This window comes from Battus philenor, unplaced genomic scaffold (assembly GCF_028537555.1).
Source record: "Battus philenor isolate CCGP_79_NKW_IND1 unplaced genomic scaffold, ilBatPhil1.0.hap1 SCAF_4, whole genome shotgun sequence".
NCBI lineage: Eukaryota > Metazoa > Arthropoda > Insecta > Lepidoptera > Papilionidae > Battus > Battus philenor.
Genome location: NW_027181704.1, coordinates 6,807,278 through 6,951,456, shown reverse-complemented (window position 1 = coordinate 6,951,456; position 144,179 = coordinate 6,807,278). Strand labels below are relative to the sequence as shown.

Genomic DNA, 144,179 nt, shown 5'->3' with positions numbered 1-144,179 from the left:
GTTAGCTACGATACGGATTAATATTTGGAGGGAGTTAATGAAAAACGATTTAAATACATTTTTTTTAAAGTTCATAAAAATGTTAATATTATAATTACAAATAAATTTAATTGCGTCTCAAAAAAAAATCAGAGGTAATTTTGTTTTGCTTATTTTGAATTTATGTTTATTACCTTGAGGTAATACGCGGTAAATACAGTAATTATTGCATCATATTGTTTAAGATCCTAAGATACTGGAGTGAAGACAATGGAGCGGCAGATGCAGCGTAAGACATTCATTAATAAGGTGGACAGACCTAGTTAAAGTCGTGGAAAACGCTGAATGCAGTTTGCTTCTTACGGATCTTATTGGAAATCTATGGGGGATTCCTATGTTCTCTAGTGGACATCGATGGCTGGAATGACGATGATGATGATGAATGCTCTTTAACGGCAAAAATAATGGACTGGTGATTGTTTCTTAAGATAGCGTATAGTTTAAAAGCAAAGACCAACTATATAGATTAAAATTGTGCAATAAATCTAATATATAAAATTCTCGTATCACGGTGTTCGAACTTGAACTCCTCCGAAACGGCTTGACCGATTTTTACCAAATTTCATATGCGTATTCAGTAGGTCTGAGAATCGGCTACTATCTATTTTCCATACCCCTTAGTGATAAGGGTGGGCCACCACTAAATTTTTTTTTTAAATTTTTAGACAACATTTTTTGTTTTTATTTTTTTATGATACAACATACAAAAATACACACAACCTTAAATTTTTACTCCTCTACGATCAACCCTTATTTTTAATGTGTTAATTAAAAACTTTAGTTTTTGTTTGCAAAACATGTTTGCGGGATCAGCTAGTTATTTATAAAAGACATCATTATTTTGAAAAGGTAAATTAAAACATTTATAGAAGAATGTTACGAATTAAAACATTTGGTTACTGAATATTTATCATACATATAAACAAATAAAGGATTTCGCATGTCTACATTTCACTTCAGAATGGCGTATTTCATACTAGCAATTACTATAATTGGGTTGAAAATACGGTATTTGATAAATTCTTAAATTAAGTTGTTCAAATATTATCACTCATTTTGTACGTTTAACATGATGTTAAAAAATAGAAAGGTAGCCTACATACTTAACATTTTTTATTTCCACTATTAAAAACTAACACTGGAAAGTACGGATTGAACAAAAGTTATATTTAAAAATAGATTTGATTTCATTAGTGTCTACTGACTGGAGCAACGAATTGCACTTTATCGCTATTTTCATTCCGGATCGATGTTTGCCAATGTATGCACATTTTATGAATGCAATTCAACATTAATAGCAGCCTGCCTATTTTTTTACAGCCAGATTAACGAAAGTTACGCAATAAAACACAAACTTCTCAGTTGATATTGCTACACCAAGATACCTAATTGATCCTTATTTGGACTCCATTGTTCTTCAATAAAGATGTGTAGGACCAAATTTATTTGTAAACATGAAGTTGCATAGAATCGTACTCGTAATTTTTTTGCATCACAAGTAGTGTCAAAAGGGGAAGGGAATCGGTTTTGCTTGTGTTAGTTCATGTAGCTAGCTCTAGAGATCTTGACCCTTTTTCTTTCACTAGATGTTTTTGGAAGAACTTATAAATATTCAGCAGGTAATATCTTAGGTATTATCTTTATAAACATTTTAGTGTACTGTGTGTTTGTGGTAATGTTTGTATAATTTCTTTCGATATGACATTCTTGTATTTGATTATGGTATTACATAAGAATACTTATTTGAAATTGAATCAGTAATTTCAATAAGAAATCGAACAGTTTCAAGAGTCCGTAAGATTTTTATACTTCAGTGTTATTTCCTGTGCGATCTTCTTCACATCTCCATAAACTGTAGTTGTAAAATGTGTTAGTACCCTGGTTTAAAAATGAATCCTCTAAGTAAACAAACAATAGTGAAACGTGTTAAATATTTGAATCGTTATTTTATGTTGTGTTAGATAGACTATATTTCTTAAAAATTAAGTATTTCTTAAAAATTAAGAAACCTGGGTCAAATTGGCAATTTCACGTCAACCCAATAATTATCGTTATAATAAGAAAATCAACAAGAGAAGCAAAGTATTTTTTTTTTAATTTAAACTAAACTTGACATGGTTCACCAAGAATCTATATGATACAAAACATCCAAATATCATTTGAATGCTCTGACATAACTCATAAAGGTAGAATATTCCTCTAGACCTGTCAACGTCACTGGCCTTTTGTCTTTAGGGCCCTCCACCCCGATACAATAGGCAGCTTGCTAAAGCTTTAACCGGAGCATCTTTATACGATATATATTTAAACGCTTTCGCGCTAGTTTTAATTATAAAAATGGATTTTACTATGAGTGCTTTCATTTAAATTAATGGTTATTATTGTGTTTATTTGTAAAATATTGAAAATCATTACGTGATAATTCAGAAAACTTTTACCACTTTTATAGAAAAGTCAATTATTATACGAATATGTAATGTGGAAAAGTATCCAGTACCTCAACAGAAACAGCTATGATACAACGACAATATACAGTATAGCCTAACATAGTGCACAAGTTATGTCTTTTGAGTACAAACTTACTTACATTTTACAATGTTTTATTTTAATAGTAGTATTGTAAACATTAATATGTTATTGATATTAGAAAAGACTTTACTTAAAAAATAAAACGAACTGTAACATCGGAACTAGACTGAATGTCAACATACGATTTTATCCGCGTATTTAAAACTACTATAGTATTTTGAAAGCTTTGTTCCACGCTGCAGCCGGCTGCACGGGGCGAATTCTCAGACTGAGACTAGATAAATTCATAGGTGCTAGAAGCAACACTCGAAATATCTGGCGTGAAGCGAGGCAAGGCGGGCGTGCTCCAGAATATAATATCAGGCAGTGGAGTGGCCGCCAGAGTCCCGCGGCGCCCTCGTACCTCGGCCGGCCCTCGTAATAAACGATATAGTGCGAAAATAGAACCGGAGTGGATATCGCTGCGCTTTCCGCCTAAATAAAATGCCGACTATCCTCACATTCTTGTGATTTAGCGCGAACGTTTTTGGATACGGTCGTTTTCGTTCTTATAGACAGCAATACTTTTTGTGTCATAGTACGAAACTACACTTTCGGTGAAAATAGAACTCGTGTCATATACATCATAACGTTTAAAATCGAAACACACGCATACAAATGAAAATGTTAATGAAATTAAATAATTTTACTAACCCATATATTCTTTGCACTCCTTATCCGCTACGAAGCTGGAGCACTAATTCAACATAAATTAAATTTTCATTTAATGCAGTCACTCCCGGAACAAGTTTATGAGCGCTGGCAGCAAAGCCATTGTAAGACCTCTCGGCTCGAGCTTCACAACAACACTGGCGGCGTCGTGCGCGAGAGACGCCTATGCCGATTTCATCTCGTTTTGAAGAGCTGCATTTTTAATCAGGCGCCAGTCTCGCGCGGGACATAACTCGGATGTGCTCTGGATACAGCTGCTCCCTCTTTATTATGAATTCTAGTTAACGTTATCATTAACTGGCGGCTTCATATAATATTGTAAATAATTCATCCGGCGGCGACCGTGTCAACACGTGGAGCGTGGACGACGTTAGTTCGCGGTGTGCGTGCAAGCTTTTCATTTTACTGTATTATCTAAGAGTCGGAGTTTTGTTGCAGAGGCTTAAATTGTTTTATAATTGTAAACTTTCTGTTTAATGCACTTTTAATTTCTATAATGAACATTTTTATCAGTTTATATAAAATATTATTTTGTATAAAACAGAGTCTTGCTTCTTTACAGAACATCGTTCAGTACAAAATGAAAATCGAACTCACGGGTAATTTGTAACTTTTATAATTTATTCGAAATTCGTTATTTATATTATTAAAGATAGTCAAATTATAAATCGACATTGCCTATGTACTCGACAATAATTTAGTAATAAAAGTAAATAACAGTTAATCTTGCAGATGTGATGGCTTTCATTTAATAAAATAAACACTTTATTCTTATAGTAAGAATTGGTATTCGCTGGTGACCCAGTTTCAGACACTTTGGATTTCAAGTATATTTTAAACAAAATGTAGTAACGAGGCGAACAAAAGGCTTGCCAGTGTGTCTTTACATTAGTTACAGAAAAAATAGTGATTACGGCTATTCATTGAAGCTGAAACGCTGTAAGTTTGTCCCCTATAATTTGACCTGCCTTGACATTTGAACTGCCCATAACATAGACGCACACTGCTGGTAAGTTCTGTATTGAAGGATCTTCTAGTTTTGTGTCACGTCAGCAGTATAACAGTGGAAAAAATTATTATGTACTGGTTTGAAAGCAGTTTAGTTAATAAATTTATTGGGTCAATGACACGTGCCTTAACCTGGATAAAGGCGTTGAGAGCAGAAGTGTCTCTTCGCAGGATTTTGTATAGTAGACCTTTGTATAGCATATGGAAAAAAAATATCTTTGCTGTTTTACGCATACGTACGAATAATGAATAATTGACATATCTTATGGCATTTTCAGGAGTTAACATAAAGGGTGATTGGTTATTAGTGTAAAAGCTTTGAAAGAGTAAATGTATAGCTTATTTGAGGTAAATTAATGTATGGTATACCATATCCAAAAATAATTGTTATGTAAATAATAAATAACGTAATGATAATACAGTAAGAAAAAGCGTTTCCAAAAATCGGATAACCACATATTAAAATTAATTATTGTTTATTATCTTTCCCTGCAGACTTTGTACTGCCCGAAGTTAATGGTTTGTCGCATTCCAACAGAGTTTCAGAGAGTTCACTTTATACATACACGGTGATTGGAAATAGATGTAAAAGCTGTAAATTTACCTCTTTAAAACTTTTACACTCATAACTAATTACCCTGTATACGATGTTTCTCTTTGTACAGAATGCTTTAGTTCATAATTGAGTAACCAGTGTTTTCATATGAATAAATTGGATAATAGAGTACGCGTGAGAACACTGCAATTATTTCCACGTTGAATGCCACTCGAATCAACGCTGTCAATAAACAATTTCATCGTGTTTGTTACAATAATAGAGGGTACTAATATACTTATATAATTATTTGTTATAAACATAATGAATGAACAGAAAAGGCATTATAATTTTTATTTTATGATTTAAATTTCAAATCAAATTGCTTAGGATACCGGGATGAGTAATTGCTCGCTTTTCTCTTTTTTATAGATTTCTTTTTTTTTAAATCGAATAATAATAATAACCTTGACCATGCTATCCATGTGAGGCGGGTTTTGTCCCTGTTATGGGTATGGTAGAAAGATACTTCGGGTAACGTGAACCATTTGCAGATTTAAGGTAAAAGATTCATTTTTAATGGTGATTATATTGTTGTTAATAGCATTAGTCATTCAATTATAATATGATAAGAATAATAATCATCATATAAGCCGATAAACGTTTACTGTAAGACCAGACTAGCGCTGACAGAGACCATCACTGTGTCCTCGGTACATCTAGTATATGGTGTATCTGTATTATAGTTTATCCCTCCATGAATGATAATAATATCAGCAAATTATTTACCAATAAACTACTGTTTTTTCAAATTTTTTAATAACATTAAGAGTTTTCACCACAAGTAAGTTTTTTTTAAATTTGTTTTTAAAAATACAAAGTGGTATATAGAAACTTTATAATCTTATACTTTTGGCATCTGTGCATAAATGAGTGACAACCGTAATTTGCTCGCGTTGGCCTGGCACAGATGGTGCATGTGAAAAATAATAGCTGCCTTATTTCGTCGATCCATCGACCACCGAAAGTAAATTGATGTTATAGAATATAATAATTACTTTTTGTAAAATAGTGACATTTTAAAAATATACCTTTTAGGATAACTGAGCTGTGGAAGCGGGCGATTGGTTATAGGTGTAACAGCTTTAAAGGGGTAGGTGTATAGCTTTAACTTTAAATTAATGTTTGAACTCCATCCGAAAGTCAATGGTTTCAGAAACAATAAATAACGTAATAATAATATAGAACGAAAAAAAATATTCATAATTAGAATTACTGTCATGCTTTCACCTCTTTAAAGCTTCTACACTAGTAAACAATTACACCGCATTCCTTAAAAACAGTTTTTGTATGTCAAGGAATAAAATCAAAATTGACAAAAAATAGTCACTCGTTTTTGCATCCAAAACTTCATTAAAACTTTCGGATTTTTTTAAATACGTATGTCTATGTATGTTAATTAATAAAATTTATACAAATTACCTGCACATCAGACATTACCTCGAAAGTCACCAATAATCCATAAATTTTCTTCATTTTTGCAGTCATTTGGATAATTTGATATTAATACAGTAATGTGAATTTGTATGAATATTTAATTTATTTATATATTCATGTTATTGTATGTATGTTTATTTTGTTGTAGAGGTCATTAGTTTCATTAACTCATTTTGATACTTGTTTTCTTTGCAAAATTTAAAATGGTGTATAATATAATCTAAATTGATTAAAAATTTTAGCCACTCAATAAATGTTAATTTTGTCTCACAATTACCAAAACATATTATTGCCTTGAGTTTTGGCCTCGATTCTTGTTTACTCAACAACAGTTTTACTTAATATTATTTGTTATTTATGCTTTCTCAAATATATAATATATACACATGAAAAAATGACAATGCAGAATTTCAATCCCATTCATCCCAATCCCATCATAATATGCTGTTTGCACAAATCAGTTGGAAGGACATGCCATGTGGTTAGATCTGAAACAAAGGTTTATACGTTTTTAATAATATCTATTGCAAGAGTATTACACTAATACCGACAAGATTAGGAAAAGCTCTGTGTCTTTTTTGCTGTATAATTCAAAGCTTCTTGTGAATGGAATTAGTAGTGGTGGTAAAATTAGTTGCAGTACTTGAGTCTAAGTGGAATTAACAAGAAGAATTTAAATAATTTAATTCACAAAAGAAAAAAAATATTTCCCTATACAAAAGAGTAAAATGCGGTTAAATAAAGTATAAAAGGAAATTGTTCGTGTCACTTAGCTTCAAAAGATTTCTGGCATAGCTATGACATCATATTAGATGACATCAAATGTTTTCATCGAAGTTATATTGAGTAGATAAATGTCAGCCTTTGGGGACAATACGTCGGTTCTTTTGAGATAGTAAAAAGAAATGCTCACTGTGATTTGGGACAAAAGATAAGTATTTCTTTTATAGCTTTTTTATTGCTTAATTTTTTATTTCGGAGCTCAATCAAATATGCGCCCGATTTTGCAGTGATGTTATGTTTTATTTAAACTTAATTTAAAATAAAAAAAGTGTTCATTATAGATTTTATAGACTTACATAATATTGAATCAATATAAATATAAATTCAACGTGAAACGCAGCGTTTTTGGACGTGTCAATTTTTTGTTATACTACAAAACCTTCGAGCTAGGTCCCAAGTTTAGTCTCCTACGGTACGTCAAAACTCATCGAGCTTTTGGTTAGCTCCGGAGGTAGTCGATGGGCAGCAATTTTAGTTCCGAAGCGCCGACGGATTCGCGGAGCGAAAAGAATTGCGATTGCCAATGCATTGATATTGTAGTGATAACTGCATGTGTTTGATTCTAGTAATAAATCATTATTTATTACTAATTATGGTTGACGGAGAAATAAGGAAATTGATAGTAAACCAAAACCGTGAATTGTAAAGCGATGAAGTAAGAGTATCGAGTGGTTTTTGTTGGTGCAAGTTAGGCTCAGCGTCCTTGTTCGCACAAGAATAAGTATGCGGAGAGAGTAATCACGACCACTAAAATTGAGGTCTTTAATCTAAAAACTCTCTATTTTTGTGTATCACTATATGATAATATAAGCAAAAGGTCATTAGTTTGGTATTCTTTAGTAATATTAGACTTACTTCTCGAAAATGGCTATTGAAAAAAAAAAACGCAAAAATAACTGTGGTTAAATTATTTCGCGGTCAAAATTTTTTATAACTTTATTTATTTCTTCTAGATAATGTAGCAAACCTAATGCAATCTCTATTAGTTAAACGTTTGGGCGGTTCAGAGATAAATTAAAGGAGTCAGGTGAAATAAGTTAATATCATAAAAAAGGCATTAAATATAATTTAAAAAACCTGACATAAATATACTAAAGCTTTGTTCTTACTATACTTGGTCATAATATAAGTAAATACAACATAATACTTATTTTTCCATGTGTTAATGCATATAAACTAAATAGATATTATAAAATAAATTATGTAGAAAAGTAATAAATTTCAAAATATAATAATTGTGAAGATTCCGTCAGCTTGTCAAGCAACTGTATTTTAAACTTAATTTTAAATGCCCAACAATGCGTCACAATCTTTGTCAAAAAACATTTCTTCGTTTAAAAATAAAAGCAAAGAGATTTGGAGTTTGCCAGCCCGTAGATGTTGTGTGCTGAAACTACATAATAAAACGTATACATACTTAAGCTTAAATATGAAATTTACACTTCTACAAAACATTTTTGTTGAATATTCTCTAGATTATGTACGTAAGTACTTAGACGTGATTCTCGTTTAATATAGACGCTGTTGCCTCTTGGTTCTGTTTTAGGAAACAATCCCCGCGATCCCTGCGTGATGCTGCATAATGTTGTCAGCGTCCGCTCTCATCCTGCCATTTAGCCTATCAATTACGAGCAATCTACTATGATGCCAGAAAACTTTTAAAATGTTTGAAATTCTATTTCAAGCACTCTTTTCTAGTTATTATTTCTACTGCCATTTGAAAGAATTTTGGTCGTCGAAATGTTTTTATTATATAATTAGCGACAGCGACTATTGAATGTGTAATAGAGCAATTATTGTCAGATGTTCTTTTTTAGTGAAAAATTTTGATGATTGTCATTATGGTTTATTTACTTCTCTGTGATTACTTTTTATGTCATATATAGCTTTATTGTACAGAATTAGAACTTTGATGAAGGACGCCTTTGTCTAGCAGTGGATTTCCTTCCTACAGTTGTAATGGTGATGATGGTCTTTTTTTTTCTCGTGGGGAAATCCTACCTGAGACACACTTTGGTTACCAGGGCAATAAATGGGTTATGCCGTATTCCTATTGTCTAAAACCTCACGGTCTTCTTTGACATCTTTTGTCAAAACTAGCATTACGCTTTCTCATACTACCGTAGAAATTGAAACTGCGATTGCCTAGTGCCTCAACCTCTTATGGTATAGTTGGAGCTTCCCTCCCGTTTGAAAAAAAACCAGCAGAATTACCTCGCAAAATAGTTTTAACCTATGTTAAGTATTCGCACTGTTTCTAAGTTTATATATTTTTAAATAAAAATAATACTTTGTTGTTATATATTGTCAATATATATTTGAGATAGTTTTGATATTGCAATATAACGCTATGCTTTTTTCAGTTAATTGATGCGTGGATAATATTTATAATTACGTACTATTAAAGAATCTTATATTTGTGTGAGCTTTGGACCTGTTAAACTTTTACAGGTTACATTGAACACGGGACTAAAATTAAGGCAATGAAAAATTTAGCTTTGGGATATTTATGTTTGCAATATTATTATATATAAACGCGAAAGTGAATTATAAGTGAAGGATAAACACGGTTTTCGAGATTCAATGTGATACGATGTTATTATTTGCATGAAAGCGAACAAAACGTCTGCGCTAGTGCGTCCGAAGCCAAAGTTCTCCATCATACCTGCGTCACTTGAAAATTGAAAAACTTTTGCAATGCCTTTCTTATGGAAATAGTTCGCGTTTACGTTTGAGTGAATTGTCATTGTCGGGTTTCAGCACTGCAGTCTCATTGAAATATTAGTTTCAGTGCCTTATACACAGGCGGTCCCAACTTAGTGAAGCGCTTTAAGAACGGCAACCAGAGAAAGCAAGGAACGTTGGGACTTAAAGAATTATCATATCTCTTCCTTCGAAAATAATTTTTACTTTGTTAGTTATATTTAATAGTTTTTTTTATTCATATAAATGTAGTAACATTTATATGAATAACTATGAATAAATACGAAACTGTGATAGATACTTAGAAAATAATTACTTTATTTTATCTCTTATGATTAAATATGTAATTAAGGGGAGGCCGTAATTAAGTTCAATTCTATTTTTGAAATAATTTATTTCAATAAAGGCTTCAAGAGCTCAATGAGTATAACTCTAAGACTTGGTTTCAACAGTTAGGGTCGATAGGGCCATTTGTCAACCATGACCATGACAGCACGGAGGTCTTACGAGAAATGCTACCGAAAACAGTCATATCGAAAAGACATCCACATTAAACAGCCACCATAAAGTTCTGGATTTTTGAAAATTTTTGAGAAAAATGGCGGTTCCGATAGCCCAAAATTAGAGGCGTGTTTTCAAAAACACTTTAGTTTTGAAGAATAAACTGGACCAAGGATGTGTTGACGTTACAGTGTTGAAAAAATAATTAGCATTTCTTTCTTTGTTTAATAAAAATATTCGTCTTTATTTTTTAATACTTTTTATTGTACACCCTAGAAGATGTATATACATTTGTATAATAGTAAAGAAATAAATACAATGGGGGATCGTATCACACGAGGAAATTTCTTTTAGATAACCATAGTATAAAAACAGTAGAGGGATAAATGAAAGGTAGTTAACGTGCACATATAGACAAACATACGTACATATACAACCATATGCATATCGCATATTTACTTATAATAAAAAGAGTGTAATGCAAATATTTTAAAGCTTTTTAAACCGAACCCGTGAACTTCACGAAAACTGTTTGTCGAAATGTTTATCCAGGTTTTTAATTGTATCACTGAACGGAATGACCCTTTATTAAAAAGTAAAATATGTATATTAGATAGAAAGCTCCATTTTTTAAATTTACAGCATAAAATGTATAGATACTAAAAATATTTATTCTAAAATGACAATAGGTAAATAAATAGAAGATTGCTAATAAATATTGCTTAATATCGAGTTTTGTATACATGCTCATTTATTTTATGAATAAAATCACTAAATAATAAATATTTCAAATGCCATCGAGAATAGGATCTGAAAAACGTAGGTAATTCATGTGAAGTTATAGTTTAAAGTAAATGTTTGCTTAATTGTATCGTGAGCGGCAATTTTTTTGGACAGTAAAACACAAAGGCCGCGATAGCTCGTGTAAATCCGCATGAAATATTGATACAGTTTCGTGTAAACGCGTAACAAATGCGGTAATTTGAGCCACCTGCCGGCGGCCGCGACTCGCGTACCGCGCTCTCTGCTATGCACGCTTTTGAATTGCTCACCTCATGTTTGTATTTTGATACCTCTTCGATGCCCTGAGGTATTAATGGTAACTGCGTTTATTCAAACACGGTATTAAACGGTAGGTGTTAAGGTTATTATTAAAAATGGGCTAGATTATTTTAAGCATTTCTTTATTTAAAGCTTTACATCAAGAGCATACGCTATGAGCATATAAACATTGTAAAATTGCAAATGTTGGTGCAACGCAAAGTTTAAATTAGTTTAGCAGTTTCAACGCTACGGTAAATGAAGCTATCTATATTATTTGTAAAGATACTCATTTGAAACACGCTTGATTTCGTTTTTAATAAAAAAATTGTGTGCATAAATATTAAAAAAAAACTATATTTTGTCTGTATATACAATAATAAGGTTATGCAATCATTGTAAATGTAAAGAAGTGACGTAAATACAAAAATTATTTTATCTAAACGTGTTAAAGTCTCCCAATTAAATGCTAAACTTGAAGCAATTAATTTATTGAAATTAATCATTGCAGTAATATTCCCATAGGTTTTAAAAACCATCCTATTAACATTGTTGTTATCTCTATTATGAAAGGAAAATATATGTATATGTAACCCACCCGTTTGCGATGATCAATACTTAAAAACAGTTTAAAAAAAAGCAACTGTCAAAGCGAATATTATACTTTTCTTGTATTCAGCCGATAGACGCCCATTGCTAGGCATAGATAGACCTCTCCCACAAATCGCGACGATGACCGGTCTTACGCTGCCTCCATCCAGCGACTTCACGCGACTTTAACTATGTCGTCGGTCCACTTAATCACTTATAACATAATATTAATATCTAATATTTAATAAAGTAAAGCCTTTATTTTCACTTTGGCTTTCAGTCTATTCTCGTTGTGTTTATAAAGGATCGTATTTTGGAAGGTGTTCTGAAAAATAATTATTGGCACTTTATTCCCCTCGCCCAGTTGCCATTATATTTATCGAGTGCGGTAAAATGTTATTATCACCCTCAGTTCAATATCTATTTTATCAAAACAAATCCAAGACGAAGACTCCAGAAATGGTACATTGCAATACAAATAAGAAGATATGTTTACATGGAGCTCATCGACCTATCTAAACAATGAAAATGATAAGAACGTACAATATGTTTAAACGGAAAGAATAACCTATTAATGCATTGTATTGGTGGGCGGAGTACTAACAAAGTCCGCTAGTAATGGCGCAATCATCTAATGAATGCTTCCGGCCAGATAAGCTCCGATTAAATGGTCTCTTTATTACTGAAGGAAAGGCGCGTCCCCTTTATGTGTACTTTAAGATATCTTTCGCCCGGCTCCGTTTATCTGCAATGATACTAATAACGCTAAAAGGATTAGTACCAAAACCCCAAAATACACGAAATTTATAAAGAAGAGGTACGATTTATACCGCCAGATCAATTACACTTTAATAAATTACTTCCGCTATAAAGACGCCCGCCGCGGTTAGATTTCGAGATAAGTATTATACGTACGTGTAGGTAACGCTGTGCAATTTATCGCTTGCATATCCTTTCAGCGGGTAGATAATGACCGCAGTAAAACGTTTAAGCACGGAATAACTGCTGCTGGAAGCCGTTATTACAATATTATGAATGGCTCGCCCCGCGGCTTTGTAGCTCATTCAGCGATGTGTTGCTCACCGAACTTACAAATTACTGAACCCTTGTACTTTTCTTTTGCTGCTTGCTTATGAATCCATTGCGAAGATTTTTCATTAAACCATTCCACTGCGTTGCCTTTTGCGCTTTTACTAAACAAAGATTGTTTAAATTCTCATCTTGGCGTCCTAGATGTATTCCGCTATCGATTTTTAATAATGAAACATTACTGTCCCACATTCTTCTATTGTTTATTTCAATTAATTCAGAAAACAAAATATTTTCTAGTGCGATGCTTTCTTTTTCCCTTGTGGAAATTAAATGAATTACAACCCTGTTCCAATCATCATCATCTTATCGGCTGTTAGATGCCCACAGCAAGGCATAATGATCTTGGTTCTTTCTGGTTCACCTTATTTTTGATTCGATCTTGCAGCGAAACTTTGAGCATTCTTTAAAGGCTCAACGTAAGCTACAACATCTCTGATCCTAAGGTGATCCGCAATAAACTGGCCAAAGTCCTTCGCCTTCAGGTACTACGGTTTTTTGATCAGAAGATATTTGGAAGCTTCCCAGTTTTAATGTATTTTCATAATATGTAACCGTCGTGTCAGCCTTGGGGCTTCCTTTACCGGTCATAGGCCTCCTTCATAGCTCCAATAAGACCAGTTGGACGTAGTCAGAATCCTGTATCTTCCTTACCATTTTAACTAGGCCGTCCTCTAATAATAACCCTTACGGTTTCGGAGAGTCGAGGCTTGGCCACGCCTCAAACGCAGAAATGTACGCCTGATAAAAACCTTGTAGGTGGACGTTCTACGCTCTGCTTTCCGGTCTTTGGTCTACACTCCCTAAGGCCCCAGCGGCCATCTTTTCTACGTGCTATGTGGCCTGCCCACTCTGCCACTTCAACTTGCCAATACGCTGGGCGTTACTTTCCTTCGTATACGGATCTTCTTGTTCCTGATTCGAATTTGTATTGAAATCCCGTGCTAAGCCCTCTTCATGGTTCGTTGAGCGACTGAAAGCTTCCCTATGAGGCCTAAAGTGAGACACCACGTTTCAGAGCCGTAAGTGGTCAGTTGTAACACTTAATATTGAATTTGAAATTAAGTTATTTTTCTATTGCCATATATAATTAAAAAAAAAACAATATGTATTACAAATTAATTTGAATAATATATCAAATGTTATAATTACGGCGGGATTTTACGCTGTTAAATATTTAATTATGATCGGAAAATAAGTAATTAGGATCTTTCTGAAATAATTAACAATGGCTATATATTATTCAGTCTCTGTTCAAAAATTTAATGTGACGTTAATATACAATCAGTGTTAATTGCATCGCAACCGCTGTTAACAAATTACTCAAATTTACCTTTTGGATTGTTATTATTAACTTTCATTTACTAAGGCAAAGAGAAAGCGCGCGGTTAGATTAAAACCGATATTATGTTAGTAGTTAGTAGTTCTAACCTTCAAATATATTATTCTTAGATCTAAAATTATAAGGATAAGTCGATTTTTAAATTAGGTACCAAGTTGTTAATATTTCTATTATTTTTCTCTTTACCAATGTAATGCTGTATGAAGTTGACACAATAAATGTACGATTAAAAGAAGGTGCAACGTTTACACAGAACGAGAAACAAAATGCTCTCAGTGTTCGTTATTGGAGATTGCCAAAGGCTCTGACACCAATTTTAGACTATGGTACAAAGTGGTTTTAAAAAATAAAGGAGATAAATAAATAACTTATCAATAGAAAAGATAAAAGTTTTATATAAACGATGCATCTGCTGATCCCAAAAGGAATGTTAGGAAATATTTTGTTATGTGCCTCTTTTGTTTAAAGACTTAAAAGGATTGTATGTTTCATTTTTCATTTTTCGCTTATTTACAAAGGGTGTTAAAAATAATGTTATTTAGATAAAGTATTAAGAGTGTAGTTGTTATAAAAAACTGTAAAGGCTATCAACCTTACGTAACGCTGTGTTTTGAGCTCTAGTAAATGTATGTAATGAACATATTATGAAATTGTTTCCAAATGGAATATGCCGCCTTTCCTCATAATTATCATTTCAGCCGGAAGTCGTCCAATGCTGCATAAAGCACCGTGTGGTCCACCTACAATCCAATCCAATCAAATGCAATGCTACGCTTATGCCCTGCTTGTATGCTTTTAATCATAAATGCTATTAAAACTGTCAATTTTTTTTGATATTTTAGTGGCAAAAAGTACTTTCTAATGTCCTTCAATAACTGGTTATAAACTCCAATAGATTATATACATACATATACATATATATATATATATACACAGGTGTATAAATATGTACATACAGACATATATACATATTTATATATATTAATTGACATCGTATTGCATTATTCAGTTCAAATGTCATTTGTGCGTAAAAATTCCACCTAATAAAACGATGAATACTTTCATACGTAATAAATATATGCGTTTCCCTCGGAGCACGGTCTCCCTGCCTCCCTTCTCAGCAGGATGCGCGCTAGCTGTGCTTGGGGCGGCGCGAGTAATTAGCAGCGCTTTCCTTCCGTTCGTAGTTCAACGACGTGCCTCATGCGTCGTGGCGTCTTACTACATTTTGCGCGTATTCAAAAATATTTTTTTTTACTATCTTTGTATTTGAATTAAAAATATTAATGGAATTAGGTTACTTTAATCTAATATATAACGATAAAAGTTTGTATAATTTTTACACATTTTAATGTAAAAAGTCTTCTAAACAAGTTTTAGTTTTTATAAATTTTAATCCAGATTCATAAAATGTTCATATATAATTTGAACATGGTTACTATTTCACAAAGAAAAAGAAATAATTCAACAGCACACGGCAGAAGAAAGCAATTTCTTCGGCGTCCATTATCTAAATAAACACGACAAAGAAATCGTAATCAACCTTTTTTGTCCATTGATGAAAGAGATTTTCGAGAGAAAAGTGTACATTTAATTCGAGAATACTCTGGTGTTCATATTCAAATCGTCATCGTCCTTAAAGTCCTCATAATCCGTCCAATTCTGGATCGTGGAATGGCGCACGGGTCGCTGTAATCAAGACGGCTTCAGTTGGATTTCATTCCCTACACTAGCTGGGAGTGCGCGTGTATTTGTCGAAGATAAAAGGGAATTACGGTTAAACTTTTATTATTCCCATTGAGAACTTCTACAAAACAAGCATTGAACGCAAAAAGACATTTTTATGAATGGAACTAGTATTTGAATAGCACTTACACTGCGTTAAATCCAGTGGAAATCGTCGCGGTGTGTGAATGTGTAGCGCATTTATAAAAAACTCATTACAGGCGGCAACTGCGGCAACTGCGGCGCGGACGAGTGGCGTCTTTGAAGGCCTGCGCCGCTACTGCGGTATTATTCCAGATTATACCGGCTTCCATACAAATGAAATCTCGCTTAAACCACTGCAATTTCGGAACGGGAAAATAAGGCTCAAAAGTTGTTTTACTGCACTCGCACTTCCAGGAAATTCTTTTGATAAAGAGTCGTTGGGCGATTTAGGTTCGCTGCTTCCGGAACGCTGCTTAAGTTCGCCGAGATCCAATTCAAGGAAATTTTAATCGGTTTTCAATATCTTTTGTAATATTGTTCTTATATTATACGGTTTTTACTCACTTTCATACTATCCCCTTTGTATATGTTTACATGTATGTTACTTAGGTTAAATGGTAGAAAATGCCTATGAGGTATTAAGTCCGCTATTTCACAAATAGTAAAAATGGTAAAAATATTTATTTATTTAATAAGTATGTAGCAATAATCGAAAAGGGTAATTTCCTGTTTTTACAATCAGATATAGCTATTTTACCTGCCAACGCGTGTAGTGAATAATCAAAAAGGATTTTTATAATAATTGAGTGTTAAAAATAGTTCAAATGAGAAATGAGAAGATCCGTAGATATGTGAAAGTAACTAGGCATAGCCGAAAAGCTACATAGCGTGCAGACAGCATTGCCGCTGGGGCTTTAAGGTTCTGGAGTGAACACCCCGGATCGGCAAGCTAGCGTAAGACATTCATCAACAACATGGATAGACGACATTTTTAAGGTCATTTGAAGACGCTGGCTGTAGGCAGTTTTCAACCGGTCTTATTTGAATTCTTCTTTGAGACCTATGTCGACTATAGCAAATCCTTCGGCTTAAATGATGATGATATTAAAATATTAAAAGTCTTTCTCTTGCCTCTACTTTAATTTCAAGACGGTGTTAATATATCACTAGTTAGTTTTTGTTTCGGTATAACTTATTATAAATAAAAATGTCCTTAACTACTACTCTGAATATGCGATTTGATTTACCGCGATTTTAAGTAAAATAATTAATTATAATACTTTGGGAATTGATTTTTGCTTATTCAATACAAAGAATTTAGAATTTCCTTTGGACATTGCTATAATTGTCATAATAGTTCTAGACACACAGAAACAAAAACTTTTGTCTATCTTTTATTATTTAATAGTTTCAAATCACAGATGTCGTAATATGTAAATAAACAGTATTGTCCGGGTACGTAATTCAACGTGGTCTATGTGAATCGGTCTCTAAGTGTATCGAGGCCGATCCGTATAAGCATTACATATTTAGTCAGTGTTTCCCAAGAGACTGCGCTTGCGGTTCCTCCCATTAGTACGATTGAGCACTCGGCTACCGACGGTCTTTCATAAACCATTTGATTCTAGAACAGGATTTGCCATATGTACCAATTTAACAAATTTGCCCAGCAAGTCTATATATTTCAATTCTAAATTCAAAGATCGATGTTAAGAGTAAAAGGAAAGGCACTATTTATTTTATACAACTCCGAGAAAGGGATGGGGGTAAAATATCGATGCGTTTGTCGGCTGCGGTGGCTCCGACTCGTATAGATGCAGATGAGCTAACTATTTGTATTGCCTGATCGCTGGAGCTTGATTAAACCGTGAAACAGTTAGCGATGTTCACCTGCTAGTCTTATAATGGAAATATATACGAACATAGATGAACTGAACCTTTGTTTATAAAGAGAACTATGTTTTGAATTAGTTTAATTTGACTAGTTGCTCGATGTATATTTTTAAGCAAAGAAGGGCAAATGCTCGCAGTGATTAGGACAGATAAATGACGGACATTACTTGTAATGAATGTTTAGGTGGTCGTAATCGCATCGCGTAAAGTGTCGGCGCCATTACTTCACAGCTGCTGTTACCGAGATATTGCCCCGGCACCATTTACCGTTTTGGCGTGGATTTATCCGTTCACGGGACAATTTTACACGTGCTTTAAAAATGGACAATAAATTTTGATTTTAACAACGCCGTAACTGCCGCTGCTAACAAATGTTGTTAAAAAATGATTCAACCGCTTATGTGTTTATTTCTTCCGACAAAATCCTTTTATAAAACTGTTGTTATGCTTCGTTGAAATACTTTCAAGTTTTAGAGTATAATTCCGGTTTTGCGTCTTTCCAATATATGTGAGACGATTAATATGAATTTTTCGGAAACCAAAAAGTAGCGGATCAAAAAAAAAGAATCGGTAAAAACATTATTATCTATATTATCATTTTTGACAAACCGATAGCTATCATTTTTCATTATCATTTCAGCCGTAGGATGTCCACTTGTAGATAAAAACATCCCATTGGCAACTAGTAGAATCTTATCGGAAATTGTTAGTGACAACAAAAATATAAAATTGCTACAATGCATGTTTTACTGCGAAATTAATGAAACACCGCGCCTTAAAACGTGAAAGACTAAAAAGCATTGAGGAAGCTCGAAATTAAAGTGCCCGTTAGATTGAAATTTAGTCCGAAATATGAGGGTAGTTATATTGAGAGGTGAAAGCATTTAGCGTTTGAGAGGTGTGTCGATGGAGAAGTCACAATTTCCTGCACTTAACAACGTAGGAAGTAATTTTGACGACTCATCAAACGACGGACACCGATTGACGTCTACGGTCGTTAGACGTGTGCCTATCATTACTCGCCCATTGAAATAAAAGTTTAATGATTGACGCAGCATGAACCCCTTGTAAAAATGTTAAAGTAGTTACTGGTTGTTCTTTGTTACCGGTTTAGTATTGCTCACTTCGTAATAAGTAACAGAAAAAGAATTCATCAGATTTAAATATAAGTAGGCAGCAGAAGTATAAATCTTTAGTTGATACTCGTCAGTGAGATAGAGGCGTTCGTCACCGAAGTTTCGGAATTGTGACCATCTGTCGCGCGCCGCGAAGCTCTCAGATTACCATGAATAGCTTTGTTTAATCGTTTTATTAATACGCCACAAATCGCTACCGCTAGTCTTTATACTCCGTTAACGCGGATAACTTAAAACATTATAATTTTTTTCAATATTTAGATTCACACGTATAAAATTTCTACAAATATAAAGGTAAATTTTTAAACTTTTAAAAGAATTAATACATAAAATACTATAGCATATTTGCCAGGTATTATATTTCTTCATAGATTTATGAGGCCAAAGTAATACGCGGCGCTGTTGAATAAAATAAGGCAAGAAGCTTTCTACTTTCTATTATTTACGGTCCTTAATAACTGGCCGTTGAGGAGTACAGGTCGAGAGGTACACGAAGGAACTCCGCCCTCGCCGTCGACGCGTAGCCGCCTGCTATGGACTCGTCTGGAATATTTAAAGCTTGTTTGCCAATACCTTTGCTTAAGCTGTGCATATAACATACAAAATAAAAAAGTTTTTGCAAACTTGTTTTAGGTATAGAATATACATGAGACTTTTACATATATTTACAAACATTCTGTATATAAAAAAACCACACTGAAATGTGTTACATTCATTTATTTTTTCTATTGGAATCTAATAATCTAAGGTATAGGCCAATCACTTTTGGCAGTATAAAGTCTGCAGGAAATGATAGTAAACAATAATTAATTTTATTATGTAGTAATTTAGATTTTGAAAGCGCTCTTTACGCATTACGTTATTAATTATTTCTAAATACATTATTTTTCGGATTGTTGTACGATACATTAGTTAGCAAATGAGCTATATTATCACCTCTTTGAAACTTTTACACCTATATTCAATAATTTTCAATAATAAGCTAGTCTTAACGATTTCTTTTTTGTAGTCTTGAAAATTATGTTTATCTTTTAATCGTGCAATATTTACATTTATAACAAATTAAATGGGAACAATTACCTGCTATGTAAATAAGGATAGCAAGAAAATTAAAGACAAGTTGTTTTTGCGTGTTAAAATTTAAGATTAACTGTAAAATAATTATCATTTAGACGATATTTACAACAAATTATTGTCATCAACCCTCAACTAAATAGTTACAAATATTTCGTAGTGATCAAAAATTTTGTAATGTACCTCTCACCATATATGTATTAGTATTTAGAAGAATAAAGTTTAAAACAGAAGTAAAAATATAAAAAGGTAAAAATCTTCGCACAGAATATAAATTGTGACAAAGCTGGAGAGATATTTGAATACCTCAAAAATATTTAATGGTAGTATGGTGCGGTCGCCGGCACGATGTGCGGAATTGTCACTCGTGTCCAGCGCCATTGCCTCTGATTGGATTAGGTTGGTAGAGCTGTCGGTGCAATGATGCCGAGCTCAAACGTAAAATTTTACGTGACCACTTTCGAAAAGTCGACTCCCTCGAGGCGATAGCGTACTTGAGTACCACTTGAGAGCGTTGATCGTTCTACACGCGCAACCCTATTATGTAAATTATGTTACTGCATTTGAAATTATTTTCACGTTATTATAGATCATTACAGATATCAACGAGAAATATCTTTCTAAATAAGATTTATAGTCTTAAATTCAGTGCCTTTACATTATGTCACAAATAAAGCGAAATACCACATCATTGTTTTTAACTACACACATTAATTCCTTTAATATGGACAAATATTTTATGAGATCCAAATATTGCAGTGTCTATTAACAGTGATGATGATTACAGTACAATTTATTAATATTTGTTAAGAAAAATAATATAACAGCTTATTAATTAAAAGGCTATAATGTGGACATTGACCAAATAAATTAATGAAAGCTTTATACCACAAAGTGAGTCATAATTATAAGAGAAACGAATCATTATTGAGCACTCACAACGTAAGTGGTACAATATGTTCGAGCACGATAGCCTGAAAGTAGCGAACTATTAGGACCATTTTGATCCTCTTATCCAGATCGCCTTACTCAATAGTTTTGTTGGAACTAAATGGCAAATTACAGCTTCTGTAACGAGTATTGCAATAACATATTTGCCTTAATTTTGTACGATATAAATTCATAATAAATATACAAAATGAGAGATCGGGAGATCAGTCTAATGAAATAGTGAACACTAGAGGATTCACAGGATATTAATTTTTGATGAAGGCTTTTTATACCACGTAATAAATACAAAGAATTATTCTTTAAAATTCGACCTTAAAGAGTTATAAACAAAACAGATATTACTTAAATGGTAGATGCAATATTTGTTAATTAATTTCAATATCGTTATGGTATTTGAGTAGCATACCATGATGAGTCATTGAAATAGAAAATATTACGAGGACAATTATTATTTTTTATAACAATTATCAAATAGCTGTGGAACCATATATCGTAAAAGATCCATCACCTATTTATTGGTTAGTGCGTGTTATCCTTTGGGGCTTCAAAACGAAGGTTACGACTAATGCCTATTACCAGTGATGACTCACGGAAGTCGTTGGTAAGTTCACAGTCCGTTAACGAGTCATCGAGATGACTTGGAATTTCAGGAATGAACAGATCCATATACAAACGCATACACAACGCGTGGTGGTGGTAATATAGCGCGCAGAACAGATAGCAGCTGGGACCTTAATGTCATGCAGAGACCACGTACCGGCAAGCACAGGGTAGGACGTAAAGCTACAACTTATATAGGCGACTTTCCTGAGGTCGTCGGAAACGAAGAATATAGGCCGCTTCCAACCGGTCTTTTTGGAAGTTCAAGGAGAAAACTAGATACAGCAGTTTAATGAGTAATAAAGATATGTTAATCTTTAAAAGTCACTTTAAATTCTATGAAATAATAAAACCGGACAACATCTTTTAAATATTATTTTATTACCCTGAAAATAATAGAAGAGTTGTTTATCCCTTGTAAATTATTCTATCTATTTATATGATCTGTGAAAGTAACTATTTGCAATTTATGAATCTTTAATACACAGAAGAATACACACATAAAATTAAAACTCTTGATGTTTTACGTTCGTAATTTAAGAGCATTATTTTGATAAGTTGAGGTTTTTAAGAGATTCAAATATAAGTTCTAAATCTTTTAATCTAGTTAATTACTGCTAATAAAACAACTTAAGTTTAAGAACGTCTACTTCATTAAGCGTTTTGTAGAAGCTAGCAGACATCTTAGCATTATTTTGTGATATTAATGTTTGTCTGATTTATTTCTAAAGTACGAATCGTTTTCATTTCGTTAGAATAATGCATAACATTTGGAGTTACATGGTCACATTTCATCATACCAAAAATCTTAAACTTAATATCAACATGTAACTTAAACCAGTGTCTATATTTTATTTTAATAAGTTTTGTAATATTTCGTAGTTATGTAGACTTTTTGTATCCATAGACTTCAGTGATACATACTTTACAAGCATTTTTAACTCTTGTTCCTAAATCATGATTGAAATTCTTTCAAAAGTTCACGAAACTCTTTCGTAGTTACAATTAGTTGTGTCAGTATTAACATGAATTCATCTCCTGCAATCTTACAAGAATCTCGTAATATCCACATCTCATTACACGTAACTTTGAAGAATTATGACTTGGCAAAGTCCTTTATTGGAAATACCTTCACGGGCCTGAAATATTGCTATGTCGTGAAGAGCTACATTTTCTAATTAAAAATTCTTTAGTAGAAGTTTATTAAGTTTTTACTACAGTACTGAATCTAATGAAAATACCTTGTCAGTCGGTGCCTTTGCTCGGTGTTCAGGTTTTGACAAGCTCAATTTCGCGCACGAGTATAATAAACAATACAGATGAACAAAAAAAGGCAAATTTCTCGCGATATGTTCATGCACATTTGTTCGCCTTCAATCAAATTTCAAAGGACTGGCTGTGTATAAAGCATTACTAGAGCACACAAAAGGGGACCAGCTAAATTCAATATGACGTCGAAGTACTATTTATTTGTATGTAGGTACTAGACTTGTTTGTCGCCGCGTGTTTGTTCTAGTAGTCGCTGTTTGGATCGCTCGTTCATTTTTATGAGTTATGGATTAGGCGAGCCCCCTCTCGTATTTAATGTTTGTATTCTATTTATTATTATGTTCATTTTTGTAGAAGCGTTTCACTGTCTCTGTACATAGAAATAATTGTCTCTACAATACATGTGTTTGTTAAAAAAATGCAGATTTCTTCTACCTAGACTTTTAAATAACATTAACTAATTGAGACTTTTAAAACTCTATTTTAAGCATTTATTTACAAAAATATAAAAGCCAAGTTAAGTAATAACGTTATAGTCACACAATGGAAATTTTAACTTCAATAGGATACAGATCGATGAATTCTTGTCAATGGATCTGATATTATTGTATATTACTATAAATTAATATTGCATGGAAGTTTCCAAAGCGATAGCTCTGTCGTTACAAGTGCATTAGACGTAACAGCAAACAATTACATTACCCCTGCATGCATAGTTTGGCACAAGACCAACGTTGAATACCACTCGTTGAACACGCCCGACTATTTTCAACTGTTATTCCCATGGTAAATTTAAGTTTATGGTATGCCTTAGACAGTATATTATCGATGTTATACTTATGCTACAGTCTGTGAACTTTAAGTTTACGGTTTAGTTTACCGCTATATGACTAGTGTTCGGCAACGCATAATGTCCTGGGATAATTCTCCATTAAATATATTCTAATAATCACAATCCTCCCTAACAATTTCTATGCAAGAATCTAATAATTTTGATTTTAATATTTGAAAGCAAATTACTAGCAAAGGAGGTTATAATAGTTTTTTTTTAACATAGGTTGAAATAAACATAAAGAGGGGACATTAAAATTATTTCTATATTGTGAACCATGCGACTATCCATCACGCAAAATGTCAATAAAATAGGTCCTGACTATCGGAAAAAAAAGTTAAAAATAATCAATCATCTATAATTTAATATTTTAACCAGAAAATTCGATGTTTTAGTAAAGAAAACATTATTGATATTAAATACATAATATTTATTCAGGTATTATTCTAAAAAATAGTTTTTACTTTATTTGAAGGGTGCTACAAAATTCAAAACAAAAGAGGCCTTGAAGAAATGACTGAAACAATTTAGTTCTTTGTCTTCGCAATATCGAAAAGGTAGACTGGAAGCTACGCCCGTCGGGTACGATGATATTAATCGAGGCAAAGCTGATTATACAGTTGTTTCTAAGACTCTCTTATAAGAGTTTCAATTTCAGTTCTTAGTTCTTATTTCAATTTAATGCCATTCACTGTAATAAGATTTCGTCGTCTGATTGTGCTTAGTTTGCGCAGACAAAATATTATTACCAACATTGGTTGTTTGCATTTTCTTTATTAATTTGTTTTTTTTTGTAATGTATTAACGTCGCAGTCAAATATTTTTATATGAGTTTTTGGTTTCGTTTATATTGCAAATAATAATCTTTGGACTGATCATTTTTGCGCCGATTCTTGATACTCAAATTGTAATTATTGTTTGACGCATTAAATAAGATTTTAAGACAATAAAAATTAAAATATTCAAAACAGTTTACGATACGGTTTTTGAACCTTATATGAGAAATCCAAGAAAAAATCGAAAATGTTCATAGAGTAATCGTACTATCGGAAAATAGTATATCAAAAATTAAAAGAAAACTGTGTAAATAAAGTGGACACTTTTTTTTTACACGTTCCCTTCCCTCGTCCGATTCCAATTCTAAGCAAATATGGGACTCACAGATCCACAAGCATACATGGAATGCATATTTGTGTATAGTGCTCTCTAAAACAAGAAAAAAGAGCAGAAAAAGGAGCTTAACAAATTTGAAAGCGCGTTACAGACTGCTTAAAGATCACTTATAATGTGATTTTATTTTTATCGTGATGTTTTACGGTGCACGATAGTTTTAGGTAAAGCAATTTAAGTTTATTGTTTTATATACAGCATGGTGAAAAAGATTTAAATGACTTAAGATAAAGCTTTTATTAGCTTTTTAAGCTATTACGCTATTTGCGTGGGTACAACATATTCTAAATCAATGGTTTTAGAAATAATAAATAACTTAATGATAACATAGTAAGAATTTTTTTTCAGAATTCAGGTTACCACATGTTAAAATTATTTATTGTTAACCATTGGTCCCCTCAGACTCTACTGGAAAGAAGTTATTGACCTGTGGCATTCCTATAGAGTTTCATAGCGATCACTTTAACACCCTGTCGGGTAATTAGAAATAGGTGTCAAAACTTTAAAGCCTTTTGTTAACAAATGCGCTATAAATTTAACCTTTGAAGCTTTTAAACCTATAATTAATAACCCAGTGTATATCTCTGCGGTACTTATTTCTGTTACCAAACAGCATAACGCAAGCAAGTCTATGATCTGATTTGGCGGCCGCTATGAGTAACTACTGATCCAATAAAGGCTTCTTTACATATCTCCAGATGGTGATCCAGTGAAATTTTGGCGAACGTAAAGGAATTTTACAAGCCGATACGACCTATTACAAGGCTAGAGCGTGTCGCTTACTGCGATGACTCCTGAAGATAATCCAATAAGTCTTATTACTATTTAAAATAAAAAAGACTGCTTTTTGTTTAATCAAATGAGACCCCTATCGAAAACGAACATATTTTATAGCTTATTGTAACAACTTCATCAACATAATGAAAAGGTATGTATGTCATTAGATGTTTGGAAATTAATTGTTATTATTTTAGAGACCATATTTTTTGTTAACACAATAATCAAAAAACAATTACAAACCACACCGTGTTTTTTATTAGTTCTTCTAAGTAGACTGCGCGTTATAAACTTAAATTTAAACTGTCGATTAAAGATTGTAATGATGTAATAAAGCTATTTTGATTTTGACTTTGTTATAAGAAAGTCTATATTTGTTCAAGGAGAAAATTTGTATGTTCTTCTATGTATTCACGTCCGAGCTGAATTTATTTCTAGCGATGAACCAAATTCATGGTTCCAGTTGGATGGTGCGTGGTCACACTTACGCCCAATAACTTTTTGCCATCGGTTCATAATTTTTTTCCTGGCAAACCGAAATCTAAACAATGACTTAAAAAGCAATTATCACAGTCATGATAAAACCCCTTTAAACCTACTTCTTTTTAAAGTTTGTAATTCAAACTTGTTATGCTAATGATGCAACATTTATATGGTATTACATTAAAAATAGATTTAGTGGGTTGATTTCTTTAAGCAATTCTTTGAATATAAACATGTTTCTTAACCTAAATATTTCATATCCTCAAAAGCAGCTTGAATAGAATAATTAATTTGCTAATATCTAATGTATTTAACACAAAACCACGTCGTTTATGTGACATGTGCGGTGCAGGGGTGCAGCGAGCCCCGGTCCACATAACAGGCGGCTTAAGAATCGTCAGAGCGTGTGGAGGGTCTTCGAAGCCGATTTGCAAGATCCTCTCTATCGCAACCGAACACGCTCAGACAATTTCCACTGTTTTACTCATATATGCTGTCACCTAACATTCTCCTATTGAAAATACTTGATATGTTCTAACCAATTTTCAATTTATTATTCAAATAGGATTATATAACATTTGATTCTCAAAGCAACTATCGTATTATTTTTAAATGTTACTTCTTCGGACACAAAGTTTGTGCACTGTTAGGTATACAAGTGTATTAAAAATTTATAAATTTATTTAAAAAAAAAACAACGATCGATCTGTAAGAGTACATCTATAGATAATACGATTGCGATGGAAATGCCAATTGTCGAATTGTGATCCGTGTATCGCCATTTATTGCATAGCACGTCTGTAATTTGCATACGTTTGAATACTAAGTATCGGCAACGTCACGGTTTGAAGTCACTTTAATTGAATAGTTCACTTTAAGCTTATTACTTCAACTTTATATTACGTTGTTCGGTGAAACGACAAATTGAATTCCGTTGTTCGGCAAGGACAGAAATGCAATTAAAAACATTTTATGCTTTTTAAAATTTTAACGTGAAATATTAAGAAGTTTTTGCTTACGTTTACATTTGCGTTTCAAGTAGTCCAACGAGACGGTTTAACAGGCACGACGTGAAACCAGGCACAGGTAATATGTTATTTATATGGAATTACTTTCAAAGGGGCAGTGCGCACTAAACGCATTGCAGTCGCATTTTTTATTAATTTTATGTTCACTATAATTGCACACATCTTCGTTCTTTATATATTGGGAACTATATTAAGAATCAATCTTAAGTCAATTCTTTTTTTATAACAATAATTTTGAGATTGAAATACATGGATTATTTACAGATTTTTCTGTACGTATATGTAGATAAGTCGTTACAAAGCCAGTTAAAAATTATTATATAATTTAAAAGGAGGGCTAACTAAGCAATCAATGATTTTAATTTATTCATATTAATATCCATAGTAAAAGTCGCGGGTAATCGTAGCGTAAGATTGGTTATAGTTGCGATTTTTGAGGTAGGCCTATGCCTTGCAAAGGGTTTCTATCGGCGGACATGATAATGATGATGATTATCCACATAAGACTATTTACACGAAACAATTACGTCTAATTTAGGAAAAACTAGAATCAGATTTACATCCCCTGTAATAGCATCTTTCAACTTAAAGCTTTGAGGGTATCAAAAGAGATTTGAAAAGAGCTTACAACAAACTCAGATGGGGTTTTCTTTGTGGCCATTTTTTACAATATTCTTAATTAAGTAGTAAAGAAATATTATTTAACACTAAAACAATCTTTCACACTATAACAGTTATTTTTAAAATTTTTGTTATAATAAAATAGTTAATCGATAAGTTCTTATATTTATTAGGTGATAATTTAGAAAATTAAATGAGAGTGAGGCGTTTTCCTGTACGCAATTACTATATTTTACAGGCAGTCCTGACTATGTCAGATTTTTAATTCCTGTTTTGGTTATACCGGGATCGGCCAGTTTTTTTTGCAGAAACGCTCTGTATTAAAAACCGTGTACTAATTAATGTAATAATTTAAGAAACTGTATTAATTGAACGAAGTGCTTCTTTCACTCCCACACCAATTCTTTAAGGTTAGTTAGGACACATAGGAATTCTCAAAGGAATGTATAAACAAAATATTTTTTTCATTACCATATTATTAAATAAAAATTATCTTTATCTTTAAGTTAACACTAACAAAAATCGAGGCGTATAGTATTTTCCATAAAATAAGTTGTATGTATCACGGGATGAAGCAGAGCAAAATTGAAACTGGTGTTATTACTTAGTATGCATTGGGCGGCTTGCGACGTAGCGGTCGCCTCACCGCGTATCAGGGCTCCAGTCACGTTTCTTCAATTGTTTTCTGACGACACGTATCATTCTTTTAAATCAGCCCTTATGATTTATTGGCGTCGTATAGACTAAATCGCGTATGCGGTAATGAGTTCTTTTAGTCGCGTGACATATCAGAGTCGTGAGCGTTACGGATGCGAGATACGACTTGATCTCGCAACGGCACGATCCACAAATAGCGTCTTTAGTATTCATGAGAACGGTTGAGAGACCGTATGACATTTGCAATTTTTGTTTCATTAAGAATTCAGATATAAAGGATCGTGCGAAATGAATCCCTCTTGTACTGTTGGGAAGCTTTGGTAGTAAAATGCTGCATTATAACGCCCATCAATCACACACCGACGTTGGACGAACGCGAGCCGAAAACACGTATTTATCCAATTTGTCTGAATACGCTTTTGACTTTTACTAGATATGTACGCTTCGGCTTTTGTACCGACAAAATATGTACAGTATATTTTTACACACTTCAGCAGATGTGAAGTATTTTTGGAATAATATATCTTACTTTTATTATAATTAAACTTCGAAGATTCAGCGCTTAATGATTTTATAAACGATTTAAAACTGTGGAAGTTTTGGACAATAGATAGAAGGGGAAAAAAGTAAAAGAAATATATGACTCATAATATTGTAATAATATGTATCACTTCTAAGAATTTTATAAGGGTTTATTATTGTGCAAAGATATCTCTAAAGTTAACAATTTTCTAATTACAATTTTTTGGCCTTAACTAAAAAAATCCCGCTTCTAATTAAATATAAGAGTTGTCAGAAGGTTGAAGCAATCAATACATATTTAAATTTCTTCTGGGAAACTCACCTTCTAGAAATGTATTACTAATTGACCTCCACGCAGTCTTCTTTTATCTCTTTACATTTAAAGTTATGACATTATTGATTGGTTTAATTTACGAAAGCATTTATAGAATTTTCTTTATAAATATTTATCACAAAAAAGTGGCCAGTAAGTACTTGCTAATAAATGTGTTTTTCCAACGAGCTTATTATTTTAGATGACATTATTTTTTTTAAATAATTTCATATCTAAAGCCGAAGTGTGAATAATATAAAATTGTTTTCCGGAAATACAATATTATGTTATCCACGCTTTGTGCATTAATTATATAGGGTTGTCACTGGTCACTAACAACTTTTCAGAAGATGGGCAGCAGTGTCCTGTACGTACAGTAATACCATACTGCGATCGTCAAGCGAAGTGTTTATGGTATACCTACCCGTAGATAACTTTGCGAGGCCGATGTCTTGCAGTGGGAGTTTATTGGCTATCATTGCTAAGTATTAACCATTTCAAAAATACTTTAACTAGGTATAAATTAATATATATTATAAAAGTCAACAAATGTTTCGTTTGCAATATTTACTTTTATTCTTTGTAATTTGACATCGCATCGGAAAAACATTGAATTTCCTGACCTGCGTAGTTAAAATCATGAAATATTTATTTGTTATTTGTCACCACGACACATGTAGCTTCATGTAGAGACAGAGGCAGTGCACAGAGGGTATGGAGCCTACACGTCTACAGCCCTTCTAGTTATACTATTATTTTGCCGGAATGGATGGTCGCTGAGTCTTTAGATACTTAAATCCTTCATCGGTGGACGCTTGGGCAGTCACTCGTTGATTATACCAGTCTAACATTCCGACACAAGGGAGTCCGAGAGGGCGGAACCACGGTATGGTTGCTATCGCCTGCCTAATACCACTACTAACATTTCGGAAAGCGTTAGCGCTAGAAGTGGCGGAAGAAACTCTAGCAACGCTTTTATCTAGTACGATCGGGGGTTGGTGTCACCTGTGATTTACGATTCGACCCCGTATTGTACTAGACTGGTTAGTTAAAGAATATTCTTAGAAAGAAAAAGAAAGATTGCGTGAAAATCAATGAGCACCTTTGCCCATGTACACCGAGTTATATAAAATATCTGACAAATAGCTAACACACTTTTGACGTCATATAAATCCAAAAAAAAAAGGTGTTTGAACCTTTTTGATTGATCATATCAGAACTATGTTTTATTTTTGTAAAAATTAGTTGCTTATTATGAAGACATTAAACCAAAAAATGATACTATCAATGGAATAAAATTTATTTATTTATTTCTCTATTGGACTACGGCAGGTCTTATTGGCTTATTGATAGAATTAAGTTTTAGGGAACACCTGTAATACTCATTCCATAATATAATTATAATACTCATTTTGTCAATATTTATTACTAATCATAATATTGAAGTAAAAGATGTTTAAAAAGTTTCTTGGAGAGAGAAAATATCCGTCTTGCCATAAATAACTGATTTAATTTTAAGTAAAAACGAAAAAGAGACGTTATTGTCGATGAAGACGATGCACAAGGACGTTGCGTTGATGGATTTTATGCAATTTTCAGTATCTATCACATCCAGCGTTGCGCTGTTCGAACCCGTAGGGATTACCTTCGATCTTTTCCCAATACTTACAGGGTAAACAGCTTGCGCGCCGCGCCCGAGAAATAACTACTGACGGAGATAACAAGCCGTCACAAACATACACATAGTTAAAGGAATGTTTTGTGTAGCATCTCGCTAGCTTTTTAATATACAGTTCAAAACACTTTCTAAATATTGTAAAGGAAATTCAAAATCTCAATGGAATTAAATTGAAATTGGACAATTATCTCGAATCTCTATAAAACAATCTCCACGATTGTATTGTTAATATTTATTATTTCATGTATCTTTATAGAAAGTGGCGAATATAGGTATAAAAGTTCTAAACGATTTTAAGAACGTAATTTTCATACAGCTGAATTTTTGTTGAGGTTGAATAATAGAAATATAAAAAAATAAAGAAAATCTGTTTCTTGCATTTTAAGTGATAGTTGAGACGTTTGTGATTAGTTATATGCGTGAAAGCTTTAACGTGAACGTGTAGCAAAAGCCTTTAATGCTTTTACATCTATTTCCAATTACTTCGTATAAAGTGATCAATTTCTAAACTCTTTTTGAATTGGATTGAATAATAACTTTTAGCGTTACAATGTTTGCAGGGATAGATAGTAAATAGGAATTAATTTTTATATGGAGTAATCTGAATTTCGGAAATGCTTATTCTTACTATACCATCTTTTTATTGGCTTTTAGATAGAGAATACTAAACAATAATTGATACAAAAATACCTATATGTTTAAAGTTCCTATAATTATCCTATCCTATAATTATCCTATAATCATCCAGCCTTTATATAGAAATGAACTTGTATGAAATTAACTAATGAATAGTAAAGCTGATCCATAACAGTGTTGAGCAATATAGAGTTTTTAACGTGCAGTATTTAGTACATTAACCAGGGATATTTGATTATAAGTTTCATTAGTTCAATATTTTACTACTTGTGGCGTCCTCGAACTGAAACACAATAATCATATATATGCAGATATTATATTTTTCCATTTATATATCATGATTAAAAAAAGTCTTACAATTTTAGATAGTAAATAACATGAGAAAAAAACATAAGTTTTTATTAGGGAGACCGGAGAGTAATGTCGTTTCTGTCGACATATTTTACAGAAATGCCGTTTGATTTTGACCGCTCTGACATTGAAAATTTGTATACTAGGTGGCAAAACGTTGTGGATATCGAAGGTAAATATATTGTTGATTAGAAATAAAAACTTGTTAAAAATGTAGTCGTGTGAATTTAACTTAAAAAAACTATCAGAATTGTTACTTTGAATAAAAAACAATACATTACTATAAAATGTAGTTAAACAGTATATTGCAAAGAACGATTGTAATAATAACGAGAGTGAACTAGGTCAAGCTTTTGTTTGAAAATTAATCTGTGACGTAATCATTGCTCATAAATTTCAATAAAAATACTAAATATCTGGTTTACATAAAATGATGGATAAAAATGGTTATAATAGTAGAAAAGTCAAAACATAAAAAGAAGGAAAAACTGTACTTCAATTTGTCTAAATTAATCAAGGGAAGCCGGTAAGTAAAAAAGGGGAGCATCGTGTCTATTACGCCTGGAGGGATATTGTTGAGCAGGGCATGAAGGAATTTGATGCATGATCCTCATACGGTATCTGTGATTCCCTGTATCAATTCCCTTGGATGTAATTTTTGTCGAAGCTGTGGAATAATATAATAAAAATTTTTAGATGGCATACGAAACAAGAATAGCTTCATGTAGTGACGATATACCTAAAACGTGGACGGAATAAATTTTTGGTCATAGAAACCATTTTCAATTTCACGGCTCAATCTTTGTGTGCTCGGGGTGAATATATAAAAGGACATTCGTTGGTGTCAACAAAGTGTAATGGTTTCGTGCTAGTTCGCGTTTGATTTATGCGTTCGTATCGAGAACGATTTTAAAATAAAAAAAAAACTGTTTGTAAAATGGAATAATTGTATTTTTTGTAGTACTTAAAGATTTTACTATATATTTTTTAATACATCGTTCGAATTTTAGTATTGGATTTGCGGGGAAGCGATGTTTTTGTTCATGAAAAAAATGACGGTGTGAACGATAAAGTTTTTTTTTTTTTTCAATATAGCTGTAACGGATAAAAATTGGTCATGGCGATTAATACTAAATCGAAACGAAATAAATATATTAAGTAATATGTGAATTAAATAATTGTTTTCTTCAATTGACATTCAATAATAAATTGTGTGTTACTTGAGAAATAGCCGTTAACTGTCGAGAAGAAAAATTGGATAAGTACAAGTTACTGGTAAAAGGTTGTTTGGACGACTTTTGACAAATTATTTAAGAACGTGTATTAGGGGACCCGGCTATTATATGCATGATTGATTGTGTTGATAGCGCTTTGACATACGTTCCTTTTTACTTTTTCCTGTAAAATTAAAAAAAGTTACAAAATAGACAACTTTTTTTTGAATGTAAAATGCGATGACCACTTTAATCTTGTCAATAAAAAATTTAAACAAATATAATAATACTTATTTGAATGGCAGCAATGACGTCATAAGAAAATGAAACGAATAACAAACTTCTTAACAAAATTGTGTTAAACTTTATTTGAAATTATATTAATATTGGAATTCTGAAAAAAATGCCAAAGATTTAAGATTAGAATTAAATATTTTCTAAACTTAATTTTATTTATTTTTATTAAGTAGTCATAGATAGTTTAGATTTAATTAAAGGAATCTTCAGAGCGATATTCGTACAGTATAATGTGGTCTATATATTTGTATATATTTTATTCTATAATATCTGTGATGAGTTTATGAGAGTAAATATTGTTAGTCATAAAATACTATAAAAATATTTAAATACATCAAATATTTGACAATAGATATAAACAAAAAATATTTCGTGGTCTAAAAGGGCCTCAGATATTAATACATGTATGCGAACTGTTTATGTTATTTTGTATGAGGATATCCATCATCTTTTTATCGTGGCCAGTTTTGACATGCTCGTAAACGTTGTTTGGATATTAGGTAAAATTAACAGCACTTTGTAATTTGTGACATGAAAAATTCGAATGTTTATAATATTTGTCAATTAGAATAATGTACTTTTAATAATTAAAAAAAGAACCCGAAATATTTAGAAAAACACACTTTAATAAGTAAAAGCATAAAATAAAAGAACTAAGGGAAAGATCAATAACTTTTAGATACGTTTCAGACAAATTTCCGTGGTATGTAGGTATATGAATATGTAAATGAAAACTCTTTGTTTCCCGGGCAAGAGGAGCGACTGCATAGTGAGTAATTAGCAAAGCAAGTGCATAAGAGCAGCTGACGACATTTGCATCCCCTTCTCTCTACAACTGTACATCCTGTGTAGAACAATCATTTTCGAACTGTTCTATTACTATTATATGAACCTTTAAATATAAATAAAAGGATTACTCGTATTAATGTTTGTACTTTTAAAACACAGGTTGATTGGTTTAAAGAGGAGAATGTATAGATCATTTGCTGTCAGTTAAAGTATATAATTGAGCAGTGGCAGCCCAGCGATAGAGGACCGAGACTTGCGATCGTAGAGCGCGGATTTGATTCTTGGGATACAATTATATATTATAATATTATATACTTCAAACTTGCATTATTTGTATAGGATTGCCACTGCTCACAAACTAGTTTCCAGAGGATGGGAAGCAGCATTCTCTGTGCACCATAATAATACACTGTGATCACAAACTCGCCTGCTGATATCGTAGGGGAGGCCTATGCCTTGCAGTGGGCGCTTATGGTCTGAAGTGACGGCACCCTGTCCGACAACCAAAGGTTTCAGAAATAATAAATAAGGTAAATAAATAATAATACAGCACAAGAAAGCGTTTTCTAAAGATCAGAATGATGAGAGGGATCAGAGTGTAAAGATACAGGTGATTGGAAACTGGCAGCAAAAGTTTGAAAGGAACATATAGTTAGTTTAATCTCAAATAATGATAGTGAAGAGGTGAGCGAATTGTTAGTACAGTTGTTTATTAAATTAGATCACGAGCATTATCATCATAAATAGTTTATAAATTATTTTAAAAAATTATAAAACATTTATATTAAATAAACTGGTAACGAACGGCGTTAAGTTTCATGATATTGTTTTATGAAGGTATTATTAACTAATAAAAACGGCGAACTATGTCATGCTGTAACAATTTATATTCAGAAAAAAAGTTCTGATAAATAATCTATTTGTTTTTCATCATAAGTAATTCAATAAATATCACGAGACTAATGAAAACATGCTACATTTCACTAAATCATATCATTATTGTTGAATGAATTATTGTTTACTCGCTATCCATTCGGTATTATATGTTAGCCCCTTTTGATCGAGAAAACTTGCTATCCCCGGGGGAAATCAACACCACAATTACATCGCAAATACTACAACGAATAACTCTGACGGACTTTTAAGATCATGAATAAGAATATTTTCAATGGAGCTGGCAGGGTGGAACCATTGTGAGTACATATTTATTAGAGATGGTATTCAAAAAGAAAATATTTTTTCTAAAATATTTAATGCCTCATTCATCATGATCAAAATTTTAGCTCTACTGTTGGATATAGATGTGTCCCAAAGAGTTTTAGTCGGCACCATGAGCAAGCTGGAATTCTCCTAATGATCAGTGATATTTGACTCCTGTAGCTTTATAACTAATGGTATAAGTGGTTTTATTGCTGTTTTACTTTACGTAAGTTGATATGTACTTTGACGATTTTTAAAAAGAGACAAAAAAAAATTTCTTTAATTTTAGATTTTCAAATGTAATTTTATAGTAGATCACAGGTTGTTTAAGAGACTCATGTATACTATTTAGAATGTTCATTACGTTTTACAATTAAAATACGTCTGTCTCTTTTTTACAAAACGGAATAGGTTTAATTCTTTGTTCTGTTTATACTTTTTTATGTTTTAGTGGTATACAAGGTGATTGATTATAAGTATAAAAGCTTTAAAGGGGTGAAGTTATAGCTTATTTACGGTCAATTAATTTACGGCATATCCTATTCTTAAATCAGTGGTTTCAGAAATTATCGATAATGATTACTTAGTAAATAATGTTATCAAAATTTGGATTACTGTGTAAACAATCATTCATTGTTATTTTTTATTATTTACTATTTCCAAGAAATGTCTCTTTGTACTGCCAGACGTTATTGGCTCGTCGCATTCTAATAGAATTTTAGAGTGAGCACTTTATAAATGGTAATTGAAAATAAGTTTAAAAGCTCTCAAGCTTTTCGGGCACAAGTGAGCTATACATTCATCATAATTAACACTGAAGAGTATTTGAAGAAACTAAAGAAAAAAATGATTTATGAATTTGCTACACAAATTCATGTTTAAAATTAATTTCCATTTAACATCAAAATTATTATAAATTAATGTAGACAGTCAATCCTAAAAGTCGGGTTGTGATAACACTATGAATATTCACAGACCTCGGTCGTCCCAGAGGATGGAGCCCTTCCGAGCATAAGAGATGAATCGCGGATGGTGAGTTTCAAAACAATATGATATTATCGCGGCATTTAGACGTTCCTAATAAGATTTACTTCAATATAATTGCGCATCACGGCGTCTATTATTTAGCGGCATTATCTTAAGTAAGACTGTAGCTATTAATACTAAGCATTCAAAATCATTTGAGTATAGCTGCTAGCAAAGAAATTTTTGGTTTAGATTCCAAAAAGTTAACATAGAATTAAATCAAGTTTCTTAATGATGAAATAAATTGCTTGAACAATATTAATGGCAAATATGTAGTTATAAGTTTTATAAGAACACCTAACTATACGTTTTGTTTAACGTGCGTGTCAGTATAAAGATAAAATTTTCGGAAGAAACTAATTCGCAAAATTACAAAAATTCAATAGAAAATTTTAATTTAGATAAAAGTTTATCAAATTACCACTCACCGGTCTACTGGGAAATTGGTTACTGGTATCAAAGTTTTAAAGGGGCGAAAGTACATATCATTTTGGCAAACGCTTTAAATCTTGACAACTTTTCCCAATCACCCTGTATAAAGTGATCACTCTGTAATTATTTTGGAATGCGACTTCTTCATTTAATACTATTTAGACCATTGTTTTCGGATAGGGTGTACTAGGGTATAACCTATTATTTATAAATGTATCAAGATTAATCATACGTTTAACGATTAAAAACTATTATTACACAAGCACTAACAACGTATACTAGATGCAATTTATACGATTTTTTAAAACCAGTACTTCAGTTTACTAAACCATAATAACAAAATAACCCCTCTAGCGCTGAACAATTGCGTCCGTTAACCTTTAGATCTATAAAAACAATGATTAATTATTTTTCAACCCTCTTCAAAACACCGACTTATTCTTCTAAGCACATCCGTTATTTTCCAGCTCGATGGCCGCAAAAGAATATCTTCAAGTTAAAATGAATACTATACAAGGGTTTGAAACAACGTAATTTTCACACTGCTGAGTTTTTGTTGATGTTATGTAACAGAGCAGTTTGTTGCACGCCGAGTGATGATTGAGGCATACATATATGTGAAAAATATTTACGAGATGTTTCTGAAGCTAAGTGAATCTACTGAATACCAATTCTAAGCAAAGGCTGTATGTTGTATAGACTAGAAGTGGCCTAACTTTCAGATAGTCAGAGATATTTCTTAAAGTTTTAAATATCTCATTAGTCGTAATTGAATACGTATTTGAAAGGTATACAAAATAATAATATTTTTTTACTGACCTTTAATTTATTAAAGAAATTCTAATAAAGGAACAAAATAGGTGTACTGAAATTAAATTCTTGATAATTTTTGAAGATAAGTGAATCATCGGTGACGGCATTTCTCAGTCCTTCTTTTAGATACTGATTCCTTAATACTGACTGGTTTTTACATTTTACATATTGAGGAATATAATGAGTCATATAATTACGATGTTCCGAATATTGAAATTATTCTGTAAATATTTGGAGGTTGTTCATGTTAAAGGGTCAATAACGAAATAAAATTGTTTTATCTAACTATCTAAGATAAGGAATAAGAGATCAAATTATACAGTAAAGATTAATTTGTTTTTCAGAATGTTGCATTTATTACTATCAAATTGATAACATGTGTTGTCACTAAGGAACACATACGGTGATGCGAGAATTGAATCAGCTCAGGCTCACGTGCATTGAACGTTTTGACCCAGGCCACTAAAAGCGGACCGCCGTAAACAAGAATTAACGCTGGACCTGCATCGACCACAGCACTCTCCTTTATAGTGACATGATAAAAGCTCCTTGTTTTAAGAGTCGGATGCATAGTACATTCGAACAAGTACTAACCTCTTAAGTTTGTATAGGACATGAACATGAATATTAGTATTAATTTCACCTGATATGTTTAAAATATGTTTTTGTGTGGAGACTTAGATTTTGTAGGTTAAATTCATCACTGCATAAATTTAAAATATATCGCTTATGTTAGATGCGGTATCTACAGGATCCCTTCTCTTATGCATTCCCTATCATATAAAAATATAGAGTGTATTGATATAACTAGTGTAATAGGTACTAACTGTATACCAAGGTATATAATAATTTCATTTATTTTATTACACTGTTAATAAATATAAATAAATGCTTTTAAGAATATAATTACAGCAAATAATTATACGAAAAAGTTAATAAGAATTTGAGCAATCATGTTAGGTTATTTAAAAAAAGAACCAATCATGGAAAAAGTATTTATTTAAAATATGCATTTCGCGGCTGTGATTGCGTGTAAACTAAAATTGAAGTGTCTGGCTTGAAATGCAAGCGGCAAAAGGCGTCAAAGGCTTTATTCACATTCATCGACACGTAACGCCATCACCAACGGTGGTCGTTGCAGTAAAATTTAAAAAGACTGCCAACACATGGCGTGGCGTAAATAAATTTCGAGCATACGCTTTCTATTTGTGCATCGACGTAAAAGGTGATTTTTTTTTAGTTCAAATCAAAGTGTTTGACGTTTCTCAACGGCAACCAATTAAGCAGTAGTAAGCTAAGTTTGATAATTAAGATCGAGATTTTCTCGATGTTTTATTGAAATTTATTGCTACAAGTTGAGACACCGCGAATCGCAACTGGTCTGAGTGAAAGCTTAAAGTTTCAGTCAGGCAGTTACGCTCCCCTTCTGGACGATCGACGTAAATTATTCCCCTTAGAAGAAATCTCTTAGGGCTGAATGACGGATAAAGGACGACCGGTTTTATTGCTTACACCAGGTCCGACGCGACCGCTTTAAAAAGCGACCTCGAATGCTAATTGAGGGATAATGTATTCAATATGAAGTTGGATTTGATCTAATTATTGTGATAAAGAAAGCGTAACTTTATTGGCGCTTTTTAAAGAAATTAAACACAGAATAAAGGAACTTATTTTTATATATTTCATATTTTAATATACATTAAACATTTTAAATAAAACTATTTCTTTCCATGTGTTTATAAAGGAAAAATTCCTTTATTATATTTTTGTCGAGAAACTAAATGCAGCGCAATTTTAATTGCAATGGCTCCCGGAACGTCTGCAAGAAAATCGAGAGTAATATTCTAATAAAACGGTATTCTTAAATCGTTTCAACTTGGTTTTAAATGTTTTAGGGTAATTTTCTTCGTCTGTAATGGCACTGTAAGTGATAATCAAAACCCCGTTTGCACAGATGTTACCAGGGGAATTTCGAAATTTAATACCTTTCTACGATAATAACAACATAAAATAGCCGTAAAATGTTAAGATTGTAAGATAACGGCCTTCGTTACGATAAGTAATTGTATGCTAACGTATATTTCACGTAGACAACTTTGTTTGTAGATTTCGTAGCGGAGTTCGTAGCCCTGTTACTTTTTGTAGCACGCGTACCAGCAGCTGTCGTTTCCTGTCGCAAGCTTTTCCTTTTAACGCGACGTTGGTTTGCAAAAATGCCTACCATACAATAATAATTTGAAAATATAAATTTAATCCGCTTAGCGAGACGATTTCAAAAACTCGTTCCCCTAACATAATCGACACGAATTTTTCACGTATATTTCTTTCACTCACAAATCCAATTTAATTAAGGCGAGGAACTCGCGGTTAAAATCCTATTTAAGCCGTTTTTATTACCACCCGCCGGGCAAAGACGGTTCGCCGCCGAGCTCGAAGAATTTGAGCGCTCGCGAGGATTTCTTTGGCTTTTATCTTAGTAGTCTGGGGTATGATGGCATGCTTGATCTCGATGCAAATTTGGAAGTTTATTCAAGTAATCGCCCTTGCATTGTAATACACAATTTTGATTTCCGACTAAAGTAAATCCATTTCTATATTTAAAACAGTAAAATTTTAGATTACATAGCAAAAAAAGGAATCAAAAAGTTTAATGTTTATGAGTTAATTAAAGTATTAAATATAATCGATATTAATTGATAGAGTAATAGTTATTAATTTTTATGTTTAACAAATGAAGAAATTTTTAATTTTTTAATTCGATTTGCATTTCGTATCACTTTTGACTTATTTACTCTGGAGATATTGTCTCGAGTGTTGTCCCAAAATTCTGAAAAGATCTAGTGAGTCCGAGTATTCCCGATGGGACAATTTAAACGGTTGTTTTGTTTGTCTGTTTTTTGTTTATGTTAATCACCTTAAATTTGTTTGTTCTATAGAAATGTTAATATTCTTATATATGTGTTTTCGTTTTATATAAAACGTAAATCTATGGTACAAGTGTATTACAGTTTAGTATGAAAAACAATTAATGAAATTTAACAATAACCAACTTCCTTACTTGCATTTATAGATTTATTTGGTAATTAGTATTGTATACTGCGAATGTTGGTCGCCGATTTAATTTACAACGAACACGTACCTTGGATTAAATATAACATTATTTTACCAAAACTCAGGATAAATATTTACAAAATCAAAGAAACCGTAATTTGGTTTACACACTTTTCCAGATAGAAGGTTTATTTATAAGGCTTATATATATTCCAAATAGACAGAGTGTTGATGGCCATTTAATAAATTAATTCAAATGTTTCAATAATCCTTAATTAAACTGATTCCTAATTACGTTCGAGACACTAGTGAAGAAGTTTATTTCGCACATTGGATAAAACTTCTAGATAAAACGTGAAAATTATTTTCTGTTTATAGATCTATGAAAAAATTACTGATATGGATACCAAATGCTTTGTACAACGTCAATGCAGAATCAACTACAAAAATTTTCAGAGAATAGTAATTAAGCCAGCATTTATTTCGCACTTCACAGGGCACCCATAAGATTTTGAACGAGGGCCAAACAGCCAAAGGAGCTGCGGTAATGGTCCGAGAAAGCATGCATAATTTACCCGCAAAGAGCTTGTTTTGTAATGTTATTAGTACGTAATCTCGTCGGAAACAGCAAACATCATTTGCTCGACCTAAAATATTAAAATAATTTATTTTCAACTCCGGCGTTTTCATGCCGGTGCAAGCTCCGTATTTAATATTCGGACTTTAATACGGGCTTCTATTTTTTACTCGAATTGGAATTTAAGATATTGAATTAAATAAAAAAAAATTAATTTCTTTGCTCAAGTTTTGCATATATAAATGAACTGATTTTTGCGATCCTTAACGGTTTTATAAATTTATTCAGTTTATAGAATAGAATTCGAGACATTTGTTACTTGAAAGTTACGCGTACATTTCATGTAAAATGTAAGTCATTGTATATATTTTTTTAATTATAATCATTTTATGTATAGACCGGTTGAAAGCAGCTTGTATTGAGTGTATTCCGATAACCTAAACATGGTGTCATGTCAAACTGGGTGGACATCTTACGCTGCGTTTGACGGTCCGTGGTCTCTACTACAGTAATTTAAGGCAACAGCGTTCGTTAATTCTGCGTGCTTTGTGGCCCCACGTACATGTTGCCTATCCGTGTTGTTGCCTATCATTTGAACTTACCAATTCACTGAGTTACGGTTACTTTTGTTCGTCTGTGGATCTCCTAATTTCAGAATCGATATCAAAAGAAATTTTCAGCTTAGCCCTCTCTATAGCTCGTTGACTGATTGTAGTTCGTTAATCAAACCCAGGAAATATAATAATAAATAACAATATAGTAATTATACATGATTTTTATTTATGATAAAATTATCTTTGATAATGGTAAGATGTTATGTGTGCATAGTTTTCTGTAATCAGTAGTGATAGTCGTGTGTGATATATATACAAAGCTAAATTAAAATGAAAATGGTTATACATACTAGAAAAAAATTGTTAAAGTATTATATTGTTTACTTAACGGTCGATATTTCAGCTAAATTATTCTTTTAATAAACCGTTCTGATCGAAAACACGTTTAAATAAAATTTCGTATTTTAAAATACATATTCGCTAGATACAAACATGTCCAGTATGTATGTTTTTCTTTTTTTTAACAGACGCAAGCACATAGCTCAATATAAATTATAGATTAAATGGCTTTATAACGACTATATGCTAATGGTATAAATTTACATTTACAGGGCATTGAGTTTGGGCTGTATATAACTATCCATGCATAGTAAAACAAGTACATATACTACTATATATTCAGGTTTACAGAGTTTTCGGTTGGTTAGTGTAACTTGTAAAGTTACAATCTAAGTATTCGTACATTCCTTTTTTTCAAAATGACAATGCTGTTTAGGTTGTACGATATTGTGTATTGAAAATTGAAATAAATTACATTTTCATATTAAAATATATTTTATATTCCCCGAACATTGAAAACTGTCCGATATCTTTTCACAATTAGAGAGGTAAAGGTAAATTTGATATAAATACGTAAATAACATGAAGTGTGATCATGTTAAAGTTATTTGAGGAATAACCGAGTTTAATATTGCTTTTGTTAATAGCTTATTTATTGTACAAACCATGCGAAATGCAAATCATAGATGATATACTCGTATAAAGCGTTAACGAGTCAGTAAACATGCCAATAATTAGTGTCACCTTATTTTAATCTGAAAACAATTCTATTGACAGCTCACAGCTTAGTTTGTAACCTCTACCTGCATGCGGTGTTTTTCCGCATTTTTACGTCCGCATACGTACATAACTATACAATAATTCTTGGTAGAAATGTTAAATAATGATAATGTTATTGCTATCAATACATTTTTTTATTGTCTGCTGAAGCTCAATAAATCAAAAATAGAGCTAGCAGCAACGAAGAGTTATAGCAATAAATAATATAATATCTATAATAATAAATTAATAAGAAAGCTTTTATGCTACAGTAGCAGTTTTTCCATGTTATTTACTAAATAATTTACTGATATCTGTTTAAAAATTTCTTAACTCATATCAAATAATGTACAATAATATATGTAATGAGGTACAAGAATATAAATATTATAATAAAATACAATAAAACTTTCCGGTACCTTAAATACAATAGAAAATTGTAACCAGTAACCGTTGTATCTAAAATAATTCCTAAGCTATAGAAACTTAATCAAAGGTAGCAAGCAATAGGAAGCATTCAATATCTAATTAACATTTTAGTGGTAATAGAAGGAATGCTTAATCCAAGTAAACCCGTAGGATAATGACGTAAACAATTCCTCTAAGTTGTATCAACAAGCACAGATGCTAGTGTTGTATTCAGAGCCACGCATCGCAACTGCCGGACGTTTGTATGGTCTAAACATACAGGCTCTCCCTACCCACTCATTAGCGGGTTTTACTAAAACGAATTTTACAGTGCCTTTTCATGCAGCTCCGTTAAACAGTCCTCATTTTAAATAGCTTAATTCATTTAAAAATGGGTTTTCTGCCTTTTTATGTTTATAGCTCGCAATTAGTGTAGATTATTAAAGGAAGCAAGCGACCCAAAAATTTAATTAGATTTATACAATATCGTCGTAGATTAGAGAAGTAATAAACCTTAGCTATAGTCTAATATAAAAAATGCATAATAATGTATAGATAAAATAATTAAGTTTTATTATTTTTTTTAAAGCCATCATCTGATGTTAGTTATTCGTACGAATTTACTTTTTATATATATAAATTCCATTCTTTTATAATTCTTGCAGAAAAGCAAATTGCGTTTGGCTCAGTATCAATAGCCCACCCTGACTACGAAACGATATTTAATAGACGACTTTATCTGAAATTGACATAATTCGATTCATTCATTTTGACCTTCCACTTTATATGAGTTCATAATTGAACTTTTCATGATGAAGTTAATTAATTAAATTTGATTCTTGTAGATTAAAACTAACTGTCGTAATTGCCTTCTAACATTATTGCTAGTAAGATTTAGAAAGGAAGTTTGAGTCCGCCGGGCCGTTCGTGTCGCGTGCAGGTGATAAATCGTACACGCCATCACTTTTTACTAACGAGACAAGATGTCTGTCGGTAAATATATTCATGAAACGATTGTTAGCGCGGTGTTGACGTCGCCTTTCCCCGGTTGTATAGCGGGCCTTTTTTTTGTCAAAACAACGGTTTGGTTGAAGGGGCAGCGGAATGTTTTCGTCCGATTTACGGAATGGAGATTTTTCAGCGCGGTTCAGTAGGCGCCGTGTCGTACAACTGCACCGATGACAATAAATATCGGACGCGGCGAGCCGTGAAATCGAATAGGCTCCGTCTGTGAGCGCTTTACAATCAGCAGCCGCCTGTCGCACGCCTGTATCCGCCCCCCTTATAACTTACTGACTTTTCCATGCATAAAAACTTATAGAGCGTCTATTACCACTCTCAAGATACATGCAAACAAGACTTTTATTGTATAGTTTAGGTAAAAAATCAATTAATAATTGATGTAAATTTCCGCCAATAGAGACGCCTTCAAAAGCAGAAGTCTTATTTCAGAAGTATAAGAAATGCCTTAAAGAGATTATTTATAGATATTAATAACACCGCAAAGACACTTTTAATAGTTTTAAATAATATAATTTTGAAATGTGTTGTTAAAAATTGGTTTTATCCCGTTAGCGTACAATTTCAAAAGAAACTTTCAAAGAAGTCATAATTTTTGTTCCATCAATTATATGTACGGAATCGTAAAGATATATCTAATTACTCCGCAACGTTAAAATAAATTATTAAGTAGCATTAAATATTCGCTTAATGTGCAGTTACGTATCTCAATAATACATTTTAAACATTCGCACGCAGAGTGCCGGAGTAATTTGCGGTTGTGACGCTCCCCTCCGCCCCCGTGTCCCCTGACGCGTGTTCGATTAGAGCACAAGTAATTCCGGAAAGGAAATTGAAATCTTAGCAATGCCCTACGGACTTTAAATTTCTACCATCAGTTTTCAAGATGAAAAACAAACAAGCTACTTTCAATTTGCAGCTGCCGAGATTCTCGAATGAGTATTGTTTCCCTGTATACAATAGGCATAAATAATATTTGAAAAGTAATTCTTTCAAATGGTGAACATATATTTAATTCGATTTCTGACGATATCTTTGACCAGAAAAGATGTAATATAGTTAATAAGGATAGAGAGAAAGTATTGTTTTCCAACGATATCACTAAGGATAATTAAGTTTTTAAATGATAAGTTTAGTTAGGAACAAACTTTAGATTCATATGTGCACATACTTGACGCGTATTTTACTATAAATTTTGATAAAACATTTTTGTCAAAACTATTGGACTTAAGACAATGCGAGACATAAATTAGTCTAATACATATTAAAGCAATATGGAATTAGAAATCATTATAATGTTTCTTAAAGATGTTAGCAATGTTATAGTCTTTTATTTATTATAAAAGACAAAGACCAAATTAAATTAAAGTTTCTATTTTAATATGCAACATACTCCGGTTTCTAATTCAAGCGACAACGCCCGGAGAGGAACTCAATGGTAATATTTTAGCGTTGCATTCGCAAATAGCAGTGGAATAATCGGGTGTGGAGTAATGAACACAAGCCCGGGGCCCAGGAGTTTAATTTTCCTTTTCCGCGCGGCTGTCCCGCTAGCCCCAGCTCATTAATGAAGCGACAATACCTCGCGCCTCATCATTTGCACTGCACTGCACTAGCTCTACGACTGCATCGAACACGGAACAATAGTTGCTCAGTTTGCGCTTAGTTACGAATAGCGAAAATAAATGCTATAAGCAAAATGTGCATTGTTGAATTTTGAATTTACTCTTTTCTTTCATTAGTTCTATGATCTCAAATAAAAGTAATAAGTAACGGAATTTTACACACGTCTATGCGATAGAGCATCGATTTATTATTTTATTCTAAAAATAAGTCAGGAGGTACATCGGAATGACTATGACATGTGAACGTCTTACACTTCAACGGGCCGTCTTATCTAAAAACTTTGACACAAATAAAACACTGTAATAAATAATTGAAATTATTACGTGAAAGTTAGTTTCATTTTATAAATGGAATAATGTAATAAATATTCTTACTACAAATTTTAAATGATGAATTTTAGATGAGAAATAGTTCTGAAAGAAAGAATACGTAAAAAATATTTATACAGTTTGTGCACATTATGACACTATAGATGATAAACCTTAAATATAATATAAAAAACCAGTTGGCTGTAATAATGAATTTGATAAGTGTTGATAAGTGAATTTGTAAAGAAATGTTTTCTTGAAATTAAAAATGTGTACGTAAACAACGTAGTTATAAATAAAGTTTTGTTTTATATCTGTTCTGTGAAAGTTACAATCAGTCCTGTGTAGCCCAGCAATAGAGAAGTGAGACTTGCGATCGTAGGCCGCGAGTTTGATTCTCGGGATATAAACTTATATAGTGCACTATTTGTGCATTAATTACATAGGATTGCCACAGCTCATAAACAAGTTTCTAGAGGATGGTCCTCTGCGTACCATAATTCCAATGCTGCGATCGAGCCTGTCTGCTAAGCGGGGCGATTATGGTATGTCCTCTTGCCTTGCAGTGGTTGTCTATGGGCTGAAATGATAAAATAAAATATACAATGTATCGCTTAGTTGAACTTGCATTTGTTATTATTAAAGTACTTTTCAGAAAAAAATAGGATTTTTACGCTATTCTATATTAAAAGCAATGAAAACAATTGTTTTATGATTGTTCAACTTTGAACCGATGTTGCAACCATTTGAGTGTTGAAATAACAATGTATGTTTTCATTTATAAACAAACTATTTAACCCGGAAACTTTCCCACTTGAACTGCAACATTAGTCTCATGAATGAATCATCGCGATCGTGTCCCTAGACCTCGGCGGTCGTATTCGATTAGCACGAATAATTCCGAAAGGGAAATTGAAAAGCTAAAGCGATGCCCTGAGGACTTGCTCTTTCTGTTATTTGCGGCCGGCCGACGGTGTTCCCTGAATACTCAAACAGAATCACTGTGTCTACATAGCATTAACACACGATATTCATTCGAAATTATTGTTGAAAATATATATGTTTCATAATGGCACCAAAACACACAAAAATGGTTCAACGATGAATGACTTGTCAGTCGTACTATAGGATTATTTAATTTTCTTCCTTTCATCCATTTAGTGTTAAAGTGTTTAAATTAGAAAAAGCTAGCTGTGTACTTGCTTACGTCACGTTTGAAACATTCTTTCAGCGTTTTCGGAGTTAGTGCTGCGGATTAAAAAAAAGTTTGTATTAAAATAAAAATATACAGATTGTGGCACAGTTGCGAGCTACAAAGTTCATGTCTGAATACGTATTCAATGTATTTCAATGTATTCTTGTATAAGTTTTCAATTGTAGTTGCATGAACATATTCAAAACGTGAAAGATTCAAATGAGATTTTAAAGTTACAGCCATAACATCGATAAATAATAAAGATATTTAAAATTATGAAAAAATTACCTGAGTACTTTTTACAGATTTCCATTTAAAGGATAAGTATAATTGTTTCTATTACATTGTTTTTCGTAACCTTTTTGTTTGGATATCAATTTCAGTTCAAGGTGAATTTAAATATATATTTTAAAGCGATGGGTATATATAGATGTTCGTTATTACTTTAAAATAGGACAGCAGTACGGACATCTAAGAATTTTTTTTAAAATTAAAAAGAAGAAGATTTTGTTAATGCTCTATTTAAAGAAAAGCATTGGTTTGTATAGCACATTATTTGCTTTGTCTTCGAATCCAGTTGTAAACTGTAAATAGCTTTGGATGGTTCTGTTCGGTAATCCTGTGTTAATTAGCAGTTGGTTTAGCGCGCAGCTATGGGACATACAGACGCCGCCACTAAAACGATGTCTAACTATTTATAGTTTTTATCAAAACTTTTATCAAGTTTTTTTTAAATATTTGAAGCGGTGCAAAGTAATTTTATTAATGGAAGTTTTCACAAAATATTCAGTTGCAAAAAATATCCCAAAATAATATTGATTCTTATTGTTACTAACAAATAAGTTAGTTATGATTATACTACATATATTGCAATGTCATTTAATTTATGCAGATAATAATCACAGTCTGTAGAAATACCATCTTTAAATGTTCAAGCTTGAATAAAGCAAACATAAATATATTTAATTTAGATTTTTTGTTATTGGGAAATAGTTATGTATGTAAAAAGGGTATGTTGTATAATTTTTAGTAAGTTTTAGAATGCTCTATGTAAGTTTGTTCTAACATCTTCACCATTTCAGCCGTAGGATGTCCAGTGTTGGACAAAGCATTTCAGTTTGTCATAGAATTTCAATGGGACCTATTAGAAACCTGCATCCATATCTGTTAGTCAAGTTTGTTCTGTGGTAAATAAATTACAGACACTTTTCTTATAACAGTAAACTAAAGGAAATTCTTTATAGCTACTGTCGTATTTTTTGTAATATATCTTTCTTCAGGTTTAGTATTGTCATTGAATTCATAAGGCTTATATGTTCGCCATCGTATTAGTTGTGTGTCCGAATGCAGGTGCCGTACCCATTGTAATGTAAAGAAGTATCGTGTGCCGCATACGACCAGCTTTAATAAAATTGTTCCCGAGTAACTATGTTACGGGAATTCATAATTATTTGTCTAAATATTTTACTAAAAACTATATATATAATAATTATTATAATAAATCTTACTTTTTAATTTATATTAAGTTTTTGTTTTTATTAAAGAAATCAACAATTAAGTTTTAGTGTTTAGCATTAAAAGCCGAGTTTATACTGAATGTGTTGGTGAAAGTGTTAATTTTTTTACACGTTTTTTAAATGTTGAATTAATAATAACTTCTAACGTTATTAGTTCTATAACTCCTATACCGATTTAAAATATTTTAAATACAAGTTAATTAAGAAAAAAAGTCATTGTAGATGAACGAGCTAATTTAAAATTAACGAGCAATCTCAAGAGTGCATGTTACATAAAACCGTCCAGCCGTACTGCCGTTAATCCGAACCTAATTGGTGGTCAGAAGACTATTGGACTTGAAATGACAAATCCAATGTGAATACTAGCGCAGAGGATTTCCCATAAGATTAATTAAAACTTTCGCGTTTGATACATAAAACTAAGTGCAAAATAAATATTTACAATGCTGTCACATCAAAAATCAAAGTTCAATACCATTTCCCGCTACAATATAATCCAAAGTAAAGTCATCTCCAACATGAAAGAAACACATCGAAATTCTTAAGGGAAAATATTACTTTGCAATCGGGAAATTCTTCGCTGAAACAACTCGCGGGAAGGTAACGTTCATTTCGACAAAAGACGAGCAATATTCCGGGCACAAAGGAAAGCACCCGATATATTCAATGCAGTGACACAAGAAATGGCGGCACAAAGCGGTAACAAAGCTCATATTGGAAGTTACATCGTGGCGGAACGCCCGCCGCGGTTGGGTTGCTCGATGTTCGTACAAATACAAATTTCACCACTTCATCTCATTTGTTTACGAATTATACGGTGAGACATTGAAATATAAGTGAACCAACCAACATCAATCTTACTTAATTTGTAATAGTGATGTGTGCACCGAAATGTCGCGAAATGCAATTAGTTTTTCGATACCTAACTTGCTAAACTTTATCGGCGCAATTCAATAAATACAATACGCAATACAACAATACAATTAAAACATTTAACATGAATGAAGTAATAGTAGAAGTATCCAATATTGTATATGCTTTGGGTATGTGTTGGTTAAATTGGATATACATTATTAAATAGCTCAATCTAACGACAAATAATTGCAGTAATTTATTCAGGTAGTTTTTAACGGTTTATATGTATACTGTAAATCGTTCTTAAACAGAATGAAATTTTATATTATGCACATTTAATTAAAATAAGTAAAACACTTGAATAGCATTATTTAAATGACATAAATATAATAAAAAATATGGCGAGAGAAAGCTATGGTCTTGTTGTTCATGTGTATTCGTGTAAGCTTCGTGCGATCGCCAAATTTCGGCGCCAATGAAACTGCTAAGCAATTTAAATTTAAAGTTGAATTACTGGAAGTTCGTTGTTATAGAAAAATTATGAAAGAGACCACATGTCATTGCCTATTGATAATTTTGGTATGTTATAATTTCTTGGAAAAAGTTGTTGAATTAACAATATATTAAGTTTATGTAACGTAATAAAATAGTCGTTCTCGCAATAAAGCATAATAATAAAATAAAAAGTTTAAATATCTTAAACAGTTTTCATAGCCTGCTTGAACAAGGATTGAAGTCCCGCAAAAAAATCTGAAGATTAATTCAGCTTCGTAGAAATTAAGAGTTTGAAGAATTATTCAAGAGGCAGACGCATGCGCGTGTTTTACGCGCCACCCCTTAAGCATTACGACCGCCTCCCTGCGGAAAACATACCTGAAAATTGAACCTTCTGTTCTGTAACACAAAGTTTTTCAGACGACAGTTTTAACATCCTAGAAAGCTTTCGAATTCAACATCATCTTTAGTTCTAAAGCCGTCATTATGTTCGTGTAGGAAGAATTAGATTTTCGTAACGTGCTCTGCGCGTTCGCGATCTGAGTCCGTGGTGGATTTTCTTGTGGCGTGTTTAAGCTAATTTGTACCTTATTAACCTAACAGTTGGAGTACACGTTCCATCAGAAATGTTCGACAGTGCAGGATAATTGTAGAGCAAAGGGTAGAGAGCTCAGTCGGGTGCGAGCCTCGGTGGCGAGCGAGCTTCTCTTTGCGTCCGCGTTCGGGTGCCCTCTGTAACTTATTACGTGTCTATTGCAGATTACTCACATATTTCCGCAGTGATAAATTAATAAAATAACTGTCTTTCAACTACTTCCTGCAAAGTTATATACATTTTTAGTAATTTTAATATTTTCCCTAACTTTTATATTTTTCTCTGATCTCAGGAATTTTTATATTGTAAGTATTTAAAAGTGAATTGAACTATTATTTGTTTCTTCATTGTTTGATCACTAGTGATAAAAAGCAATTATTTTCCTCTGCAACGTTTTATGATAAATATAGCTTACAAAAGATATGTTTATAATGGCATTGTAAATCAAATAAATGAAAGAGAATGTAAATCGAAACTAGCGCGTCCGGAGGGAGACGTTGAAACCCGAGCAGTCCTGGAATATTTGCCGTTTCTCCGAAATTCCACAGTTAATTAAAGCCTGTGTATTCGGATTATGTAATTTACTAAATAAGAAAACATTTTAATGCTCTAAAATATTAATAAAATTTACAGATACAATATTACTTATTATAGTCACGACATTTTTTTAATAACAACTTCAGTCATTTTCAATTTATCGACATGATAGATGATTCCTTCATGAGTCAGCTAATCTCGTAGACTCGTATTTACTTACTTAAGGTAGAGCGGCTGATAAATAACGGCCTACTCTCCACCTCCTTGTAGATTTCAATAAGCCCGCCTTATCCATAGCTCCGCCTACTTGTAGATAGTAAATAATGTACTTCACATATATACTTTACATAATAGAGTTTAAGACTACCACTCCTCAATAAATAATTATCTTCGTTTGGCATGAGCAAACCTTTTTCTCCGTTCCTTTGGTAAGATCCTTCGTAATGTAAAATCCTTTAGACGAAACGAAAAAAAAAACGGTATAGAATATTGTAATACAGTTAATTCAAGTGAATTATAATTCATAACATGTAACTCTAAAACACGTCCTCAACTCGGTTATTTTAATTAACCGTATACTTTATTTTCGTTTACCCAGGAGCACTTTGTTTAATTAGTTTCACGTGTTTTTTAATGTAAGTAAAACTCATGCCTAAAACAATTAACAGAGTCGATGAAATTCCACAGCTTTAACTCGAAACTTTGTTTACAATGTGCGAAGAATACCGACATCTAACAAGCCGGTCATTTAAAATTGTTGAACTTAACGAGACAGCGAACTGTTAGAAAATAATTTGACCGCGACGTCCAGTCCAGTAACTAAATTAAAAGTTCCAAAGTGTTACCGACAGCCGACAGCTCTACAGTACCAAATGTGGACAGAAAAGTGACTGCTGTGAAAAGCTATCATTACTTAAAGGCTGGCATGTCCTGAACGACTAGTGCAATGGACTCGCATTCTTTGAACCGTTCGCGCCAAACTCCTGCGGCCAGGAACCACATCGTCTACACAGACCACAAGGGCAGGAAGTAAGTATTATAAGTTGCAAATTTAATAGAGTGCATCAATTAATTCCTATCGTTTTGATTGTTACATTCCGAGAGGAAAATTTAAACGTTTAAACCTAACAAATGAGTGCTATTATTTCTCTCAATTTAGTCTAACAAGCAACTTGGAAAGGTTCGCCGAAACGCGGGACTCAATGGCCGTGAATTTTGTAATCTTCATTAATTTTGGCCGAGGTTCATTTGTTTCCTTCTAATATTGTTTGTCTCTTGTTTAATATCGGTGTTATATGAGTAAATATAAATATATGGGAACGTTGAATAGACATTATAAAACACCACAACAAATATTTTATTAACATATTTTATTTGGTCAAAAAATAAAACAGTAAAGGAGAAATTCGATTTAATTTAGGATATTCTTAATAAGTAATTCTTTTTTTAAAATTTGTAACTACAAGTAAATGAAGATTAAGTTTTAATATGACTATAACATATTAATTGTAAAACGTAGTATATTCATAGAAACTTTTATTTTAATACTCATTTTAACAAAAAGACAGAATTTACATTCTTATAAAAACAATTTTAATGTAAATTAACTTATGTATTCAGTTTTTTTTATCGACGGCCACAGAATATACCTTATCCATATTGTTATTGCTATACCAAAATTATAACATGTTTCCTATGAGTTATACACGACTAAATATAAGATTAAATATCGATTTACAAATAAGTATTCCTTTAATTATAATACGAGCAGATACTGGCATCATTAGCCAGTCCACAGTCGCTCAACGAGCTATAGAGACAGCTTTGCTTGAAATTTTCTTCGAGATCGAATCAGGAATACGGAGTTTCGCATGCAAAAAATGTAACCGACACATCCCAGCGGATTGCCAAGTTAAAATGGTGGTGCACAGGCCATATAGCTTGCAAAACAAATGGTTTTTAGCGCTATAAGGTTCTGAAGTGGACACCGTGGATCGACAAGCGCAGCGTACGACGTCACAAAGTGACCTTGTTAAGTTCGTCAAAAAACGTTGAATTCAAGCGGCTTCCATCCGGTCTTATCGGGAATGTATCATACTTTATGCCACAAATTCTTCATAATTTTCATATATTTAACTTAGAGCGTACCAATTTCTTGAGAGGTACGAACGCTCCTATAGCTCAAGCGACAACACTCTGTTTGTATCGCTGGTGAATCTTTATTTATACCAACCAACGAGACAAATTTTCGTCTACCATAGCAATAAATTTTTAGAAACCTGGCGATTTTACAGCGTTTTCAATCAGATTTACTTTTTTTAACAAAAAGTGATAAGACTTGCGGTACAATTTCGTTAATGTACGCACCAGATGAAATATAGTACTTCACGTTACGTATGATTTATTATTTGACAAATTTCATCATTCATATAATTAAGTAGAAAAACAAGCAAATTACTTATCAAATATTAAAAGCCACAGTCATCCCGTTTTGTGTCCTTGTCACCTCGAGATTGTAAATCGTATGTCTTATTAGTCCTGCAATTTTATTGTTAACGGTGACGAGCTGAAATACAGTCATGTTTGCGCATTACTGCTCAGCGGTAGAAATAGTTACCGCGGTACTGGTATATATCTGGGCAGCTACTAGTATAAGTGGCATAAGAAATTTAACCAACTCAAATTTAACGTTTCACATAAATTTGTTATAATACAAATACGTTTATAAGACGTTTCAATTCTGATGGCCACTGCAAGGTTTAGGCCTCCCCCAAGTATACCTATGAGGCATATATCAACATAATCGTTATGCTTTGAGGCACGTCCAGCTGAGGACGTCCCACGGCTGAAGTGATATTGCTATAAAATTTGAAAGTAAAAGTGTTGACTTAAACCGACATTGACGTCGGCATTGACGAGGCTGTGAGTTGTATGCATGGCTAATTTTTCGAAAGTACTTCGTTTATTCACGAGTTGTACTAGACAGAGTCTAGCTATTACTTAGTAAGAAAGAAGACGATAAAGATTTACAATACAAGAATTTGAATAGAAACCGTTCAGCGGTCCACTTGTAGGGGGTGCAAGTGGGCCGCGGGGCGCGGAGAGACGTGAGCGAGTAGCGAATGTGTGCCGCGAAAGGACAGGATAGTTACTTGTGCAGTTTCCGTTAGTCACATTTTCGCTACAAGGTATTCACATTTCGAGGACCGGGAAGTTGGCGTTATCGTGTTTAAAATAGGACGACGGCCACCTCTAACTTTGTGATGCAAAATGAAAGTGTACGAACGGCTTCCATGTTCTAACTTTTTAATTTTGTTTCTTCAAATATTTATGAAATAGTTGTACACATATGATTTAGATACATATAAAACTTCTAGTTGTTCTCTAAGTTTTAAAACAATATGTTTTTAAAAATAACGTTACAATATATTTTTTACTGCAATTATAATGTTGTAATAATTATAAATAAACGCTATGTGAATTATTTTTCCCAGATGTCTATTTATTAATTTAATAATAATTAAATGATAAACGTTAATATCCAATTCATTATCATTTATCATCGTAAATATTAAAATGTGAACTGAAAATATCATAGTTTTATATTTAAATTAATTATAATAAGTCCAATTAATGGAAACTAGAAGTATAAACAAACTAACAAAATTGTACTTTAACGGAACACTCCAACACTCGCAAATGGATTAAGACTTTTAGACAGGGAGTGTGACGGTGATTTTTTTTTACATTTTCATTCAAAGTCGGTCTCACGTCCCGAAGTCTGCTCGCTGCGAGTGTGTATAAGTAAGCGTAAGTGAACAAATTGATTTATTGAAGTTAAGCGGGTTTCAGAGTTGCGCCTGAGTTTCGCAGGCTTTTGCATTACACAGATAAAGAGAAAATAAAAAGGAAACTTCGCAAACAAAAGTCCCCTTGTCGCGAGATTTACGAGGCGCAGCACGTACGGAGCACAAGTATTTAAATTATATGTTGTTTCGGCTTATGTTCACAAGTACTTACACAAAACTGGTATCTAACGGCAATGGCGGCCACGGCCTTCTGTTGCTCCTTATATGCGGCTTCAGAGCCAGATATTCTATGTAACTATGTATTACTTTTCAATCGTACCATTTTTGTTGCATTGTGTTATGTAATTGTTACTGTTAGATCAGTAAATTGTCATCTGGAGTCATCTGGAGTACGGTGTTCATATATGAAAATTTAATTCTCAACAAACTGTTGTCTGTCTGTTAAGACTAAAAAACAGTCAATGGAATCCTTTCTAAGCAGAGAGATAGTGATGCTGCCCGCTTGAATGATGCATCTAGATAACAACACTAAAAAATAATGGTATAGTTAAAAAAATAATTTTATTTAATATTCTTTTTTGTGCACGTTAGAAAATATATACGTAGTTGCGTAAATGTAAAGGAAATTAATTGGCGGTGTTACATTATATAATTGGACAATAACGAGAGAGTCTAATTCTTAATAAAATCAACGATTAGATTGAGCTCTTCTATAATGGCAACCCTAAACTCAAAGCAACAAGAGTTCCAAACGCGCTCTGATCTGAGGAGAGCCCTCATCACACAAGAGTTTTTTTTGTTTGCTTACACGATATCTATAATGTATTATAGCAAATCATATTCAATTTTAGTTTTTAGTTACTACCTAAAAGTTACTTATGATATATTAGGACTTTTAATAAGTTTTTGTTTAATAAACGTCTTAACTTTTTTAGTTTATTATTCAGAGATATTTTATCAAAAATTTGCCCAACAATAGCAACCTGGTCAATCCGAGATTTGATTCTCTCGGGCACCCCTGGATCGGAATGTTAAACACGTATTCAGTGACAGGCCAAGCCTAGCACAGACTTTTAACGTCTCGTCACTTTATGGAGCGTTTGCTCGAACGACAAAGATTGGGGTGGCTGTCCTATCCAGTTACATGAGTATGTAATGGTCTAAGTGGTAGGTTTTAAGAAGGATCTCAAGTTTAGTTGTTACATAAGAGGTTAAGACTAGCGCGCACTGGGCGTTCAGCCATTTCCAATTCGCAGAATGCGACTAGAGAAAACAGTGGCCTTCTATTATAAAAGATTGGTAATGGGAATGTAATAACATAAATTTGTTGTATTTATAATAATTACTACATGAGCAAAGTAAGGATAACTTTTCATTATTGTTTTTTTTTTACAAATAAATGAAATAAAAAACTTTTCAATTAAAAGTAATAAACTCCATTAGCAATAAAATCGATATGAAATATATTTGTAATAAAAAATTAGGTTAACGATCGAGAAGTCGATCCAACTACATTAGCCATCAATTTCCGACTGATACAATTGAAGAAAAGTTTTAACTGAAACTGACAATTTGCTTCATAAAGCCCGTTTTACTAATATCCCGACGTAGACTTTCCGTAATAATTATGAACAGTCACGCAAATATTGGTTCAGGTGTCTTGAGCTTGCCAGCGGTGTAATGATTAATTAAAATTATCGATTACATAATTGAAAAAATATTGTACCTGCTAACGAAAGATTTTAGATTTCTTATTTCACTGAAAAGAGTAATTCGAATTCTTAGCTAATTAGTTGTATTTCGTGTCTCTTAATGGGGGTGATCAACGCAAATGAAGTACTATGAGGATTTAATAACATGAAACGAGCTTTTCCATTTCCAAATAGGTGTTTTTGGTAGTCTCCTAATTTTTATATGTATATGTAAAAAAAAAATCATTTAAAATAGTCGTTTTGGAATGAGAAGGTCCGTAGACACACACACAGGAAGCAATCGACATTGCCCTGCAGATTGACAAAAATGTAGGAAGTCCAGACCTAGAAGGTGGACAGACGACCTTATTAAGGTCACCGTAAGATTTTTTGAAAGCAGACAACTTACAACTGGTTTTGTTGGAAGTCTTTGCGGGAGGCCTTTGATCTGTAGTTAACGTCCTAAGGCTGAAAATATAATGAAATTGGCACACAGGAAAGCGGTACCCAGATAATATACCGTTGACCATTTAACCGACTTATCACCGAAATGATATTTGGCTAACAGATGCAACACTGAACTGACAATTTGATAATTGTGCTAATTTGTGCGAAGATGTATCTCTACTATACATTCAATACAAAAGTATACGAGTATATAGAGTACTTTTTTTGAAATTGAAAATAAATCTTAATTTTTTTTATCATTACACTGTACAAAATACTAACCCATTACTAACAAAGCCTTTAAGTAAAAATGATTATTAATATTCTATAGATTCACTAGAGTCTGAAATAAAATTTATTATTATTATGAAAATATTTCGGTAATTTATCTGCTATCTTAAAGTCTTTTGGCAAAATGTATCATATTCAGTCATCATAAATATCATAGATATCTCCGGATATCTTAGATAACATTGTATTTCGTAGTTTTATTTATAAAACCAATAATAATGATCATATGAAAACGCTTAAAAAATATGTTTGTTAAGAATGAGTATAATAACTCAGTACGTAAACCTGGAAATAAACCTTCTATGTCGCCAAGAAAAATCTTTAATATTATGTTTGACGAAAAGACAAATTAAGATTTTTTTTTCTTTTGAACGTAATGACTAATTTGGATAGGCTATTATTTTTCAATAGTGTATTCTAACGATGGTAGTCAGAAAACTAAAAATAATGTTCGATACTTCTGTGATATGATATTTATACATAAAATTAACATCCAGCAAATGTAAGCACAATTTGAACGCCATTTCCCAGTCAAAATTTCTGTTTGTCAATTAAAATATTTGGAATCACTGAAATGATTTCAGTAGCAGTTAATTCGATTATCCGGAAAACTCCACAGGAAATAGCGAATTACGGTTATATGAGGTGTTAACTGTGTCTAGGTAGTATTAATTATTCAAGATTTAATCCAAAGTAAACATGCTGTGTTTATTAAGGGCGTTGAATATAATATTACTAGGAATACTTACGCACAAAAAACATATTTACGTTTAGTTTTTTATTTCGTACAATCCGACCAGAAACGTAGTATCGCATGTTAGAAAACCCTGCATACCTTAAGCGCGGCACAGCGATTCCGGTCGGACATATTTACATACAATTTCGTCGGATAATAACATGATGATAATTGATTACTTGTGTACAAAAATCAGTATTTACACATACTTGCAAATATAAAAGTCTATTGAAAATCGATGACAGGGGACAGGTCACATTGTTCGCCGAACAGATGGCCGCAGAGGCCTATTGGTTCTGAAATGAAGAACACGGTCCGACAAGAGCAGCGAAGGATACACAAAAGATTGACAAACTTAAGTTAAGGCCACTTACAAACGGTTCTGTACGAATTTTATCTAGGATGGCTTATGTCCAATCGTGGACATACTTCGGTTGAAATAATGATGATAAAGGATTCATTTACAAGAAGGCAACATGATGGTATAAATCTGTGGTTTGGACCGTTTCGATGTGTTCTCTTAGTCTCTTGTTATATTGTTTGTGCCAGTTAATTGTACAATTTAGCATGTTTTGGTATAATTTCTGCTTAACTTGTCATAGAAACATGTTGCGAATGTTCTAGAAACGAAAAGATTTAATTATTAATATGGAAAACCCAGTAACCGACTAAAAATCTGAGAGAAAAATTGTTTGAGTTATTATAAGTAATAAATATTAAACAGTAAGTAACTTTTCAAAACGTAGCCATGTGCAAACGCATCTTTAAATTCGTTTACAATTATAATCGCCTACTAGCATCATCTATTCCAATCACTTGCTTTTAAAAGTGCGGTTTAAAGAGCGCTGTATTCGCTCAGTCCACGGAATATGGTATTATCATTACATGTCCGCCAATAGACCCAAAGATAGCCGTTATGACCAGTCTTGCGCTGCCCGTATCCAGTGACCACGCGACAATGACTTAGTCATCGGTCAAACTAGCAGGGTGATACAGTACAGCAAACTTAATTTTTATATGTTTCATTATGTTATTAATATTATAATATTAATTTTCAAGCAATTATAAATTATAAAAATTACTAAAACAAACATAAAACCCTTCATTGTAATTACTCAGTTCGCAGAATTTTAATTATTTACTGGAATTAATTTATGTGTATATTATGCCGACTTTCGCTGGTCTGTTACAAAATATTTCTTTTGTTTTGAGGCATATTTTAAACATTTCACTAAAAGAAAATAGATTTGTGAATAATACTTGGTAGCTTTTTATCTTCAACAGAATATTTGACAATAATTGGCCATTTCATTGGCACGGTTAGTTGATTCAACTCGTACGGCCATCGGCGGGGTTCACAACCTCTATTGGTATTGCGTGTCACGTACTGCTTGCTTCGCCTTGTTTGAAGAGCCACAATACCAATGTACTGCTTAAGTTATTGTCACTCTTTAAGTTCTTCAATTTACCGAAACAATACTTATAAGCTAATGTTTTTATAAGCATTACACTTATTTTTTTAATTATTCACAGTAGCCAAAAATACTACACTAAGAATAAACAGGCATACTATTTTTTAAAAAAGTCGAAATAAAAAACCTTTTTTATTTTTCGTCCTGACGGAATTTAAAACTTAAAAAATCCGTTTTTATGAATTAGGTGTAAAACAGATGACTTTAAATATTGTTTATTTATTACTTTCACAAGAATTTACATCACCATTACTACAATCCTGATTACATTAATTAAAACAATATTTTATAATATATAAATATAATAAGATATACGTTTAATTTCAAGTTTTATTAATTTGTTTATTAAATGTCTGTTTTAAGAGCCATTGCGAGCAAGTAAGCGATAGCCTAATGGCATAGGATTCGGACTTTAAGACCATAAGTTGGAGGTTCGATGTCTGGCTAGCGCAATATCCTCGAACGAAAATTTCATATGTAGGAATTCACACTGTACTAGATTATAGCTTCGTATAACTTTTCTTTTTCTTGTGTCCCAATAGTAAAAACATATCAGTTTGATAACAATAAATAGTTTGGTGCTTTTCATTTTGATCAATCTTTGTTATGGACTACATCGGTGATGGATGTGTTCTATAAGATATTCACAAAAAATGTATATTAAATCATAATAACGCAAATTTGTCGTTAATGTTAGTTAAAAAAATTCATTCCACGTATTCATACAAACGGTTGGACATTCACTACATTGAAACAAGATCCGTTTACGCTACTGGGTATAACTTTTTCCGAAATTAATCTAATATTTTTACTCGTGAAAGATTTAAGTTAAGTTTGTGTGAACATTGGAGTTCCAACGACTTCCTCGTCTAAACAAGTCTGATACTAAATTACTTCTTAAGCTTTAGTAGAGAGACGTTTAAGATTTTCTAAAAGAATGAAGACGAAAGGTAGAAAGAAGAATATCTGTCTTCGTTAATCTATTGTTAAGAATAAATTCTTGAGTTAATACAAACGCAGATACTTAAATAAATAGATGGATTTTATCACTATAATATTTTCAGATAGAAATCTATATGCTGTAGAATAAGTACTATAAACGTGTAGTACGGATTTATGGTAAAAATCACAGATAACGCGTTAATAATCTATCCAAAGCCCTTGAGAGGAAACTTGTCACGAACTGAATAATTTACTTGAAGCCCTTTTTATACCTACGGAAAAAGCTTTTGTATTCGTTTTTACTAAAATACAGAATCTTTGAAGATTTCTTTAAATAATCTCTTTGAGAATACCACTAGAAAGTGAAACAATCTAAAAAAAATAATATGCCTTAGTGTTGAATGAAAGGACTGGTGACTGACCTCGGAAAATTAAAAAAATATGTCATGTATTTTTTTAAATTATTATATGTGGATGTTATTTTAGTACACAGTTTGTCGAAAAGTGCTTTATTCTTTTAAAGATAGTCCTTTGATTATGATTTTTTGGGTCCTTACTGAAGCGCCACATACAGTAGATATTTGAATGACATACTGCTTATATATCATTCAAAGCTTTTATTAAAAGTATGTGTTAAATATTACATTTTAATATAAGTTTGATTGTCATCAGACAAATCTGTCATCAGACATCAGTAGCATTATACGTCATTCTTGTATAACATTTTTTTATATTAATCAATTTTGAAAGTAATTAGATTATAATTTTATCTTGTTAAAACTTGTAATTGAATAACCCTCATTTAAACAATCGCAGACTTGAATCACACTTGATGGAAGCTTGCAAAAGTGCCTAAGTTCTCGTTCTTGACTTTATGAGTGGGACAAGCTAGAAACAACTTTAGATTCAACTAACTTCGAGTGCCGTAAGCACAGCGCCTGTAGCAAACTCTCCTTCGCGAATTACTTTCAAACGATTTCACAATCTCACAACGATCAGTTTAACATGCACATCAAGGTTTCGTGAAGATGTTATGTAGGTCTGTTATAGTAACGACGCATAATAAGGTCCAAGGTAAAATAAACAAAGTAAAAACTTTCTTTAAATTCTTAGTATCCAAGGTAACACTTTTTTATTACTGTAATGGCTTATGTAAATGTGACACTTTCCTTTATGTTTATACTATCAGAATTTTTAACTCGTAACTGCGTAGCACTGCAAATTTTCACTACTACAAAATCAACGGTGGTACGTTTTATTATTCCTGTATATGAGCTATGACGTTGTTCAATCCAGAACACTAGTACTAATGTCATGTATTTTGACAACTTCTTCAGAAAGAAACTCAGTAGCCGTGATAATTTTATTGAAAAAGGCTTTTTAAAGCCCTAGATTTTTTCATAGAGTGTTTAATAATTATTTCGTAATTGATCATCTAAAAATGAGAAGTAAAGAAAAATCATATAATCAGAAAGTAAATAAAAGAGATACCATAGTTAAAGCTTCTTTATAAATTCTAAAATTGTGTCAGTGTTCAAAAATATTGAGTATATTTCCATGTGTACATGTCATCTTCTCAATTTATTATTTTCTTAATATGAATTGAAATGGATATTACAAATAAAATACAAACAATTTTTAACCGACCCAAAGACACATATACTTTTGTTTTCCAATTCCAACTTACACTTCTCGAAGTTGTGCGATATAATTGTCTTGAGGAGGTTTCGTCGAGAAAAGTACGTGAGAAGACTGAAGATTCTGGTCGAATTATCTAGTTAAATCACCTATATATATACACGTTCATTGCATTATAAACTTTCTCTTTAATCCGCCTACTTCAAATAAATCATAAAACTAATAATATTTATTTCGTTACGGGAAATTTATAGAAATATTTGAGAATTATTGACGTTTGTTTAGGCATTTGTTCTTGTCTGATCTGCTAACTCACCGATCCTATTCATCACACACGTGGTTGCAACAGGATGATGTGATTGCACATGCAACCATTCGATAAATTTACTTTAGAATTTAGCTTTCCTCTAAAAACAAATCGGTTCCTATGGGGATGTCCCCTGGTCACCGAGATCTCTCGACTTAATTCCAATGGATTTTTTGAGCTACATCAAAGAAAGGGTTTACAATTCCAGAACTCTTGTGAATTTAAAATAAAATATTCGCTGAGGAAAAGGTAAAGGCGATTAATAATAAATAAACACGTGCTATGACGTCTTTCATGATATCGCCAAATAACGGTTTATTGCGGATCACTACAGTCAAACTTGAAATTTCATTCTTGGAAAGAATTTAAGCTATTTTAAATCGAAATTTAGCCCTCAAAGTACATTCATGATTTTCTTAAATCAGGTTTTTTTCAATCGGTTGTATACTTTCTCGGTCATTATGTTTTCCCTACGTGAAATAACTTAATTGGTCAAAAATACTAAATAGTATTGGAGTTCTATATGTCTATAATATTTTATGAAGGAATAAATAAATCAACTTGGCTGATATGACGGTCAAGTTGACTTGTTATTATTTATTTCTTCATCTAGTTTTACAATTGGCTGAGTTTAACCTTAATAATTAGTACTTGCGAGGATTTAGTAAGTGAAGCGACACGAAAGAGCAAATATAAAGAAAGTCTTCACTTGTTCTTTGTAAATTCAACTTCGAATAAACGATTTTTTGATCACGCTATTCGGCGTGATACGGACAATAGATTTAGAAAGTTGACACTGTATGGGCAGGTTTATAGAATTTTTATAGATGTCAATTAGTGCCTGATAAAACATGAAATGGAAATATTGTTATGTAAAATCAAAGTATTGTTCTGATTAACTATTTACAATGCTTATAACTCCAAACTAAAATTTATAATAACGTTAATTTTTTATCACTGTACACATAACAATGCCTATATAAACTAGTCACTGCATCTACAATTAATAAAGAATTTTAACATTTTCCTTAGTTTACATCAACGATGAAGAATCAATAATTCAGCTAATAAATATATTATTCCGTTGCTTTAATTCAAACCGAAATCTAAGATCAATACGGATTGATTCATGTTTACTGCAGCGGATGTAAAAGACGGACTGCAGCGACAAGCCCGAGGACATGACGTTTGCGATCTAAGACTAAGTGGATAAATGGCGAACGATTTATGTAGGGTAGAGATCGATCGCCACTTCGTATTACAATATGTTCCCACAAGCGAAAAATGTCTTTTTCTTGTTAAGGTTTAAGAAAAAATAATACCAGCAAATGACACGTCCTTTTTAACATGTAAAAACTTTAAAATGTTAAGTATAATTTGTGTTTAGCTCATTACTGTTTCAAGAACAATAAAAAATGTAATGATAATATACCAAAAAAAGCGTTTTCAAAATCTTTGATAAATGCATATTAAAGTTGACCATTGTTTACTATCTGTACCTGCAGACTTTCTACTACTATAAGTTATTGTCTTGTCAGATTCCAATAGAAAACATAAAGAAAAAATATATTTCTGAGTGATTACTTTATACAAAGTGATTGAAAATAAGTGTAAAAGATTTAAAACTATTTGCTGGCTATAGAGCTATACATTCATAAATTTAAGTCTTATAACTACTCACCGTGTGTATTAGTATCAGTTGGACAATCTATAGAGTAAATATTTATTTTGTTTGTATTGAAAAAAATTCGATTACTAATTTTTAACGAAAATGTGAAATAAAGTTGTTTTGTAATTTTTGCAGCTGTGACATAAATTCAATCGTCACACTAGAACTGTGGAGAATTTCGAAAAACGTACACAAGTGAAATTGCTCACAGTAACGCTACTTTAAACAATTCGCAGTTAAAATTTATCAGGCGCTAATTAATGGAATGCCGAGAGAAGTTTAAAACACGTCTCATTAATTCGTAACGCTATTACGTATTGGCCTTTTACAAATTTCAGTGGGCGTTTAATGAAATTCGCATTTCATTATCTCTCCCTTTATTTTTTGACATTCTACAAAGTGAATTTGTCTGGATTTGCTATGTTTTAATATTTAAGCATAAAATGTTAATATAATTAACAAATAATTAGAGTAAATTATAAAAAAAATTATTACTTATTCAAGAAAATATCACAATTTATTTTGGGATAAATCGTCAATTAATATTAATCAAAAAAGATTGAATTATGTTTGTGATCCTATTTTAGTTTTGATAACAAAGATTATTACCAATATCCCATGTCCATTGTCAAAATCACGTATACTTATCATTTGTTTACGGTTAACTGTGTAAGAAATTTAGCTTACAAACAATGACTTTTGCTATTTGTTTATACAGAGTACAGAAACAGTTTAAATTCAGTAATCACTTGCTAGTTTAATATGTTTACAGTGTTCTATATTCAAGCCAAATTTTCCATACATCTACTGTGCCTACCTGTCTATATTTTATGACGTAAATCCTCTATTTATCCAACGTGTTGTACAGGTTTAATGAGAATATTTCGGGAAGTAATAAAACGCAATTAACATGAAAATTGGCAGGGACTGGTGAAATTTTGATTCATATTCACACGCTTTTACGAACAGCAACCGGTGCAAGCATTGCGCTGAGCCATAAATATTAAAATAGCCATTTATTTTGAAAGAAATGTTGTTACACTCTTTTCCTATTTTTAAAGCGGTGTCATATTTTATTTTATCTGTAAATTTAAAGAACAGCAAGACGTGGGGTAACTCGAACACAAATTATACTTTCTCATTATCTATTTTTTATTTTTAAATTGTATAACTTAAAGTCTATTGATAACTTTAGACCAAATACAATATAACATCTTCTGTAGTACAGTAGTAACTATTGGTTCATCATTTCATTATTTCAGCCATAGGATATCCCCTGCTGGACATAGGCGTTTCTCATGGATTTTCAATAGGACCGGTAGGAAGCGGTACGCTTCAAAGTTCGATCCGATCAGAAGTCACCGGCGTTGAAGGTGCACGTCCTGCGCTGTGTTTGCCGGCCTATGGCCTTTGCTCTAAAACTTAAACCTAAACAAGCCCAAACGGCTATGCGTTATGTGTCCTGCTCACTGCCACTTCAACTTATCAACCTGCTGGGTTACTTTTATGTAGGTTGCTTTTCCTCGTCTGCGTCTGCTAGAGAAATCTCGAATACCTCCCTCTACATGGCTGGTCAATGGAACGTGACCTTGTCAATGAGGCCTAAAATGAGTGCCATGTATTGCCATAAGTCATTACACAAATATTACTGACTATTTTGTAATTATAACACAGCATTGATTATTTTTCAATTATTAGCGCGAATTGAAAAGTACCGAGCACGGAAGCGTCGCCATATCCCCTAAGAGGCGTAAGCGTTGTTTTATGGTCGTAGCGCCGCTAGCAAACTTCGGCAACTGCTTTATGATCCTAATTTATAAGTGAGAGGCGCCGAGAGTATTTACGACTCTTTCTGAGAACTCCGGGTTCCCGCGAGTGCGTTCAGGTTTGTTACGTTACAAGCACTTGTAATGATAGCATCAAATGTTCGAACGGGGGTAACGACGAGGTGCTTTATTCATTGAAATTGTTCAATTCACTCAATTCTGTTAGAATAATCAGAACAAGCCAAGCCACATTCGTTTAAAAATAGTACATTACTTTTTTATTCTATTTTAAATAATATTAATATTTATTCATTGATTTATTCTTACTATTGTCCACGAAGGTTCATTTACAGATATCAATTGTGAACGTCATGAAAAGAATGCCGGAATAGCCCAATTTGAATAAGTTCCCCTACAGTGGCATTCTTTATTTTCTCGCTATGAGGGCTGCTAACGTGCCGTCATCTCAGAATGGCCACAGCAAACTCAAAAAGAGTTTTATATTTTTTATAAACATATATAAATTTTTTTCGTGATTGGTGTGATAGAGTTAGAAGTTTGTTACGTAATAAACTTATTAATAAAAACGCATTTAGTAAAGTAGTCCTTACATATAATCATAAAAATGTAATTGTCAATATTTTTTAACATTTTTATCAATAGAGGAAAATTGCAATGAATTTTTGTATAAAATGAAATACCATTTTTATATAAATAAAAGTCCGTAGGTACACTAAATTAGGTAATAAAAAGCTTATTGGGTTCCCCTCTAACGCAAAGTTTTGTGTGACTGATTTACAATCTCAGAGAGCTTTATATGAAATTTTGCAAGCATAAATTAATTTTCAATTTGCCTTTGACGTTATGCTGAGCCGGCCTGACATGTCTCTCAGGCAAGGTATTAACCCGTACATGACACCCTGTGCCTATTCGTAGCACTCATATCTCCATACACAAGTGTTATATCAGTAGAGGATGAAAACATAAACGCAAAGTTGTGTAGATTTCTCTGTTTTGATGAGATTTGTGTAATAGGTGAAATTCTAAGCCCGTTTTTTTAATGTTTTGTTTATTTTAAAGTAATTATCAAATTTAGATTAAAATAGTGTGTAAACTAAAAACATCGGCAGCGAACTTTGTGTGTTGCAAACAATTTATGATGTTGTTGTATGTGCTTTTACTTAATCATAACAAAACGAAGCTTAAAAGCTAAGCTATGTTATTGTTTGTAGAACGCTTGGTAACTGGTTAAAACAAGCTATCTTGTTCTACTCGCAGCTAACTATTTCTAGATAAAACAAAAGGTTGTTAAATACTAATAAAATCCAAAGGAAATGAACTCTTAAAAAAAGATTAGTACATATACATGGTGATTGGTTATATGTGTTAAAGCTTTAAAGGGGTAAGTATATCTAATTTTCTGTCAATTAATGTATGGTACATTCTATACAAAATCCTTGGAGACGTACCATGCGTTTCCATTTAATGTTTCTGACCCGCAAAGCCCGAGCATGGGACAATCTGCCGGCTTCCTTATTTCGATCTTTTTAGGGTCATAGAGAATAGGTACCTACTAAGTCTTCATCTTCGTCCATATCGCCGAATCTCACCAGGCGAGCTGGTGCTACTAGTAAACGATAAAAAGAAGTAACACAAAAACTGTACCCTTTATTGTTTTTCTTATAATGTATTATCTACATTCATAACCTTTTTTTGGAATAAATACCGTTATTATAGATTATTATATTTTAATAGTCATATAAAGTATTAATAAGTTGTACGTATGAGAAAAAAAATTCATATTCAAAGAAATAGTTTCCCAACTTTGTTTTTGGTAGACCAGAGTGACAATTATAACATATTCAGCTCGATGGAAATTTTGTGTCGGGTGAGGTCGACTGTGGCGGCAGTGTAAACCGAATGCAACATGCAAAAGCTGCCGGGGTCTTTCCCTGACTGCTTGTTTCAAACGGCAAAAGACGATTCAAACCTTTTATGATTTACATATGAACGTGATTATCATCTTCACAGATAAAATCTTAGAATAATTTGACGAATGTTAAATTATTATTCAGTAGTAATAATAAAACAACTGTGTTCAGTAACGATAAAGAATAAACTAACGAAAATAAATAAAGTAGCCCATCGAAATGGTAGGTGGCGAGCAGGCCACATAGCGCGTAAAACACGGTAAGCGTGGGACGTCCACCCACAAGTTGGACAAATGACCTTGTCAAAGTCGTTGAAAAATACTAAATGCAAGCCGCTTCGAAAGAGTTTAATGGAAATCTATAGGGGAAGCCTACGTCCAGCAGTGAACTTTCTGTGGCTGAAATGATGAGGACCAAAAATATACTTGTTCTAGATAAATTTCGAACTTTGATTGGTGGTCTAAGATTCACTAGATAGAGAGATCTGTAAAAAGAAAAGGAAAGCATTTATTAATCAACGAGGCACAATTTGTGTACTATGTTTATATTTATAGTAATAATTATTGATAATTACAAAGTTGATCTATCTATATTGCATAATCGATAGAAATGATATTAAATTTATAACATTAACTGACAGTTACTGAATTTATTGTATATTGGTTTTTACAAAAAGATCTATGTTACAATCAGAGTTATTTCCAAAGAACGTGATTTGAGGTTTAAATATTATTTAAATATCTGTCGTTTGGCAATGGCTCTCTGACACGAAAGAGGAAGTAGATTTCAATGCACACTTGATTTATGGGCCACGTAATGGAGCGCTGCGTTGCATTTACTTCATGCAATCACAGCATTGGCACTGCCGTAGGCGATTTGATATTTACCTGTTCTACTACGAAATTTCAAAGAAAATTGATTTTACGTTGGTAATACCACAAGATTTTAATACTGGCTGATTAAAAATTAACTTATCAATTTTTTAATTTTGGTAATAACCTCTTCACTAATGTTGTAATTTTTGCACGTACATTTTATCGTATCATTTATTTTCACAAACCAGCGGCTATTTGTAATTGCATTTCAGGGCTATTATAGATTTACTACGTGAATATTTGTATTTTATGATTTATTGTGTCTTTGTTGCGGTCAATAATATAGTATCAGCAGAGTTGTGCACTAGCATTTGTCTGCGTGTTGATTTATAATAGAAAAAAAATTGAGAACAACGTTCACGCAACACAGGCCTTTGAGAATACTGAGTATTTGACTACGATAGGTGTATATATCATAGTCCATTCACACATACTTTTATAGTCCCGAACTTGCATCGTACGATTTTCATTTTGAAATAAATGATTATAATACTTTTTGGAATATGGTTCCAAAATGATAAAGAAACAGTTGTGTTCTAAAACGCTCGGAAAGATGTGTAGACCCACTGCTTCTCGTACTAGTTTTACAAAATATAATAATGTTTAGATTGTGAAGGGTATTTATATATATTGATACTTAATTTATTTTTTAGTATTCCAAAAACTTTCAGTGTCACCTATTATAGATTATATTTTAATAATAGTAAAGAAAAGTAGATTTCAATATATATTGAGTTAAGACGATAGTTAAATAAAAAGAAAAAAATTCAAATGTAACTCCGTAGAAGAATAAGTTTTTATAGGCGCATTACAGAATTTCCATAAAATAACCTCAAATGAATATTTTTAAAATTAATATTATTTATTACAGCAGTGTCTATCTTCATTAGTTCAGTAACCGTAATGGAGTTTAAATTGAAAATATACAGACACTTATAAGTTAAGTAAATACCCAGGAGCAATAAAATATTAAGGTTTGGTGGCACAGTGTTTAAATTTTGGATTTACATATCGATAAGCTGGGTTTGAATCATGTGTCACTACAGGGTATGGCATTCGAAGCGTACAGTGCTACGTTATTCAACTTAATGGCTATTAGTTAGGTTCGTTAGTGGAATATTGCTAACGAATGTGCAACGGCCGCGCATTCCAGCGGCGGGAGGGCGGTGAAACGCTCAATTAGCACACACACACTGCTCAACTGTTCTACCTCGGTTTTTAAATAAAATGCCTCTGAATTTACGCAATGCAACTAATAAAAGAACTGGAACGAATTTAAAAACCAATCAATTTATTAGCCAAGAACTTAAACTCAGAGATAATATTACGTTCCTCGCACAGTTTACCAATTATTATTATTTCCTACTTGCAATCGTGAGATTCTAGCGCTATACTCAATTTATTTCATATATGATGTACACAAAGATATTAGTTTTGTGAATTATAATTGAAAGAATAAATAATATTTAAACATAACGAAAATATTTTAAAATATTCTAATTTAATATTAATAGAATCACGCACAATAGCACTGAAAAACGTGCTGGTTTAATAGTCAGTTGCCTCTTTAACGCATATCTTCGAAAAAAGGAAGCTCTGAAGTCGTGCTGTCGTGATGAAGATGATTAATATGGCTCATTTGCGGCACGCGTTGCCCTCAGGGTGGCGTAGTCTACGGAGCTGCGAGACTACGACAAATACGTTGTGAAGTTACGTGCTCGACATTACGTTTCCGTATCTAGAATTTATTTTGTTCCATTTGTGATCCAATTTATTTCAATAACCTCTATTAAATTATCTCCTTACGTATCAATGTATAATTAATTTACAGCATATATAAATGTCATAAATTTTACCATATTAACTATTAGGAAACTAAAAGACTATTACAAAAGAACTGAAAAATTGACCCCGTTTATGTCATCGAAAGTTTTATAAAAAGCATAAAGTAACTATAGTATATAAACCGTTTAACTATCTTTCTTTTTTAATTTTCTTTCAGTACTATCTAACGCTGCAGATAAGTCCAAAATGTTATATCAACCTAATTCACTTCTAAAGACAACAGGACAATGCCTAATGTAGTGTTTTGTAAAGCAGTAAGTTTTTATTTTAATTCTGACACTACGGAAATGAAAAATATTATTATTACTATTTTAAACCACTTAAAAAAGGAAGAAATCTGAGTAAAATATAAATTATTTTAAAATAAGTTATTGTGTTCAACAATATAATCAAAAAGGTTTTATTAGGTCAAATCTCTGTTTTTAATATGTTTTTTCGCAAAAAATTCGACCACGGGAGAGTCATGAGAGCCCAATATTATTGTTGTAATTGGTTTCTAATGCCACGTAAACCCCCCAAACGTGTTGGAAGACTGGACGGGGAGATAAAGTACACGACTGCTTTCACACGGGCTCGATCTAAATGTTTTCTTTTAATAAAAGTGAAATGTTTTTCGATATAAATCGTTATAAAACATAAAATGATTTTAAAGTCTAATATTGTTTATTATTAATTTTAGCAATAGTTTAATTAAACAGTGGGCTGAAGAAGCACTTAGGAATTATCTTATTGAAAAATTAACTATAATTTTTAGATTATATTATCTGAATATATAGGATAAATAACAGTTTAATACATTATGATGTTCAGTGCTGTTAGCTGTGATCCAATATAACAATAAAACCCAACCTTAAATCACATCTACAGCTATAATTATTTACTTAAATATTTGTAGCCCCCGAAGACGATTACAGTGATTGCCTAAGTTTTAATAGATATCATTTTCTATGTCACATAAGATTTTTTCTGTTTTGATTGGATAAAACGTCGCATAAAATTTTGTCATAAATAAAGCTTAAACTTAGTATTAAAATAAAGTAAACTTGTAAAATAAGTATTTGATCTTAATTATAAAATAAATTATAAGAATAAAGTCTTGTTAATTAATTTATACAACATTCTTCGCCTCCTAATATATTTTCAACTGTATATAACAATTAGATGCCGTGGTTCTGAATTCAGAAACCTAAAACCGCATTTCTGCCAGTCATTTTAGAACTAGCTGCTTCATTTTGTTAGCAAAAGAGCCCTGTCACCACTACTTTTTATTAATTTTTTCCGTAATTTGTTTAATATCAGAATCATTTATTACTCATTTCTATTTTATTTTAGTCGTTACAACTACTGCGCTACATATATATACTAAGACGTATCATCTTGCATTACAGATCAGTACAATATTTCCATACATAATGTTGCTGTCCGTCCCAATCCTTCTAAATTTATGACCCCTACCCGCTGACGGTAGCCAGTTCCACATATTCCGATTTGAATTCTTTTGTACACGCGTCGTATCGAATTTCGTATATTATACGTATTGATATAACATGTGATACCATTTGAATACAATCCGCTAACAATAGTGTCGTTTCTCTTATTTTTCTCTTTTTTATGAAACAACAGCTATCAGATTTAAATAAAAAAAACATATACGCATGGAGTATTTTTATGTGATAGAGATAGAACGAAACTTTTACGGTTATCGAAGTTGTTAAATCCGTATTTACTAAAACAATAAACTCGTTCAGTGCACATAAATGCGCGTTTTACTCGTTTCCAAATAAAATCCAGCTGTTTAAAAGCCAGTAATGCACACGGGAAGCCGCACCGTACCAACGCCTACCTGATGGTCGCTGCTCTATTCATAGGAATAATTGCAATAGTCAAACAAAACAAGCCACCCATTGTTTTAACTGCTAATGAGAGTCTAACTAAATTTTAAATAGAGGGCTGCAACGGGCTTTTTTTTCTAATTGGTCAGAAAATTTTGTAAAATAGTTTATTGAATTCTCTTATCATTATAAAATTTATTACGGACGTTTTATTTGTCAAGTTTTCGAATTAATTTTTTTTTAAATTTCGTCTATACCTATCACAAAAGCTGGTATTCTGAAATAGAGTTTAAAATTTCAGTAGCTTTAATAGTAATGTACTTCGCGTGACTGCAAGAAATTAACCGCGTTGTTGCTCATTAGATGCAGCGAGGTATAGAACGAAACTTCAATTTTTACACAAAAAAAAACTGTATCTCCGTCGACAATGGGTCTAATAAAAATTACTTTATGAACGACAACAATACTGTATTCTTGGAAAGGTTATGTTTTATTTAAAAGGTTTTAAGCAAAATAATAATAATGTGAATGATCGTTATCATTTTAGCTGATAGATGTCTGTTGCTGAACCTAGACTTCCCTCAGGGATTTCCGGTAGGACTGGAGGCGGCTCGCGTTGAGCATTTTCCGGCGGTCTTTTGATTGTGGATGGATGTCCTACGCTGCATTCGACGGTCTATAGTCTCCACTCCAGAACCTTAAGGCTGGGGCCTTCCATCCATCTGTTCTGCACGCTACGTAGCCTACCCACTACCACTTCTAACTACTCTCTCCCACTACACTCTTCACAATCGATTCTATATTTTAATTTAGTACTACGATTTTCCACATTACTGATTTGCGTGAATATTAATTAAAACGAATTTCATGAAAATAAAATTTTATTATTAATTTATTGTTGTATACCAACAACTCGGCAATGGATGGTTGTAAATAATACATTGTATTTTTATACAGATTTTTTAAAAATATTTCATGTTATTCCAAATTGAAAATGTCATTATATCAAAAAGTGTTTACGGATAAATAATGTCTCAGGGAGATAAGACACTTGTACGCGACATAAAACCAGATTTGCTGCGATCCGGTGGAACTAGAGGAAATAAAGCTATGATTTATGCAAGTAGAATGTGTTTCGAACAACTGTTTCTCCGGCACAGCCGTATCATTTTAGGAAAAGAGATCGATTTTTAAAATCCATTTATATTCTGTGCTGAGTGAACTATCGGATTTATTAATGTTGTTCTTTGTAATTTCCAATTCATTTGTTTAAAATTTCTACATTTTATTCCTTTAAAACACAAAGCTTTAGTAGATTTCTTATTTTATTACCAGTTTATATACCGTAATATTTAAATGAGAGTTTATTATCACATTAAAGACAATACAAATTCATTATGCGGGGTAAATTATTTAGTATGAAATCGATAAATTACCATTTTCCGTAAAATTAATTGTTTTCATTTTGTTGGTTGTTCATTTCATTTGTTTAAAAATTAACAACTTATACTTCTTTTTCTTCCAGAATACCATATGCTGACAAGATCACTCCGGAGCCAATCCTAAATAACAATGAAGGCAGAGACACGAAAGCAGATTCTATCAGGAACAGTTACAACAGTCAGTTCAAAGTCGGAATATATGGTTGGAGAAAAAAATGCCTTTACATTCTGGTCATGGCTCTTATGTTTATGATGATTATTAACCTTGCATTGACGCTTTGGGTTTTAAAAGTATTGGATTTTAATTCGGTAAGAGTTTATTTTTTTACCGCTGTAATATTTTCTTTCTACAATTTATAAAACCTGGTTGGTTATTACTCATAATGTCTTTATTAATGCCTATTTATATATAGTAAAATAAAACTGTATTCATATATGAATATGTATGTATATGTATATATATATGTATATATATATATATATGTATATATATATATATATGTATATGTATATATATATGTATATAAATATATATATCTGATTTATTTTACATTTGTTGAAAAGATTAAAAATTGAACCAATTTATTTAGGAGGGCATGGGTCAGTTACGTATGGTTCCCGGCGGTTTGCAGTTATTAGGACAAGCTCTTGTCCTAGATTCTCTCTTTGCGTCCAGCATTAAGTCTCGTCGAGGTCAGCCCATCTCAATTGAGTCTTCAAGAAACTTCACAGTTTGTACACGAGATTCTCAAGGATATTTGCAGAGCAGGTTATATTTGGGTAAGAAACATTGATTGCTTGTTTGAAAATGAATATTAACTCTATCAATATTCAATTTTTTGTCTATATTTTATATATTAATTTTACATAACTTATATCTAGAATGAAAACGTGTTATCAATTTCTTATAAGAAAAGGTTATTGTTATTATAATAATTAAATTCAAAGAGTTAAAAAGAGCAGTGTTTTCTCTTAGTTATTGAGATTTGCGGTTCGATTTTCAACAGACACAATGTGCTATTTAATGATAAATAATCGATCATAGATACCGTTTAAAACCCGAGAAGTAAAACAAAACAAAATATTAGAAAAATATGACTTCAACTAATTGGCCTTTATGATTAATTATGGTTTTTATGCTCTTTTTTAAAAAGGATTGTGTCCCAAAAGTGTAAAATAAAGTGTAAATTATGTAATTTTTATATCCATTTTATAAAATATTTCAAATCACTTACTGTTACTAATAATAATACTAAATAATTTCCACTCAGACGATGTTTTACCTAAATTGTTAAGGTATTCAGGAATTATTTTACATCCAAATATTATATAATGAATTATAAGTCTGTGTAAACAATTATAAACAAACTGCAGCAAATTAAAAATATCATTGTTTTTAATTTTAATATTAACTCAAGTTTCTCCTAAGGAGCAATATTGGCATATTTTTAAGGTTTCATTATGTTTTTATCATGAAACGCAAATAATCGGTCTTTTAATCATCATATACTGCGTAAATACGACAGTTATGTAAAATAGTTTATAAATAATAAATGAATAATATAAAAAAATCTCATAACTATTACATATCTCGTTGCTTGACAATTGGAAAATAATTGCCTGACATATGTCAATAGCTTATAAATATTCTTAATTGAATTCAGATGTCAAAGTAATTCTCCGCTATATTATTAACACAGTCGCAGTACTCGTACCGCAATTAACGAGGCTGCGACAATGTACTCAGTGTTCATTGTACATATTTTTTTTAACAACACCAATTAAAAATTTACAACATTCTTTTTTAAAATAAAGAAACATTAAAAAATCTTTCATGAACTTTAGAACAATTTAATTATATTATGCTTTACGCGTTTATTGAGATTGGTAATTTATTCGTATACAATGTTGATTAAAAGCTGAATAATGTATTTGAATTAATAGATATTTAATAAAAAGTTTAAGTTACGCTATCCAGGCGTTTATCAGTACAATTCGCTTTACAATGAATAAGCAAAGTTTCCAACAGGGGATTTGTGAGCGAAGTAAATGAGACCCTGAATATTTTATATTATCTCTCGTTAGGTCAAGACCGCTTGGAAGTAAATGTAGGGAGACTCGAGGTGCGGGATGCGCGTGGTGGTTTGTTACTGGGTGCGAGTCAGGAGACGGTGACGGTGGGCGCCGATAATTTAGTAGTGGCCAGTCCAGCCGGTGCGACGTTCAACACTGCCGTACAAACACCGCTTGTACGAGCACCACCTTCCAAGCAATTAGTGTAAGCTTAATTAATATTATTAATAATAGCAAATAATTTAAAAATATTTTACAACAACGGTCTTACTTGGTTTTTAAGTTAATGTTACGACAGTTTTTTTAATTACTTTACATTGATTATAAATTATACATACAAATCCTTTAAAACTAATAGAAAAGAAAGTGTACACAATATCATGTGTAAAAATTGACACGAAAATTTCTTTCTATTTCATAGACAATGTTATTCTTATAATTTCATACTAATTGCAATCAGATGACGTCACAAGAGATTAGAACATTTTCTTCATGAAGGTTGCAATGTATTTATTTTTTAACGAGATAAGCGTTATTATTTAGAATCTAAATTGACTGTGAACAATTAGATCTTAAACTCCCATGTAAACGTTGTTTCATCAAAGGTTAACCTAAGTTTCTTTAAATTTTCCGGACTTAAAATGTCGAACCATAGGAGTTCGGAATTTTCAGTGCGGAAAAAATTGCACACCAAAAATGTTTTTAAGTGTTTTCAAATTTTTTTCTTGTTATAATTGCTGAGATCTTGTTTGTAACACTTACGATATTATGTAGTACCTTTTTTCATTAAGTCATGCTTACTTTATATCAAGTTGCATGATTATTTTTAGAGAGCTTTACGCTGATTTTTCTTAACGATCTGTTGTTGTCCGAATTCCTAAACTTTTTTTTTTTCGCTCAGTACTTAGTACTTTTTAAATATTTTCAGCCATTGAACTCGGTTCTGGAATCTCTATTGTGCACATGTATCTCATTGATGTCAAGTATACATGTATATCATTGTAGCAAGTATACATGTATCTCATTGATGTCAAGTATTTTGTTCTTTATTGCACACAAAAGAACTGCACTGCTATGTACGGGTCGTCTGCCAATATCTCCTGAGAACTTACATTACATCTCTTTGAGGAAATTCCTTTTACCTGATTAAATGTTTATGCTCTCTACATTTCCTTATTATAGGCTGGAATCGCCGACGAGATCACTAGAAATGCATGCGGCGCAGAGTATAGCGATGGAGTCCAGAGCAGGCGACATAAGTGCCAGTTGCCTCACAACGTTTCGACTAAAATCAATCGCAGGCTCGGTAAATAGATATACCTAATGTATTACATAATACTTTTTAATGTTCACACCCATTTCTTTCAATTTAGTTGTTCTTATATTGATTTTAATGACATAATTTTAATAATTACAAATTAATTGATTACTAATAATTACATGATGAAATTTTTAGTTAAAACTTTAACCAAAGTTCAATTCTCCTATTGAGATAAAACCTGCCACCAGTTACCAATTTCTTTGACTAAAGTCAGTGACAAATGAAAATGTTAATAATTATATATAATTCTCGTTTGCATTTATTCTTTAACGTACTCTTTCTGATAATAAAGTAAATAACCATCAGTTTTTTTTTCTATTTTAAATAAATGCATATTTTACTTACATGGGTTTGTAAAAATTAGCGACGCCACTACTGAAACAAGTGAAAATTAATTTTATCTTTATAATTACAGATTCGACTGGATGCCCCAAGTATATATATGCCAAAACTAAAGTCAGCACTCCCACTATCTTCGTCGACACCTCATTCACACGATCCACATCACCAAAACATTTATCAGCTATGTGCTTGTGCTAATGGGAAATTATTTCTCGCTCCGCCACACGGCGCTTGTGCTGCAAGAGAAGAAAGCCTCATTTGCCGATGATGTAATAAATTCATATATGTAGTCTGTAGAATGTATGTGTTATTTAATTTTAATAAACTATCTTAGTTATTTTCATATAATCTCAAAGAGGCTTTAATGTGAATTATATTCATAGCTCCTAAGAAAAAAATGTTCCGTTTTGAACCTCACTGTTTACCACTGTTCATACAACAGTGTTTTTTATAGCTAAATATATTAAATTCATAAATAAAGTGACGAATTCAATGAACGTTTCATTCTGTAGTTGTTAAAAGGCCTTCATAAATTTGTCGAATTTTCGAAAGTCAAGTTGTAGCATCGAAATATCTTGTCTTCAAAAAGTCAGATTTAATGAAGTATTTATTGGGAATTTATGAATTACGTAGTCTAAAAAGCAACGATTATTAAAAAATATTTACATAAAAATTAATTAACTAGTGCCTTTTGGGATTGCATTGAGGTGAAATGTCTGAAAAATCTTATACTATTATGTATGTATACATATTGTTCAAAGACGTTCGAAGAATTGAGTTATCTATGCTTAAGTCCGCGATGTTGTGATAGATGATAGATTTAATGTTTGTCTGTAATTGTTAAAACTTCGTCTATTAATTGTCCTGTTTCATTTATTCATATTTTACTAGATGTTTTATTTAAATCCCATTTAGTCCCAAAACCCTAAGTTTTGGCAAATAAATATCTATTGGAATATCTATCTTTAACTTTTGCGCATTTATGTTAGACGTAGTGCACGGATGTATATTAGCGGTGTCAAATGATCGTAGTAAATTAATAATCTATGGTTCAAAAAAGTATTTAAAGTGTTTACAGCGTTGATACATAAAAAGACTAAAAAATAAACTTTCGATTATTATGAACATAATTTTCTGCATATTGTTTCTTTTTATTTTGTAATTTAATCTTTATTTAATTTATTACGGGAAACGTTACCATGTGTTTGCGAAAATATTGTTAAAAATGTTTTTTTAGTGTGCGAATGTATATGGTAGTAAATAGTTTAGCGGTACGGTTATAAATAATGATCTTGTTACATGTAAATTTATACCAATTATTATCAAAAACTGTTAATATTGTTGTAAATATATGATAGCTATGTAAACACAAATAAACTACATACATGAAAAGTTTTGTTTTTTTTTCTCGATTTACACTTAATTAGCTATCCGCACTGTAAGACAATTTTAAGCACTTAAAACTTTTTTTTAATTAGGATTATTGGTTCGTTTTGATTTTTTTAGCTAATTTATGCTATTTTTGGTTTAAATTCTTTTTAGACAGTTACAAAATTTAAGAGCCCTTAAACAACTAACACCGTCGTTTTTAAGAACAATCCAACAAATAAATATTAATGATTATTATTGTTTACTTTTCTAATAACATGTTTAAAAACAATATATCATTAGAATACCCCAAGCTACTTCTCTGACAGCTACACTACCTTTCGGTAATGTTTTCTAACCGATAGCCATTTGTCTTCCTGATATAAAATATTCACGAAGTTGGTAATTGAATCCAACCGGCAAACCGGCGCAAGTACTTAATTGCATTATAAACGAACTCAGAATAACTTTGAAACTTTATCATTTAATTGGGCCTTAACGGATGTTACCACGTTTTGAACACCAGATAGACCTTTGTCATAATATAGCGCTTTGTAATAAGCTTACACCATTAGTCTAGTACGTCAAGTATGCTGTATATATATAGGTACACATATATCTTTCTTTCATTAATCTAAGAAGTTCTACGACAAACTTTGTTTCTGCAAGTGTTGGCACAGTTACTTAGCGGCGGCTTTGTAGAACCAAAACGCCGAGATTTGGTTATTGTACTGATTTCGGGTAACAACATATTTTGCTTATTTTAGATTTAGTACATAAATTATAAAAATATCATCAAGACAAATTAACAGATTTATTTTTATGTAATAAAAAATAAATAACGCATGTCAACCTTTTCTTTCAATATTTTTATTAATAAAAAGTAATCTAAGCAGTAAGTTGTCTATTAATAAAAGTAAATTCCTACTCGATGTAATTGAAAAAAATATAACTTTAAATAATACTATCTAAATACTTTCCGTATACGGATGCAAAAATCGTAGATTTGTTTAGTGATGTTTTGTTTTACTAATTAGTAGCGTTGTTTCTCTCTACGAGCGTTGACATGCTCACAGCCGCTCATCGGAGGTTACGCTCGGGATTTCTTTGTCGAGTCAAAGTGACACTGGGTAGGCCACATAGGAGGCAGAGCAGATGGCCGCCGGGTTCTTAAGGTTTCTTTAGACCGTGGACCGGCGTAGTGTAGTTTAGAACATCGTTCTCGTTCATCTCTCGAACATCAAGACGTTGGATGCAGAGCCCTCCCAGCTTCCCAACTTCCTCTTGGAAATCTATAAGTGAGGCCTATCTCCATTTGTGGACATCCTACGGCTGGTATGATGATAATGATTAATAAAAATGTTTTGAGCCGTAACCTAATCAATAACATTCATCCTCCAGAATGTAATTACAGAAAAAAAAGGTTCTCAAAAATAAATATGTTGTATGGTAGCTCGCACGAATTAATTAAATGTTTAGGAACGTCAAAGCGCTAGTTATAATAATTACTGTGAGCAACAAACAATCAATGGAGCGGGCGTATCGCGGGGCACAATGAGCGCTGCGAACAGTCACTGCTAAAGTTTAATTAAAGATTCATGATAAATTGTCGTAGGAAGCTGCATTCTGCGCGGCGTCTCGCACGTGAATAACGTCCGTTCCGCTGGCACTTAAATAACTTAAGCCAGTAACCTTACAATAAATTCATGAGCCTCCCACTCCTTTTGTTTCGCGCGCGCTGTTTTCACAGCACTAATTGGCAGGAAGAACCGCTAAAACCTTATCAGACATTTAGCTCGTCATAATCATTGCGCGTATTCATAGTCAATGTTTTGTTTCTTATTATATTGTAGGCAGGTTGACTGTTGTTTTAATATTGGTCTTCGACACCGTCGTAAAAATCCAAGTAAAAATATTAAAAGGGGCGAACGTATAGCATATTTACAGTCAATTAGTGCGCGGTACATATCCAAAAATCAACAGTTACGGAAATAATATATTATCTAATGAAAGTATAGTAAGAAAAAACGTTACTGAAATTTGAATCATTACATATTAAAAATTATTGTTGTTCACTATCTCTTCCAGTAGATTTTCCACTGCCCGAAGTTATTGGCATTTCGCTATCCGATATAAAAAATGTATTAATATTATATATTTCAGAGGTACACTATATACAGGATGATTGGAAATGAATGGATTTTTGACAAATAAGCTATGTATTCACTTTTTTAATATCTATTTCCAATTGTTCTGTTGACACAATATTGACACAAAAGCCTTAAAATCATAATATACATTTTTAATTTCTTAAATTTAATTATTACTATTTAAATTTAATTTAATTTCTTGCTATTTTATTTTGTTATGGCATAGCGAGGAATTCTTAAAGCCGCTAAAAGACACCTCTCTCCTACCCCGCTTCTAGTGAGCGAAAGGAAATAAAGTTATGATTTATGTAGTGAAATATGTAACAGGAGGAAAGCTCTAAGCGGCCCCGACTCGCCCTGTCGTTGCCAGCATAAATTCGTAACAAACAATTGCTTACAAATAAATAACGTAGGAACTGACACCTTATTTAAAAATGATGATTGAATTTTCTGTACAAGTTTAAACAGTTTAATTCTTCTATATTTCATATATTGAATTCTCTCGTGAGTTTTAGAAATATTCATGTTTCCCAATAAAAAATAACTAAAAATAAACCCCAATTACTTAGTCGCTAAGCTTTAAATTGTTGTTATTTAAAATATGTAATCTAAACTATAATTAATCGACACAAATATAAATAATTTATTAACCTATAGATAGAATATTTAAAATAATTATCACTATACTACAATATCTAATAAAATTATTAAATATTGTACAATGCAATGCATGAAATGTAAAACGTATGATTCCGATAAAAGATGATGATAAGGAATCTATTTCATACCGGATTGATTGGGACAGTAATATCTGTTGAACCTGCATTGAACTTTTATAGTAAATTGGAGTACATATTATATTACTGCTTACTTTTGTAATGGCAAATTTTAAGTTTACGTATCCAGGGTGTCCCGTAATGAATAGGTAATCATGCAATGCATAAAAGTAGAAATCACCGCGGTAGAATATTAATAATTTAATGGAATCAGGCGTTACCTCGCGGAAGGCCATCCTAAGCAAGAAAAGGACCAATATTTAGCCACTTCCGCACATGCAGTGGTAGTCGTGCAACGAAATGCACCGCCCGCCAGCCCGCTGATAAATGCGCATGCGGCAAATAATGCGAATCACACAACCGCCACCACCAAATTACTCAACACGTGTTTCACCCCTCTACGGGGCATCTTCAGGAGTTATGTTACACCGATTAGTGCCAAACACAGAGTCTCTGTGCATCCACTGCATGTGCGGAAGTGGCTAAATATTGGTCCTTTTCTTATTTAGAATATTAATAAAGCTGCGTTTTTGGTGTTATCATATTCTTTATAGACTTTCTTAACAGAAATGTAGTAAATGGTATTGGCTATTGTAGTTTGTTGTGAAAGAAAATGTAAACTTTGAATATTAAGAACAATGAAAAAAAAATTCTTATTCAAATATACGGAGGACTTTTGGTTAAATAAATGTATGAAAACCTGTGTGGTGTTGTACAAAATGGTATAATACATAATTATATGTACTGCAAATAAATAGTGATTGCTATTAAGATTCAAAAAGAGTTAATTCAGCCGAAGAAATTAAGTCTTAAAAGATTTTGAATTTAATCACAAAATATTTATAACTTAGATAAATATTGTAGGTTTTTATTCAGTATTTAACTCATTATTAAGTACAGTCTTTGTAAGAATTTCTTTTGATAGTACCTAGTTTTTAACAAAATAAAAAAAGAATTCAAATTTTACTAAATTTGTTTAATATTGATAGAGAACCAAAGTGACTATGCATAAATAAATACTTACATCAAAATTTATGCTCAAGTAAATTGGTTTATTTCCTGCACGAGAGAATTTAACTCACAATTTTGTCACAAATTGTTGGAAATGGTAAATGTAGTCTATTAAGGAAATACAGTAATACACGCAGTCCCTTACCCGGAATTACGTAGCAATCTTCCACCGGAAAAATTATAAGCAATACTGTCGTGTCCATAGGCAGTAACACGGACAAATTGCATTTGCGTTTTAAGTGAATGCCGTCGATTATGCAATTTATATTACGAAATGTGAACTCTAAATATTTCGGGCAGTCATAAAATCCTACATCTGCATTATATTTTTCTTATTTTATTTTCGGCGGAGAGACTATGTTTTACACAAGATAGCCTTCTTTTTGGGCAGAAAAGAATTTATAAGATTGAGTAACCCAATAAACAGCTTCGGGGATCATCCTCTATGGTGATGGGTGTTCTGGGAACCCCGTTCGGAATAAATCAAGGCCGTTTCAGCGCTGTGCCATGTATATGTTATTTACACTACTTACCCTCGAATCGTATAAGAGTTATTATCTAAATTAACTTGTAACTAACCTTATCAATCACTATTTTACAAAGCGTTACGGTAAAATTAATCCTATTTTATTTCTATTAGGTATCCATATGGGCGGTGCAGAGATGAATCAATGAAGGGAGTGAAATAAGTAAATACCATAAAAGAAAAAAATATTAATAAATCTGATGTAAATACACCAAAAGGCTTCTACTAACTATAATAATAAATAAATATCGGCCAGCTTACAAGCACTCGATTTTTAATTTGTATGTACTGTACCCGACCGGAATGTCAATCAAAACAAATCTATGCTATTTAACATTCATGTCAATTTAAACGAAATAGGATATAACAGAATTAAGAATATAAACTTAAAATTATAAATTAGGACTTGTTATCTTTTTTTTCTTAATGTTACGTTTTGTTCATTATATTACGGTTCTGACGAGAGTTATGTAAAACCAACTTTTTCGTTTTAAGTTGCAAAAGAGGTTGTCCTTCAAATCATAACAACAATACTTACACTCTTTTATTTTGCGAAAGAGATAAATATGCCGATGAGTGCTTTCCTTCAAATAGTTATCATTGTCCTAAGTTACTGAGAATTATTCATTACTGCTTATATTAAAATTGCGTTTGGCTTAGCTAGCTACCTGTATAGTAGAGGTATATGATCACTCTTAAAAAAAAGGCTATTAAATACGTCCACATATATGCTGTTAGTGTTGTAACAAAATCTGAAACCTTGTTTCTTCATTGTTTGGCCAGGAAAGTGCTAAATACGTAATATTTTAGGCAATAAAATACTTAAACGTGCTTAAGCGTTCACTAATTTATACAGGCGCATATATCTTATAAAATACAGCCGTTAAGTAGAAATTAAAACAATATTTCACTTCCCTCTACGCGCACGTACTGCGTCTTAAATCTTCCCCAATATGAACTGTAAGGTGTGAAAAAATCTAGGTATTTTCTTAATGAATTTCTTTTGTAGAGTCACGTAATCCTGCCAATATACAATAAGGAATGAAGAATTTTTTTCTACTAATACTAACCACGGTAACGGGTAAATACTGTATGTTGAATTAAATTTTATTATTTTAAAATTTTGTATACATTTTTGTACGAAAATATTTAGTCCAAAACAAATTAAAATAATATTAAACTTTTACTTAAAAATACAAATGAAACGTGGCTACATATAAACTTTTACTGCTCAATTGCTGTTTAGTTTACTGTTATGAATACTTTATTGTTTTAACGAAGACTGAATGATGAAATGAAAACTTCTTCAAGTCTGAAAAGTTTGCTTTATGAACCTGTTGTAAACATTAATTTGTTATGAATCGCAGTCTATTCAAATATTTATTGATTATATTTTGTCTGCCGATTTTTCAAGCTATTTTGGGATTAGTATTTAGTACTGTAAATCCGTTAGTTCAAAAGTAATATCTGTACTGAAATTATTTACTACAAAATAGTATGTAAGCATCTGTATGCTTACATACTATTTTGTATTGGTGATTGGTTATTGATGTAAAGCTTTAAAATGTGTGTATAGCTCATTTGCCAGCAAAAAGCTTTAAGGATTTTATACCTATTTCCTCCTCATCATTCTGTGTAAAGTGATCACTCTGAAACTCAGTAGGAATGCAACAAGGCAATAACTTCTGACAGTAATAAAATCTGCATTGACGGATAGTAAGCAAAAATAAATTTTATTAACTAGTAATCCGCATTTCGAAAAATTGGTTGCTTTACGATGTTACCATTACGTTATTTATTATTTTTGAAACCATTGAGATTTGATTATGATGTACCATATATTAACTAAAGGCAAATTAATTCTATAGTTATCCTTTTAAATATTTTATATTCATAACCAATCACCTTGTATGTAGCGTGAGTTTAAAGTTGTTACACGCATCCAAACCGAACTTTCTTGTTTTAAGATAAATATTAATTGTTATATAGATTATAAAATCGCTCTATTTCATTATATTGTTATTATCTTAATTTCTGTAGAAGCAGCAGTGTTGTTATTAAACAATAACTAGCAGATTTCTGAACAGGAAAAAGATAAAAACATATTGTTCCGTTATCATATTAAACCTCAACTGCTAAATATTTTTTACCTATCTTGTGCAATTATATACAAACATTTTAAACCATTTTTAAATTATATCAAATAAACTCCAATGACCTTGTTTTGGAAAAAACTTCTGTAATACACAAACATTTAAAAATTTCTATAATAAGATTAAAGACAGTAAAAGTCAAATAATTCCTTAGATAAGTTGAATAAGACATCACGACATCGTGTGGTGTTTTACTCTCGTAAGCGGAGTATCTGCTAGAGTACAGCATTGTTGGGTAAATAACTACGAGGACATGTCCTGTAAATAACTATATATATAAATTGCCAATTGTAGCCAACCCATAAAAATGGCTTACATATAAAACAGGTGTATTGTATGTAATGTACAAAATATAATTAATGTATGTACCTATGCAACAGATAATATAAATAGTAACCATGTCCATGATTAAAATTAACTTGTTTTATGGCCACTAGAGGTACTCCAATCAATACTATCAGCAAACAAAACAGTTCATAATATGTAAGAAAAATAAAGATTGAAAGTGCACTCTACTAAAGTTTATGCGTGTATTTAGTGTATTTTTTGTATTAAAGAATGTAAACATATATGAGAGGTGTGAGAGAATTCTAGGAGATCGTTCTTAGGGCTTAAGATAAAAATTTTGAAACATTAAAGTATTTTAATAAGCGGTACCTCTGCAATGAAACGTAAACTTTAAAATTAATTTACCCATTCAAATCATCGATAGAATAACAATCAGTTTAAATCTAATTTGGCAGGTAATGTCTCATTAAAATTTTGCCCTTGTAGATCGTCTTTGTGGGGATTCAAATCATTCAAATTAAATTGGGTCAAAGCCGTGACTTGAACGAATGAACATATATATTAATATTGCTCACAGTTTATTGGCGTTATAGATTTTGATGCACAATTTCATATATTTGTTAGCCATGGGCTATATCCGTCATGTCAGTATCATCTAGTGTCGTGTTGAGCGCGAAGGCGAAACTGAAGTAGATTACGTTTAAAAACATGCTTTATAAAAACTCTTTTTTATATGTTTATGCTCAGTACTAGCTTTTAATATACAAGATGGCAGGAAGTCTTCACTTGCAATTATTTACTTGTAAAAACTAAATGAGCTATATTCTGTGAAATCATAAGCCAATCAAGGATGTTTCTTTGAATTCTCAGAAACAAGTACAAAGAAAAATATTATAGCACAATTAATTACAGACAAGGAAAAAAAATTGATACCAGCAGATAACGTTAATAAAACAAACAGTATAATACAAAAATAAGTATTTATAACCAAATAATTACTACATCGCCCCGAACGTGTGTAAATGTGAAATAAGAGCAGTCTTCCATTGATTCAAAAGATAAATTAAAAAAAAAAAAAAACATTTATTATTCTTAATAACAGTGTACCCTTGTGAGATGAGGCGTGATAAAGCGAGCCGTTCCCCGTTTATTTTTACCGTCACACGATCAAATTTAATGGGCACATAAACAAAAATATAGGTACAAAAATAAATAATTTACAAAACAATTTTAAAGTTGTATTTTGCTAATGTCTATATTTATTAATATTAATAAATTATAGTCATAGTTGTTGGCAATGACCTTTGCACTAAGCTAGTAGAAGAATTAACAATTCAGCGGGGGAGTTTAGCGTACTAAGTAACTGCTGAAACCGCTAACTTACTGCGACGCATATAAATTTAATCAGTAGCCACAAAACACAGTTTTAACTGCTAGCATTTGATATTCAATTGAATTTAGGTCTGTATTACTTAGGCTGTTCTATTTATTTTTGTATGGCTTTAAGTACAATAATTAATTGATTTTAATAGGTATAAGGGGTTAAGTAAAGTTTCATTTGATTTAATATTGAAAAATATGTTTTTAAATTGAAATATGATACATTGACTACAAAAGTTGTCAAAGTTTAAATATATCCTCTTTAGTATCATCGGGAGACGCTGCAGGCAGACCGCTTCCAACCGGTTCTTTTGAAAATATATGGGGAAAATGTGAAATGATGATGATGATAGATTGTTTCAATTTAGTTAGTAGTTATTTTCTACATGTACCTATAAATTGAAAGTACTCTCCTTATTAAAAGAGGTTGTCTAAGTGGATAACAATTTAACCTCTATTCCAGCCTCCAAACATGTAAGCCTTTAAAATAAAGTGAAAACACTTTAAAGGAAACAATTCTGCGTTATATAATCATGTCCAGCATCATTTTGAAATGGTCAGAGTATCGGCTCATTTCTTGACACCGAATGAGAGGAAAAATGATCTCGTTACATAAGAATTTGTGATTGCTGTCGCTTAAATAATCACATCTTTAATTAATGTTCATTTTCCTTCTCCTTGCGTGGTTTCCGCAATACTGGGACTCGTGCCATAACTCATGAAGTGATCTTACTTCTTAGGGTACTTCTTCATCAGTTCCGGTTCTTGGACGTGTGCGGCTGATGCGGATTTGGTCATACCACCGCATAGGTGAAACCGTACAAAGTAGCCATGGTATAAATCGAGGTTCTCCAGTCAGCCCTCCGGTTTCGCTACTTAAAAGAGATTTTTGGCTGGGCACACTCCGCGATCCGCCATCTCAAACCCGTGGGCACTGCAAAAGCATTTGGGCAGCATTTACAGTCCGGTCTAAAAAATTACATATGACTAAGAACCCTGAGTTTCTTATCAACCACGGTAGCGGTGATAATGAGATTTTGTAGGTCGTCACGAGGTAGTCTGGGAAGATTCTCCGTAAAGAAATGAGAATAGACATTGATTTCTTATTCATCTTCTGCTTTCTGAGTATGAATTTGATAGTTACAAATGCATCGATGCGTTAATTATATTAATTGCGTGATGTTAAGTATATTTTATGTAAATGTACTATAACTAATGTCGATGATATAAAATCAGAATATAAAAATTATCTGATTTATAGCAAAGAACATCCCATTGCGAAACAGAGAATGAACTGAAAAAGTTAAAAGCTTAATCTAAAATTAACAATCAGGATCCGTGTAAAAACCAGCGTAGCGCGCCAGTATTGTGTCAGGTAATATATCACAGACGTACATATCTCTAACTCAATTACCTAAGGGATGCGGTAAAGACTACTAGAACGTTGTCATAATCCTGTCTGAACGTACACGTAAATTATTACTATGGGTTCTGGTATAATAACGGTAAAAATTTCAATAAAAACTTTCTAAGTGCAGTACAATAAATTGTTTACAAATAACATTTACACAGGTTATTTTATTGTAAAAGAAATACAAATGGTAGTTTGAACTGTTTAAAAATAACTATTAAGTTAATGAAAACTGTAGATAAAGTGACAACAATAAAAAAATAACGTCCTGTTCACACTTTTATTCTTATTCTTAATTTGAGAATAACATTCAAATTATGCAAAGTTATTTAAATTTAAAATAATTTGTTTTTATAAGTGTAATAACAAATGTTAATAATGCCTTAATCGAAGGAACACAGCCTCGACCTTTGTCATGTCAAGATAAACTTCACACTCTCGCACGCATGTCTATCATCAGGTTTAGATAGATACTTTGTATTAATAATGTGCATTTAAGAAGTTTAGTAATTTATTACAACAATATTTGTAAACATTGAAAAAGTTTTTATTTATATTTATTACTTGTGTTAACAATTTTCAACAACACTAAATAAAAATCAAATATATTTAAATTTGCAATGTTTATAGGAGAATAAAAGTAATAAAAAAAAGATATTTTTCCACAAAAGCTAGAAAAAATCTGATGATCTGAAAAAATCGGTAAAACATTCAATAATCGGTAAGTTTCCCTTCTGAAAGTTTTCGTTTCGATTATACATCACTTGAGTTCTGATAGGCGGTTTGAAGATTTACAAGTTAGCGGCGTTTACGATTCACGTTGTGTTAGCAAAGCTGTCTTACTCGAATTCTTTCTTTCTTAACTTTGAATTATGACTATACTTTAACAGCGTTTTTGTTTATATCCCTTACACACGTTAAAAATAACACATCAAACGTATATTTACCAATTACACAATATAATTCAGCCGTACACAGCTGAACAAAGGTGTCTTCTATAGATTTACAACTGGACACATTGACCTGACAACCAGCCTCTTCCGACCGTAAAACCCCGTGGTCTTCTCTCTAGAACGTTAAAGCCACAGCATCTGTTCTCCGCAACATAAAGCCTGTCCATAACCAACCTCAACTTACCAATCCGCTGGCCTATTCCGGTTCCTTTTGTTCATCTACGGATCTTCTCATTCGTGATTAGAACTTGTAGAGTAATTCCGAGCAAAGCCTTCTCCGTGGCTCGTTAAGCAACTGCAATTAAACTATATTGTAACTAAAGGTAATAGTTATAAAAACCCTAAAAAGTAAAAAAAATATATTTTATTTCTCCATTCCTTAAACTAATTTATTATAGATAGATAGTTACGGGTTTCATTATAAAAAATAACAATTATAAATCAAAAGAAAACTGTATATGTCGTCATCGTCGTTTCAACCCATAGACGCCCACTGCAAGGCTTAGGCCTCCCCCATAGATGTCAATTGTGGCAGGCGGGTTGACGATCGCATTGTTGTATCATGGTACGCACAGAATGCTGCTGCCCATCTTCCCTCCCACATTATTAATATAAAAAGCGTGAATTGTATTATATATACCACGGGAATCTAATCCGCGACCTATAATCGCAAAAATCAGTTTTCTACAGCTAGGCTGCCACAGCTCAAAAATATGTTTACGTATTACTATATAGTGCTATTTAAAACGACAGCTATTATACAGCAACGGAACAACGTATACAGCTATTGTGTTAGTTATTCTGTTTTATATTTTACTTTTCTACTTGCTATAATTATTATGTAAAAATAAATGAATTATAATACCGCTTTGAAAACGATTTATAAGAGATAATAAAACATTGAATCACTTGCTAGGTTAATATCATGCTTAAAATTAATCTAGGTTTAAAACAAAAATGGCAGGTCACGTTTTGAACTATGATTCAATTGGCCGCGGTGTGGCATGAGGGTAAGCTACATCCAGACCTGCGTCAATCTGACAGCTCCATGGCAAGTGAAATATAAAAGAAAATTTATATCAGTCTACTATGATGTAACTTAATACATATTCATAAAAGTCAATTTTAGTTGTCTGTAAAATTTTAACCAACATAGAAATTTGTTTTATGTAAACGAGTTTCTTCTATCACTTTTGCTGCTACAGAATTATTGTTTTGTGTTACAATGTTAATTGCCATTAGTATGACGCAACCAATGCATGTAATTTGATACTAACATGAGAAGAAAATCATGTTTTTCGGTGACAATCTTTTATCGTAATGACTAATTCTTTATTTGTCCGCATGTAAATATTTTCAAACATTTTTACTATATATGGTGTAGGAAAAATAAATTATTCGTGGGAATTAAGTTTGGCGTTAGATACGCAGCCGAAAGATTTATTTCTTGACGTGTAGAAAACAGTCAAACTTTTTGAGCGTTTCTGAATTATTGCTGTTATTTTATTAAAGAGATAAAAGAATTTACAGAGAGTTTTTGTTAGGAGAGATAATACAGATAGCGTAAACAATATAATACTTTTAGTACAAAAGTGAAGCTATTTAAAACCTATAAAAATTAGTGACAATTTTTATAGGTTTTAAATAGCTGCTAATATTTTTAATTAACTGCTATCAGAAAAACTCAATTCACAGCACAGTAAATACTTATATTCCACTTTTAATACTCTTATAGGCCAACTAGCATAGTTTCCACTAGACAACTTATCACTTCGATGGTTATCGAACGAGTGACCGAGCTCCCGACTCAATATTTAAAACGCTGTTTCAACCCCATCACTCTCAATCCTTTTACCGGAAGTTGTCACAAAGGAGTGACGGGGTCGAGTAGTGTTGTCATTTAAGAAAAATAAAACTACCTTTTATAAAATTATTACACTGCTGTCTTTATTTTTCTGCGCTTATTTGTGTAATGTATATATAATGTATAAAAAATAAAAAGTTAAGTAAATGAGAACAAAATCAATTAACAAACGCACAAAGAAAACTTTATAGGATTACCTGAAGTGTTTGAAGACGTGTAAACTTAGTGTTTACATGGGAACGATATCAACTCATTAATGAGTTTCTCTTGTTAAGTCTTCTTTAAAAGTTTTCTTATTGTTTTTTCTTTTTTGGTAGGTAACTTATTAATTACGCTTGATAGCAAACCCTCTTACCATAATTATTAGTTTATTTATTTCATTATATCATCATCATATCAGCTGATAAACGTCCGCTGTATAGGGTTCCCCAAGGTCGTCACAATGAGCGGTCTTGCGCTGCCCGCATTCAGTGATTTCCCGCGACGGTGGTCGATGGTCCACCAAGTGATTACCAGGCTAACGAGAAGTGAAACAATAATACATTTTGCGAGTGTCAACAAATAAATAAATCTTTCAGCGTATTTTTTAAAATAAATTATGTATACATAAGTATAATTAAACTGGTTTTATACAGTTTTTTTCCTTGATTGCCCCTTCCTATAATTAATAAATGTCAATATTTTTTAAGAGTAGTGGTAGCCTTGTAGTTAAAGACCGTAATTTATAATCCTAGTTCACTGAGATAATCATGTCGGTGTGACCACGATATATCTGTAAAAGATAAATAGAGTATATAAAAAGAGTTTAAAATAATATTTAAAAAATATCAACTTTAATTATAAGTGCTAGTTCTTTGATTTTTTTAAAACATATTGTCATACATTATCTAGAGGTATGAAATTTAAAATTGTGACGAACGGAGCTTTTGTACTATGACGCTGTTCAAATCGGAATGCATTAAAACGTTCGTCCGTTTGCCAACAGAAATAAACGCTGGTATGATACATAATTACACAGACGTCATGTTATAGGATAGATTTAGCGCTGCTACTCTGAAAATAATTTAAAAAAAAGTATTGCCATTCGTCAAAAGATTATGATAAAAAGCCCTTATATATTACACTGATCATTTATTCCGACATTTTTTTATATAAACATATTTTCATATAAACATTAACCTAAATTTTAGCGATTTTAAATTGATGCCTGAACAAATCTATCAAAACTTAATCTTCATTACATATTTACTCAAAGTGTTACTAATTAAAATATTTTATGCAAATGACATTTTAGTAACCGTGTAAATACGAACTACACGACTACTTAGGTTAGTTGCAATTACCGCGTGAAATTATAGCTTCATTAAACTGAATAACCTATTAAGTTTACGTTGACCGTACAAGATATGTATACATATATAATTCGAAGCGATAATGAGACATTGTTATTTGTCACCTGCTTATTAAATTGGATAAGTAGTTAACCTATGTATTAATTATTTGGTAATTACGAAAATTTATAAAATTTACCATTTACAATGCGTGCACGTAATGACTAAATGCCTATAACTAACGTATTTATATACATTTATATATAAATATGTATATACGTCTTGACTTTGTCGAATCTTTTTTTTAAATATACTTTTCAAATTTATTGCAAAATAATGCAAGGCAATAAAAGGGAGTCTATTATGAAACCGTACGCAGCTTCCTACAATAATAAGTTTATAAAATAATAAGCCGTAAGCACTTGGTTACATAAATTTATTGGATCATATCTTATAATAAATGAAATAAAACTGATGTCATGTGGATATTATATTAAATTTAAATTTGTGCTCAGATAATAAAGTTCCAATACTATTTTAATGGAAAATATGTTATTGAACTTCCTTAAAAACTACAGATAATAAATCGATGTTCTCTTCAAATAAAATAATGATTATGCTACAAATAAAGGTATCAACGCTATGTTTGTTTCAGTAAAAAAAAAAATTTTAGCACAAAAAATAAAGAAATATTTTAAATATTGTACATTATGCTAAAAACTCTTTAATAACTATTAATAAACGTAGAATGAATAGCCGCAGTGTTAATAGATATTTTTTTTTAAATCAAGCCTCTTTTCAAAAGACTTTTGTACGTTTAGACTGTTTCATTGTTGAGATAAGTTTCTAAATATTTTTATCGACTACTCTACTTGATTTGAATTAGATTCATTTGAGACGTTGTCTCAAAAATTTGTCACAGAACGAGGTTCGTATGCCTGCTTTTGCCTCTAGAGTATTACATAGAAAACACGGCGTAGCAATGCGCTTTCTCCTGTCATGTCAATCATAATTAAACAATGTACGTTTTACTCAGCTCGTCGATTGACATATAAAAAAATTGTGATTAACTGTTTAAATGTTAAAAAACAAACGAAAAGAAGGTATATGTGCTTAAACCGAAAATACAATTTTTTAAAAAGTAGATCGTAATTAAGAAATGTCTCTTAAAAAAATGCAGGTGTTTGACTTTATTTACATTAGCAGTCAGTCCGAGCTAAGGGTTCGAAATATTTATTATTTGTACGTGCTCATGAAACGTAACCGTTAAGTTGATTTAAACGGGAATGTTAAGTCGAAAATTGCATACCAAATCCTTTCTTAATTTTATTTAAACTCGACAAACATTTTATTGACGTGTAATGTGTTTTTTTTTTTTGGTTTCGGGGAGGAAATCTTCCAGACGATCAAGTTGCCCTGACTCTGGGGGGTGGACAGGGATATGTGGGATTCCTACCCACTAAAATTCCCCCGGTGATCGCCTTCTGCGCTATACGGGGGACCGCGGTATCTCCCGGTCAGGGATCGCCGCGCGGTCTTTCCTTGCGCCGTCCTATTTTCGATAGCCCGTCCCGGGGTATGCGTGTATGGTTCACGCTTCCCCCGAAACCCTCGTGGTGCTATCACGATGGTTCGAGACTACGTCGAACCATCATCCGCCTCAGAGTCGCCGAAGCTAGTGGGTTTGAGAGAGTAGGGTGGGGGCCCTAAACTCCCGCAACTCCGAAGAACCGGTTTATGGTAGGGGAACACCATTCACCGAAGGGGCCGTCGCGAGGCACATCCCTGCGCTGACGGCGTCGTCTCCGTGCGGGATCTGTCCTCTGCCGATCCCGTTCGGCCGCCTCCTTCTGGACCATGACGGTCTCATAGAAAGAGGCCACGGCCCTCCACGCCGATGACCTGCTCAGCATCGCCGACACAACTTCTGGCAAGGAAAAGTCCTGTTCGATATCGTCCGCAAGGACCCGCTGCTCCGACTGCCACGCCGAGCAGTCCGCGAGCTCTGCGAGGCGGAATCCTGGGTGGCCCCACCGCAGTGGAAGCAGTTCGCCGTCGCTTCGCGTCCAATCCTACACAGGTAATCACCGAAGCAACCGTGCTCCGGATCACCTGCCTCCTGATCGTAATCCTGTAAGTGAGCCTTCCATCTCGACATGTAATATGTCCATTAGCCCGATAATGTTTCCTCAGTAAGCATACAAACCTCAGCCCACTACAGCGGTGGTTAATTGTCACTAATACTACACAGTATTTATTGGTGACAATTAACCGCCAGATTAATCGAAGGCGCAGATTTTTCAGATAGTATACTTTTCTCCAAAAATATTTTTTTTCGCCGATATACCGTAGTCACACCGACATAATTGTTTCGGTGAACTACGATTATAAATTACGGTCTTTAACTACAAGGCTACCACTACTCTTAAATAATATTGACATCTATTAGTTATAGGAAGGGGCAATCAAGGAAAAAAATTGTATCAAACCAGTTTATTTATACTTATGTATATACAATTTATTAAAAAAAAAATATGCTGAAAGATTTATTTATTTGTTGACACTCGCAAAATGTATTATTGTTTCACTTCTCGTTAGCCTGGTAATCACTTGGTGGACCACTGACCACCGTCGCGGGAAATCACTGAATGCGGGCAGCGCAAGACTGGTCATTGTGTCGATCTTTGGGAGAGCCCTATACAGCGGACATTTATCAGCTGATATGATGACGATGATGATATATTATTGAAATAAATAAACTAATAATTATGGTAAGAAGGTTTGCTATCAAGCGTAATTAATAAGTTTCCTATCAATGAAGATAAAGATAAATATAAAAATTCTTTTATTTACTCTTTTTTTATATACACTATTTTATATAAATCTCACAAATAGCCATTCTCTTTTTCCTAATTATAATAATGTTATGAAAACTGTACAGAGAACAGTTAAAATAAGCAGTTAAATTGAACTGCTTCAAGGTGAACAACATAAATATTTTGAGCTTGTACTACTGTCTTCAAACGCGAGAGAGAATAATATTCAAAGGCACGTCAAGTCCACTAAGTGTAGAGCGGCAAATCGTGTTTCACGTCTCATAACATGAAGAGACCTTAACTGTCCAGTGTGTTGTATAAAGTTGTCAAAATACCCGACCTACTTATAAAGCTCGCAAGTATATTATGCATCAGCCAACGTGAAAATTTAACTTGCAATTGTTAGTCCTAAATGTACAAGTGTTATATAATTTAACAATCACTTTATAATAATAAAGTATTACCTTTCATCATGAAAACCTGTAATTTGAATATTTAAGTTCAAAAATTGTTACAAAGTAATTCGAATGAAGAATTTGAATATCATCAATTTCAATTTTGGAATAGACATGTTTTCAAATAGACACTAAGACCGTAATAAAATGATACCACCGTGTTGAAATAGCACATGAATATACTTAGAGAAGTTTAAAACGAATGGTCAGCTTGGTACAGAGAAAGTGCAAATAAATTTACAATTCAGCATGTAAACTCAGCTGCGCCGGACAGATGCTAAAACTTCTAATGTTATCTCCTACTACGAGTCCAGACGCAGTAGCGACGAGAATAACGAATGTAACATTCATAAGATTTTGTATCAACATTAAATTTGTGACTGTGTTCACAATTTCGTATAATTTTTTTTACAAAAAAGCGAGGATCATTTTGTTATTAACTGCGGAATTAATTATTCGTCGTTTCAGCCGACTACAAGGTGTAGGCTTCCCTAAAGATAGCTTTGGTGGATACACCATAATCGCCACGCTTTGCAGGTGGGTTGACGTCGCAACGAGGTAATAGTATACAGAGGACGCTGCTTGCTCATCCTCTGAAAAATTGTTTATTGAGCAGTGGCAATCTTCTAAAATTAAATCACGAAGTGTCAATTTTATATATAAGACTGAATCGAACCTGCGATCTACGATGACAGCTCTAACGATGACACTCATAATTTGAGCATACTTCGTGTCACCGAGAGTAAAATATCAAAAATTAGCGTACATGAACTGAAATATTAAGTTCTATTAAAATTAACTCAATTTATTAAATTAACAAAAATTGAAGGGTAAAAGAAATCGTCTACAAACAATTTTTACAAACATTGCAATAGTTTTATTTTAAATTTGACCGTCTTTACTCCAGGAAAACAATATTAATACGCATCTTTGTCTAGAAACGTTATAAGTACTTAACAAACTAAATAAAACATATATAAAGTATTAATAGATAAGAGTGGACGGAATTGTTATAGTAAGTTATTTTTTTAATGTCCTTTATAATATAACGTAATGTTAATTATACGAAAATCTTTATATTTTTTGAGGAATAAGTATTTTACATTTTAAACGAACGTTTTGGATTTTTATGTTAGACTTATGTCTTCTAGCGCGTCAAAATCTTTTTAAAATAAAAATTTTCATTACTCAAATTAATATTTAATAACGGTAGAACTTACCATACGATCTAAATAGAAGGCTTTTATATTAATTATACAAATGAATTTTCATTATCGTCGAACTAGAACTCAAAATGGCCATTGTTTACTAAACGTGCTATAATTTTCTTTATTTTGTCTTGATTTCTAATATTGGTGTGAGAAATTATTAATTTCATTTCTCAAACACAATACCTACGCGTAACCTTCAGTCATTAACAACTTTCTTTTTATGCGGAATTGATAAAAGGAGGATTAAAAGTTTTGTAATAACACATTCTTTGTACTCGGCGTTCAGTTTAAAATGTCGTCTTCCTTTTAATTAACGGTGTCGTAAAACATGTCGCAGTTAAACGCGTTGTACCCGTAAACTCGCTGTGGCATCTAAATGTTCATTAACATCCTTTTTCATCGTGTTAGTAATTGTTTGCTATTATATGTATGTTGCAATAATTACTCTAAGCAAATACTTATATTTCTATAAGTTTTAATGTATCGTTAAAATAAATTTATTAAAAATGAATAATTGATAGCAAAAATTCATTGCTGTATTAATCTTATTATGCCCTACATTATATTCCCTTTATTATTTCCACAGCTTGAATGAAATGTTCAAGGAAAAAATTCTATGCAGCTCATTCATCTTTCTACGCCATATTGTCTCAGGTCTAATGAGGTCATTACAGCTCTACGCATTCCTCTGATGATATTATTTCTTAATCCAAATAGTGCGCAACACAAACCAAATGAGATCACGTGCATTTAGTGTAAAAAACAAAATGCCATTTAAATTAAATACATTGTTTTCACGCTATATAATTTATTTTATTCTATACCTTATCTTATAATGTGTCACTAGTACAAGAATTTATCAAAACAAGACGATTACATGAGTGTAAGTAAAATAAGTAGCGAAGATAAAAAGTTTGTGAAATACAGGTTGATTACTTATACGTGTAAAAGCTTCAAATGGGTGAATGTATAAGTATAAAATGTAGGTAAATAATAAATGTAATGTATAGCTCTTTTGCCATCAATTAATAAATATTATCAATTATGTACACTCTCAAAGGTTTCAGAAATAATCAATGATATTACGATATTATTGTAAAAAAAAATCGTTTCATAAATCAGATTATTACATATCAAAATTAATTGCTGTTTACTATCGGTTCCTCTAGACTGTCTGGCCAGAAGTTATGGGCCAGTGATATTCCAAAAGATGATTGGAAATCGGTGTAAAAGTTTTACAGCTTTTCGCTGGCAAGTAATGATATTTACGCCTTTAAAACGTTTGCCTATAACCGTGTTTAACAACATATGTCTTTTAAACATGTAGAACATTGACGGTAATTATAATAATCAAATAAGATGCAAGAAGCGTTCGAAAATGTGCATAGAAGTTTTCTACTAAGGACTATATAAATGTTTAATTAAACGTTATTAGTGAAAGAAAAACATGTGTCTAGTGCGGACGGCGACCTCGGTGCGGAAGTACAGACGGCAGAATTAACAATTCAGCGTGCGAGTTGTGCCGCATCGCGCCGCCAACACAACTTCCACAGCAACGATATGCTTATTTAATTTGCTGGTAACACAATTTTGAATTTTCAATGTTAAATAATTGTTTACGGCGAATTAAAAAAAAAGATTTATGCGATATATCATTATTCTCGAAAACTTAACAATTTTTCCTGACAAAAATAATGATAATCTTCTTCTTTTCAGCTGTTGGACGCCCACTGGAAGGCATAGGCCTTCCTCAAAGATCGTCACGATTTATAAACACTATATCGTAAAAGTGAAATGACAAGAACAATCGAGGTGTTGCTGACGAATACATGTATTAAAAAATACATGTTGTAGATTGAATGTCCCGTAACTTTATTGAAATACTCTGTACATTACAAACCATTATAAATTATATTACCACTATGTATCGGAAATCTGGCCACTTATAGTATTTTATCAAAACTTCAAACCTTTGTTCCTTGAATCATTACTCTTTAAAAATGCCTCGACGACAAACGCGCGATGCTAACTCGATCACTATAACATCAGAACTGAGATATCCACACGATCAGTATTTCCAACGATACAACTATTTTTCCGCACTGTTTATTACTTTTTGAAATAATAGTATTTAAGTATATGACCCATATAAGAGAATAAACTTAATTAGAGAACCAAATAAAAGAAAAATATGTTTCATTATTATTTTATTATTAATTATACTTTCATAACATACTGATTTTTTCTAACTCGCCAGTTGTAGTGATATTGTCAAGATAAATAATGAGTTCTAATCATCGTTAAATTGAGTTTCTGAAATGTTTTCTAAGAAATTTTAAAACAATCGTCTTTCAAAAAATATTTTAATTTCTATAATACTTTTTTACAGAGTTACAACACGCAAATTATTATTCTTCTATGCGAATACTTGCAACTGAAAGTTACAGTCTTCGCATAAGGTACGATGTAACTACTTTTAAGGAAGCCTGAATTATTACAAAACTTGCGCGCACAGCAGTACCGTAGTTTGGTAGTTCATTATCATAAGCTATCGTCCACGTTCAAAATACATATTTTAAAAGTAATGTAACTGAATCGTGCCTATAGCGAGACTTTAATTATTCCACAGGTATTTGTTACATTTTTAAAACGAACAGTTTAAAAAAACTGAGGAGAGTAGTTATACATGCCAGATGGAATTAACGGGGCGATAAAATATAGAAATTCAGTAGACAACTTGTATTCTATTCCCTAATCTAACATAAATATACGACGTTCTTTTTTGTAATACTAATATATGGTTAAACTCATCTAACCAAGAATATGTCGAAGATTCTATATATTATATGGTGGTTCAGCTCTATTACATGAATTTTTGTAATGTTATCTCTAAGATGCTTACAAACATCTACAGTACCCGGCGGTACATCGGCTAATTTAGGCTTCGGCATTTATATTATAAAAGTAAGCATTTGTAATTTTTAATTCTCACAGACAAAGAATTTAAATTTTATTCTTCGTTTAATTAACGTTCTCGTACGGCATGTCATTGTTAGAAGTAATAAAACGTGCTGTTTTAAATATGTAGGCGTCTTGTTATAAATTTAGGTGAACCTTCTTTGAGAAAATATTTTGGACAGGGTTTTAAAGCTTTGTTAAATTGTTTTAAAACGAATTTATTTTAATGCACTTATTGATTAGAAAGTCAGACGAATTTTTAATTTTATTTACCATAAAGAAATTAATATTTTTACTAGATGCAAAGGACAATAAAGTATGTAAGAACAGGGCTTCCATCACAATAATGTGCTAGCTACGTATTTAACCAACGCAACCCTGCTCATCAGACTCATATTCCAGTGACCTAGGACGCTAAATTCCATTCCACGGTAATTCTCTAGCTATGATGCCTTTCAAGATGAAACACTGTAATATTAAAGCTGTATTAGGATTCTGGTCTCAATTTATTAAGAAGGTTTATTACTTAACTCTCGCTAGCTGTGAACTTATGTCTCGATATTCAATTAACAAATGTGTTTGTCTTGAAGTATACACTATTTACAACTAACAACAGTAAATCATGTAGTTAGAAATTTGTATAAGACCAAAGAATTTTCAAACAGGTGTACCGAAACTAAATCGTTAATTACTGATCAAATCAAATTACAAACGTAACGTTTATGAAAGATTGTATATACTTTTCGAATATCTACTTGTCTATTAAGTTGCGGGTTTTTAAAGAAAATGTGTTTAATTATAATGACTGCTTGGATGATTGCAATATTAGTTATTGTACTTAAATATATGTCACTAACAACTAGATTATTTATGAGATAATATTGAATATAAGCCAGAAATCAGTACAAGGATTATTTAGAAATAAAATAAAATGAAATATTAATATAATAAAAAAACTATTAGTTTTTGGCAAAAATTTTAACTATCGCAATGAAATTTAATTTTATATAAATCTATTTCTTTAGTTATTTTATATTAAATTACTTTGTGGTTTGAAAATAGACAGAGAAAGAAAAGGTTACGGGAAGAAGGAACGAATGACTGTAATTTAGTATTTCAAGTAGGAATTTAATTAAAGTCTACCGAATATAAGGTTACATTAAAATTAATTTTCTAACGGGTTGAACATTGATACGTATTAAATAATTTTCTTGTGCATAGATCGGATCACAGGAGTGAAACAAATTCTAAGAAAATTCAATTCGGACGTATAACTTGTTTTTGAATATAGTGTTTGTTCTTGAACGTAGCTACATAAATGCTAATACAGCTTCACTAGGATCGATGTGGTAGAACACTAAAATTGCTTAGAGTATATTTCTTTGTAGTAATAAAGCACGAGCGCTTAAAGTATTTGCGTTAAACAGTTTTCGAGGCCATTAAATTCTTAGGCCGCTGCAGTGGACGGTCTTCGGAGACTGGGCCCAAACGGCTTGTGGATTCAGCTGTTCACTTGTGGACTTCAGCTTTAGCTGTTACTAGAAACGCCCTTGATACGCTAACGCCTGCCGAGCAAAACTTTGGCTCGTTCGGTTGTTATTATGATTAATTAATTCATATCCACATAAAAAATCGTTTAAACTTGTGTAAATTATGACAACAACGCTAAAAGAGCCTAATTTAATAGAAATTAGAATCAGACTGAGATTCCACATCATTCAACTTAACTCTACGAAGGTTCCAAACGCCGCATTTTGTAGTCTTCAACAATTTCAGACGGTTTTTTGTGTGACACTTTTTCAGTTCTTAAAGCAATTCGTTCCCAAACTCAGTCATCACTTATAAAACCTTTACACTATATTTCAATTTTTTAACAATGTTTTGCTTAATTACCCTCTTTAATTTTATTACATGATAATTAAGAGATATACCATTAGTGTATTGAAAAACCTTAAAATTAGATTAGCAGTAGAATTCAATAGTAAACATTGCTACAACTTCAGAAAGCTGTGGGAGAAATAGATGAAGATGCTATAACAACACTTCTTCGTTATTAAAAGAGGTACCTACCCGGTACGGTGTGGCATTGCGAGGATGATCGTTATCGCCAGCGCCAGGTAAAAATAACAAATCCTCATTATAAACCAAAATACAAACAGCTAGTATTTTTATTATAACGATAGCTTAACTACAGATATTGTATTGAAGTTTGTTATTATTGAGTTTTCTTACATCTAGAAAACTTTTATTTTATTACTGACTCGAATTTTAATCAGTGTGTATTCGATAACATTTAAACAGTGCCTTTATAGAACTCTTACTCTTTTTATTTAAATTAATAAGTCAAAGTTGAAAAATAAATATAACGCTGAAAGAATTAAATTTATGTATAGTATACAGACAATTAATATAAGTAAATCTTTTGTAGGCAACTGTGGAAGGTTGTACTCCCGCAAAACTCCCGCATACTGTCTTTGAATTATCATGTAATCAATTTGAAATAATTACTAAACAAAGATCTGTAATCAAATTTTATTACAGTGTAATAGAATAAAAAAATAATAAAGCTTGGAAATTAATTGCTCTAACTACTGTATTAAATATATTCGTGAAAGTGATCACAAAAAATCTCAAAAGAGTAGGTTTTTACAGATAACAGTGCATTTGAAACCGTTGCAGCTTCAATTAAAAAGCTCTAGATCTTTTGACATTCTTCTCATGACGTACATAAGTGATTACTATAAATGATCATCTAGTCTATTCACCCACCAGACTTCTGTTGAACATTGACCCTTCTAATAGATTTCAAATCCTTCATGGATAATATGAAAAATGCCATAAATGCTATTAATTAAAACATTTATTTAATGTCCACTATATGCACAGGTTTAGCTATTTTACTTAAATATTAGTCGATAACAGATTTTATAAACATTATTACAAATTCATGAACATTACTAGGTGTTGAAGTAAATACAAATTACATTAAACGGTAAGCGAAGCTTGGCACAACAATCTACGACGGGCACATCATGTATAGTCAACCAATGCAACACTGAAATGTTGCAGCTTGAATGCTTGCTCGGAATCTCATTCTGTCTCGCTGCCCAACGTTTGTGGAACTTGAGACATTGTTTGCATTGCCTTGTTAAGTACATATATCGGTGCTAAGATATTGTACACTGATTATATTCATTTTTTATTTTTTTTAGCTGTAGAAATCATATTAAAAATTAAAAAAAATTAAGCTCATTCATAAAATCCGTAAAACTTTTTAAGTACGTTATCGCCGTCATGATTGTTTCAGCTATATGGCTCTACTTTAATTATAATATAAATAATAGTAATTACAATACTTTATAGGTGTTTTAATTAAATTAGGAAGTGTGTTCTTAATTACATTACAGATTTTTTAATTAGTTATTAATGTAATAAACCCTTTTTTATTTTTGATAAGGTACGAGTAAAATTCTTATGAAGAGAATAAATGGGAAAATAGTTAAAATAACAAACGGATAGTGATCATTATGAAATATATTTCATTATTTTTACGGTTTGACTGTGACATGCCAATAACTTCGGCAATGCGTATGTCAGAGCATCTAGGATTTAATAAAAATTAAAGTAATTTATTTCAAACATTTATTTCAATATTAAACGGACCGAGGATGACTTAAAATGCCAATAAGAAAAATGGAACTCTATAATTGATTCTACAAGCTATTCATTCAATTGTAAAAAGCACCTCGTGCCGCTTGGGTAACGATAGCTTTACTTAGTATTCGAGACAGCACGACGGTTTACGTGGTCTTAAAAATACTATGAGAAATGGTACAAATGGTTGTAATCAAACAAACTGAAATTTAATTAATTTCAACTCTTTACCCATTACCTTTAATTGTTAGTATTAATTACAACATTAATAGATCCAGACTCGTGGTTTTTTAAATTAAAAACGTAAATATAAATAAAATTAATTCTGTACTCGAGATATAAAAACGAATCAATTCTTTCTTACATTTTTGTTTTCTTTACATCACACTTGTGTGCATAAAACTGAATTGTAATTATAATTTGATACTAAAACGTTATCTCTCATTTTTGGCCTCATTGACAAGGGTTAAGCTCGGGTTTTCTCTTCAAGATCGAATTAGGCACGTGGAGAATCGCACACGAACGAAAGTAACCAACAAAGCCCAGTAAATTGGCAAGTTGGAGTGGCAATAGGCAGTCCACATATCGCACTAAACACATGGACGCTCAAGCCAAAAGAATTGACAAGCTTAGCGTACGATGTCCACCCTTAAGGTGTACACGCATTGGACTTCGTACGGCAAAAAAGAAATATTCACTTTATATGGTACTATTTTTTTTTGAATGAACCTCATAAATTTATAACATAATGATTCTAAAACATTGCAATGGAGATCATTGTAGAACACATACAGTTATTTACAAAGTTGTACCTGGTTTTGTAGAGAGATAATTATAACATGATAGACTTTATTTCTAGTAATAACCTTGTGTGTGCTGAATACTAAAATTCAAAGACACTACCCGGTAATAAGTTGTAAGAACAACACGCAACATTTGTTGGCATGTCTTTCGTTAAACAGTAGCGTGTGAGAATGACATGGGTCTATAAATAGTTTTCTTCGCGGCGGAACAAAGACATTGAACATGACGGATATACGTGACCACTGTTGGTATACATCGTGGAGTAATTTTAAAATAAAAACTTAAAAGCTATGCTAAAATATTCATACACGTGAAAATAAATAAGAAAGCTCATATTTATTGTTAAAAGTTCTCGTAATGGATTCCATTCTATTCTATAGACAAAACGGGCCCATAGTGCTAGTAGAGCCGCTGTACTGCGCCTTAGAGTGAGAAAGAGTGACGAGGTCGGGGCCGAGGAAATGAGCTTGGGCGCCACCGTCGTAACGTCGACATAATTTTTCGAAGATGTACTTTACAATAATAGACTCATGTTCAAGTTGTGCGCATCCCAAGTGTTGTGCCATAATATAATTGTTTATTGGTTAAAAAAGCTATGTTAAATTTTAGGGTCAAGACAAGCTCAAAAATATTTATTGCGTCAGTTAACGCAACTGGATATTAATATTGTGCGACTTAAAGTTAAACGATATACGCAAGAAGTCCGACAAGTCACGTGTCTTTTAACAATTTAATTCGTATCTTACGGAACCCTCTTCAAATTGACCTTTATCAGTGCGACAGCTTGTCATCAACTAAAATATGTTACTGAATTAGGGCAGTTCGTTTACTGTAACAAATTATTGTTTCACTCTGCTCCCAAACCGTCAACAGTCACGTAAGTATTTATTACCTAACCCAAAATAACTATTAATAACAATTTTAAAACGCAGTTCGATATTTTATTCATTTTTTCCCAATATATAATATAAAACATGCTTTAAAATATGTTTCATGTGCGTTATCTTTAATAACGTGCATAAGTTTTAATATTTCTTAAAAAGAAAATAAAATGATAATTCTCAGATATACATATATAAAACATTTTTAATTAATACTTGTTCAATAAGACGATCAATGTTAAAACTATAAGTATGTTAGTATGTAAACCGTTTGTTTGAAATAAAAGTGTAAAACGTATGTTATTAAAATATTAATGCATTTATCTACCTTAATTATAAAAAGTTTACCTACTGTATGTATTCTTCGAACTAACTGATTTTATTTTTTATAAAAATAACTTAAAAAGTAAAACAAAAATAAAAAAAATATTTATAAAAAGCTGTATATTTACCATTAATTGAGTAATTTTTATTGACAGTTTAGAGTAAAATACTATCAAAATTTAATTTTTCAACAGAATTATAGAAAAAAAATATATTTAGAACTTATAAAGAATTAGTTTTTGAATGTAGTTTCGCTTTATTTTGGATAAAGTTTAAACTAATTTATAATTTTTTATTATTATTGTTTTCACTAAAATAAATTTAATACTGAAGTAAATTTAATTTGTGAAAGTAAAAACTCGAAAAAGTGTTAAATGACTGGAAAAAGAACATAGTACTTAAAAAAATATTTTCAAATCAATTTTCTAACCGTTTTAATTTGAAAATTTTGTAATTTATCAGTGTGTTCATATGAAACTTAAGAATGTCACGTGTAAGTCACGTCCACACATTTCCTTACTTGCGAGGAGATATATGATGAGATAAAACATTGTTACGGGACTTGTAAATTTACTTAAGCACCGGGATATATTGGTTCCTTAATAACCCACGATATTGTTTCATAAAAAAACACGTCATGTATAAATTTCTTATAGAGATTGATGGTTTTAAATAGAGATCATGTTAATTTAAATATGACATAAAATAACTTGATTTTAAATGTTTTTACAACATGGTGTCAAGCTTAAAACACTTTATTGATTTCCACAGAATTATGTCCTAATGCTTTGGGGTAATGATGTGAAGCTGCTCCTTGAGTAAACGGTTCAAAAAAAATTGATTTTCTTACTGTGCTCTCACGCTGCGGTTCAAAAAAGTGTTGGACCTCCATATTATATTTACAAGGCACCCTGAAAAACTGACTATACCAAAATTTCGCTGGAATCTGATTTTTTAATAAAATTCCGCAAAACATTATTAAAATACAATTAATTAAATACAAAACACATATTAACTTAACAAAAAGGCGTGTTATTCAATAAATGGTATCGCTTGATTACTTTGTTTTCATTTTAGCTATATCTAACAAAAAATAAACATGAGTCGATATTGTTAAACTGTAATTTAAAACAATCGTTGTTGTAGAGTTTCTTTCTGTTTCTTCTCCACAAATATAACAACTTGTGAAGCAGAGTAGAGTCCAAAATGAAATAGAAGTAAAAAAAAGTCGACGATCAATATGAGTCCTGTTAAGAGTTCCAATATTGAATAAATATTTTTTTATAAAGTTATAAATGTTTGGTAATAGTCGAAAGTCGTACACAACAAAAATAAAACCAAGCAATATAACTCAAGCGTTTTAAAAATTGCAATCAATTAAAATTTCCAGTAATTTTGATTTTTGTAAACCAGTAAAATGATTCGTGAAATACGTTTGGAAGCACTTGGAAAATTGAATAGTGTGAATCCGCTATCAATCTCACAGCGAATGATTGACGCTACGTGAACCAATTTTCTGTAGCACCTGGCAAAGCCTGACACATTGTAATTCCCCTGTTGTCATCCCACCGTGTGAACAATTTATTGCTTTTAGTTTCAGCTAATTGTCGATGGTTCTTTTAGTAAACAAATTGACCATCGACAACAAACGGTGTTTTTAAACATAAAAATACAATGAAGAACGATATTTAATAATTGTTAATTTCAAATGATTCTTACTCTCTTATTCATAGTATACGTGAAGTGTATAAGTCCATCAGTCCATCTGTTATGAATGGTTAATCACATTTTTTTTCTAAGACTAACTTAAAACGACATAATCTGTGGAAACTTATTATTATACATATTCTAACATTTATTTTCATTGATTACTAATTCATTTACATTATTATTATCCAGCTGAGGTTGATATTCAAATATCAGAGTAAACTATACATCATATTTACGCAGGACAAAGATTATAAATTTTTGGTTTAAAAAAAATCTAGAAGAATTTTTCTTTAACCTTAAATGAAACCTCTCACAAACTTCAGTCTTAATTATAATATTCACCTAAAATGTTACTTAAATAACATGCGATAGAACTTTTCTATTTTTAAAATTCACTCACAATTTAATCAACACGTACAAGGAATTCATTACATTATTTACCATCTCATGAAGTCTCATGGTCTTCTAGTATTCTTGAATTTATTATTCTGAATGTTATATTTTGACATTAAGACACGAGATGTGTGACGCTGACGACTTAGGCTGTTACGAGACTTGTGTAAATTTACCTTACCGCCCAATATACCCGTCCATAATTCTTAGGTAACGGTGTATTTCGTATAAACGTGTAGTATAAACACAAATTTAAGAGTAACTTTCAAAGATTAAAATGTGTAACAGAAATTAAAATGTAGTAATTTAATGTTAGCAAAACTGCTGTATTAGGCCTTGGGAAAGTAAGGCGAGGTAAGAACTCTGGTAAAAAAAAGCAAAAGTGTCGCCGTGTTGAGCGTTGACGAAATACTGACGAAAGGAGCGGCCGATACTCTTCCTGTCACGCCGCTCACATATCTAAGGCGCGGTCTAGCAGTTGCGGTAGCGCTATATATTTATCCATAAATGTCGTTCTGTAATAAACATTCCTGGAGATTTCTATTAATTAACAAAAATCATAGAAAAACTAAATATTTATTAGTACAAAAACAAGGATTTATTTCCTGACTAAAGTAATTTAATATGTTATTTTATTTTAAATTAAACGAGTAAACCAGTTTCCCTCTTAAGCGTAAGCTTAGACGTTCGCATTGTTCTCGGAAGCGTTCGCAGAGTAATCAAATTTCTATAAGTATAGCCATGTATTTTCCGCAATTTCCTACATATCTCATTATTTGTAATTATGCAATTTATAAATACATTAATTGCCAAGTTCGATTTATTTTTAAAATTCTACTTATGTGAATTTTCTGTTTCCTTCGCTAATACTGTGTAAAACTTATATAAACAAATACTGGAGGGCAAACGAGAACAAATGAGTATAGTTTAGTGAGAAACCGCGGAGGTACGGTGAGCAATTTGTGATCTTCGGTAACCACTTGCGTTCGTTCAATTTAAACAGACATTAGTGCTCTAATTACTGGAGCTATATTATGCAATCAGTTTTACCAAAATTAATATTTCCAAAGGTGCCATATAAACAGACACAACAAAAATTCACTTATACAAAAAGAAACAAATTCATTATTATAAATTTTTAACTAATAATTTGTTGTTAAAAAGGTCATTTTTTAAAATATCGCATAAAAATAAAAATTATAAAAACATTTGTTCTGTAAGCATGTCCAAAGCTGCTCAATGAATTTGTGAAGCAAGAAGTACATGAGATCAAACAATTATGAATTTCTTACTTCTCAATGGCTGCAAGAACTCATCAGAAATTTCATTAAGTAAACAATGAAACAATATTCCACTGAATTTAATTTGGAACGGTATTTAAAATAATTATTTTACAAATTTATTCTCTCTAAGCCTTTTTCATTTTAGATTTAATTTTGACAATTCTTTTACATATTATAGATATTGTTTCTTTCATAAAAAATATGTTATTTAGCTGTTATCTTCTAAGATAAAGGTGTGGGCAAGGGTAACTATAAATGTAAAAGTAAGTAATCCGGGTCGGTTTTGAGGAATCATTTTCTTTTATCGCACTACCGCAGCCTTCCCGCTTTGCGGATATCTCCAGTTGTCCGCAACGAACTGTATTGCAATATAGAACTGCTGGTTTATAAAATGGACAATAATCAATGTGAAGATGCAATTTGCTATAAAAATACACTGCATTGTTTCTGTAAATATTTTTAAAATATTCCCGTTATTTTTAATTAGACTATACTTGTTGATTGGTTATAGGTGAAAAAGCTTTAAAGGAATAAAAATATGTTACGTTAATTTATTTTTTCTATAAAAATGTCAGATGGGTCAATAAGTTCTAACAGTAAAAATTCTGCAGGGACAGATATTAACAATAATTAATTTTAATATATAGTAACCCGAATTTGCAATCGCTTCTTCTTACATAAATATTTTTATTGTGTTATATTATTGCGTTATTTAATATTTCTGTAACCATTGATTTTAAAAAGGATATACCATTCAATTTGGTCACAGTGAAGCAGCCATATATTTATCTCTTTAAAGTTTTTTTATATATCTATAACCTAACATGGTATGTATACATGAAATGTGATTCTTATCCTCTAAATATGTATAATTCGCCAACACTATGATGATGCATTATGAATTTAAAAAACAAATCATACCAAAACGGTAAAGAAAGATCAAAGCAAACTTTCTGCATTAAAATATAAGATTACGTTGTCACTTGATATAATATTTCACGCTTACAGGGGACAAGTTGCCACTAAACGAAGCCGGGAATGCAAATGTGTGATAAAAAGTCTATGCAAAAGATATGTACATGCCGTTTTTTTGCAACATAAATCCAAAAGGACTTTAAGGAGCCGAATTACGTTTTAATTTAATATAAATATAGTTTAAAATGTGCCCACTGTTGCCACAAAAGCAATTTTTATAAGAGAGGTTAGGCACTAAACCTTAATGTGGGCTCAATATGGATTTGTATATGACACATATTATTCGATCAATGATATTACCGATATTTATATTTTGTGAACAGCGATGATGCTATGTAATTTAAACATAGTAGCGCCTAATTAAACAACTAATAAATCCTGCTATTTTTAATCGTAAGTCATTGTACAAAGTCTTAGTGACTTGCTAATATGCTTGCTATGCTGTAATGCACAAAATTTATTTTCTTGTGTCAAAAAAGAGTAATACTTAATTTTAAAGAATTAATCCAAATATCAATTTATATTATAATTAAAGACATAACATACATTCAAGAAAAAGATCTAGTCATTTTGGTATAATCAATCTATACATTTATATTAATAGTTCACCTTTTAGTTCTAGTACTTTAAAATTAAATAAGTCAGGAATATCTCTCCTTTGTACATTTATTTTAATAGCAAGGCAAAGTTTGTCTACAAAACAAATAAGCTTATTAGGACATCGCCGAGCTGCCACGGTCGAAGGTTTAAATAAATTTTAAATTCCGTGTGTAAGTCGGACTTGCACCGGACAAATGTTAAATTCCTTCTCCGTAGTTGCTGCATTGAATTCTAACTTTGAACAAGTAAGCTACAAAAGTGATTTATTGGCTACAATTTATTATAACAATCTTACTAATTTAATGACATTTGACAACTATACCGGCTCTTTGTCCATTTTTAAGAAAGAAAAACTTTTTATAATTAATAAAAGTATCAATACAAAATCAAACTATATTTGCTTATTAAGATCGTCAAATAATGTTAATTATATGATAGTTAATTAAACGTTTGAAAACTCATGGTGATATTTTAACTGTAGTAAATTTCGAATGCAAAATAATTTTATGTTAAAATTAAAAAAGACCGAATACAACCTAAAATATGAATAATATTTGTTAATGCATACCATTGCATACAGTTTACATAAACTGCACTAGTGACAAACTTCAAAAACAACGCTTGACTTAATATTATGCATCTACGAAGAACGTCATAATATTTATAAAACGTCAACTCCTGTCGCCGTTGGGGTTTACCCCTTCCTTAGGTATTATAAGTTCTCTGTTAATTTTGAATGAACGTATAAAAACAAATTTGAATTTTGAAAATGAAGTCTGCGAAAAAAAATGTGTTACATATCTTGTATTCTTTTAAATAATGAATAATATTGTTAAAACTAGCTAGATTTGGTTAAGTTTTAGGTCTAGTACTTATGACTACCGAATGATAAATAGAGAAAAGACGTCTCATCAAACTAATCGCGAAAGCAAGCAGCTACTGCTTGAATTAATTTGTGTTCTGCCAACAAAAATCACCGATGTTTCTCAAAGATTTGCTCGTGAAGCGGCAGTAGGCGCATAGCTTATGCAACCGATGGCCTTTGGACCGAAAGTTTCTGGACTGACGACCACGAGCCAGAGACGAGACTTATTTTAAAGTTGTAATTAAATAACCATTTTGACAGATTTAACAAAACAAATGCGAGAATTTAATTCGACTTCATTTTGAATTACATTGTATTTCACATTACTACATTTTGAATGATTCAAACATTTATTTCTGTTAGACTCGATAAGATAAAAATATCATGCGATGATAAAAATTTAATTCATCTAATCTATAAACGCACTTTGGACTTGCTGTAAATTTGAGAAAAAATATAGTAAGATATTTCGAACAATCAAACATTTCGTGACCAAGTCAATATATCGTTCTACTTTACATTATTTAAATAATGTTACTAAAAATATAAAACATTTAAACATTCACTTCGCAATTGTGTACAAAATCAAATTAGATCTTATCAGTTATTTATTCTAGCGTTAGACATGTCTCAGTTCGAGATTATTGTGATAAGCCAAATACTTATAAAGACTAGACCTTCTTAAACATAAAGCAAACATCAGATACGACAGTGCAGACAAAGTTTAAACACAATGCATTCTGTAGACATATTTTATATTTTTTTGCTACTTTGAAGACATTATAGGATAGCTTTGTTTTGAAAAATTATGTGCCATCTAAATTAGTAAAAGAGTATTGTGATTGTGATGGACATAAAAATAAAAAGTAATGGTAAAGAACTAATTGTGCTTAGTGGTTAATGGTACCAGAGATTCGATGTAATTACTTTGAATTTTAATTGTCTAACATTGTGTGTTTACTGTTTATTGCATATGCTCGGAAATGTATGAGTAAAGTGACTTTTTTATTATTATTTGCAGTTCTCCGTCCAGCCTATCACGGATCATTTGATGTTCGTATAATACACAGGTATATATATCGCTAAGGTACTTGTGTGTAAATAAAGAATTTATGTAACTATTCATAGTTGACAATCTAGTAAAATGGAGATGTCTGCTAATGAAAAGGACCTACAAATAAAATTTGAAAACGTTTTAAACCGTGAGCTGGGAGAATTCGGAAAATATCATTTAAGAAATATACTACTTGCACTATTGCCTGGTATATTTTCTGGTTTCCTAGCAGGTGATTACATATTTACTGCCGGCAAGCTACCTCATCGATGTGCGGTACCCATATGTGACGGATTAAACCAAGAATATGCACCGGATTGGATTTTAAACGCAATACCGAAAAGTACAACTGGATTCGATGATTGTTTCCGATATGAAAACGTGACACTCGCTCCAGATTTGTCTTTGAATGGCAGTTGTCCTTCTTTTCTTTTTAATAAAAGTAATATTGTGAGTTGCGAAAATTACATTTACGAAAGGACTAACACAGTTGTGTTTGATTTTGGGCTAGAATGTCAAGAATGGTTACGTGCTCTCGCTGGGACATTAAATAGCCTTGGTGGGATGTTTGTACTACCTTTAGCGGGTTTCATGTCTGACTATTTCGGAAGAAGGATTTCAATTGTCTTTTTCGGATTGAATGTAGCACTTATTGGCTGTTTACGAGCTTTTTCTGTTAATTATACAATGTATATAACTTTACAATTTATGCACACTGCAATCGGAGGAGGTCTTTATAGCGCTGCCTACATATTAGTTACAGAAATTGTAGGCTCAAAATATCGTATCTATGCTAGTGCAACAATGTCCTCGACATTTGCTCTTGGACAGGCATTGTTAGGATTAATTGCATCGTCAGTTTTAGAATGGCGAAAATTGACTTTAACCTTATTTTCACCAGTGTTTATAATAATTTCCTACTACTGGTTACTTATAGAAAGCCATCGATGGTCACTCACTAAAGACAAAACGGAAAATGCTAAAAAAATTTTACGGCGCGCAGCTAAATTGAACGGAAAAGTTATTTCAGAAACATCTATGGATTTTCTTTTGACCGCTATACCTAAACAAACTGACAAGAAGGTGAACGATATAAATATTTTGAAGAGAGTTCTGAAGTCTCGGGTAATGTTACAACGCTGCTGCACAACGCCTGTATATTGGATCACAACAACCTTCGTTTATTATGGCCTCTCTATAAACGCTGTTAATTTGTCGGGAAATATGTACCTCAATTACATTTTATCAAGCTTAATAGAGATTCCGGGTTACTGGACAGCAGTTCTTATTTTGGATAGAGTGGGCAGAAAGGTTACCTTATTTTGTGGCTTTTTATTATGTGCAATTTGCTGCTTCAGTTTCGCTTTCACCCCAAAAACATTGTATGGTTTATCATTATTTTTATATCTAATGGGTAAATATTGTATAGGTGTGGTTTTCACGTCTTTATATTTATTTACGTCAGAATTATATCCAACAAGATATCGCCACTCATTTCTGGGTTTCTCATCAATGATCGGCAGAATAGGATCTATTGTCGCTCCACTTACGCCTCCTCTTGCCCTGTATTGGTCAGGTATACCGTCAAGTTTATTTGGCGGTATGTCATTAATAACAGCTTTCCTGATTCTTACACAACCAGAGACTAAAGGCCGAAAAATACCAGATACTTTTGAAGAAGCTGAAAATATAAAGTAAATAAGCTATTTTACATTAAAATTGCAACCAGATAAGCACAATCTATCAATATTATTAGAATAAAAAGATGCCTTGTGATTTTTTTATTTTTTAATTATGCTATAATTTAATACATTTCAATAACAAATCACCAGAAAGTTAGAAGGTGTTGGCAATAAGGATAATAAAACAAAGAAAAATAACAACAAATTAATAAAAATATATTTATTACATATTTTTTGTTTTGAAGAATATAATATAAAGGAGGCTCTCCTTTAATCAATTTATTTATCCTCATGATCATTCCTTTTATTAGATAATTGACACTTAATATACTTGTTTCACGCAATAAAACAAAGCGACAATAAATTAAAATAACCAAAAAAATTATTTTTTCTAAAAATTGCTGAATTTCTCATCCATAAATCCTTCTTTCCTCAAATCATTGGGAAATAATTTAAAAAATTTTTAAAAGGGTAATGGTTTTATTAGCGTTTCACAATTTAAAAAACATACACCTATACTTAGTATTTCGACGTCTAATAGGAAAATTACAAATAAGCCAACAAAATGAATTCATAATATATAACAAAAAGAAAAGGTTAGCTACAGAAATGCTTAACGCCATTAGGGTGGATATTAACTGTTTTCGCTTAATTAATTAGTTTAAAACATTAAACAATGCATAAAAATGTTAGTGTACTTTTTAATAATGTAATTTAGTTCTTAGAAATTTGACCAAATTTAATTTTTTAAGATTTTGATGAATATAATCTATGAAAACTCTTTGCTTATTACCTTTTATAATTTAAACTGTCAAAAAAGAAAGATTTGTAACACGAAATTTATTTTTTTGATTTTTGTCTTACTTTTGACTTTTGTGTACTATGGAATACGATGTTATTAACACTACCAATAATGATCTTGAAATAATTGGCAGTACATATGCAGATATATATTTGAAATATGATTACAATAAGTTACAATCAACTGTTTTTAATAAAATATCAGAAACAAAAACAGTACAGAATGATCGAGTAAATCTACAGAAAAATGAAGATGAGGATGTTTGGCAGTCACCTAGTGACTTGCTTATTGGAATAATACAACTAAAAGCACCCTTTACGTCAAAAATCATAAAAAGTAAGACACACAAAGGTATACTTGGAATTGGAGACGATGTGCTACAAAAAGAACATCAAGAATTTCTGGATTCTTTGAAAAACTTATTGAGCGATAATGATGAATGTTGGAAGTTCCTGTTAATGAACGAAAAAGAAGAAATTCAAAAAAAATTAAAATTAAAATATGAAAATATTTTTAAAGCAAAGAGTACTTTAATGTCCAAGGAAATAGAAAACTTTTATGAAACTACTCTTCGCGAATTAGAAAAGCACATTAAAGATGAAGTTGAAACTGTATTGAAGAGCGTACATGCGAATATTGTCAGTTATTTAAATGTTGAAATACGTTCCAAATTGCATAAAGAAAGAAAAAAGCTCGAAGAAATCTTGAACAAAAAATATGTAAGCGAAGTTAAAAAAATTAACAGATACTATACTTTGCTTTTGAGAAATGAACACGAGAGGGCAAATGAACTTATCAATACCGCAATCAATCAAAGAAACCATGCCGTTAACATGTTTTATAAACAAATTCTGTCCGAAAGATTAACAAGCACTATATACGTTATGTGTACAGAACGGAAAAAGTGTAAAATAAAAAAGATACTGTTAGAGAAGTACCACAATAAAGAATTAAATAACATAATAGAAAAAATCAAAGAAAGAAGAGAAGTATTACAAATTTTTAAAGAAAAAGAAGTGAGTGTAACAGATCTTAATAAAGATTGGGAAGACAAAATTAAAAAGGTCTTGCAGTTATTCTTGAAATTTATCAGTTTTTCTTTGAAACTTTTACCGGAACAAACGACATTTTTACTACAGTTAGAAAAAATGGTACATTTACAGCTAGATGACATAAAAACGAGTGAGCGATTAACATCATCGGTTTTATTGGAAGAAGAAAATGTTTTTCATTTTGATAAACTTGACTCATACGACGTCATATGTAACAAAGAACCAATTACCATTGAAGGGGACTTTTCTCCTACACCGCCAAAAATTTATGGAAGCAGAGAAACATTACCTTCAGATGTTGACTTACCAGTTGTTAGGTTACAAAGACAGTTCATTTATGCAAAGTGCCATGACTTTGAAGAGATTAAAAAGTTTTTAGAATCACAACGCTGTAAGTGTCGTATACCAATTGAGACAGAAACGAAAATGCCTACACCTACCGCTGAAATAGAATCTTTACCATCAAGTACAACAAATATAAGTTCGAATGAACCACTTTTATTTGATAATATCCAAAGACTTTTAGATTGTCCCGAACGCTGTTGTAAAGAGATATCAATAGCTAATTCCTTTCCTTATCTAAATGATTACCTAGATTTCACTGAAGAAAAATTTAAAAGAGTTGAAGCAATCTTAGGTGGTCCATTACGAAAGCAAACAAAACCTAACATTATAAGTGCTAAAGATATAGCTTATAGCGACCTGCCTTTTGCGGAAACCAAGAACAAATTTTTAACTGTTGGTACTCAATACTCTAGTGAAGAAGATATTACTTCAGAACGATGTCCTTGCGTACATAATATTTTAGGGAAGACCGATAATGAGGCAATCGCTCAGTTTTTTTCTGAACCTATAAGTACGTCTTGCATAAAACGTAACAAAATGTTAAAGGAAATCACAAAAAAATTTCCCAATATTTTAAAATTATTTGCCGAACATGGCATTGACTATGAAATTAATTTATAATTATGTCATCATTATCTATTAATAAACTTTGGTTATTAAAAAAAATTGCGGGTTATTTTTAAAAATATTTGTCTGTTAAAGTAATTTATTCGTTTTAATCACCCGTTATAGCTAAGACTACGAATTAAAATAAATGAGAATGATAATCACCCTTCTTAATTACCTAGAAAACGCTTATTTTGGCAGTTAAAAATATACAATCGCAACCATCGAGAAATTTGTTTCTCAACACCTATATCAGTTGTGTTACAAATAATGGTTTCCCATGGCAACAACTAACCAAAAAAGTCGATAGAAAATAGACTTCGATACCAAACTAAATCATAAGTAATAGTTACAGTGGAAAATCGGCTTCTCAAATCTTGATCAAACATTGTTGTTACATTCTGTAGCTAATATGTGGTCTTAATTGTAACTTTAATTCAAAATTATAATAAAATTGTTACTTTAAAACATGCGAACGAGCTTCGATGTTATATTTCAATATTAAATCGTGTAGGCGTGGTACTATAAAAGTTAATAAAAGAACAGTTTAATCAATAGTTTTTAATTCCTTTTCTTACAGTTGAGCGTTCTTATTAAAAGAATATATTTCCTAGTAGTTTTATAGCATTGTGGTATTATTGAAAGAAATGAATGTTAAACCTTCTAAATATGAGAGATCGTTCACGATGCGACGTGATAGAAATTATTGGAAAAATGCTCTTAAGCAATTGGATAAAGATAATTATAACGTAAGTACTATTATAATAATACCAGCACCGATACGTTTAAACTAAATAATTAAAAATATATACTATTCAAGTTAGACGGGTCTCAAATTGAACCTTTCCCGGAAGAATTGCCAAAAGATCTGTGTGAAAGAGTTTGTAAAATAATGAATTATGATGTCACATCTGAATCTAGCGAAACAATTTCACGCAATCCCAGTAAGTCGAAGTGTTATATTACTTACATTTGTTTTTAAATCACTTTTAAAGTTTCTTAAATAAAGAAATATTAATTTAAGAACAATACGTACGACGGATGAAAAAAGAGCCATCGTTATCAAAAAGAAAATCAATTTATATTGACCGTGAACTGGAATCCGACACGGACGTAGAACTTTCTAACAGGTAAGAATACACAAATTTTTATCATTCATAATTTCTTTGTATTTATTTTGCAATTATTTGACATATGCTCGATATTTTAAAATAGGAACGTTATGCATTTACAGTGACGATGATAAAGATGCATCCAATATACATCTAAAATTTTTAAATGAACCTAAACGTGATCAAATAACATGGAAAACCAAGTACCTACAACCGGAGAAAGAAGATGAGAAAAGTCTTATCAAAAGAGCCGAAGATCTTACAAACAGGGTATCTATCTATAATATAATTTTTTTATGATTTAAATGTGATGCGAATGTTTTCACGTGATCAGATTAGCTTTCAGGTTCTAGATTTTTATTAAATCTTGTTGAAATCTATCGACCTGTATAAATTTAGGTATATAACGTAAAGAAATAAGCACTAACAAGCAATTTAAATAAAACTATGCCATCATTATTCAATGATTACTACACAGCATTGAAGACTGCCAAAATAATAAATAGATAAAGGAAAAAAGATTTGACAACTATCCAAAGTTAAATAATAGATGAAATTGATCATAATGCTACAATAACTTTCTCTTAAGTAGCTCCACCTCTCGGAAATTTTCTGCTCTACCATGTCTTAAATGCTGTTTTCTTTCGAAGGAATGTTTTGAATAACATGAATTTCGCTATAGCTTCATTTTAAGTGTAGCTTCATCATGCTGTAATTTTAATGTTAAATATCGGTACATATAGTCCCTAGTCAATCTTTTTACAATCTTTTCGTGTTTGAAGTTAGCAAGGATCCTGTGACCCTTTGGCGATGATAATAGCAAGCTTAAAATATTAGAGTAAAGAACCTAAGGACAGTCAGTTTAAATCGCATCTCACATTATCAATAGCCTCACCAAAACATTACACCATAATGCTTTTAGCATTGAGTAATTATTATTTTAAAAAAAATCTTCAAAGTTATACATTTTCCAAATCAATATTACAGATTGCAACAGACTTTTGTGAGTACATGAAAGACTTGGGTGGCGATCAGCAATCGCAGCTATTCACTGTCAAAGCTATTAAAGAGTTGTTCCAAGTAAGCCGTCAGAATGGTGTTAATGTAGTTTGTAAAATTCACTATAAAATTGATCCTTTATTTTATGATTTTTAGGTAGAGTTTGACACTCACATAGCACGTAGTTTACAAGTTGTTCCAAAGGAGATACCCGCCATAATTGATGGAATTGCTGAAGCAACTAGAAATTTGGAGGTATGACAATTCATTTATTTTTGTTTGCAACAAATTTTTACGCAACAATAACAATTAAATAAATAAAAACTTTTATATAAATAATTTTAAAAAATACAACGTGCTTTGAATTTTAAACATGATCAATGAAAATTTGATAAATTCGTCAATACTTGGATGTTTTGATTGATTAAGAGCAGTGTCATATTCAAATACCTTTCAAATCAACTATAAACATAATTATACTACTGCTGTATTCAAGAAAATAACTATATATAAGGAAAAAAGTATAACGACCAAATAATTGTAATAATGCGCACCTTGTAAATTATATTTATTAAGTGTGGATAACACAGGGTCTTTTTAAAAATAATAAAATTACAGCTTTCCCGTGAAGCTGTTTTATCTCGTGAAATATCCAAAGACATTATAGCGGAAAGACGTCTAGATCGCTTACTAGCTTTTGGACGTAGTCTTCCCAAGCGCGACCAATGGCGTTGTCCACGAAATGATACAAAGAATCAGTGGCGTTCTGCAAAACATGTTCCGGAAGACCTCGTATCGTTAAAAACTGTATGGGAAGGAATTACAAACATAAGGTAACCTCTATAATAACTAATTATGATATTTTTAACTAAGGTAGTATTAATGAGTACCATAAATAGCCTATTTTTGCCACCATACTGATTTAATGATGTAACATTTTACGTCCTAATTTGGTAAACAGAGGACCGGTGTCGCTTCAAAATCCCTTTATTCGTTTGCTTTAACTTAAACATGACATTGAAATAAAACTATGTAATATTTATTTATACACCGTGTGATAATATATTACAGAAGTGTAAGAGAGTACTGCAGATGGATGATAAAGCATCCTGAACACAGAAGAGCACCTTATTTGAACAGTCTAGGTATGTTTGATCCTACCGTGCTAAATGCTAGACTTACTATTGAACTGCAAGATGGTACAACAGCACCGGCCGCTTGTCCTGACAATACACCGATACCTATCGACCATCTTCGCCGACGACTGTCGGAATTAACTGAAACTAATTAAATAATCAAAATTCTTTTTATTTGTAATCGTGGAGTTTTTCTATAAATTTTGACATAATTATACAACTTATTCCTTATGGACAGAATGAACTAAAATAAAAGGTCATAAAAAAATTTGTTTTATTTTTGTCGGGTTTTTATTCACTAATCAAAACTTCTTAATTATTCTTCTCTTAATTATCTTAGGCATGTAGCTCATCTACTCCTACTTTTCAGCCAATATATGCCTAATGCAATGCTTAGGTCTTTCCCAAAGATCGCTTTGAAATAACCGATGTTGCACTGTCCGCATCCTGCGACTTCAATTGTTCACTTCTACTAAAATTTTGTAAATTTCATACTCGTTTATGGCTTTTTCGGATGTTCACAGAAAAGATCAATAAAATCTAGTATTAAACGTCTAGGTTTCTGGCCGATTATAAGTACAGAAACTGTTCAATAATAGGGTAAAGCGCCACCTATAATTATTTTCCTTATTTACTTTGACCTACAAGGATGAATAACAGAGACAATAAATTTTCCATCGCTTAATGCAACTAGTTCATATTATCCTCAACAGATGGCAGTAATATAATTTTGAATCCAAATTTTTTTAAAAATTAAAAAGGCAATAAATACAATTAACATAATTATAGTTAAAATATTATGTGTTCAAAACATTTTTGTTTCTCAAATCTTATCTTTGAGAATTTGATTACATCAAAGATCAAAAAATACAAAAAAATAAATGTTTGAATGTTCATTTCATATAAATTGATAATATTTTATGTTTCAGTACACATTAATTAACGATGTACTTAAACATGAGCCGTTTTTAAAATAAATAAGTGATTTTTATGTATTAAATAATATATTTAATAAGATTTTTTCTTGTCACGCTGGAAGAAAAGAGCCAATTATAACAGAATACTTTAAGCACATTATTCAGTGAGACTTCTGCCAATACGTACGTTATAAAACCTGTTTGGACATGTTCTTCTGTGTTAAAAAAAAATAAAAACTTTTTAAGCGTCTAGCATAAATTTCAATAAAACATATTGAAAGAAAACAGTTAACCGTCATCTTATACATTTGATATCTCTAAATGTTTTTATGAAAATATACATTAAATAATTTGATTATTTTACTAATTCTAAGATGCCTTGTGGAAAGAAACCTTTGGTAAAAAAATGGGAAAGACCTAAAATTATTAAAGTTATAAATCCATCTCGATATGAGCAAAATGAAGCGTCTGTAAAGCTTCATTGGAAAAATGTTATACGATCCTTGGAAGCCTCTTACAAAGATGATCAGGTAACCTTGTAAAACGTTTTTTTTTAATAATTTTTCAAGCATGCCGTTTTTGCTTCAAGAAATCTAATAGCACAGAGCATACTACCGGTAACACCACATGCCATTAAGTAACAAAAGCAAACTAAGATTTTTTATCACTAATCTATTGAAAGATATGATAATAATTTATGTAAATGTAAACATCTTTCTTAAAAGTTCTCATAATTCTTAATGTACCATTTTTATAATACATACGAGTGCCTAACAGACATTAAAATTATTGAATAAATTGCCGATTTCTTTTGCTACAGAGTAAGTTTTTTTTTAATTAAAATTTAAAAAATATCTCTTGTTTTGAATTTAAATAATCCGATGGATTTATGCCTACCGTCATAGATTATATATTACTATTACAGGTCTATTATAATATTTTCTATACCTTAATTCTTTTCACTAACAAACTCAAATTTGATTTTGCACATATTTTGCAAGCAGAAGTGGCAGTAGGCAGGCCACATGGAGAACAGGAAGCCGCTGGGGCCTTGTATTTGTGTACTACGGACCGAAAAAAAAAAAAAAAGAACTTACACTTATTAGGCGAAGAAACGACCTTGTTAAAGTTGTAAATGTATGGAGGTAGGCCCATCCAGCTGTGGGCGTCTTACGGTTGAAATAATAATGATGATGACATATTTTAAACTCCTGGCTATATTCGAATGTTGATTCGCGCTGTTAGCCGTTTTGGCTTTTACAGCTTCATCGGACTCAGGATTATCTACCGCAGTTCGCTTTGTGTTTTTATTTAAAATGTTGTAGTATACATTTATTTTACACATCATTCTTTTCCCTTTTTACTAAATTAACTTTGTTGACACCGCTTGCTTCCCTTTCGGATGTTTTTAATAAAAAAAATTAAAATAATATTTTACCGTTACTTTTGCAGTTTTGGAAGTCGCAATATAACGTGGTCCGCGACTTATTGGATCCAGTAATATTCCATCGAATTACGAAAATATTCAATTTACCATCTGAATTGAAAAAATATGAACCTCCCGAACAAGAAATTACACCGATGCCTTCTGAAACCATATACGAACAGCAAAATATTTTCGAAGTAAACGTAAGTAATACGTTAGAAAGATATGCCTAAATTATTATTCTAATACATTCACACATAATTTTCTATATTTGGTTCATAACTTTTTTTTGTAATAGAAAATCTGAGAAACGTCTTTATTTTTATAACGCATTTATAGTTATAAGCCATCGTCTTTAAAATTGAGTATGGCAAGTAAACTACTTGAAAAAATTATTAATACAATTATTTTGATGCGATATAATTGTCTACCCATAGGCAACAGCCCAACCCCGGAGTCGCATTACCTTCTCCGTTATTGACGTTCAGCGATCAATGAGTGAAGGACAGAAAGAGCAATCCGAACATTGGACAGTCACATCACATAGGTCTTCTGATTATAAGAAAATACGATCGAAATCAACGCTAACTTCAAAATCATCAAAGGCTCTATCACGATCTATCTCCAAATCAAGATCGTTTCCCAAATTCTCCTCAAAAATTAAAAAATCTAAGAATTTTAGTGCTACGGAAACTCCCGAAGAAACTCCCCCAGAATCGGATGATGATTTAAAAGTACACCCTTGTAGTATAGTGGATGAGTAAGTAAGCTTATGAACAATATCATCAACCTATTTTATTTTTACATTGATCGATTTATTCTCTTTATTTATTATGAACAAAGATTAATTCGGTAACAATTTAATAATATTTCTGAAGCTTAGTTCATTCGCGTATTCGCGCATTTGCATAACTTTTTTGACATAATCACAAACAATGTTTAATAGTCAATTTTACCTAACTGTTATTTTAGTCTAAATTTTAACTCATGTTATATTTACTTATAAATCTGCATTAAGGCTTAATAAGTGTATGTGATTATGAGTTATGATTATTAACAGTAGTTTAAGAAACATCACAAATCTAACTATAGGCAAAGCATTTGACTAATTTTTCACCTGATGTTGAGTGATGGCGACGTCTGTTATGCTATATTCTTGCTTAGAAGAAACCTCTTGATTTGAAGACTTTCAAGTTATAGTAATCTGGAAACAACGACACTGGTAGATCGTTTTGTTGGCTTTTCGCACTATAAAAGTAGCATCAAAACGCTTTGGTCGGGTTGAATGGATGTTACGAATCGAAACGGGGGAATTAATTTGTATAACTCTGAAAAGGGAGTTACAATTAAGATTCGTAATATTATTATAGATAAGTTCTTACGATTTGTTAAAAAAAACATAAAGTTATGGAAGTGTCATTTTTACATGAAATAATAAAGCGCAAAATGTAAATTATTATTAATTTACCAATAAATGCATTATTGTTAATGATGCACTCTATGAGTTTTTGGTTTCCTTGGCTAGAAAAAGGCAGCGAATTTCAATGAATTTTTTGTCCGTTATATCTGCCGAATCTGTGTTGATTTTTTTTCTAGCTTTGACATATGCAAGGTACATATTTTATTACAATTTCTGAAGATGTATGGTGAGTATGATAGGTCACGAAGAGTTTACATTCGCAACTCTTATAGTTGAGCAACCGAATGGTCGTACCCGTATAAGGTCGAGCGTCTTGAACGAAACAAGAGGCATAACCTCTTGTTGGCCTGACTAAAAATCTGTAGTGGATAATTCAAGCATAAATCCACCACAAACTCTCCAACACCTCATTCAGAGTTAACTTTCGCATAATAGTTTTAACTGGTTTACTATCTTTATTAAATACTGTGTTATTGATTTGCGTTTTTTCGGCGTTTTTCAAATCAAAATTTCCGAAATAGAATTATAAAATACTATTGCCTCATCTTTCGTTCGTTTGTGGTAGCTGATTCGTAAACGATTCTTTAAATAGTTTCTGCAACGCTTGGTTTCAGGGTGGAATTCGTATTCAAAAATAATGCGACATTTTAAGTTTTTCATAGTTACAAACTAAATGATTTCATAACAATAATAATTAACAAGTGGTTTTGAAACAAATTTGTATAAGCATTAATATGAAATAATTTCTAAAATTGGAGCACAAAGTTCACAGCATTGAAAACGCAATTTCATTGGAAAGACGATGTTTGAATATTAAATCAAAAACATTTTTTAAATAGTTATTCTTTACAGAGCAGTTCAAACACATACTAAAAATCCACATTTTGAGTTTTTATACTGCCACGAGTCTGAAGCGGATATGATCAAATGGAATTCTAAATTCAAACAAAAAGGCTTCGAAGTATCTGCTTCTGACCAATTTAATAAAAAATCAGAAATTGCTACGAAGAAGGTAAAAAGTGTTTACTGTGTAGTATTTATTATGATAAAAACATGTTTATGTTAATGCATTAGGTAATAGTTAATAACCTAAACTAAAAGATTTTTATTTTTATATTTTGTTTTGCGAAAAACTGTCACGATAAGTATTGCCGCGGCCAGTTTTTGTAAAATTTCCAGAAAATTAATTTCCATAGAATCGAGTGATTACAAATTTACGTTAAAAATAAAACGCAAATATCGAGAAACAATAAAGATTTTTTTCTAGATTGCCACAGAGTTTTATGAGTGGTGGTCTAATCTAGGCACTGGTGAATTCAAAAGTGAAATAAGACGACCAGAAGATATCGAAGACCTGTTTCAGGTATTTTACTTTTATACTAAAACTAAAGATATTTTGAGCAGCAAGTAGTAAAAACAATATTAATACTGTTGTTATAATCTACGTTTTTAGGTTTGGTTTGATGAGCATGCGTCTAGAGGATTAATGCTTGATCCAAGAATTCTTCCTTGTGTTAATCAAAGTATTGCAGACTACGTGGGTGTGCCAAAGGTAAAAACATATTACTTTGTGATTTAACTTTATCAATTGTCATACGCTGTTATAATACTGAATGCTTTTTTTCAATTATTGATTAAAAGCTTATATCTAAATATTACTATTTATTATATTAGCGAATTCCTCAATACTAATTAAGTTTTGTTTTTAATGTAGGCCTCTTGTCCGAAAGTACTCAAGAGGCAAGTAGCCTCCGACATTCTCGCGGAAACCAGTCCAGCGCACACCACGGCGTTCTCCACTTGTCTTCCACAACATATGAAGCACGTTCCACCACGAAATAATACCAAGAAACTCTGGCAAAATGTTCAAATACCGGAAGATCTACGCTCTATGTCATGTATATGGGAGGACATACAGCATCTTACGTAAGTGTCCCTAATTTAAATTTGGTTTAGGTATTAAGTTAATTGATTTAATTACTTAATCACAATAACTGTTTTCCGTTCAAATATTTAATCTATATAACCTATTAACGAGTCAATTGTGAGCTTACACAGAACCACCCTAAAAACTGAAAACTGAAATAAAAATTGCGGACAACGCTTAAAAAAGCGTTTCAACGAACCCTAATAACGAAGAAATCATTACAGTTTTACCAAGAGTACTAGTTTCCACGAATTTTGCACATTATATCATCATTTTATTACCTAAAAAATATAACAGTGTTTGCTTATTACAACTGTCTTTTAATTTTCAGATCAACTAAATCCTTCCATAGTTGGTTAAAACAGAGGCCTCACTTGCCGATGCCGCCTTATCTTAGTTCATTAGACGAGCCTGGCGAAAAGAAGCAATTATTCGTCATACCATCCGACTTTGTAGTTAAAGAGAAATCTTCGTCGTCTTTGGTACAGGAGTTGGCGTTCCCTGTGTCTGAATTCACTTTGGAACTGAAAGAGGAGTTAAGCAAGATTATGAACGAATAAATTTGGTTTCAATAAGAGTTTGCTAATAACTTTTTTTATTGCTTTTATGAAATACAATGTGAAATTATAGTTTTTTTTATCATTTATACTAATTTTAATATTGTAGGTGTGCGATGCCCGGTTATAATTATCTTACCCTTTAATTAAACTTATAAAAATAGGGAGGCTGATTAAATATTAATAAAAATATAATTATAATAAAAATCAAGTACAGATAATTGATATTTAATTAATTATAAAGAATAAATAAGATTAATTAAAAAGAAATTTGTTTTTTCGCACTGTCTATAAATTAATAGCAATGCTCTTGATTAAAGTAATGGTGGACCCATTATAAATTAATTGAATACCTTCATGCCGACATACAATCGCTATTGGTAGTGTAATGTTAATAATTATTATCTTGCAACTATTTTAAAAACACTAATTAATCATTATTGTTTATTTTTCTTTGTATCCGGATATTTCAGTTAAAAGGAAGTTAATAGATTGATATGCCTCGGTCATTAACCAAGGGCATCATTACAATTTGATTACTTCCGTTCTATAGTTATCAAATGTGATATTTTGTAAATTGAACAATCAAAACATATCATCTATACTTCTAAATCTATCATCATATTTACTGCTGGACATAGCCCTCTCCCACAGATTTTCAACAGAACCAAATGGAAACAACAAGCATTCAGCGGCTTCCGCCGATCTAAGCTAGATAATTTGTTCACCTCGTGACCGTACGTTCTACGAAAAAAAAATAATAGTGCAAAAAAAATTATTTGTAATAGATTTGAGAGAAAGTAATTTTAGAGCACATATTTTAAATATATGCGTTAAGATATATGAAACATTTTAAAGATGAAGCACAAAAAGCATTAAATTTTTTTTTAAATTATTGGTTCATTAAATTCACAATAAATGGTTCACCGGTTTTTTAGCAAACTAATAAAAATGACCGGTAGATAAAAAAATGTTCAACGCTTTATTGACTTTGAGCCAATGCCCAGCCAAATTGTTGTTTGGTTGTTTTTATTCAGTGCTGTTTAATAGCTGACGATTTGTTTGGTAATAAATAGTCCAATGGTTTAAAATGGTAGTCATTTTTACGTGAAACGCTAGCAGTCAAGCTAACCTAGCCCGTGAATTTTAAGAGGTCACTGGGTCTATAAACATTTGCGTTGAAATAAAAAAAAAACGAAGTCAAGAAACGAGTAATACACTTACCCATTAATAAGTGAAACAACCTGCATGTGAAAATATGTGATGGTCGATAATTTCTGAAATATTGGACATCATCAACATCAACATCATTTCACACGTCGGGCGTTCGCTGCTCCTATAAATTTTCAATAAGATGGGCTGGAGTCCATCCGCATTTTCTGACAACCTTAGCGACCTGTTAGTCCAGTTTGCAGATGGATCTTCTACGTTGTGCTCAGCGGTGCAAGGTCTTCATTCCAGAAAATTAGAGCCACAGCGGCCATATGTTCTGCCTGCTCCATGCCACCTAAACTTGCCAATCTGCTGAGCTTTAATCGATTAATTTGAAACATTGAAATAAAATGAAACTATCATGGCGTAGTCTTCTTGTGCCAATATTACTCTTGCAATGCAACTAATGTTTGGATTCTCACATTATTGTCGATTTTTCTTTCGATAAGCAGCAGCTTTTAATAAAATGATACACAAGATCTCAATTCGCGGTAAAGTTTTTTGTATGCTACACTTGTAGTTCAATTATACTATGTCACTGCCAGTTATATAAGAATAACAGTTACCTAGCGAAACATATAAATCAATTAATTGGCATATTCTAAAATCCGAATTACATGTCACTTTCACCAATCTCTCGCATTAGACCCCCGAACTGGATAATGGCGACTTACTATGCTTCCAAGAAGAGACACAAGAAATACAACATTACAAATCCTATGCTGATATTATTTAAAAAAAATTAATATCTTAAATTTAAAAAAAATGTAGAATAACACAGATCCATGTCAGAAAAAGAGATTGTAGCACAGCACGTTCTATCTATAAACAGTATTTACAAAAAAAATAATATTGCCCAAATACTCTTATCTACGTAGACAAAAAATCCCTTACAATGAACTAAAGATAGCAATCTTTGGGAATGTCAGACAAATAATAGAAATGTTACATAATAAAAAATTATACTGCAATAAAAATAAATAAAACACAACTACTATTAAGCGAAACACATAAAAAATTATTAATTATTATGGTTGATTACTCATATTTAGTTACTTTTACCATCCATTAATCTTATAGTATATTTAAAACGGTTGTCCATTACTAATAAGTCTTCAAAAGATTTTCACTTCTCTATAATCAGACAGTCAAAAATAATCGACCGCTCACGTGATCCGCTACCGTTGCAGTTGTAGTGTAAATAACACAGAAATCATATCTTTTTTCTTTATTACCTTATGCAAACTTAAATTAGAACATCAACTTACGGAACTGAATCCGAAACGTCGGCGTTTTTTACTTAATCAATCGATATTAACATGATTAATTAGATAAACTTGATAAATATTTGTCTTGACACTTATTCATAGTGCGTACGTTCTGGGTTATTAGAAAAAGATAAATTGAAAAGATTTTAAAAATATCTAAAATTTTTAATAGCAATGATAATTAGGCATATACACGGCCTATTTTTTACATCTTTTCAATTGCGTTATTATCTTTAAATTACCTATTTCTCTGACTTATGTCATACTATTTTTGGTAATGAAATCTTCTGTAATTAAAACATTCTTGAAACAACCTAAATAAAAACTTTAGTAGTAACTAGAAGATTCAAGCCAAATATTGCGATACCTACAAATTTTGCGATGCTTGTCTTAAATATTCAGGGGGGTTGTCTTAAATAGATTTGTTATTTATGAACCACTTCCATCTTTACCCACTTTTACCATAAAGTAGATTAAAATTTCAAAAAATATTTTTTATCAAAACAATGACTATAATTACGCCCGGTTTATAGATACGGGTCATTCGATGTGTATTGACTTCAGATAACCATTATATTTTTCACTCATACATTTGCAATCTACTAATCAAACCATTATACACCACAAAGAAAACGTTTGTGTCTTATTATCATATAATGGCTATCCATTGTCTTATTAAACTAAAATAATTAAAAATAATATTTTTTCAAGACATTAGTGTCGTAGTATAAGTTATTGAAAATGGCTGATCCTAAAATTGCGCATAAGGAAGTGATGGAAGAAATATTGAACAGAAATAAAATGGGTGATAAAAAATTTCACTCGGAGACGTCACTTCAAAATTTAGATGATAATGAAGGTGCAATAATTTCAGACGGCATTAAAGATCCAGGGGTAAGAACTGATTTTTTGTAAATAAACCATTTATGATTAGATAAAGACAGGTCTTGTTAAGGTCGTCGGATATATGCCAGATGTTGGCCACTTCCGAACGGTCCTTCTGGAAATACATGACTTATGGCCTATAGACGTCCAATTTTTTCCTATACTTATTCCCCTGCTATATACATTATCAAACTGAATTTGGTTGTAGAACTAGGTTACAGAAACCAGTTCACTTGATATGTCTGATATTTAAAAAGTAAAAACTTTCTTAATTATCCTAACGCACAAAAAAGCACGTATAATGGAGTACAATATATATGTTACAACTTACATTAAATTACTTATTTGTTTATCTTAATTGCTTTGTTTCCTACGTACTTACGGTATTTTATAAATGTATGTCATATGGAATAGAAATTATGACTAGAGATCAAATATTTTTTAAAGAATTAATAACGTTATTTTTAAACCATTTCAGGTTTTAAATTTGACGGTAAACGACTTAGCAAAACAAAGTGACAGTTCAGAGAGAAGGCGCACGATGTCAACGCCTGCAACGGTGTCGGGTAACCTCGTGACCGCCACCGCAGCCCGGGCCGCCCGCCGCCGACCGCTGAGGAGCGTCATGTACGCCCCGGACCCAGAGAGAGACGTATGTTCTTTAAAATTATAATTAACGAGTAACATTTCCTGTTTGAATAATTGTACAGTTCCTACAAATTTCATCTTCTTGGTTTGATTTTGAACGACCTCACCGTTGTTTTTATTCCTATTCCAATAATAAACAAACGTAGGCATTGAAATTTACTAAAATTAAAATCGTAATACAATCGAAGCTCCAGATAAATATAATTTGTGTTTGTTAATTGGATATAGATGTAAAAACTTTAAAAGGTTAAATGTGCAGCTTATTTTCTGTCAACATGTAGTACTCCCTAATCGAGCATCAATAGTTTCAGAAATAATAAATAACGCGGAAACAAAAAAAAATATTTTAAAATTCAGAATACTACATATCAAAATTAGTTATTGTTTATTGTATGTCTTTAAAGATTTTGTACTGTCCTAAGTTGTCCTTGCAGCAGTCCAATAGAAAAAAGCAATTATTGTAACATATTTGAGAGCAATAACTTTATAGACGGTGATTAGTATTGGATGTTAAAAATGTAAAGCTTTTTACTGACCAATAAGATGTACATACATATACCCGTTTAAAGCTTTTAAAATATTTAAAGTTTGTACACCTATAACCCCGTATATAATTCTGCAATGAGCAAGTTTTTTTTACTCGTTCAGGAATCTTGAAAACTAGTTACACTATAACAGGCTACTTATAGAAAATATTTAAAAAAGGCGACTTACACAACAAGGGGTAATTACAAGTTTTCGCCTTTAGCATTATTTCCATTGTGAGGACGTGCAAAAGGATCATAATCCTACCTAGAAGAAAGTTACTCAAAAAACTTTATAGCACATACAGGACTAGCAATAAAGTCCTACAAGATACTTATAAACATATACTCACATACACATGCATATATACATATATCCATGTGCATGCACACACTCATTTGCATACAATGTATAAATAAATAAATAAATGTTATTTTAAATTCAAATCTATGATATTTTGTCCGTTAATTTTGGGAAATAATTGTTGTATGAAAAAGCTTTGAAGAATAGAATATTTATTTAGAAATTAAAATATATAATAATATTAGAATAGGTGTCAATAAATTTAAACACTACTTTAGCTTTATTGCTGAATCGTAGTCACAGCTGATAAACTTGTCTAATTCTCTATTGTTACGTTTTTTATAATTTATTAACTACATAAGGAATATCACTTACAGTAAAAAATTTATACAACGTAATTTATTTCCACCCATACAGAAAGAGGGAGCAACATTTCACAACGCAGTAATAAATATCGAAGTTTTTGATTAATGTAAACTAAGGAATATTTATTGATATCATCAATTCCCCATTACTCCATTAAAATTTTGTTGTATTTAAAAATCTTTTAAAAAAACATTATCAATTAAAACTTTCCTTACTTATTTGGAAAATATAGCGTACTATGTACTTGGTCTAGTTTTATCGGGCATGCTAATTTCCACGTATTATTATCGCAGATTATTAATACTTAGCAGCAAATAACTAGTTACACTGTTCTGTTATCTTAAGACAAAGATGGAAAAAAATCTTATCGTGAATTATCAATCGATCTGTATTGTATAAAAATTTTATTTTTAGATATTATCACTAGTTGCATAGAAATGGAATATATATATGTATACATATATATATATATATATATATATATATGTATATATATGTATACACACATATATATATGTATATATATATATATATATACATATAAATATGTGTGTAAATTCATTGATAGTAACGTTTTATACAAACACTGTTCTGTTGTAATAAATCATTGCCAAGAATTACAATCACAGGAACTCAAACGCCCTTGTCTGATACGATCGCTATACATTCTTTAATTTTTGAAAAACGGCATTTTCTTCATTATCATAATTTCAGTCGAAAGCTGGACTTAGGCCTCCCCTATTAAATCTCCATTAGCATTGCTGGTTTTTTTGCTTTTTCTCTGATGATGTCAGTGCTGTGAGCCCTAACGCTTTTACAGCTTCATCGGTGCTGAGTTCACGTAGCGATCCGTGAACTAGATTGAATTGTTGGAAGCGACGTGCAAAGGCGTCTTCCACTGACCCCAACAATGTAGTCTGTCCATCTTGTAAGTAGACATCTTTCGCCACGCTTGTAAGTCTTTTTATTCCAGAACATAAAGGTCCCACCGGTCATTGATTCTGCTACTTCAACTTGATAATCGGCAAGGCAATATCGAATACTTTAGTTGATGTACTGATCTCCTCATACCTCGTTGAGTGGAACCAGAGACCATATTTCAGTGCCGCAAGTCATCACTAATGACACACATGAAAGCAGACATTCGTCTTAAGGCACAGAGGGATATTGGACGAGAAAATGTTGACTGGATCGTTAATGTTGATAGTCATCAAGTTTAAAAGAAATTGTTTGTTCATAACAATGGGCCCACCGCAGCTTCGGTACTCATAAACTTGTATTTGATAAACTTAGGTATGGCTGTATTCAACAAAAAAATTATTCGACTAATTAAGTATTATTTAATTAAACAAAATATTAGTAATATAACAATTGCAGCTACTTTTGTTTTGCGCCAAAAATATTAAAAATTCCGACGACTCCATAATGCTGTTTTACAACGGGCATTTCCTTGCATCAAAACAATTTGATAAGTGATCAGTTCTACAACAAATACGCCGCTGTAATGGATTAACTTCGTTCCCTTATCAGTCACGTTATCAGGTTATAAAGTTATTTTAGCATAAAGTCAGGCACCTACATTTCAAATTTTGGATAAACTAATTATAACGAATATGATACACATGAATCAGCTTAATATTCGCATGATATAACGTAAGAGCTTTATTAGCCAATCATATCTAATTCTCTAAAGCAATAAAAACATATGGAAAATTATTGATAAATTAATACTACTCATTATTTACAACAAGATTACATATTTTTATTCGCGCTGACCTGGCATATTACATAAATATTTCGTTTATATTTTTTCAAATATCATATGAAATTTATATGTAACACTCGAAAATAATAATTTTATCAACGTGTACATTTTTATTATAGATTAGCATTAAAAAATTTGAAGTTAATTGCGTCATATTTAATTGATATACTGTCTAAATAAATTGAAAAATATTGAATGCTGATTAATTAAACTGCTAATGACCTCGAAACCATATTAATCATGATTAGTTATCAATAAATCCACGAAAGATTAAAAAATACGTAATAGGTAGCTAAAAATTATAAACGTAATAGACATGGCCATTGTATGGTGTTGTGTTAAAAAAATAATATGATTTTCAAATGTCCACCAATAATATTAGCTGCGAGCTGTTTTGACCTGCTTCAAAGTAAATTTATTTTAAGCACCGACCGTTTAAACAATGAATTCGTATATATGGACGCAATGGGATGTAATGATTTTTACATTTAAAACATGTGGATAAGACAACAACACCTAAGATTTGTTTAATTATTTAAAAAAAATGTGTTTTTATTACCTATTCGTTAAAATAACCAATTGCAACATTTCGATTTTTTAAGAAGTAATGTTATTAAATAACAGTATTGCGTTAAAACGAAAAATTTCTAATACTTTCTCAATTAATAATGTAGTTAAGTACTATTGATTTATTTTTTATTTAAGCCCATACATAGGTCACAGCTTCGATTCTCAGCACAGTTTGTTACATATTACATAGATACTAATCAGAAAGGGTGCAGGAAAATATCGCACTAGGCTTACGGGTGTATCGCAATCGATATCTTTTATGTTATAAAAGGCTTACGTTCCAAAACTAGAAACATTAAAATGCTAAGAAGTAAAGTGTATTTTTTTAAGTTAAATATATTCAACTTATATAATCAAACAAAAGTAAAATTTGTCTCAACTCGTTAATCCTTATTATTATTATTGTGTTGTTAAATATAAAAAGTAGTTTGTTTAAAATGAAGAGGCCTTAGTGTATGCAGGATGGACTTATAAAAATAAAATGAATAAAGGGTACGTTTTAAAGGCCAATGCAGTTCCATAGTGGCGAGCGGTCGACGCGGGGCCTGTTTGTGAGGCGGGTCACTCTCGCGCATCGAACTGTAAACCTTTTGAGTCCAGCCGGCCGCGAGCCACCCTCTCCCCTTCCCTCCTCCCTCCCAACCACTCCGGCCCCCTCCTGTAAATACCGACGGCAGACCGTGCCGCCCCAACGCCTCACCTAATGAAAATTCGATCTCTTTATTTTTACATTCCCGCACGGCGACTGTTAACCGGCCACCTAATGAAGTTAATAAAAACATACACTTGTATCGCAAACGCCTGAACACACGTCACGATAAGCTATTGCTCGTAATCATCCGATTCCAAATTTTTAGATACGCGATCTTGTTGACAAATTATTTATTGTATTGGTAAACAATCAGTAATATATATTGTATAATAACAATAGTAAATAAAAGTATCCTAATTTTTAATTCATTTGTTATAAATAAGTTATAAAATTATTTTTCCTTAATTGGTTTTACTCATGATAATATTTCAAAGTTTAGTACTACTATACAAGTTCTTCGGTTATATAATACTATATCCAAAAGTTTTAAAGGGGAGAATGTATAGCTCACTTGCTATCGATAATTAATTTATGCTAAACCCTTTCCAAAAATCTATGTACTACGTAATGATAATATAGTAAGAAAAAGCGTTTATACAAGGTTCGGATCACTGCTTATTTAAATTAATTATTGTTTATTATCTGCAGACTATGTACTGTAGGCAGATGTTATTGAATAGAGGATTAAAGAGTAAATGAAATAATATAACATATTTCAAAGTGATCACTTTATACAGGTTGATTTCAAATAGCTGTAAAAGTTTTTACAAAGAAATGAGCATTTACCCCTGTAAAGCTTTAACTTCTACAACCAATCACACTGTGTATACTGAAATACTATCACAACGATACTATTTCGATAAAAATACACAAATTGTTGACTCAATCGGGAATCCCCTTGAGGCACTGATATCGTACCAAGGATACTCTATCTCACTCACTGTCGTCAAATATTTTTATACTCTTTAAATAAAACGTTAGAACCGTTAAATGAAATAAAGAGAATGTTTTTATTATGCAAAAATCAAATGTCATTTCGGAAGCGTAAACTGTTTTAAAAAATAAAGCTATTTAGTTTTCCCTTTAATATCGCTGCAGTGACGCATTTTGCGATGTATATTTCACAATACGTGCAAGAAGGGGCTATCCACACTACCTACACAAGCGAATTCAAGTTTTAAATTTACACAATAAACGACAATATCTTTTAGTCCTCTATCGGGCGATGTAATAGTCGCATGGCAACAATGTTCTTTTATTTTATTGTGAACGGCGGCCGAAAATTTGTAACAGAGAAACGCGAAACAACGTAATGGGATTATTGTGAAATACAGGCTGGTGTCGATCGAGAGAAACAAGTAACTAATGAAGTTATTAATCCGATTTTATACGGCTTTCGGTGCATCAGTTTTGGGGTAGCTTAAGGGGCGAAAGATTTCAACGGTTCTAAAACTTTATTTATATGAAGTATTTTTGTTCCAGGATTTCCCTAACAAGATTGTAAAAGATGATGACACTAGTTTGGGAACACCAGTCGGTAATTATCTATTTTATAATCACCTTAGGACATTATGTTCCTTTTTAAAGCTAAATACGGGCTTAATAATAAAAATCTAAGATTTGTTAAATAATGAAATATAATTTATAATTTCCAATTATTTCAAATTACAAAAAAATGAAAGTCTAATCTTTTTAATATTTGATAACAATCTTAATCGAATTCTTAAGTCATTACAATTATCTAAAAACTATTAATTATGATATAACTATTATGTAATATCAATATCGAATTAAATTAATTCTCAAAATATTTACAGGTGACCGGAGTAATTTTTCTCCTACATTCTATAATGGAAACTTTCGTAATAACGGAGACGCGAAATCACTTAGTAAGTATATTTAGCACAATTTGGCCTACCTACTAAACCATACTTAGTTGTATATTTTTCACTTTTACCTTCCTCTTAATATTATACCGTCAATTCTTGTCGTTTCAACCCATAGACGCTCACTGCAAGGCACATGCTTCTCCCAGAAATATCTTTATGTGATATACCATCACCGCCAGGCAGGCGGGCCGGCGGTCGCAGTGTTGTATTATGGTACGCAGAAGATACTGCTACCCATCCTGTGAAAACTAGTTTGTAAGCGGTGGCAATCTTACATAATCAATACACAAAATGTGAATTATATATAAGACTGTACCTCGGGTATCGAATGCGCGATCGCAAATCTCATTCCTTTACCACTGGGTTGCCTCTGCGCACTCATTAAATATATTTTACAAGAATTAATTTTATTTACAATATTAACAATGAAGCTAGTTTTAATTTTCGATCTATAACTCAATAAAATTTTCAGCGCAACCTAAATTGTAACATAGTTAAATAACTTGCTTTACTTTATTCAAAATACATCAGCAAACATATTTCGAACAGTCTCACAAAACTATACTATTAACATGTAAATTTTTACTATTCTGTATCAACACAAAAATAATTTTGAAATTCTGTTGCATTATATTATCTGCTATACATTTACGGCTACTATGACTTAACAAATTACTATAATATTAAATTTTGCTCTTAACCGAAGATATTACGAAATGTTATAAATTAAACAAAATTCTGCCTCAGGTAACTGCCGCATATATTCAACATTGAATGATGTTCGAAATGGTGCTTCTCCTCGAAAGCGCTCTGTGGCCAATATAGACGCACAATCGCTTCGGTCAACTGAGACCCATGCACCACCGCCGACAAATCCAGAAGATAACAAACGTTTAACTGCGTAAGATTTTAATAAGATTTATTTATTTTAAAGTATTTTCATGACAAATATAAATCACTTCTTGTATATTATATCTTTTTTTCATAATTACAACATCAAATCAGTCATAAAATAGCGAAAATCGTCTGGAAATGATTTGATTTTTTATTTAAAACTACAATTTTTTTACAGAAAATATATGGCTCTTATTCTAAGCGGGGTCTATGCCATATTATTGGTAACACTGGGTTTGATATTTTACCTGGCCGATACCTTTGTAGAACCATCATTAGCTTCGGTAAAAACACGATTTAATTTATTTTATGAAAAAAAGTACCTGTGATTTAAATAATTTATGTAATCTTTTTTATTGCTTTTCAGATATACTCAATCGTATTAAAAATCTTAGGATTTTTCTACGTATTATTTTTATTGTTCGATATAAGTAGATATAAAAGTTCAGCGTTAAAGAATCAAAAAATTAAGGTATTACACGAGAAAAAACTTTCTGAATATTACAGGAAGCAAGAGGTAAGTATCTATGTTATATTATATAATAAATGATTAAAATATATGTATAAAAGATAAATGTTAAGTTAAATTAATCACAACGATGTTCATTAATAGGAAGAATTTGGGACCGTTGGACCCGGTGATCGAACACCTGATAGCTTCAGGTCACTTGGTATACCATCAGCAGTGGTTATTCCTTTGAAACATGACTATTGCTTTAGTCAAGGCAGGCATTCGGGTAGCTTTTACCTTAAGTTAGGAGCCGCTGGTAAGATATTTCATTAATTTTACATCAAAATCTATTTGTGACAGCTCTCATAATTATCAAATTCCTAGTTATAGCCAAATTAGATAGTAATTCAGCCATGGCCATGGCAGGCCATCTAGGCAAGTACCATACTCTCTTCCGCACGGAACCGCTCGTTTCACGTGAAGGCTTCAAGCCTCTTTTAAACCCGGTGAGACTTCGTTGAAAGCTTAATTTAGTGTAACTACGCTTCTAATTTCGGCCAAGCTTGGCGCTGCGCCACTTCAAACCTGGAGAAGCTATAAATAAGAATAGGCTGTTTGCCTTTTCTATAACAAAAAAAAATCTGGTACCACCTCCTATAGTTACAGCAAAATAGTCGAAGATATCTCTTTTTTGACAGTTATTTTATCATTAATAGTCATTAATGTAACGTAACATATATTGTTAGAAGTCGTGCGAAGAAGCTATACTTCGTAGCATTCTTTTTAATTTTAAAATCCTATGTGGCTTTGTATCCTTATAGACCAGCTATGTCTGACTCTTCTTGACATTTCCTAGAATAAAAAAGGAATCCTTGTTATAAGTTATAGTAAGCTTTAACAATTAGATAAATTTTAACTGTTAATAAAATACTTGCAGGTTTTGCCCTTGGTCATCTTGTGCATTCGGTGTTATTAATCACTTTGCAAGCAAATTATTATCTTGACAATAATATTGAAAACCAGGACTGCGTCGACGCCCTGAGGCTTGTTAATGACGTCCTTAATCCGTTATATTCTTTTATACAACTGTACTTCATTTTCAAATATTCTAATGTAATTATTTTACGGGGGCAGGTAAAGCAAATATTTTTCTTTAATGTATTTATTTATCGTCGTATATATACATTCAGATAGTAGCATAAATATTGATTTTATTTTTTCAGGGTTTGGCGCATTTTGGTTTTATGCATTTAATTGGCAGTAGTCTATGCTTTTGGGTTTCGACCATTGTCCGGGAAACTGTACTTGCGCTGACTCTTTACGCAAATTCAAAGTACGGAAATTCGACAACTGATGACGAAGCAAGAATTATAATGGAGAAAGGTATTTAAATTTTGGTATGTTCCTTAATAGGCAATAAAGGATAAAAATTTTAACAGAGCATTAAACTTTTGTTTCAGGTACTATAGACAACAGATTTTTTGATATCAGTGACCTATATAACGAACATTGCCAAGGTTCAGCTGCTATATCATCTGTTTTTGAAAGTTTATCACCTTACTTATATCCATTTAGTGTGGAATTCAACATTCTTATAGGTAATTCATCGTACCATATATTTCTAATTACTATAATAACTATTATAATGACAATTGTTTTACGTTTTGTAACTGGTGTCTAATATTAAAATTACAAGTACGCCTCTAGTCATTTTTTATTCATCGCTATAATAAAGTGTGTTAAAATGTAAGAGACACATTGCCATTTCATTCAAATATTAAAAAATATGTTATTGTAGATATATGCATTAAAGAATAATTTTAACCGTGTCAAAAAAGTCATATCATGGTGACTGTTCGTAACTCTTATATATAGTATATTTCTAATGGTAATAAATATAGGAAGCTTACTTAAATTGTAATAATCAATATTATTCTACATGTTAATTTCAGTTGCTGTTTACTATATTATTTGGAGTAATATTGGTCACTGCAGTAACGATTTGGAAAACAGCGAATCATCTTCAACTCTAGAGGAGAATTATTCTGTTTGCAAGTTAGTACCTCGCAGTATAAGTGAATGTTAATGATCCTGCTGAAAATCTATGTCCAGCAGGGGGCCTCCTACAGTTGAAATGATGATAGTTATATTGCATCGTCTTATTCCAGAATACCAACTGCCAGTGAAGAAAATGATTTCACAAGCAACATGGTAATCTACGCAGATTGTCACGCATCTAATCGAGGGCTTTTCGCGGGATTAGTTATCATTGTTATCGTTTTAGGAATGCTCATTATTGGCTTCGTATTTAGCAGTGTTGGAGAGTAAGTGATAACATTTATTTTTTTTAATATTAAATCGTTTAATACTCAAATAATAGGATTATTTAGCGTTCAAAAATTATTATATAATTGACTTTGTCATAATTGCTAAAATAACTACACTTCCACATTTCTCTTGCATTTGTACATTTATGTTGAATAAATCAATGAAATTCCCTTGTTATGTCTGTAAATTATCATTGCATAAGTTTATAAAGTTAAACAAATATAATACTATAAAAAGTACAAAAATCCGATTTCAGTGTAAAAGATTTTTAAGTGATAACAGAACTTGGGATTTAATTGCTCCAACTACAGTGTTAAGGATATTTGTGAACGAGATAAAAACGCTTTTGGTGTTCTGTAATAGAGTCGCATTTTGAACGTATATTAAATTGAAGGATACTATTATATGAGAAAAGTCTATTAAGTTATAGTTTCTATCAAATTGATTCCTATTAATATTATTTATATTCATATATATCATTCAAATATCATGAATAAATTAATAAACAAATCTATCCGTATTTCAGCAATTTCCTTGAAGTGGGATATCTCCTCAATGATTGCACTAAGCTTGGCCTGCACGTAATAATGCTGTTTGCCGCTTTAATAGCATACAATCAAACAATTAAGCTGGATATAAATGAACACCCTATCTCCTTATTAGATGACGTACTCCTTTTCATTTGTTTGCCGGCGTTCTTTATTGAAACTGTATTATCAATGACAGCCACAATAAGTATATTGAACATCATCAAAACCATAGACTTCGCAGTAATGGTAAGGCTTTTTTCGATTTCATATAGTAAACCAAAAATTTTCTTTAGCTAGAGTATAAAATATCTGAAATTTTAGTAGTACATCATTTATTAAAATCTTAATTAACAAATTAACTACAAAATGAAAAATAAACATTTACGATGTATTTAATTGTTTACAAGCATATTTATCAATTTTACTTTTACTTTTATAGGTTGTACAGGTGATCATTCAAACATTCTTACTTGTGGACGGCCTTCGACGTTGCAGTAACAGCAGAAAGCTGCGAAGAACGAAACCAGGTCGTGAACTTCTGATGTTTCTCATCATTGCTAATGTCGGAATGTGGTTGCACTACACATTCTCTTACAAATCTCCAGAAAGCTTGGACGAGAGATATGAGTTCTACGGCAAAGTCTTGTGGAGCATACTTGGTCATATCTCTCTACCTCTGATTATGTTTTATAGATTTCACTCGAGCGTTTGTTTCGCTGATATATGGAATTCGGCATATAAACCGGGTTCTGAACATTAGGAAAATCTTAATTAAGAAACTTGAGTTAACTTAATATAGTAAATTAATGTAATTATAAGATGATAATTAATAATTAATAAATATTTAAATAGTTAACATTCGTATGATTTTTATTCTTAGCAACAAAAGCTTTAATAATTTTTTCCATCAATTCCTTTCTCTTTTCTTAATACATATATTATTGTATTAATATTAGGGGATCAGAAAGTAACGTCGTTTCGGTTGACATATTTTACAGAAAAACCGAGTTTTACCTCTCAAACATTAAAAATTTGTATACAAGAAGGCAAAAGGTCGTTTAGAACCAAGGTGAATATAATATATTGTTATATCCAATATATTGTTGATTAGAAATAAAATCTTTTTCAAAATGCAGTCGTGTGAATTTAACTTAAGAAAGCGACATTACTTTCCGGTCCCCCGAATAAATCATAACAGTGGATATTGAACTCTGGTAACCAGGCAATGCCGTTATTACAAATATTACTTAATTTACATTTTAAACCAAATGAAGCTTTCGTACATATAACAGTGAATGATCCTAAACAAGTCCATCAGAAATATAAGTTTGTTACTAAATGAACAGAAAACTTATTAACATAATGAATGTTGTTGATAACGCAGTCCTCAATGATAACATCATTACAGGTACGTGCATCCTCCTTTAGTCACAAAGCACGTATCAATGCATCGTCTTAACCAACTAACTCACAGCGGCAGTGAATTAATTTCCTGCCTACTAATGCAATTACCGAATATTAGGTTAAGTACTCGGACGGTACACGGACGCTGGCCGCACTTAGATTCTCGCGACCCGAGATACAAACTAGTTACCTCCTCAGGTCATGATATACTTTGCATCTAATATACGATAACTAGATACTGGTACTTATACACTCAGCCTTTAAACGTATACAAGTTTTTCATACAATTATTTGAATCATGTCATTTTATTGTGGGTAACCATTCATTGACGTGAAAATTGTTTGTTTAAAAAAACTTATAAACCATAACTATCCTTAAGAAATAAGTTAGTGAAAACTATTTTTTGCACACGATAAAAGCACACAATATTAGTCAATCATTTTATTTTGAACATATAGCAATTTGGTCAGCAACAAAGCTTTAAAGCATTTATAATCTTTCTATATAAAAATGATATATAATCACTATGAAATATTTTACTTTAATTTGTTTTTGCTATTAAAATGCAACTGGCTAACAGCCTCTGGCAATATAAAATTCGCGTATTAAAACGATAATTAATTTTAATATGTCATTATTCGAATTTTGTACACGCTTTTTCTTACTATTTATTTATTAATTATTTCTGAAACCATTGGTTATTGGATATGATACACTGGACATTAATTGACAGCAAATAAGCTATACAGCATGGATGCACAGACCGCGGCCCGCCGGTCGAATACTGGTGGCCCGCCGACAGCAAAAATAATACTTTCGTACATTCGAAAAATATTGAATTCTATTCCAGAATAAAACCAAAAAAATTTAAGTACTTCTGGCGGCCGGCCCGCCATCAGTTCATGATTTGCCCGAGTGGCCCTTAGTCTTAATAAGTCTGTGCAACCATGCTATACGGTAAACTCTAAAGCTTTTACACTTACAACCAAACACACTGTATAAATTAGGTGTATCTTTAGTTTTCATTGTATTACGATCATAATTTAAGTTAATTTATTTGCTTGCATTTGTACATTTGTTGCATCAGATATTTCAATAATTTAAAAAAAAACCTGCTGTGAAGTTATGAAAATTTGAAATGCGTCAAATATAATGAGGATTCAAAATAATCATTACAAGCAAATCATAGTTTATTTCCCCTAAAACATAACAGATAAATGTAACGTGCCAGCAGGACACAGCAACGGATATGCGCTCTGTTGACCAT

At 31.7% G+C, this 144,179-nt stretch overlaps 5 protein-coding genes across 6 annotated transcripts in view; 4 read left to right on the top strand and 1 right to left on the bottom strand.

The window, feature by feature from the left end:
* The window catches only part of LOC137928779 (delta-sarcoglycan-like), an 8,409-nt gene extending 5,011 nt beyond the window's left edge, over window positions 1–3,398 (bottom strand). For both annotated transcript variants that reach the window (XM_068771748.1, XM_068771747.1), the window contains exon 1: window positions 3,262–3,398. The gene's annotated coding sequence lies outside the window, so the exon portion shown is untranslated. The remainder of the gene's footprint in view (window positions 1–3,261) is intronic.
* Window positions 3,399–52,623: 49,225 nt separating this feature from the next.
* Window positions 52,624–78,374, top strand: LOC137929011 (zeta-sarcoglycan-like). Its single transcript, XM_068772025.1, has 6 exons — window positions 52,624–52,706; window positions 74,454–74,679; window positions 74,961–75,150; window positions 76,456–76,648; window positions 77,626–77,749; window positions 78,180–78,374. The coding sequence occupies exons 1-6, from the start codon at window positions 52,624–52,626 to the stop codon at window positions 78,372–78,374; spliced, it is 1,011 nt and encodes a 336-aa protein (XP_068628126.1).
* Window positions 78,375–115,864: 37,490 nt separating this feature from the next.
* LOC137928905 (uncharacterized protein PF3D7_1120000-like) lies at window positions 115,865–117,802 on the top strand. The gene has a single exon (XM_068771909.1). The coding sequence runs from the start codon at window positions 115,865–115,867 to the stop codon at window positions 117,800–117,802; it is 1,938 nt and encodes a 645-aa protein (XP_068628010.1).
* An 858-nt stretch (window positions 117,803–118,660) lies between these two features.
* On the top strand, window positions 118,661–121,224 carry LOC137929013 (uncharacterized). The gene is made up of 7 exons (XM_068772028.1): window positions 118,661–118,731; window positions 118,812–118,917; window positions 119,022–119,169; window positions 119,887–119,979; window positions 120,055–120,153; window positions 120,517–120,731; window positions 120,970–121,224. The coding sequence occupies exons 1-7, from the start codon at window positions 118,680–118,682 to the stop codon at window positions 121,187–121,189; spliced, it is 933 nt and encodes a 310-aa protein (XP_068628129.1). The 5' UTR covers window positions 118,661–118,679; the 3' UTR covers window positions 121,190–121,224.
* A 9,143-nt stretch (window positions 121,225–130,367) lies between these two features.
* On the top strand, window positions 130,368–142,319 carry LOC137928776 (proton channel OtopLc-like). The gene is made up of 15 exons (XM_068771745.1): window positions 130,368–130,655; window positions 131,125–131,298; window positions 136,898–136,952; window positions 137,233–137,304; window positions 138,052–138,205; window positions 138,377–138,482; window positions 138,566–138,715; window positions 138,812–138,965; window positions 139,587–139,783; window positions 139,873–140,032; window positions 140,110–140,247; window positions 140,602–140,704; window positions 140,818–140,973; window positions 141,504–141,753; window positions 141,947–142,319. The coding sequence occupies exons 1-15, from the start codon at window positions 130,503–130,505 to the stop codon at window positions 142,265–142,267; spliced, it is 2,343 nt and encodes a 780-aa protein (XP_068627846.1). The 5' UTR covers window positions 130,368–130,502; the 3' UTR covers window positions 142,268–142,319.
* Window positions 142,320–144,179: the final 1,860 nt, after the last annotated feature.

Bases quoted from the DNA above. Each gene is read 5' to 3' on its own strand.
- LOC137929011 (XM_068772025.1), top strand. From the start codon at position 52,624: ATGGACTCGCATTCTTTGAACCGTTCGCGCCAAACTCCTGCGGCCAGG. The intron at 52,707-74,453 runs GTAAGTATTATA...TTTTTCTTCCAG, and splicing joins ACAGACCACAAGGGCAGGAA to AATACCATATGCTGACAAGA. The intron at 76,649-77,625 runs GTAAGCTTAATT...TCCTTATTATAG, and splicing joins CCACCTTCCAAGCAATTAGT to GCTGGAATCGCCGACGAGAT.
- LOC137928905 (XM_068771909.1), top strand. From the start codon at position 115,865: ATGGAATACGATGTTATTAACACTACCAATAATGATCTTGAAATAATT.
- LOC137929013 (XM_068772028.1), top strand. From the start codon at position 118,680: ATGAATTATGATGTCACATCTGAATCTAGCGAAACAATTTCACGCAAT. The intron at 118,732-118,811 runs GTAAGTCGAAGT...TATTAATTTAAG, and splicing joins AACAATTTCACGCAATCCCA to AACAATACGTACGACGGATG. The intron at 120,732-120,969 runs GTAACCTCTATA...AATATATTACAG, and splicing joins GAAGGAATTACAAACATAAG to AAGTGTAAGAGAGTACTGCA.
- LOC137928776 (XM_068771745.1), top strand. From the start codon at position 130,503: ATGGCTGATCCTAAAATTGCGCATAAGGAAGTGATGGAAGAAATATTG. The intron at 136,953-137,232 runs GTAATTATCTAT...AAATATTTACAG, and splicing joins TAGTTTGGGAACACCAGTCG to GTGACCGGAGTAATTTTTCT. The intron at 140,248-140,601 runs GTAATTCATCGT...TGTTAATTTCAG, and splicing joins GGAATTCAACATTCTTATAG to TTGCTGTTTACTATATTATT.